This window comes from Limanda limanda, chromosome 4 (assembly GCF_963576545.1).
Source record: "Limanda limanda chromosome 4, fLimLim1.1, whole genome shotgun sequence".
NCBI lineage: Eukaryota > Metazoa > Chordata > Actinopteri > Pleuronectiformes > Pleuronectidae > Limanda > Limanda limanda.
In genome coordinates this window covers 609649-710849 of record NC_083639.1, presented here as the reverse complement: position 1 = coordinate 710849, position 101201 = coordinate 609649, and the positions used below count along the sequence as shown (strand labels likewise).

At 42.8% G+C, this 101201-nt stretch overlaps 2 protein-coding genes across 2 annotated transcripts; both read right to left on the bottom strand.

Annotated features, from left to right (window-relative positions):
* Positions 1 to 7619: 7619 nt before the first annotated feature.
* Positions 7620 to 23868, bottom strand: si:ch211-286o17.1 (hematopoietic progenitor cell antigen CD34). Its single transcript, XM_061070396.1, has 8 exons — positions 23760 to 23868; positions 13981 to 14076; positions 13308 to 13552; positions 12467 to 12559; positions 10708 to 10828; positions 10156 to 10208; positions 9166 to 9315; positions 7620 to 7905 (listed from the first exon to the last, which is right to left on the bottom strand). The coding sequence occupies exons 1-8, from the start codon at positions 23842 to 23844 to the stop codon at positions 7723 to 7725; spliced, it is 1026 nt and encodes a 341-aa protein (XP_060926379.1). The 5' UTR covers positions 23845 to 23868; the 3' UTR covers positions 7620 to 7722.
* An 11450-nt stretch (positions 23869 to 35318) lies between these two features.
* LOC132999932 (plexin-A2-like) lies at positions 35319 to 100286 on the bottom strand. The gene is made up of 31 exons (XM_061069739.1): positions 99063 to 100286; positions 96304 to 96486; positions 78433 to 78567; positions 71674 to 71774; positions 69018 to 69141; positions 67739 to 67892; positions 67066 to 67162; positions 65131 to 65245; positions 63602 to 63802; positions 62619 to 62715; positions 61742 to 61941; positions 59835 to 59986; positions 58417 to 58534; positions 57307 to 57443; positions 56611 to 56778; positions 54892 to 54985; positions 51198 to 51437; positions 49863 to 50006; positions 49182 to 49416; positions 48265 to 48407; positions 46361 to 46629; positions 44452 to 44518; positions 43938 to 44084; positions 42735 to 42894; positions 41791 to 41894; positions 39912 to 40008; positions 39126 to 39325; positions 38779 to 38948; positions 38157 to 38369; positions 36786 to 36936; positions 35319 to 35414 (listed from the first exon to the last, which is right to left on the bottom strand). Exons 1-31 carry the CDS (start codon positions 100284 to 100286, stop codon positions 35319 to 35321), a joined length of 5736 nt encoding a protein of 1911 aa, XP_060925722.1.
* Positions 100287 to 101201: the final 915 nt, after the last annotated feature.

Here is a 101201-nt window from a genome sequence, read left to right as displayed (position 1 = left end):
ATGTATATTTGTCATTTTTCTTAATATACTTCCACATATGCATTCCTTCATAAATACTACAAATGTGTCAATTTCCAGTAGTAAACATCACATTTAGTTGCTTATACTTTTCATATCAATATAAGTTTCCAGCACTATGAAAAATATGGCAGACACGTTTCTTTACGACGTATATCACCTATATCAGAGCAATGATCACAGCAGGGATGTTAGACGTCACTTATAATGGTATAGACAGAGGGAACTGCTGTGTCACTTTATTGTTCCATCAAGCCACAAGGATTAAAACGAATAAATAAGAATATCTGATAAAGAACATGTATATTTAAATATGCTCTTATTCTGGATATACTTAAATATTACGAATGTGTCCATTTCCACATTCGTAAGAAGAGAAAATCAGAGTTAGTTGCCCACAACCCATAAGTGGTTGTAAATAATCAATTCATCATTTTTTTTTTTTTTTTTAAACTGACTCAAAATCCTAAAGTCCTATACTTGGACAACACTCATCTTGTTTTTGGAAACACTGTAACAAATGTCTTAATGTGTTTTTATTCCCTGTGGACTTTTAAAGTGTGGTGGTTGTATTTTTATATTTTTGAGCTGTATTATTTCACTTATTTATTTATTTATTTATTGCACTGATATGGGTCCGAGAGTCTGACGTAGCTTAACTTTTAAGTAGGTCAAAAGCCAAAAAGGTCTGGAACCACTTTCCTTTCTAGTAGCTGTTGAGTTTTAATAAGGTCAAAAATATCACCGACAGGCCATCAGGCTTCTGAACTCGTAATTCAATCCATGTCCAAACATCCCTTTGCACATCTGATACCTTCCTGTTTGCATATTGCATTGTTGTTTACTTTACCTGTAAAAATGTGTTCAGTTGTCACTTTGAACTCGCCTTGTATCCACACACTCTTGGCTGCATGAAGAGTTGTGTTGTGTTGATTTGATTTATATTGAGCTCTATTTTATTTAGTTTATTCATTTTCTTTATATTTTTCCAACACTTTTCATTGTACTGATGACCCTGTGTTAACATTTCTTAAATTTGAAAAATAAAACTAAAAAAATGTTCCTAGTTGCTACATGTACAAGTCTTCAGATTTTTACACTGTGATCAGTTTATAATGCTTGTGATAAGTTAAGATGAGTCGTAGTAGCACATATATGAAATGCATAAACATTTTGACAAGGACCATTACAAATACATATTAGCTAACTTTGTACTAAACAGCTGTCAGTTTAAAATGATTTGAGTAGATTGAATTTGAATATGCTTTGATCTAAGCCTATTGACATATCCTATGGGGTAAATAGTAATGTGTCTGAAGTGATATTATATATACTTGGATTTTATATAGGTTAAAACAGGCTGTTTCTGTTTCTGTGATGACCAGACAATCACGACCACCTATGAGGAGGCAGGGGATGTGATGTGTTGCTGACTCATCTTCTGACTCAACATCTGACAAACTAAAAAAAACACACAGAAAGACAAATAAAAAGACAGAACCTGAACCACGTGATGCTGTTTTATTTTTTTACTAACCTCAGCTGTAAATTCTGGAACATTTAAAGCCATAAATCGCATCATTGATCCACTTAATCGTCTGCAAGTCACTCGTTAACTGTTCTTTACGGTAAGTGACGTGACTCACTGCTCCGCTCCACGGTCCCTTACGGTAAACGGCCCGCTACGTCGTGTCATCACGTTTTGGCGGGAATTCGCCTGACAGATGACATCACTGTTTTAATATCATAACGGTTTCTTATTTTCGGTCCATTTGGAGACAAAGCCATTCAAGTGAGTAGACGCGTGTTTCTTACTGCTGCTTAGACAAACTTTGGGTTTTTATGACAACTGAATTCTACCAGGTTCTATACAGTCTATGGTTCTAATACATGTTTGTTAGGGGGGGGGTTGGCAGGTATTCAAATATCACTACATTCTACACACAGAACCTTTAAATGTCAACATATCTACTTTCTACGTGGAAAATAACATGACAGGAGAAAACGTTGCTCTATTTACAACCCTAACAGCTGAAATGTTGAGTGAGCAACACTAGGTGGAGACACAGTGTTGACGATTGTGTTTACAATTTGCACATGGGTCAAGTGGCTCTAACCACTCAAACTAAATATGATTCATCACAGGTTGTTTTCTGCATTTATATATATTTGTATATATACTACTTTGTACTATTTTTATTATATCTACCCAACTCATGTTTAAATACATTTCATTTCAACTATGCAATACACATTTTCTTAGTCTAATCCTAGCTACACTTAGTACATTGTATATATTGTGTTGGTATTGCATGTTTACATGTTTATTACTTATTTTTATTTCCATTTGCTGCTATGACACGCCCGCTTTACCTGTAAAATGATTAATTCATGATTATCTCATCTTATCTTTTCGTCCAATTCAGTTTAATTTGCATTGCACAAAATATCAAGGCCTTTCACATAGGAAGGTTGAGACCTTGCAATATTATCAAGAAACCCAGCAGTTCCCTCAACGAGCAGCACTTATCTTATCTTATCAAGTACTTTGTAGTCATGAGCTTTTGTACTTTTACCCTGCTACTACTACAACATGCATACATGTATTTGAAAGCAACACGCATGGGATTTACTGGGAGAAGCACTGGATCATTTCCATCTGATGGAGATGTTTTGTTTGGTGGCTGTTGCTCTGATGGTAGGAGGGGGTCAGTGGTGGTAGAAATGCTGCCTCCTCCTGACCACATGAGCAAGACACTGAACCGAAAATGGCTCCTAAATTTGTGTATGAGTAGTAAATGTACGTCAATGTTGAATCACTGAGACACGGAGAGTATAAACTGTAGCCCTGACATTTTTTTTTCCACAAATGAGAGATGCAACATTGATGCACAGTAAAAGCATCGACATTCCATACACTTGTTGCAGGAATTATGGTCTCGACCGGAGTCATTGCCGAGCTGCTATCAGCAAACGGCATGCTGACCTTTGCTCCTGCTCGGCTTTAAGGCAGCTGCACAGACAGTGGCAGCCTCTATTCCACCGGGCTTGGTGAGTGAACCGTCTCACCAGGCATGTCAGAGTCTTAACAAGGGTGGAAAAAGGTCACACGAGCATGCACACACATACTCACAGTGTCATGCATTTCACACGCATACCCCCTCTCCAAGATTATCCACACGCAGGATGACAGGTGACCTTTTGACCGGGCGCTGTGTGGCAGATTCTTCACGGCCATCAGGAGCCCCTAGGTCATTGCCTCTTTGACAATGGGGACCATTACTGTCAGCAACAGTATCAACAACTGCTCTCTGTGCTGCCACTTTGTTGTTAAGACATAGTTGTTGCACCAACGCATTTCTGTTTTGACACAAGAAGGAGCTCATATATCTCCATCAAGCCTGATTGGCTGCTTAATCATCATATTGCACCTTCATGTATTGAGATATGATAAATATAACATGTACACACACATTTGGAATATTTGATACCGGAAAGTAACACCCTCCTAAAAATACATTGATTTGACTGACAAAATCTGTATCAATATGCGGATCTGCACCAAATTCCACCTGTTCATAGATATTATATGTATTTTTCATAAAGATCTCTGCATTATTTGAATCATCCTGCTCACAGACAGACAAACAGCTTGTATGAGGTGTGATATCAATCAGTGAGATCACTGATCAGTCATTCAACCTGTGATGTGAGTTTTTTTATTCCCTGCTACTCACTTTATCTTAATACAAACACACATAGCGGCTTTAATGTATATTTAAGATTTATTTGCACTAATGATTAGTAAACTCATTCAATGAAATTACTTTGGATAGAAATGTACATCACATGAGTGATAAACAGGCAGTGGCCCAGAATAAAACTGTTTAACTAAAGCATTTTTATCAAATAATTTACCAATAACATGCATACTATTAAATTGCAGTTGAATCAAAACCATGTTACAATATTTTCAGTTCGTAATGTATTTGTAAAGACGTTGACTAGTATTAGTATTATTGAGTACTAGGTCAGGTTTATATTATAGCAAAAGCGATTGTAAATTAAGTGTTTTATTAATATCCTATATTTACCTCATACTGCATTGATTACTTTCATTATCAAGTGGCAAATACAAGCATTAAGTTAATGTACAAAAACATGATCTATGATCTTGAAAGAAAAGTACATACAACTCACATACCTTGTTAAAATATATAGTATGGTCGGTTATACATATGTGTACCTTAGTAATGAGTATTTTAATAGCAGACAAAGTTGATTTTTTCCGCACAGTCCCGACCGACCCAGCGCTGAGTCTCCAGTGAGAGTGCCCCACAGTGGTCACTCCTTATGGGGCACTGCGGCATCTCCCCTTGGCTCCAGGCCTGGTTCTCTGTGCCGCTCCCGTTCACCCACAGCCAGCTGCCAGCCAGATAGCGCAGGCCGGTCCACACGTGGTCTGTGTGGGCTTTCCTGCTGATCTGCAGGGTTTTAATCAGAGCAGTGGAGGTGGTCAGGCTGACCAGGTCTCTGCTCTGTTGGCGACAGTGCTCCATTGCCTCCTCCCATGTTTTCTTTTCCTCCACAAAAACCAGGCTGCTCTGAAAACAGTAGAACCCCAATCTGGTATTCTCACATTTTTTGGTGTCCCAGCCTTTCTTACTGCGTACAGCCCAACTGCCGTCTTCTCCAGCTCTGTCTGTTGACCAGTTGAAGTATGATGCAGTTCCCCCTCCAGACCACTTCCAGGTACCACCGGCATCTTTGTAGAGACCTATCCAGACAAAAGGAGGCCCTTGCTCGTGTTCGATTGTGGGGAGTTCCTCATCTTCAGCTGAGCTGTAGACTGAAGACAGATCCGTGTGATCCTTTCTGCAATAGTCTCTGGCTTCTGACCAAGACATTTTTGTGGAGACATGAATATTTCTTCCAAAGAGGACACAGACGACCCCGTTGATGAGACCTGTGAGAATCAGAAACGTGAAAGCCTTCTTCGCCATGTTAGCGCTGCGGTTCCCTTCTTTTGAAATGATGTCCTCCTGTCCAGGGTCTCTAGGACCTTTTTAAAGGAGCAGCAAGCACCCAATCACAGGGCATTCTACACTGTTAGGAAAATACACAGGCCGGCACACACAGGCGTAATGATGAGGGCATTCAAATGTTTGCAAATCAGGCTGAATAGGAAAGATGTGCTAAACTTGTTTCCATTATGAACATTTCCAAACATCTCCCCCACTCAAGAGACGCTTTATGATGGGATCTCATCTCCCCGGCTGTTTGTGCAAATTAACAACTTGAACATTTGCAGAGACTAAAGGATGTTTTCAGCCGGTCTGACTCTACAGATGGGTTCAATGTCAATCTGTGTATGTTCGTATATACGACCCAGGAATCATTACTGCACTGACCTCACCGAAGCACATCACCAATGGTATGTTTTGAATAGAAAATTTTCTTTTTTCCCTATGTTCATTCAAACTACAGCCCTTTGCTGTGTTGGCTGTGACCCGTCCCAGCCTTAGTCAAAATAACTATTTGCATTTCAATAGAAACCATGACGGAAAACATAGAATTTTCTTATTTCAGCATTAAACTGCTGCTTCATATGTTTATATCGAATTTTGAGAATGATTATCAAGTTCAAATGTCTGTTTTGAAGACGGGTGTATTGTAATTGGTGATACCTGCCTGTTTGTCGTCTGTCTGTCAAATTGATAACCATAATTTAATTTGGGAGATAAGTAGGGTCAGGATCTGCAGTGGTGATTGTCTTTCAAATCCATCAAATATCAAGGTATGCAGCCTTGAGGGACTGAGATACATATATATATTAGAAATTAGTTTAAAAAAAATTGTGCAATCATCATACATCTTAGTGGTGTCCTCAGGCCTTTGTTGAGAATAGTGCTACCAGAGTAATATAGAAGGTGCCAGAAATAGGAAATTGTGTTCCTAAAAACCTTGTGGTCAGAATTCTATAAATACAGGCAGACATGTTTTGGGGGAAATCTGAAGTGCCATTGTGTTTGGAGCAAGTGGGTGATGATGTGATCACATCACTCAAGAGCCGGGATTCTGCTCACTGGCGACATCTTGTGCCATCTCCTGAACACACACACACACAAACTCACACACACACAAACACAGACACACACACACAGTTTCTTTCGTCTGTTTGTTATTTCCTCTGTTCCTTGTTTTGATTTGTATGTGTAAGCTACTGATTGCCTCACTGGTCCCAGCTATGCATTTTATAACAGTTAATTAAAAAAATCTCTTTGTTCAACTGGTTTAGAGAATTATGTGTATTTCAAATGTTTAAATGCGTCAGTTCTTGAACCAAATGAGCTAAAGCAGACGTAGACAGGCCACAAATATTTTGTCAACAATCACAGTTTATGAATCAGGCGGAGTTACAGGCTACAAAACAGGCTTATTTACACATGCAGTACATTATGAAAGCAACCAGTTGTTCTAAAGAGAAGCTAAAAAAAAAGGTGTAAAAATGTGTACCACTGATGTGTTTTCATTTTATATCAACAAGGAGATAAGAGACAGTCTTTGGAATGATGAACCTGCTGCATGTTGTGTAGGAATTTCATGGTAGTGATTTTGTTTACCAGTCAAAACATCTTGAAAAGACCTTGTCTCAGATTTAAAAAAAAATGCTGGCAGGGTTTCACCATTCACACAGGCAGTGTTACAAAAAAGAAAAATTTTACATTGTTTAAAAAACTAAAACAAAACTGTACACTAATGGCATCGTGAAAAAGCACTATGCAACCACACAAAAATAGAAATGTACTTCGCAAATTATCCCAATTTTTATTAAGTCAGTGAAGCACTGACGCATTTCCACCTCACCACGAGAAGCTTTGGTAGCATTATTTAATTCACCTGTAAAACCAAAGATGATGCTTTCTGCTTGCTATCTCAACTACTTCCTACATTGCTAATACTGTGTCAGCTGGTCTTTGGTTTCCATGAAGAATCTTAATAATGGTACTTGTTGCTTTAAGTATGACTGTGAGAAAATATCGACAACTTTCAATCAATTCAAACTCTGCCGTCTCTTATTGGTTTGACATTTTCTCGGCCCAGCAAAGTTAAGGCAAAAAGTGAGGCTACGAAAAAAACATTTCCTGAATTACACAGACAGAAAAAAACAATCAAGCAGTGAGCGTCAGTCCTTTTTTTTTTTTTTACAACAGTACAGAAACTGGTCTTCTGTCCTATGCCTGGCCTTCATTGATTTCATTGCCACACAGGTGTGGATTGAACTAGTTGAGCGTGTTCTGCTTCTTCATCAGGGTTCAGCATCATGTATTTGACATGACTTGACTGATTCTGCAATGTTTACTTTCAGACTGATGTCAGGGCAGCCGACAGGTTCCAGTCAGCGCCCTGTGGATCAGTACCAGTGCCAAACAGCATCTGTTGGTTCCTCTTGACACCAGCAGGGGCCAGTGGTTTTCACATTACAGGCATTGTCATTTATGGTTTTTGTTTTCAGGGTCGTTCGGGAGGTACAGGTTGAGGACGGGTGGGGTGTGGGGGGCTGGATCTAGTGGGGTGGGTTCATGTTGGATTTGTCTCAGTGTGTGGACAGTCTCTGAGGCAGCACAGGAGCTTGTGGGTGGTGTGTCCCAGTGTGTGACTGGTAGGACAGGACGATGAGGGGGGGCTTGTGGGTGTCGTGATTCACATCTCCGTGTCGGCCACCGGGGTCTGGGAGTGTCCGTTAGTGGTGGGGGTCTGACTGGTCCCGTTCTCAGGTGCAGCCTCTCCGTTGGGAGTGGGCTTGTCGAGGGGCTCCTGGGGCAGAGGGGCCACGGACACCAGGGTGTTGGCCTGGTTCTCCTCATCCACCTGGAAAGACTCGGCCTAAGGAGAGAACATTACGATGCATTAGGAGAAGTTTAACCTACAGGTGAAACACAAACAAGTTTACATTTACTGTTTGAATATGATCAAACAAGCAAGAAACTGTGCGTGACGCTGGATTTGTTTTTGTCAGTAGTTTCTAAAAGTAAATTAATGCATTTTTCATCAGTGAGGTTTATGGGTGTCAGCTGTGTGCACATTCAGATGAGTGATGGTAATTGTGTCGAGAGGTCAACAACATGTGAGCAAGCTGTTAATTATTTAGAAGTGGCTTGGTAAATGATTGGTGAGGTGCTCTCGTCATTCCAGGCCTTTGTGGATCATATTTAATGCTCGTGACAAAACCTTATCGGCTGCTTCATTAAAATGGGTGTGTCCCTACATGTTAACACTTTAACTGACGACATAAGCTTTGCAACAAAAAACAAAAACATCTTAGTTTAGACCCCTGGCAGAGGGATGAAGTGTAAACAGCTTCAAGGAATTAAATGTTGCTTTGAATTGTGGGACACGGGGAGTCAAACACGTCCTCCCCGAGTCGGGAGTTAATTTAGGATTGACCAAGGATCACAAAACATTAACCTCAAATCCATATGTGTTTTTTTTCTTCAGTGAACTGAATCTTAGGCTACATCCCTACTTAGGTTTTTCTTTTTCGGGTTATATATCTGAACAAGTGTGCACGCACTCAGAGCTGTTCACCTGTGATCGCACCTTTATCACCATTAATGCTTTACTTTACTCACAGAGTTGCACTAAAGGGGGAAATACTGGAGGAAAAGAAAATGTTGGCCTTTAGGGCAAATAAGATAAAATACCTTGAATTTTTATTGCACTTTTCTAGTCTTCACGACCGTTCAGTGTGCTTTACATTCCAGATAACTTTTATTAATACAGTGCTGTCTATACAGCGCATTCTGTCACTCACACATCCCATTCATACTGCTGGCACAACATGGGCTTTAGTGTCTTGCCCAAGGGCACTTCGACATTGAGACTTGAGGAGCTGGGAATAAAACTACTGGTAAGAGGATGACCCGCTTTACCACCATCGCCTAGGCCGCTAACCCAGCATACAACTAAGAAAGTAGCCAGGCCTTGCTCTGATAGCTGACCTCATGAGCATGTTTCAAATTTGGCTTTAACAAGCTGATAAAAATGGTGTTAAACCTAACTTTCCTGTTCCCTGACATTTTAAGTACCCCAGATTTTTTGACATGAGTCATTAACAGCGTCCCACACCTCCTCTAACCTACTCACCAGGCGGACTCCTTTGGAGCTCTTGCGGTGGGTCTTGAAGTAATAACCAGCCATCAGCACAGCAGCAAGCAGCAGGCCAGTCAGCAGCAGGGAAACCAGGACCAGCTTAGAGTTCTTCCCCCAGCGAGGAAGAGCTTCCTCCACGTCGACCTGCAACCAAAACAGTGACAACAAATTTACAGGACTGATCACTTGATCACATTTTTGTTTGTCCCAACCAAGTGAAGACACTGTAGTACAACGTGAACGTGACACACATGAAGACGTGAAATTCAATGCAGCTGTGCTAAGTCATTATGTGGTTACTTTTGTCTTATCTATCAGAACTGTGAGAACATCCTATGTTGGCGGAGATTTACCCAGAGAATTGAAGGTATTTCCTTTTGCTTTAAAGCATTAGAGTGAGCAGAGTGTGTAATAAAGAAGGACACTGCATGAAACAGCGTTAACTTTCTAATAAGGTCATTCAGTGCTGAGGTAAGGAGAGAGACGCAACTCAGAAGAAGAAAGCCGGGTGTGACCGGCACACCCATAACCTCAGATTATTCCCAGGGTACTGAAGAATTGTTTTGCAGCTGACAGAAAGATTGTTAGTGGTTTTTTTGTTTGTCACACTAAACTGAGCCTGGCAGCTGGAAGCCTTGTTAGTGTTTTTCTTCTGCCTGGTGCATTTTCTCCTCCACTTCGGTTGTGAGTCGGTTTTATAGTGAATATTATTTGCTGCTGTAATCTTCCTTTTTTATTGGACCCTCATTATGCTTAGTGCTTTAATGGTTTACCATGTGTTTTGTTTGTGTGAGTGAGTGGTACCAGCTTGGTCCATGTTTTAGTTGTAGAAAAGATGCAAACCACAATGCACTTGGAGGACAATTACAAACATTTTAAGGTACAAATCCTACAAAAAAATACTGATTAAAAATATGATCGAAGGGACATGATGTATATACCTATACATGTCGGGCATTTCTACATTAAGATATGAAACTTTACCTTGTCTTTGATGTTGTCATTGTTGAACTTGTTGGCCATGCCTGCGATGTCGTCTGCAATAAAAAACAAAAGATATCCTGTTATATTACATCGTTTTTATTCAAAGGAGTGCAGATGTACATTCTGCTTATATCATGCCACTTAACTGAGGCTAAATCTATTTGAAATGGTGTTTTAATGTTTAAGCACCATAGCAGTATTAATCCTCATCCATAATGAAACTGAAAATAAATATTATGTGACCGTTCATATGCACCAGGCAATTGCGTACAGATTTTCCACTGTGCAGTTGGTTGCTTTGTTACGTAAGATACTTTGGACAGGGAACAGAAATGGCCCGACAACGTGGTGGAACTGTTAGTTCTGTACCTGTAGTTCCACCATAACTCCCAGCAAAGGGAATTGAAGAGTTTAAAGTTTGTAGCATCTAAAGTTGTGATTTAGAAAAGCTTACAGTAGAATTCATAAGAAGCTAAACACAAAATATCCTCTGAAGGCTTTTGTCAGCAGTGTTTTTGAAATCACTTGAATTAACGAAAGCCTGTTACTGACCTTCCACATATTTTCCAGACACAAGGATTTCATCGGAATTGTCCTCCTGGTAGAGCTCCAGTTTACAGTCCTCACCACACAGCTCCTGCACAACACTTTCAATCTTCTGTTTGGTGTCTTTCTGCAGGTGGAACACAATTTGAGATATTTAGTATTGAAGCATTTTCCTTTCAAAATGTGAATGGTTTCATTTTTCATATTCTGTATTGCACATTGCACAAGGTGATGTTCATTGATAACCTCTGATCATCAGCTCCCTATAAAGATAGAGTGGGTTAAAACATATTAATTCAATACAGTTCTTCTCATCTCTGTCTCCTCATGGCTCAGTGTCTGCTTCCTCAAGGGCACACACACACACTCACTTTCACAGCTTATTCTGGTCGTTAAACATGTAGTTTGTGCAAATACAGACGGTGTATTTTGTCTACAGATAAGGATAATGTTTATGGGTGCCTAATTCCAACTTTTTGATGCACCCTGGCAAACTGCGTGCGTGAATGCGGGCGAGGTGGGGCTTCTTAGGGGCAGTGAAGGGAGGGGTGTATTTGTTTTCAAATGTCAGCACTCGCTACCCAGATTCACTGACTCCACCGTTAATCCTCAATGTTGTATTGAATCTTCCATTCGTCCTCTAATCCCTTCTCTCCCTCTGTTTCTTCAATTCGAATCCGGTAAGGGATATCACAGTCGTGTGCGCGACCTTTTCCCCGATGTAATCTGATCCAATCTGCCACACTGAAGACTCTTGATACCGGCTCAGGAGTTTAGCTATGGGCAGGACTCTGTGTCACCTATGTCTGGAAGTCTTTGTCTTAGAAAAGCACAGATCACATAAAGAGCTTTTTCAGCCAAAGTGACATTTGATCTTTTTTATTTGTCAGCCCTCATTCAGCATTTTCTTGGTGTTCATGTCTGAAAACTTGACCCGCCTAAGAGCAGGATACTGATCTAACCCTTCTCAGTGTCCTCCTCATTAAACAATGTGACCTTGTATCATAGTGTGTGTAAGAAATATTTAAATAGTTTTGGTTTAAAAATGGCTTAATATTGGATTGGATAGAGCCTGGGAGTTCTTTAGGAAACATGAGTGGAAAACAACCCAGCTGAAATGTGTGATACTTCTGGGCTTGTTGTGGACAGTTGATGAGTACACAACCCCCTGATGCACATTCTGCTGCTTGTAGCTGTTTATGCATTGTTTAAATGTTGAATAATGGATTTGATTCTCAGGTTATGAGAAGTTGAAAATCACATCTAGTGGGTTCAGGCCTCCACGTAGAGGCTGTGATGTCTACAGACCTCAAAGCTGCTATCAGGGGGAGACTGAGGAATTTATATTTCTAAACACAATCACGCTCACCCACCCACACACCCACGCTTCTGCTCCAGGCCTCTATACATTACACATTCTCACAGCAGCAGTGGGCCCACCCATCATGCTCCCCCCTTCTGCCCTTGCAGCTCAGTCTATGGCTTAGATGAACGATACAGGGATTCTGTTGGATTTTCCTTCTCATGTAAGAGGGAGACATTAACAAGGATGGACGAGGGGCATCGAAACAAGGACTGTTTCACTTCTAGCATAGTTTGAGGGTTTTTATGCATGTGCATCAATATTTGTGCAGCAGCAGTGAAGCAGCTCCAGTCTTTATTTACTTCAGCTACATGCTAAGCAAACATCCCAATCTACAGTATAAACACACATAAGCAGATATACTGTATGTAACAGACAGTAGGGGATGTTTATTACACTTACACAGTTGGAGGAGGCCTTGAGTTTCAGACTGACAGCGTTTTTGTTCTGCACGGCCTCTTTGGTGACACACACAACATCATCATTTGGCGCCTGCTGCAGAGAGAAACAAAAACTGTAATTATCCCATTAAGCCTCGCCAATTCAGCTCATGGCAGCTGTACTACACCACTGACTGAATTGTAGAAATTATAATGCCATTTGGTGGAAATTTGAATCCCATTACCTAACCTCTTCCACATTTTCTTTTATTTGGTAGTTTTAATTTGATTCAAAACCATCAAAGAGGAAACCTAAATATTTGCCTGCAGCACAGCACACGCAGATTAACAAAGAACTCCTCTAACCATCTCAGAAAAACTAAACAAAGTCAGAAAGCTCATTTATTCAATTATTCATACAATGCAAATTTGTGTCCAATTTCGGCTGAAGGCACATTTGTAAACAAGACCAAAGAAACGGTTCTGAATCGTATGAAAATGCATCATTAATGTCCTTTTGCAAAACAAGGCAGCTTTGATTCTACTTGAAGAACAATCATTTGCAAATTCTATCAAGTCACGATGCACAAAAGGATGCGTCTCAACATACATAACTGGTGTATTAAATGGTACTGAATATTAAATATAAATGATATAATATTACATGTATTTCATTGTTTTGTTTTTTAAACTGAGCTCTGCTTTTCAAATCAGTCTATATTCTCAGTTCAGGAGAATATTGGGAGCAACTGAATTCGACATTTGTGATCTCACATTAAACCCTTCTGGAAAATGTTAGGATAATACCAGCAGTTCAATGCTTGTCTGCAGGCAGCTTGATGTGAAAGTCAGTTGTATCTTACCCCTGGAACGTTTCCGGGGCCATCACCTCTAGATGGCATAGGAGCTTGGGTATCTGCGACCTCGGCCTTAGGTTTGTCGGTCTGTGCCTCAGCAGTGGTCTGAGTTCCCTCACCAGCCGCCTCCTCTGAAGCCGCTGGGCTGCTGTTCACAGTGTCTCCTGCCTCGTCTGTAGCGGCTGTGGTCTTTTCAGTCGGCTGTATAGGTCCCGGTGTAGGGAAAACCATGACCTGTGGATCTTCTGGCTCTGAAAAAATGATTTAACTTCGGTTTTTAGTTTGTTTAAAGAAGACGGTCTTATTATTCACGTGTTTTTCTTTCTGTATTTGGAAGTTTGGTTTCAAGGGTGATACGGACACATGGGTGGGCTGTGTTTTCAGGGTATCGCCCACTGCCCGACCTCAACTATCCCAATTCAAGCAACTTGGAGAAACAACAGTGACCTTCAGGTAAATTAAAACAAACTCTCCGGAGCCAATGTTTGGTTTGCCAGTTCTGGGATATTCTTGCCAATAGATCCTCCTAAATCCCACACAATCCTTTGACTTGGCACCGAACATTCATGCAACCCACGGCCTTGTTTTGAATTTAAAAGTTGATAAGCTGGACCATGCTTATGCGGTACAGTAGTATTGCATGATTGGCTGAATGGTTTTGCTGGTTTGTGTTTCTTACCTGTAGTTGCCTCTGGAATCATATCTCCTCGTACCGGTGCCTCCAGAGATGGGGCTATTGCCGCGACGATTTCCTCATCCTGTGCCATGACTCCTCCTGTAAAATCAGAATAAAGCCCAATGTCACTTTGTTTGAAAAAAACAGATGCATGATTGAATTGGTATTTTATTATCTCTGCTCAAATGATCCTCCAAATTGAATTTGTGTTTCCAGTAAGACGTTTCAACAACTGTCACAATCCGTCCTTAAATCATTGAGTCTCAACTTTGCGGAACTGTAAATAATTTATCACACGTTTGGTTGAATTAATCTCTCAGCACACTCTGAGCAAATAAATCATCCCTTAATTCAAGATTTGAAACCAGCCCAAAGCTCTGACCTCCTGCTCACTCCCACTGGGTTGATTGCTATGAGTCTCTCAGGGAAACCAGTTGGCTCATGACAAACATGCTGTGAGCTCCATCATGGACGTGTGCCAACGTTTTTTCTTATTCTTAAAACGAGCCCTGGACCCGAGTGGTGCAGTTTAAACCTGATAGACTGGTTCACTGTCAATCAAAGCAAAAGGGTTCTGTGTGGTTTTTAAAGGCTTGGATGTCATTTTGCCATTTTGCCATAACCCAGTAACCTTACTGGTATTAAAAACACCCTGTCGGGCTTCCTCTGTTTTTGACTTTCACAGAAAATTAACACAGTACAATACCAATACAGAACAAGACAAGGATTTATTTTATTTAGTGACGTTCGCAAACTGCACTCAACAAGTTCACATTCACCAAAGTGGATAATCTGTCACAAAGAAAAGATGAATGTCTGTTGTTGAGTTCTACTTTCTCTGGATTGAGCGATTCTCTGCTGACGATTGAGAGGAACGTTTTTCCATTTCGTGTTTAGCTTTAGTTTTAATTCATCACCTCTCTGAGGCAAATAAGGGTTTGTACGCAGCACCAGATTCTCATGGGATCTGTGGCATCTCAGCAAAGACAAACGACCAGTCGTCAGAACCAAATTCTTAAGTACAGCGTGACGTCTTCCACCACATCAACTCATTAGTCCTCTACAGGCGCGACATATTTGTAATGTGAGGTTGTAGCTCATAGCTCAGATAGTGTGCACTTTTCACCACTTTGCTTTCCTAATGTCAGTTATTACCCTAATGCATGAACTCATATAGTGGTAGAGTCTCCTGAGTGTTCACTGTAATATATCTTTGTGTCCCTAGAGGCCCCCGCTGCAGTGGAGGGTAATACATCTTAAATAGATCCTATTGCAGTAGATAACAGATGCTCTCAGATTCATGCATCACGTCATGAAATAATTTACTTTGAAATTAAATCTTGCTAGTCTAGTGACTCACGTTAGCTGGGCCATAAAAATGTTTCTGAAATATGTTTCAGTGGAATGATATTTGATTAATCCTCTCAATGTGCAACTGAGAGGTTTCAGGTGATGATGCCATTTAAAACATCACATTTTCCAAATGTTTTGATTTATGTAATAGGCTATTATTCCATTTTCAGGGAGCTATGTGACTTCTTGGAGTCCTTGAGAAATTCTAGACGCTAAATCAAAATGTTGATTAGATATTTGTAGTCAGCTGTAAAATGTTGAAATAACTTTCAGGGTATGTCTGATTTCTTTGTGCTAATTCAAAAAATATGCCACCACGCCCTACAGGCACTGAGCGAATGAGCCACAGATCGTTATTACTGAGGTCACATTGCAAGCGTGGTATCCAGAGTCGACCCTGAATACCTAGAATTCATTCTGTTCACCCATATCTCCCAGACTCTAACGCGATACCTCATAGTCAAAACATTTCCATACTGCCATACCTCTGCAGATCTCATTACTTCTCCCTCTCTCACTTTCAAATTCCTCACCGGTCGCCATTTATCCACTCGTGGTGGCTAACATCTACTAGCAGTTGAAAAGCGAAAGATCTTCAAACATACGTAGGAAATTCACCATCTTTTCCTATGTTCTAAAATTATTAACTGGCCTTTCTGACATTTGTTACAAAATCTGAAAACTTCTGTACATCTGTAGTTAATATTTGTTTGAGTTAGTGTTTTAAAAAACAGTTTAACTGTAATAACAAGTTATACATTCAAGTATAAGACTGCAAAGATATGCTTCAGTCCCCATTATGTTATCTTTCAATCTCATTCTGTTTTTCACTCCTTTAAATTGTTGTTTTGTCTTTATATTTTAATAGCTATGTCATATATATAGGCAAAAATCCTAAAAGATGTCTGCTCCTGATACAACTGCTTCATTATTCACAGGCCATAGATCTGGTCTGAAAGCAGCTTCCACCAGAGGTGACCTGCTCCTGGATCAATAACCTTGTTTTTCTAAGGGTCTAGTTCTTTCAAGTGATTCAGTCAAAATCCATTTCAATGATTTCTGTTAAAATTACAGAATGAGCTGTTCTGCTCCTCTGCTCCACTCTCGTCTCCATGTGGTCTCACCGATTTCCCGCCAATACTTGATGTTTCCACACATGAGGCCTGTATGTTCACACAATGGTGGCACTGTGACACTATTCCAGAGACTTCCTCAAATAAATCATTGTTACAGACAAGTGCCACAAGTGTTGAATAAACGCTATGTGTGTGTGTGTGTGTCTGTCTGTGAACTGATAGATGGAGGCTGTAATCTCCAAGGAGGTCTTCCAGTGTGTTTAGCAACTGTGCCTCGCAGCTGTCCGTCAACCAGTATCTTCTGCACCCTGTGGAGATTTAAATTGAAGGAGGAAGATCACAGTAGCTGACCTCCGGGCTGTTTTTGCGATTTCTGCCGCCATGTCGAATCTATTATAAAAGCTCACATGCTCAAGTTTCACCACGGAGCCAGGATGAAGCCAAATTTAGAGCCTTATCTCGGTATTCCTGGTGTCTGTAGTTTACTGTGAGAAGCATTACTGTGGGCGTGGAGCAGCAGCAGGTCAAGGGCTGCCTAACCTTGTAAGTCCAGTATGCACGACTCCTTCCCCTGCCTCCAGCTGCCATCCCTCCACCTTCTCTGGGGTGGTCTGTTTGCTTACTTTACCGGAAAAGGATGAGGTACAGAATGGGTGAGAAGCTCAGGCTTAAATCATGGTTCCTCATACAAATGTGACGCACAGGAGTGCCAGAGTGCCTGAGTGCAGAGGCTAAAATGTGTCGTTTCTGCTCTGCGATCACTTTCTGTCATCGGGTGAGTTGTAGCCAACTGGGAGGTAAAACCTGTCAGTGGGTTTCTCCTGCTGAAGCTGATGAGTGTGTTTAGTTTGGAGTGTAGGTCGGGCTCTGATGAAGTCTTGGAGGGATGTGGTGGTGATTTACTGGAAGCTAATTTCCTTCACAGCCAGAGTAGCTCTGTCCATATTTAAAAGCAGTTTCCGTGTTGATACAGCACATATTTTTAGTTTGAGGGATAATTGTGGATTTTAAATCGAAGGCAAGTAAGGTTAACTATCTTGTGCTAATGATGTCATAGCACTTCAAGCACACTTTTCAAAGTTGCCTGCTACATTTCCACCTGCTTGTTGAGCTTCATCAGCTTCAACACAGCCAGTGAAGTCTAACCAGACATCTGACCTGACATCAGTCCTTTCACACAAAGTGTCCTGACAAACCAGATTCCAGATGGAAGGAAATCTCTCCATTTAGGACCAACACCAGAGACGGCATTTAATGTTTTCGTTTTTAAAACTAAAATCACAAGCTTTTTTTCAGTAATAATCCCCCCCTATACCAACACACCTGGCAACGCGTATCACGTGACCATTCACAAACACCGAGCATGTGTGTAATCAGGAGGCAGATTCTCTTCTCTGCAGCAGGTTGTTTATCTGCAGAAAATACTGAACCAAAACCAATAGTGAGAAATAAGAGCTTGGACCAAGGAGGAAGTGGAAGTGTCTTTATACCTATATATTTTTAGTTTCTGTGTGATGAGTGCTCCATTGAGAAGAACCTACAAGGAAGCAAATCTGGGTGCTTCTTGTTTTCTGCTTATCTGGACTAAAATGTAGCTTCAGACCTCTGTGGAGGGCATAGACATGGCAATAGTGATGGGTTTTAAAGTCTTTAAAAGGGTTTTAAAAAGCGTAAAGTCAGCGTTCAATGGGGAGTCGAGGGTGGTCTAGCTGTAATTAATACTTTTGTCTCCAGCCCTGCTCCCTACGTGAGGTCAGCACACTTCCCCACAGTTTGACCTCTGAACCCGTCTCTGTCTCGCTGCCCTCTGCTCTGAACTCAATCCGTCAACAGGGGCCAAAGTCGGAAATTATCCCTTATTTTACTGAACTCTTGCACTGTACATGACTAATAAAGGTCTGAGACATCTACAACCCTTGAGCCTCACATATAACAATCCAACCAGACTTCCCCCCCTTCCTTTTGCGTATTGTTTAAGATTATGAGAAAGATATTACTCATCGGTCGCTTGTCTTTCAATTGTTGCACAAACATAACAAACCCAGTCATCCTAATCGGCCCTGAGTCCATGTGTTCTACAGCATGGGACTTGACTCCATTGCTCTGGAGGAGATTTTCCCACCAGATTGCTCTGAGTGACGGCCATGGTCTGGAAAGGCTCCACCCTGCACCCCCCTCCATCTCTTGGGACTCCGGATGGAGGAATGTGGCAAGGCTCCTCCCTGCATACGCTTTCTGCCTGCTCGCCCTCTCCAAGTCACGCACAGCTAATCCCAGGCATCTCTGGAGGTGAGATGCAGACCCTGGCACCTCCCACACCATGTAGCGGGACATAAAACAACATACCATGAGTAAATTTGTAACAGCTAATATCTCTCCCCTGGCTCAAGAGAGCTTTGTCGCTCTCAAATCCCTCAGGCTTGTATACCTAGAGGCTTAATATACATAAGTTCCACGTGATTTTGCATTTGTTCTTCTTGGGTCTCTCTCAATGACTTTATGCCTAAAAAGTCCTTACTGAGTAAGAATTTGTTCCAGTTTCTCAAACAGATGGAAATAGTTTCATATAAAATCTTCACAGTATCATTCACCCACATCTAAATGCAGCCAATGCACCGTTCTGTCTTTGTAGCTGTGTTCAGACACTTCAGATACGTCAGATATGGAAAATTGGATCCAGGGATTTTTTGGGATTTTGTCATTTACTTATGAGGAAAGCAGCAGGAGATTGTCTGGATTTGATGCATTCACGACAACATAAAAATGTCTCATATGAAGGGTGTGCTTGGAGTCCCAGGGTGAGCCAGGGAGGACATGACGTAAGAATCCCGCAATGGAAAACATGTTTGTTTACAGCACATTGACACTGACGTCAGCCCGACTCGTAAAAAGCTCTCATATCTCATTGTCTTTCCAAGTTGACATTTTCAAAGTTGTTGTAGAGAGATGTAGTGAATGTTGGGAAGCTGCTATGTGTGGGGAAATTATGTTTTCAATAGGTTTGGACACTCCTGTAGCTCTGGCCTCCAGAGAACTCCTGTGTCCCCAAAGCCCCTGGACTCTCTCTGCTTCGGTTGAGAAAAACCCTGCACCGTGTAATAAGGCATGAAGAGGTGATAATGGTCTGAAAAGTTTGAGGACCACCATGACAAACTCCCAACGCCTGAGTTCCTGCTAGCACCCTCCTCGCCAGTTACCATATTATATATTGTTTTCTTAGAACCGAGACACTCGTTTATCTTAGACTGCACAAATTGAGTCGGCAGCTTTGACCAGTGCCACAACTCATTTTTTCTTTGAGATGTCTTAACTGCTCTGACTGAGTGTGTGAGAGTCTGTTCAGCCAAGACAGCTTCTATAAACACTCGAGACACAACACCCTCCCCTTTTCTATCAGGGTTTAAAAGTACATACATATTCCTGGAAATATTCCTTGCACTTTAATCTACAGGATATATATATATAAATGCATTCCAGAGGCCTGACTGATCCGAATGTAACTGGTAAAGTGTGGATGTGTCATCTATATAGTGTAACACAATACATACACTTAATGTAGGGTGTGTGAACGATGTTAAACTGCAGGAAATTTGGAGAAATGCCTAATTTTACTGCCATTAAAAGGATTTGTCTTTATTCTCTGGCCAAACTCGGGTACAGATATTCATAGTATCTGTGTCCTGTCATCACTCCGGCATCAGCTGGATAGAAATATGATTCAAGAGCATACCCCCGACAACCCCACCCTTCCCTCACCCGCTCACCCCAACTAGGATTCTGAAAGTTGAATAGCGGGCGGAGACATTGAGGCTCTGTGATATCTTTTCATTGAAAGTTTATCAACCTTGGCCAGGATCTGAACTGAGATCTGAGTACTATAGGAACGTGGAGAAACTAATGATAATTGATTGGGAGATTGGATTCACTCTCTTTCAGATTCACCTCTTAAAGATTAGTCATGCGTTAATATTTTGAATTTTCTAAAAAATAAACATGTTTCTTGTTATTTTGGTTAATAAGCATTGACCTCTTGTTGGCTTTTTAAAACAGTATTTTGCATGAATGAAAACACTCTTCATCCGCTGTTATTCTCTTAATAAGTCCGTCTTCATTATTTAATATCCTGCTGCCCTTGAAGAATCTGAATTTTGTATGAGCAAAGCGTGTGCAGAGGAATGTGACATGGAAACCCCCGTCCCTTAGGGTTAAACATGCTCTGCAACTCTACCCTCTTTGAAACAACAGACCGCTGACCCCACTATGGTGACCCTCACCCCCCCATCCACACACACACCCTGCACCCCCCCACTCCAGTCCACTCCTCCCGTTCCTGTCACAGCGATTAATAGCAGAACCTTGGCTATTCTCCTCTCCTGGCAGAAAATCAACTCGCTCTCATGGTTTCAATCAAGGCCCACGAAGCCGGGCTCACTCCACCTCCGCTGCCCAGCTGCGCCGCTCACCTAACCCCACCCGGAGGCCTCAGCGGCTTCTTATCGAGAGTTGGCTGCCTGTTACCAGGACCACATTCAGGAAACATGACATCTGCTTTCATTTGGCAGCATTATATCACCACCCACCCACAACCCTCCCCCAGCCTCAACACACACACACTCACACACACACACACACACACACACACAATTGACCACTGCAGTTGCGATGCATTACCTCGAATGAGCCTGTCTGCTCTGAGTGTGTGCAGGTAGAGCGTGAGAGGATCCTGTTGCAGAGTGAGTCATATCTGGACATCAATAGCTCCGAGGCTCAACATTGATTTTGTCCAGAGAGAATTTGAGAAGCGCAATATCTCTCCAAAAAATCTAGCAGAGTAATTGCTTGCACACATATCCAGGGGTGGTATTGAAAAACAGCCATAATAGGCCATTAAGACTGACATCTGGCTTTAGTCTGGAATGGGAATAGATGCAATCGGCATTCACTCCTGGGTCAAATTACTCTGCAGAAGACACAGGTTTTAATCTGCACCAGCTCCGATTGGAACTGAAACATAAGACCTGGGCGAACATCCTGATTTTTTTTTCTTCTGTGTTTCGGCAGACTTCACGCTGATGAGCTCACATTGAACTTATGGGCGTTGGGGAGTGAATAGCCACAAACATTTCTGTGCTTTAATTTTTTTTTTACACCTCAGGAACAGCAATAGTTCTCTTTGTGTCACGCAAAATGCAACAACGGCCAGACAGCAAGGTGAGAGAGCTTCTCAATTTCCGGCAGACTCGTGGTGTTGACTCGCAATGAGGAAGGAGACAATCACTTTTTCTTAGCAGGTTTACTCAAGTATACAAAGAAAACCTGTGTATACCTGCTATTATTGATCTAAAATATGCTAAGACCTGATGGAGAAAACAGCTTTTTCATATCAGGATGAAAGGATATTAAATCTTAGATGTGTGTTAGTGTGTGTGAGTGTGTTTTCTTCTAGATGTCTTGCCACTGCTGCCTCACTTGACTCGGGGTCCTGACTTGGCTCAGTCGGTGCCACTTGTTCTCAGAGGAGAACCGAGCTCTCTGTTGCTTCTGTAATTCTTCTTCAGCGGCTGGTACTTCAATGGGTGCAACACAAACAGCGATTTACATAATTACATGCTCTGGGATTGGCAGCAAGGCTGGGCCGGGTTCCTTGCTTAACTAGAGAGCCTCCGAAAAACCACTTCACAGCTTAAAACCCTACTATGAAAATTGTCTCTAAGTGTAGAGTTTTTCCGAAATTTAACCCGGGACATTCGAGTGCCAGAGACATTCCAATTGTGTCACTGACAACAAAAGGAAATCTGAGCATACTTCATTTAACTGCGCTGCTTCAGCTCACGTCTGCTAAATGGTCTCTACAGGGACCCCCCCCCCCAGCGTTTCTGATCATCTCCTGATGCTCGCCTCCATCTGCGATTCCGCTCTGACCTCGTCGTAGTGAAGTAGTTCATCTTTCCTGTACTTGCATAACTCGGCTCCATCTCTCAAGAACTGACACGAAATTCCAACATAAAAAGGGGATTGTTGCTTCACTCCGGAGACAGATGGTTTATCATCGAGTCGACTCCTGTGGATTCCTCTTTCTTTGCCATCTGTATAATATCTGATAATATCGTCTTTGAGGAAAATGCACATTTGGCCCGAGCACACATGTCACATGTTTTGAGTTGGTTTGTCTGTGATTTTTCCAGGAGCATTAAGATGTTGGTGCATGTCAAGAGCAGAATAAAAGTTTTGTTTCGAAATCGACAGTTCGAAATGAAGTCAAAGCAGTTTTCTTTTTGCGGAAAAGCAGATGTAGCTGCTTCTCACTGAAGATGATCTCATTCCCATGAGCTGTATCCCCCAAAGGAGACAGGAGGTTTGAATTAAGCAAATTAGTTGAGTCATTCATTTCCAGCCACAAGAGAGGGCATTGGGAGTGAGGGCACAGCTCGAGTTCATGCTCTGCTCCATGTTGGACATGTGCTGCGTTTATTGGATCAGATCACGACTTGTCCTCTATTGAAGGATGAGACGACAACAGGAGGATAACAAATATTGTTATTTCTCCACATGATCTCTACACTTGATCTCTTAATATAATAAGGGCTTTTACTTCTAGATGATAAATAAATTGGATTATTTTGTTTTCTCTATTTTGATATTTATCTCAGCCGCATGAGCCAAGTCGTCTTTAGGCACAGTTAAACATCAATCCTCCTCGATGCTTGAAGCACCTACTTACATCAGCACGACCACATTTCAGATGCACATTAACAATCAAACTCCACGCCCTCCTCTCACGCTCCCTCTGGCCTCGCATTGCAACCAGCTAAATATAAACACACGCATTTCTCAACGTCCTCGATGATCATGGGAATTAGGTCAAAGGAATAGCAAGCATAGCAGCGGCGTGCAGCTCATAAACGGTTTAAAACTGAACAGTAAAAGGCAAAAAATGCTTCAGAATAGGAATCCTAACTTCAAATCACCATTTAAAACATCCCAGTGCCTCCACCATGTGGGAAATCCTTCTCTCTAAATCGATTTCTTTGTTTGCCAAAGTATCCTGCAAAGTCATGACTTTTTTTTTTTCTCTATATGGAAATGAAACCATCTTTGTCAAACCCTTTTCAAAACATATAAGGTCTCATATGCTATAGATTTGCTCTAATTGCAGACATGGTGTACGAAAGCATTCCAGTGAGTAAAAGGGTTGTAGGGTTAAAACTCAAAGACCATTCAAACAAACACTCCTCCAACCCCACCCCTCCCTCCTGTCCCTCCCTCCCTCCCTCTCTCCCTGCAGATGGCCTTACAATCTTTCTCAAACTATTTTACTTTTTAACTTTTTCCATCTTATTTTTGACAACTCACCGTTTAGGAGTGAGGCGAGGAGCAGCATCGCCAACGCCAACATCTTGCTGGGCTCCTGGTTTCTCTTTGCCCATGATGATGCCATTCTACTCCCGAGCGTGCACACGTCCGATGGGTGTGAGTGAAAAGAGAGGGAAAGAAAGAAAGAAAAGGGGCTGGGGCTGGTTGAGAGCCTGAGTAGTTTAGGGTTTCCTCTTTCACTGAGCGGGACTGGGTGGATAAAGCACCACTTGTGTTCTGTCAGTTTTTTATATAGCACCCCCCCTCCCCTCCCAATCACACACACACACACACACACACCCAAAACCCCTCCCTGCCTCCCTTCTCCCTTACTGAGGCCCAGCCCAACACCCAGTCCTCCACTGGTTCCTTTACCCTTCCTCTGTGCCCCCACCCCTCCAGAAGAAGAGGGCAAAGGGAGGGAGGGAGGGAGGGAGGGAGGGAGGAGAATGGAGTCTTGGTGGGATGTTGTGTGTTTGAAAGAGAAAAACTTAGTGCAGCGTTCCTCAAATACCTCTCCATGTTTATACTCACACATTAAATATGCAGTTCCCATATTTAAATCCTCCACTGCAGTATGTGTGTTATAACACTGCAGAAAGCGATCATCAGTGTATTTGACACTGTTCACTGTTTTGCTTTCTGCATTTTGCATTTTACTTTTTACTTCACTTTTTATATCTTTTATATATTTTAATATAGATATGTTTATGTCTAAATAATCCTACCTTCTATAAATATTAGAAAAAGTGAGTAATTAGGAAGTAAATAGTGAGTAAATATATATATTGTTTTTTTAATATTATTATTGTTTTTCTTATGTGTGGTGTATTTATTGTGTTTTTATGTCTCAATGTTCATTGTATGCACCAATAACCAGAGCAAATTCCAGGTAGGTGTAAACCTACTTGGCAATAAATACCTTCTGATTCTGATTCTGATTCTGATTCTGATTCCTTATTGCTCCGCTCTGTCTGCCTGAACTGTGAACCCAGTCTGGACCGGGGCAGTAATCCACCTCACAATAAAAGGTGATATCTGACAATGGGCTGTGACACGGGGCTCCCTAATAGGTTTACGGAGATAGACCACAGAGCTGAATAATAAGACCCAGAAAACAAAGATGCGGCCCACTGTTATGTTAATGGTTTTAATCCAGTAACCCCCACTTCTCTGCCAGGGCCATCAATCAACAGCCACCTTCCCAGGAGTGAAGACACCACAGGATCGGCTTAAAAACTGTTCACACCTCCACAGAGTCCTATAAGCAGCCAGCAACCCCCCCACTACCCCACTACCCCCTTCAACCGTGAAGATCTTTGCCTTCACTTTTGTTAGCTGGTTGTTAGCCCCTTTGGCTTGTGGTTCTCATGCTCTGTGCAGATCACACATCTGGAACCACTGGAGGAGGTATGCTAAATGACTTGTTAAAAAATAAAAGCCCCACCCTCTCAGACAAAGGAACAACAGCGAGCGGAGAGAAGTAAACCCAACCACAGCGACATCTCGCAAATCTTTGAAAAACGCTCCTGTAATTTGATACCAGTTGTGCCTGTAGTCCCCCCCTGTCCTTCCCCCCCAATCACTCCATTTCCTCCCTGTTTCCCCCCCGTTTCTGCTTGCCGGACCCCTATCAAACACTGAACTCAAACAGCGGGGGGGGGGGGGGGGGGGGCAATTGGCCCCTGACTGTGACTCGAGATGAGCTTTGCTGGAAACCCCAAGAGAAAGAGCAGCACTGTGCCCGTTATAGCGCGGGCACAGCTGGACAGCAGCCGCCATGTCACTCCAGTCAAACATTCATCAGGCCGTTAGCTAGTTAAGTATTTCTGTTACTCGAGTCCCAATGAATCACAGCTTCCTGTCAGAATAGACCTTTTACCCTCAATCAAGGGGCAGCAGGACGAGCCCCCTTCTCCTCCCTGTGACTTTTCATGAACTATTTCCTCCCTGCACAGATCTGTAATCTTTTATTTTCACATTTGTGTTCAGACATTTTATTTATAGAAAAGGGTTTCATCGTTTCGTGATTTTGTCGTGTTGTTCTCTGCGGCAGGACAACGCAGTAAAGAATCTTGGATCGTGAAACATACTTCCATCAATTTGATATTTGCACTTGTATGAAACAAAGGAGGGTTTCATACCTGAAAGTCCAGACCACACTCTCCCAACCAAAGTTTGTGTCTTTGTTAAAGTTTTAACATTTGATCAAGTTAGTTTTGGTTCTTCATCGTAATAAAGGCATTCATACATCCTGTCGTCATCACCTGGGTGGGCAGTATCTACCGATACTTGGCATTGATTGAAAAGTCCAAAGGATCGTTAAATCACATTAGACCGATTTTAGAAATCAGAGGCTGAGAGATCCAGATTTTTAAGGATAAAAGGTCAGGGGTTCAATCCTCGGTCTTCCTCACCTGCATGCAGAAGTGTCCTTGGGCAAGATGCTGAACTCCTAAATGGCCTCTCATAGATGTTTAATACACTCATTTTAAGTCGCTTTTGATAAAAGTGTCAGCAAAATAACATGTTATAATCTCTGTGTCCATTAAACTCTGCTCTGGTCTTTGGTTTGACTGTATTCAAACAGTGACGGATCCATTTTTGTTTGCCAGTCACATTCCTCACCCTCCTCACCCTCAATCATTGGACACCCCATGTATCTCCCATTTGTCTTCTGCGTGACTGTGGCTCAGAGAGTGTCGCAGGGCGGCATGTTGTGGTCACACAGTGGGAAACCAACGCAGACAGCCAGTGCATTTCTCTGAAGACTTTACACAAAGCATATCTGCAAAGCATTTCCACCACCAGCGTCCTGAGATGTAGATCCCATACAGTCGTTTGCTTCATACAGCTTTATTTGTTTATAGTATATCCACTGTTCAGCACATCTGTTGCGACTTATGGCGTTTGAAAAGCAAGCCCCTCCTCCCCCTTTCGCTGCTGCGGTGTTTCTTCAGTAACAGTACATTGCATTTACCATATATCTGCTTCTGCCATAGATTATCTGTGACAGCCGGGTGTGTTTTGGTTTAGCTTGCATGTGTGTTTTAACCAGATGTGACGGTTGTGCTTTTTACTTCCACGCATTGTGCATCCACACCTCGGGCCATTTGTGTTACTCTTCTTTCTGAACTGTATGATGGAGCGTCCCAGAAGACTATAGGCAACTGGGGTCAATATCAAAAGAGACGCAATGTGCAGTTTGTGCTTTCTCCTTTAGATTTACCCTGTGTTTTAGAGACCACAAAAATCCAGAGCTGTTGCCAAACATTTTGTGAACATGCAATTTCTGTGTGTGAATGCACGTTTTCTTCTCTTTTTCTTCTGTATTTGTTTTTCTTTTCTGTGTGACACATACTTTTTGTAAAAGCACCAAATCCATCCACACATGCTCACCTGGGTCCGATCTCAGTAAACTCACAAAAGCTTATTGACTTCATTCAGCTTCGAGGACAAACACGACTCCCACTGTATTCTCGCTGAGGAACAATTTGGAAAGATTTATTAATTTATTACTCAGCTTGCATTTCAACCAGTTTAAAAAAAGGTGCAGATGAGTATGTGTTCCATCTGATTTGTCTCTTCAGATCACATTTTGAAATGTGTAGATGCTCCCAAAGGCATTGGCTAGACAAGCTGAGCCCCGCCCTCTTTTCGAAATATTTTTATATCATCTAGCTTTGATGCATTTGTACTGGATCTGAAGGCTACCTGGAAAAGGAGGGATGGAGGGATCTGATTCATTGATTAGTCAGCGCAGCCATTTAAATGTCTCAAACCAACATGACCATCACATCAGATACTTACCACCACAGTTACTACCACTACCCATAATGCAATGGCAATGTCCCCAGTGAGAGTTGAAAGCAGCTCAAGGTATCTAAGTAAACCAGGATTCAGTAGTAAAATGATGGGGGACAAACCTTCCTGATGGGAAACTTGTAAAACATGAGGAAGTATTATTACCTGTGCTTTGGAATGATTAATGCAAATAGTCAGCTCCCAAAGGCTCTTGCATCTCGTTGTTCTAACAAGTTGACGTCTTCGTCTTTTACGTGTACAGCTTACAGTTTTTTTCTGCATTGTCTTCGTTGTATATGCAATTTTTCTGCACATTCTTCTGCTGTATTATCACATGGCGTCACTCATATATTTTAAGGACATTTTACTCTGGGGTCTGGCAGGAGGAGTTGTGGAAAATGGCTGGATCCACTGACTTGGACATCTCCAAACGCAGACCCCTCCAGAAAATATCAGGAAAACATCCAGAGTTCATTGCATGTCTGAAAGCAAGTGAAGTGAAGAATTCTGCAAGCGAGTCAGTTTTCCTACATATTTTCCATCTGATTGGCCTCATCTCCATTCATTGAATATGAAAAACCAGCTGTTCAGTGAAGATACAGAAGTCCAACACTGCCATCTTCTTTTAGCGACTAGATATGTAGAAACAAATCGATCAAAGTGGAGAATTATCTGGATCTACAACCTTGAGCGCTCAGGCCAAAAGACTTCAATGTGTATTAATAATAAAGTTGTGGAGTATAACTTTTCAAACTGTGCAGATGAAGGAGCTTCCTGAAGCCTGGCTGGAATCTGACTATAAATTTCACTTCTTGGATGTGTTTTAGGGTCACTGGCGCTTTATCCAATAAGTCTTATTTTGCGGTAATAGGACTCTAAGCAGTTAATTGGACTCCCCAGGATCACTGAGGTTTGGCTGATGAATCACTGGCTGCTTTAAATTGCAGAATGTTCTCAGAGAGCTCATTAGCAGAATGTGTCAGGAATGATATTCTTGAATCAGAGTAGAGGTTTGGCAAAAACATCACCTACTTCCAGGGTGCATGGAAGAAGAGTGTTATTTGAAGATTTGTCCTTTTTCTGTAAGTTTCAGACATACAACTTAAAGCTTGAACTATAAAGTAATGAGTTCGGTATCTCATGAAGCACAGTGGCTTTTCTTAATAGGTTTATTTAAACTGCAAAAACTCATTGCACTATTCATGAAAATATAAGTTTGTAGCAGACCAAGATATTCTTTACGTACTTAATCTATACGTCCTCCAAGCAACCTCCCTGTGTCTGGATTCAAGGTAATTATGTTTGGTCTGTAGATTATCGTTAGAGTGGAAATCTTTTGATTTGTTTTTTTCTCCACTGCCTTTGAGAAACTCTTCAGAATTAATAAGCAGTTGGGTAGATGTAGTTTGAAAATGGCTCAAGTACCTGAAAGCCCTTGAAACCTCTCAACAATTAGTAACAGCCTTTTTATATTAGATTTACCCGCATTTGGAATAAATAAAAATTTGCTCCATATGGCCCTGAACCCCTTCCCTTACATTGTCATCTGTTTTATTCTGATTTATTTTCATCCGGTGTGTAAAAAGTAACATATGTATTAATATGTCTATTTTTCAATTTTCCTATTGTACCACAAGTTAAAAGTGAGTAATTAAAAAAAAAAAAAAAAAACATTTTAATATATGTTGCAGTAACAGCAGTGTTCATCTTCTCTGAGAGAAAGATTTCACAGGCAGAGGATTATTTGTAAGAGCCCCAGGACGAGTTGGGAACAGGAAGTTGTAAAACAGTGCCTCTCCAATGTGACGCTCCTTTGTGGGAAGAGAATTTCTTTGCCACACTTTTTTTCTAATTGACAACATAGCTTCAGAGGTTCATGCTTCTGAGAAAAAGAAACACGCGACCAATTCTCTCTGTTAAATTAACAGTGTTTTTCATTGTCCTCGTTTAATTGCGGTTCCCTAATTTCATCGTGGTTCATTTATTTGAACAAACGCATGCGGACACACACAGCCACATAAACACTGACGTGCTCCTAATGTGCAGTTTATGGAGCTTTTTGGAAATGGAAAGCGTAATTTCCTACAAAGTTCACAGATTGGCTCTGTGGGAAGGAACGTGTTTTAAAATGAATTCAGGGGTTCCAGGAGAGAGGGAAGGTGGGGGAGGAGATCTCATTTCAAACTGCAGCAACTGGGGACCATTACCTCTGTGGGCCGGGCCGGGCAAGGTTTGTGCCTTTAGGCGGGAAGGAGGGGGGGGCTGGACAAATGAAGTCACTTGTTCCTAAAACAAAATGTGCATCAGTGGCGTGTCCCTGTGTGGGTTCTCTTCACGGTGTCAGGATGTAGTGGTGGAGTCATGACCCCTTGGATTGCTGCATAGCCCTGCAGATGTTAGACACACACACACACACACACACACACACACACACACACACACACACACACACACACACACACACACACACACACACACACACACACACACACACACAAACACACACACAGGCCCTCAGGCCACGGAGCTGAAACAGACACTTCTTGTCTCCGATGCTTCACCCTTTGCCCTCGTCACATTTTCGCAGCCTCTCATGATCTTCTGCTCTCGTCCCAGACTTTGGTCAATCTGGTGTAAACAGCTAGTTAATGAGTGATTGAATAATAGTCGCTCTGTCTCTGTCCATCAGCCTGTGATCATAACTTTAACCACAAGATGGCACTGCCAGACTTCGGTGCTTTCCAGATCGACCTACTGGACACTTGCTTCTCCAGTAGATGATGAAAACCATAATTTATTGATTTATACTGAACATTCGGTTGGAATTGAAATCAATGACCATGTCGTTGCTAGTGGACAAATCACTGCAGTTAATTAGTGATATAAAATTCCGTCATGGATGAGCTCATTGGAGGGATTGTGAAAGATGCTGTTAGAGACTGAGCTGTGGCCATTCAGGGTTTGGTCAAAACGGTCATCAGGTATTTTTTGGGGGGCAGCTGTTTTTGGCAAGAACAAATATACCAGTGCCTGTTTAATTGTGTGTGTGTTCTTATAATCCAAGATGCATTAGATGAAAGCAGCAGCAGATTGATGCCTGCAGACCTCAACAGCCTCAAACCTGCGTTCCAGCTCTGCTAAAAATAATTTAGAGCTTCATTGTGCAGTAGTGGGCGTGTCCATCATAGACAGGAACTCCAGTATGACACATCTGTGTCTGTATGTCAGTGATCACTGGATTTCCCCCCAAGACGAAAATAACCACAACCCATAAAAAGAAGGAATTTAGTTCTCAGAAGGAAATGTATGTTTTTACTGTGTGTGCAGAATGCAAGTCACACAATCCTGCACAACAACAGACAAGCTTAAAAAAGACATGACCACTGACTGTAGCTGACACGTCTTTGTCAGACACCAAATTCATTCAGTTTTGATTGTATAACACAAAATCACAACATAAATTGGACCGTAGACCTCGAAACCCAACAGCTCCTACAACGAGCAAGCATTAGCAAATGTGAAAAGAAAGAACTCTCTCAAGCAGAGTCAGTCTTGTTGTGGGCGGTCGTCTGCCTCGACCGGTTGTGGTGAGCGGACGCATTGTTGTCTCGATCAAGTCCCAGCTGCTTCTCCTGCACTGGAAACCTGTTCATTTAAAGTCTATGTGAGTCACAGACAGATGAGATTTTTCTAGAATTGGATTAGTAGATGAATGAAACCAGTGAATATTGAGTCCAAACATATTTAAGCTACAATACATAATAATACATGATTATTAATGTATAATAAACTTTTTAATAATCTTTATTTAATCCATGCAACAATATGATTTAAATCATCTAATGCCACACCCACTGAGCGGCGGTACAGTGAAGCAGAGCCCGGTCCATTGACTATTAACACAAATTCTGCTGGTTTGTTCGAAATACACAGAAAATCGAAGGCCTTTCCCATTTGTCCTCCATTCCACAGTCAGAGCTCCACTTTGAATTATTCCTCCAGATCTGCAGTCTGGTCAGTTTCTGAATCAAATATTCTGGCCGGCCGAGGGTCTGTTATACCTGTCAGCGCTCGCCGAGTGATTTCTCAGAAATTAAGCGTTGCCCTTTTATTCCTACCGCACACGCCACAAATATAATGTAGTTACATCAATAATAGGTCGGAGCAGAATAAAATATGATGACAACTGTCAGGGATTGATAGAAGAATAATGGGTTTCTAATGGGTGTAGCAGATCCATAAACCTGTCCGGTACCGACCAACCACACGGTCTATCAGGAAGATATCCTGCGGCTCGCTCAGCTGTCGGTGGAGGAGGTTTGAGTCCTAATGGTTGTCCTCAGTGTGAGTCAGAGCGAGTGTGAGGTGAGAGAGAGAGAGAGAAGTAAGTGAGGGTGAGTTGCCGACTGCTGAGTGTTTCTCTCTGACAAGCAAAGAGAGGAGCGAGTGAAGACGAGGGGTTAGAGCCTGGCAGGTGCACAGAGGACCCTTCGATACGCTGATGACACCCCCACCTGGATCTGACAGGTATGGGTTGGGAAGCCGGGCTGTGTGTTCCTGCAGCCCCCCCCCTGCTCTGCCTACCCAGAGCCCCGAGGGGTAAACATGAATAATATATTCTTGCTCCTTATGGCAAGTGCTCAGGAGCCCCTATATGCTGCTCACATGCCAAACCCAATGCTGTCACAGTGTGACGGCAGAGCGCAGCCCGGCTCTCCGTTCGGAGGGCTACTCGCCACATGGGGTTGTGTGTTTTGTTTGGTTTTGTATGAAATTCAAAGGCGTTTAGTCATTTTCTCCCGGGATGTTTCTCTGCACTTTCAAAGGCTCTGTGTTTCCAGAGACAACGAGTGATTTGGTTTGCATTTTTAAAAATCTGTTTTCGATAATATGATGGCAAGAAATACATGTTCCCCGTGTGTCTTTGAGGAGGACATGACACTTATTACATCTGCCGAGGAGGTTTTGTTTTTGTCTTTGTTCGTCTCTTGTCTGTCTATCAGTTAGCAGGATTATGCAAAAACTACTGAATGGAGAACTTCATTTACATCTGTATCTACAATAATGATTGATAATCGTAATGCACACATGCATTTGTGCAGGAGGACATATGTTGTGTTAGTTTCTAGGTGCAAAAGCTGAACAATGCAACGTGTCCCTGGGATTTCATGTCTGACATTATCTTGCTTTTAGTGCTTTTTTCTCTCATGGAAACTCAATAACAGTTTAACAATTAAATTACCATGCAAGTGGTCCTCTAACATAATTACAATGGATTATCCAGTTACGTGTGGCAGAGTTCAGATCGGCTGCAAATCAACGTGACCTCTAATGGCAGCAGCTGTTTGTCTGCAAAATATAAAACAGGAACTTAGAGCTCATATATAATGAATCGTGTATTGATTCTTGGGACAAGCAGGTGTGTTTATGTCGTGGTATAAAATGCAGCAATATAAGACCTATGAATTCAATGATGTTAACACCAGATATCACGTAAAAGTGTTCTTTCAATATGAATCAAGCATTTTCACAACACAATATTTAATCTAACAGCGTTTAAAGTTAAGATTTATTACAATTACTACGATAAATTCAGGAGAAACGAAACCACACAGAAATCATTTTCATCAGCTGCGCATTTAATGTATAACAACAGTACAAAGTGAAGTTTTTGCTTGCAAAATAGTAGTTGTTTTTTTATGTACAGTATTTATACAATAATATATAGCTAAAAAAAACATTACAGTTTATTGCACGACACAGTTATAAATTATCATTATTATCGAACCACACATGAAACAGATGAGTTCTCTGTCACATATTTCAACACTTAACAGGAAATGTATCTATTTTATTTTATCTTTTAGATTAACATGAATCAAGGTCCTGTGGGGGGGACATTCACCCCACTGATACTGAAATGGTACAAAAAGAAGTTCTTCAGAATTAATATGACAGACGATCGCAGTGACTCTTTATGAGACAGTTAAACGGCGGCGAGCGCAGAGAGAGAGAGATTCTCGTCTCTCATCGTCGCAGGTAAAACTAAAACCTCGAATGAGCGAGAAACCTCGGACAGACTTTTTTCCCTCATGATAATTATTTTGAAAGGTTAGATATGGCACTCTATAAATACAGCAGCAAGGAGACAACAGGCAGTCAGGTCATATCTACACAGAATGCCAAATGAAAAACGTGTGAATCGCATGAAACAGTCGGGTTTGTAAAGCAAGACATCACGGTGAAGCATCGGACATTTAATGAATACACTTTACAACGACCAGCTGCTGATCCACACACATACATCATTAATCACGTATCCACTCTGTGTACAGAACATAAGGAACACCTGCTTTAAAAGATCCAAGATCTCCAGGGTTTCGAAATTTCTCCTTCCCCGTGATTAATTTCCAGGTTCAGTTCAAAGTGGATTTATCAGGGAAATCAAAGAGGCATCAAGTCTTCATCTGCCTTAATCTGAGCAGATTACTCCACAGGAGCAGCAGGTGTTCTCCATATCTCGTACACTCGGTGCATTTCAAGTATCATGCTCAATATAAACAATGACTGATGAAACGCGGAGGGCGCCGGCGGCCCGGGTCAGGGCTAATCTGATCCTGGATCAGGCTCAAGAGCATCATTAATCATGCTCGCTGCTACAGTTCGATTTGGTCTCCACTTATCTTTCAATGGCTGAATTAGTGGCCTCTAGATCATCACTGTACAAAATTCCCTATCTTAAATGGGATCTTTTTTCCGTACTATTAATAGCGTCTACGGGAGAATTTAACATGAATGAAACATGAGAAGTATCTGGCACAAAAAGCCGGGTTGTGGATCTGGAAATATATCTACATACTGCCTGTGTATTTCAAATTTAAACACAACAATATTTGGCGTTTGATTATTAAAGCCTCACCTTGTCAATGACAAACTTTGTATTTACTGTTCTGACCCTCGCAGAAAAACAAACATAAAAACAAAATAGAATAGTGAGTTTCAAGTAGGTGAACGAGAAGTAATGATGCCACGGTCTTTAGTTTTTCAAGCCTTTACAAGGCAACAGGAAAAGGCTTAACAACACAACGTTACACATCTCTGCTCCCATTGGCGAGGTCGCTCCAGGCCTGTGATATGTACCTTGAGCGAGCGTCCTTCATCCTCCAAGTATAAAAAGTACTCTGTGTATCGTCGTGTCCCGTCCCATTAAATCGGCTCCTGTCTCTGCTGAGCCCCTCCAGTGACTTTTCAAGTTGAGTCTTTCTTTATTAAGTGCTGTTTTTATGACATTTAGTATAAGCACCGACTACAAAGACAAAGCGTTGCCCAGCGGGAAAAAGGATTGGCAGAAAAATGAGCAACAACGACAGCCGGAATCCTCTTTCTTCTCCTCTCCCTCTGTATATGGGAGCATTGTTTGTTTTTTCTGAAGCTGAACGTTTGCCTGCTGGAGTTTCTCCTTCTGAAAAAACGATGACACTGGACACGAATGTCATGCTTTGGGACAATCTGCTGTTTGATGTGTGCTGGGGTTTGTGTATGTACAGTTGCATGTGTGTGTTTGAATGTGTATGTAGCGTTTGGTTATACAGTAGGTCCATAGTAGTATACATAAGTGTGTGTTTGTGTGTCTGCACAATGTCCATATGTGTTGGTGATTGGTTTATAACACCTCTGTTGCCATGTGTGTGTGTAGTGTGTACATAGTGTATATGATTGTGTGTGTGTGTGTCTGTGTGTGTGTGTGTATGGGTCTCAGCTCTCTGCAGACATGGCTGAGATGATCTGCTCCAGTTTATACGCCAACTTTTGCTTCTGGGCCTGTTCATCTAGCTCCAGTGCCTCAATGATCTAAAACACACAAAGGCACACACACACACAAACAGAGAAACACACACATGAGCACAAATATGACGAGGCGTATTATTGGTCAGCTATAGGAATCATAAACAGGTACTCACATATAGATTATAAATCAAACAGATGTACGAAACCGCTTCCACTCGTTATTTATTTTTCGGAGGAAATGCATTTTTATTGTGCTGGACATTTTTACTGCATCGGATCAAAATATAGATTGAAAATGATCTTTGCAGTTTCATCTAAATTAACTGAGCATTCATATTCTCTCTTTCTCAAGTTGTCATTGTTGGGACTCTGCTGTGTTCATGGACGCCGTGAACCAAATGAGTTGTATTCATGTGTTCTAACACTTTGACACCTTTTTCCAACCTCAGCGTAGTAATGAAGAGCAGAGGGAAGGATCAGGTGTGACAGGCACATCAATAATGTAAACTGCAGGCACCTTCTCAAGTCTGTATTTGTTGGAGAGGTGTTAGGTTTCGAGAGCTGGACGAACAGTTTGCAAGAGACGAAAAGTAACATGGGAAAATTTCACATTAGAGGGTATTATTTAGGGCTGATTGTTAAATGACATGAATTGACTTTTCAGACACCACAACAATCCTCACTGATCTGTTCGATGAGAAGTTGAAATATGTAATTTTAAAAAAGAAACAGTATCTGTCTGAACACGTCGGGATTTGTGAAGAGCATTTTCTGACATTTTAATTATCAAAAACCATTAATCATCGATCAGTCTACACATTGATTAACATTGAGAGTTGTAAGTAGTTTCAGCCCAATCTTTAAACTTGCACTAATTGACACTTTCTTGCTCAGTGTAACAAGCTGATAATAACTAAATAATGACTTATGGTTGTTGTGGTGAACTTTCTAACAGACAGTCGCCTACCTGCCCATCAAACACACAATTTAAGTCACATCCACTTTTAGTTCGACCTCCACCAGCTAGGTAATATCTGTATCTTATACTATATACGTTCACCCGCCGGTGGAGAACTTTCCCGAGCTTCTCCCTGAAACCAGCTGCCTGCTGTGGACATATGAAGCCATGACGCTAACTCTGATACTCTTAGAGTGAACCAGAGCGGTGAAGCTGTGAACCCAAAGCAACGAGAGCAAAGATTAAAAAGCACCGAGCTGTGGGGAGCTGTCGAGCTGAGCCACGGTTCTCAGTGGGTTCACCACGACAAGGGACATGTTTACATTACACTTACCTTACAGCCATATGAATTATTGTTAGTATAGAAATATTGATGATAGCTGCTTTAAAATGAAAAGAGGCAGACTCCAGTCCCTGCAGCAGAACCCCCTCTGCAGCACATTGCCATGATACAGTGTGGTGACTCGGGCGCTCACCTCTTGGCTGTACTTGCTGACGTAAGCGTAGATCTCGTGGAGGGCACTGAGCACGTTGAACTCACTGGAGTGAAGGCGAGCCTGCTCAGCCAGATAGGCATTCATATCCTGATCACTGATGGCAGGCAGGCGGTTGATGTCAGCGTAGTACCTGAGCGGAGACACACACACACACACACACACACACACACACACACGGTCAGTGTCAAGGACACAGTCGTGCATGCCAGAGCTTTTCTCTTCACTTGGATTCTGTCCACTCTTGTGAAAAGCCAGAGATCATCCAGCGTTAAAGGCGTCTGTAAATATGAGGAGTTTTGGCAGGAAGATGAGGAAATGTTTCACTCACAGGTTCAGTCATTTAGTAATAGTTCAAGTGGCTTTAAAGCAAACCTGCACAATAGTTTCTATAGACCAACACACAGACTCATATTACAAAAGGATTTTTATGACGTATTAAGTAGTTTTCAGACATGAACTCCTGAAATTCTCTGCACGACGGGGTCCAGACTTTCTGGATTTAGTTTCTCATATGGAGAAAGCAGCAGGAGATTGTCCAGTCAGACGCGTCGGTTCTTATTCCCAAAAGCTGTCGAATATCGATGTCTTTTCAAGTTCTCATGTTTCTCCTTTTTCATCCTGAGATATTTGTAGCTATTGTAGCTTTTTTCATTTTGCATCTGTCGTGTGTTCGAAACATCATCAACACACCCACTCGCTCAAGGTGAAGCCTCCAGAGAATCTCCTGCTGTGTTCTCACATGTGCTTCCAGAGAAATGTCTCCAGCAACTCACTCTGACATTCTCACGTCCAGCCTCCACTTCACTGTATGTCTGAAAGCAGCTATACTTTGTTCTAACCCTACTTTGTTCATGGTTACTTGCATTAAAGCCAATCATGACTTTGACTCATAATATATTTTCACAAATTGCATTAGCTGGAAGATATGTTGCACCAAACCAAGGTTTCATAAACGGTGGCAGCTCCATTGCACTAAATGACAATTGTGTGAGATACAAAAGAACCATGGCAACGCAAATGATGAAACAAAAAGAACAACATAATTCAAAGTGAAACTATTGTTTATGGAAGGTGACAGTAAACAACAAGTATTTTCTGGCGTAGTTCTTGAATTGAATAATACTTCAGAGATTAGAATAAGATAGAATAAAATGTACTGTAAAATAATAACATGAGCGATAAGATAATTGTCGTTATGAAATAGCATGAAGAGGAATCCAGTAAGTCAAGGTGACAAACAATTCTACAGTGCAACACCGAGCCTGACAACCTCTATTACTAACAACTCGATTACAGAGATAGTTCTTTGGGAGAAAATTATGATTCTTATTCACACACACACATACGCACCTTTCTACCCAGCTCTTGTAATGCGGTATGTCCTTGGCGTAGAGCAGCTTGGTGGACGGAGAGTCTTTCCCCAGACGGTGTTCGGACGTTGAGCAAGAATCCATGAAGGTTTGTGCCACCACAGAGAGACAGGCGTCCGTGATGCTGTTTTTGTGGATGTCAAACACAAACTGAGGATTCTTGATCACGTTTACCCAGAACCGAAGTGGCAGGCTGCAGCAGATATTGAGAGAAAAAAGGCAGAGAGGAATATTTTAGACATTGCAAAAGGAAATCGTTTCATTAGTTTGCTTATTTCATTCACTCGATATGAGAACGAGCTGTGGATGGCTTTGAAAAGATTTAATTTAGAGCTTTAAAATCTAGAGTGGTAGAGATGAGCTGAAATAACATGAAGCCAGAGAATAAGATAGAAAAAATAATCATAACAAGAATTGTCATTATGAAATAGCATGAAGAGGAATCCATTAAGTTGATATTTAAGATGAGATTTTTAGAGCAATACACATATCTGATCAAATTCTACAAAAAATAAACTTCTATTGCAAAAACTCAAAATGAGAAGCTGCCTCCTATTATCAGCAGAGAAATGAGCTGCAGCCCTTTGAGGAATCCGTCTCACCAGTTGCTCTTCCACGTGTGGCGAACATCCATGTCATGAATGCCGTGTCTGTCAGCCTGCTCATCCAGGAAGTCAAACATGTATTTGATTGCGAGAGGCAGGGCGGTGCCTCGACACACCGTGCTGAAGAGCGTCTCAAACAGGTCGTCCACAAACTTCTGCAGAGTGCCCTGTAGGAAGAAACAGCAACAGAAGTAAGGACTCATGGTTCTTCTGCTCTTTCCATGAACATCCTGCAGCTGTGACGTGCAGAAAACTAATATTTCTGCAAAAATCACAGTTACAAAACCATTTTGCACCATTTATTTCCACACTTGCTGTTTGTTGTCTTCCTTAAAATATTGTACCTTTGTTGCGAGCAGCCTCGTCAGGTAGATCTCAGAAACCATCTTGCTGCCGCGCTCGCCCTCTTTCTGGTCGCCGTGGTCGTGGTTCTTGACCAAGTGCCAAACTTTGACGCCGCTCTCCATGTCAGGGGTCAGCATGGGCACGCGGGAGTGGGGGCTGTCGGGACTGGTCGGGGTGGAGCGGAAGGGCACGTCCACACCTGGATGGTCAAATTTGAAATATCAAACAAATAAGTTTTAGCAGACTGTAAAAAGACTGAGGACTTTCTCAAACAGAGAGAAACTGTCTCAGAAATCTACACAAGTGCAGGTTGGATGTGTGTGTTCACTATTTCACTGGTTGTCATAGTATTGTCACTGTGTGTCTTTTTTCCTGCTCCTCCTGTGTGATATCAAATGTGCCATCGTCTTCACTTGGGTCATCAATCACCTGAGCCTTGTGTGAGCTGCAGTTTCATAAGCGTGGTTTAAATTACACACTGAACAAGCCGGGGGATGAAATGTATGTGAAACCAAATGATGAGACTGTATTTAATGTCCCTTACAGAACATAAACACACACTTCAGAGGGACATATTTCAGATGGCACATGTTTGAAGGAAGGTGCAGTAACCTGAGGCTTCAGACAGTATTTGCACTGTGTTGATGTTGCATCTCTTTGTTTTAACATGCGATTCTGTGATAATGTGCTTTACAGCCGACCTGATGAATGGGAGCAGCAGATGGTGCAGCTCTCCCGTGTGTCGGATGAATATTAAACATTTGTATTTCTTAAACAGAACTGACCGTATCGGCTGATGCTGCGTGGGAAGCTGGCTGAGCAGGGAAGGTTGAAAGAAGACATCTGTTTGGGCACCAAGGCCACTACACAGCGCTCTGACACCTGAGGAGACAAAGGTAAAGCCGCTCTATGATTCATTTTTTATAAATTCCTAGCTTGAGGGTCATAGGCAAAATTAATCATGGCTGGAATTACAAAAAAATTGCTGTAGATTAAAATCCAAGGACCCCATATTATGATTCAGAGGTTATGAATGCCAGCCTTGGGCAGTTGAGTCCAAAGACTTCACAATAAAGTTATTGAGGATCGAGTTCAAGTAAAATGTTCTGTAAAAATGAATCCTGACAGTACAACATGGATCACAACAGCTTCAACCACATTATAGGACCAAAACATATGAGATTGTGTCAGTGGAAATGGCAGAAATCCTCCTTGCTGCAGTATAATTCAGCTGAGTGACTAATGCCTCATGCAGTCGGAGTGTAGGAATGAAATCTAGTCCCCTTCCCCCCGTTAAGGATTCAGTGACTTGTTACTAACAGAGACAATTTCAGTGAAACCAAATGAATTCATAGTTCTTCTCAGTGCAGATTAAACCCTTGAAGCGTGCATTAGCCTGCTGAAACTCCACATTGTCTTATTAACAATACTTGTATTAAAATGGAAGTGTGTTTCTCATGTGTAGTTCACTGACAACTGAATGGTTCGAGGTTACAGAGACCGACCAGACTATTGCAGCTTGGTCCTACATAATGTATATGTGGCTATAGCTGATAGATTCTTTAAACTCTTGGTCTACCTCTTCAAAGACGATGCAACATTTTCTATGTTTTTATATATTTTCTTTTTACGACCAAGTATAAAAACCAAAAATTTCCACACCTGGCAATGAAAGAGCAAAAAACTGCTTGACAGATTTGAGGTTGTACATCCCTCTCTAGGCAAAACCTGATTTCAGTGCAGAAAACCCAGTTTCCAAACCCGTCTTTGTTTGTACAAGTTTCCAGCGCTGTTGTTTCTGTGGAGACAAACATGTCTGACAAAGGAACAGCGTGACTCATCCCAGGTCCGTGACCTGTGTAGTCGTATAAATGAGCAGGCGGAGAGAAGATGCTGGAGAAGACACAGGAGCATGTTCCGTTTGTGACTGGGAGTTAGAAGAAGAAAACGCAGGCAGGGGTGAGGTGAGTGATGTGAATATGAATGAGCAACACTCCGTCCTTCATCGACAGTATCTGCTGTGACGCCCTTGAGCAACTGGATAAGCGCAGTTTTTTCAAATAGGTTGAGAAAGATTTAGGGTTTGCGGGTGTGAGGGAGCAGCAGCGTTTGACACTCAGGTTTTTAGTAGAGCTGCAACGACCGGCAGACTCACCCAGGATACGCCCCTGCTGATATTGTGTTGTTAGTGCCAAACATGAGCTGGTACCAACTTCTTAAACGTGAGAACTTTTATCGTTTTCTTTAATATAAGCCTTTCACAGGTATATTGGTATTTTCTTTTATGTTCCCCGATATGAAACTTTTAGTAAGTAATGAAATAAAGTAAAAAGACGTTTCTTTCTATTTAATAGTTAAATATCAGCACTCAATTTCATTTCTTTGTCATACAGGCTCTAAAATGATATCTTACCAATATATAATAGCCAATTTATCATTAACTGACACATTTCATTCCCTCATATCCGCATCAGACCTAAAAAATCCATCTCGATCTGGTATCATTGTAAATGGAACCTGTTTGGACAAAACCATCAATTTAAATATGTCTATTTTTATCAGTTTTGTGACATGTTAACTATTTTATCACCCAATCAGGAAAGAAAGCCAGCAGATTAAACAACAGTAAACGCTGTAGCCGTGGTATGAGCAGGTTCTACAAACCTGGTAGTGCATGAGTGTGTTGAGCCTCTTCCAGTCGCTCTCTATCTTGGTGGTGATGTCCTCGTCCTGCAGGACCACACGAGCTGTTCTGCCCTGCCGCCACTCTGCAGGAAAAAAACAACATTAATACTGAATTTTGTGACATATGGCATTTCGGGGGGAGAATGTGTGTATGCCAAGTGTCTGACAGCTACACGTTGTCTAATGTTCATTGTTCTTCTTGCAGTGTCCCTTTTTTTCCTGCTGCGGATGAGGTCATGTTATCATTTTGCGGTGGTGTCAGCTTGATCTTTGAATCGCGGCGGAATGTCAAAGGTAGCGGCCCAAATGTCACCGAACACACCGGCCTGCACATTTCTGCTCGACAATTAAAGTGTTTGTGATTCTGCGAACAAGCTACAAACGACACAGTGTCTTCTCACGCGGTTTCAAAACGTCCAAAAGCAACCGGGAGAAACTCATCCTCTCCAAATCCTTAACCTTTAAAGGTCCCTCAAGGGATATAACACTGCAAACCTGAAGCAGCAGCATCATCCACTTCTTAAAGGGGATCTTACTCCCCCCCGGTTTGAAGGTGCATGTCAACCTGTGCCGAGTCATTCGGCATCGGATGACATGTTGTGGGCGTAAGCCTGCGTGTAGGTGCGCTGTCGGTGCGGTTTAATGTCAGTGCTGCAGAGTGTTGCTGTGATTCCGGCTGTAAACAGCTACAGGAAGAGGGTTGTTTCCCAGAAATTGATGTTGAGCCCTTTGTTGATGTCACAGGTCTTCAAGGAAACATCTCACACGCCTGCTCTCAAGTGTACATTTCCCTCCTGTCGTTATTCCAACAGATCATGTGCCAAGGCAATTTTTCCCCTGTATGTTCTTATCTCACATTGTGCTGTATAACACAAGCGGAATAAAACAAGTAGTTTGTAGGACTCCACTCGGCGAGGACTCACCCAGATCCATGTCCGAGGCTCGCGGCCGCTGTGAGTAGGGCATGTTCTTGTATACCGCATCCAGGATCTTCTCCTTCACCTGGGTAATGGTGTCACAGTTGAGCACCTTGACAGGGATTTCTGGGCTGTTCTCATTGTCTGGGTTCACACAGCTCAGCGTCTGGGGATCCGGTAGAAAAGAGAGCAAGAGAGAGAGAGAGAGAGACAGGGGGGAGGCAGGTGAGACTCAGAGGAAGAGAGGAACTATAGGAAAAACCCTTTCATTACTTACACCTCACCAAACTGTCCTGGTGGAGAGGAGCTCGGCCACAATTGCAATTTCACCTCTCCAGGATGTGGCGGTTGTGCAGCTCTGGCAGGGGCATTAAACAAGTAATGAGACACGGGCTCTCGGAGATTCTGACATGGTGATCAGAGAGGTGTCATGCTGCTGGTGGCTGGCTCTGCTTCGGAGCGGGGGGGGGGGGGTTATCCTGATGGGCTGGGGTAGGAGTCCCTACCATGAGACGCATTTCAAACTCTACAGTGCCCATAGGCCAGTCAGAATTTGAAAGCCTCATTACTCTTGATTATATTTATCCGTTAATATATATGAATTAGGTTATTATGCGAAGGGGCTGTTGGTGTGAACGCAAATCTCATGATCACCTGCTCTGGATATTCTCCAGAGTTTTTCTTTGAATTTCCTTTGAAATGTCACTGAGAAAAGACATTAAACATCAAATTCCTTCTGGTGTATATGTACAAACATTTGTCAACAGCCAAAGAGATCATAATTGTAATTGGACGCCAGTGAGGGATCCTCGTCTCTTATTTGGGATGTTTGTGCATAGATCATGTTGAGGTGATAGCACAAGCCTGTTTATTATGACCTCCTATGTAAACTAGGAGAAGACACATGGTTGTATAGGCAGCGAAAAGGGATCTAGACTTGGTGTTAAACTCGTGTCTACACTCCGAGGTTTTATTTTCTCAAAGTGCTTGTTTCTAGAATCTACCTGAGCGTCTTGAAATAAATATTTAGGTATGCAAGACTATTTCCTCGCTGTTGTCATAGAACTCAAACTTTCAAAGGATTTGTAAATCTACAACCAAACCAGCCACATTTCTATGAAACTGCTCTTTCTGAGAAATGAACAAAAGTGAATGCAGAGGAAATTTGAACTTTTTGTTCTTGTTTTTATTGATGCCTTTATGACTCACCAGTGTCTTGTATTCGATCTGCTGTCGGATGAGCTTGTCCTCGCTGAGGGAATAGCGCGCCTCTCCGGTGATGGAGTCGATGGGTCCCTTCTCCATTTGCTGTTTGATGGCACAGAACAGCATGAAGAGAGGCTCGCCGGCACACTCCTTTGTTTTGGGAAGCAAACCCAGGGATTAGAGAGGAAGGTGGGAGAAAGCAAAACAAGACACAGAAAAGAAGTGAAGGGAATGGAACGTGATCTGTATTCGGTGATGGGACTCGGCAACTGGAGCGTGACACATCAAACCTAATAAAATGGCGCTTTCTCTCCTTTTGAATTGCACAGCTTGGAGATGGATGTGGCCCCCCAGGTAGCCATTATCCCTCCACAGTGTCCATAATACACATCGGTATTGGAGCATTACGATCACAGCAGTCTGTTTCACAACCCGCTGTATCCACGTGAGGATTCCTGCCCGTGTGTATCACGTTGACACCTGTAGCGATGAGGTGCGGGAAAGCCTATATTCTTACCTTGAGAAATTTGTGCAGCAGGAAGGCGAACCAATTTGTCAGCATCTTCTCTGCCACCGACTCCGTTCTGCAAGACAAGAGGAAAGAACATTTGTGAGCGAGAGGCGTCCCACCGAGACCCCGAGTGCTCTGATTATTCTTTTATAATTTAAGACGTAGAAGAGCCTGATATTGTCAGAGGCCCGAAAAACACACGACATGGAGAGTTTACAGAGAATTACATCCATTTTCAGAACTCAGAGGTCCACTCCTGCTCTGCTTCTTCATTGCACTTAGTGACGTTTGCGTTTGAGTCCAGATGGGACGATTTTTACGATTTACTGGAGCAAATCCCTCAAAATCATGTAACGGTACCTTTAAAGCGGAAAATAAGCCCCTTTTAATCTGAGTGTGATAGAAAGCCTGCAGCGTTACAGCCACTCGCTCTCTCTCTCTTCCCAAACCGGGTGTCTCTCTGTCGCTCCATTTCCATCTTTACCTTCACTTCAACCTCAACGTGTACTGACTCCACTGTTGACGGCTTCCCATTAAATTTTAGAGCGTTTCCACACGAGCAGTGTGTTTGGGCTAACAACGTCTTGTTGCACTGGCTCCCCTGTGAATGCATCCTTATATTTAATGAGTGTGCTTCATATTGAGAGAGCCCTCTTTTTTTTTTATAAAACCCTCATGAAACATTCAATAGGCCAGTCTCAGCACTGGGAAAACAATCAGCAGATAAGCAGAGGTGGAGGAGAGAGGCGAGAGGAGGGAGGAGATGAGAGGTGACGGGGAGAGAAACGTGAGCTACAGCTGAATGTTTCATGAGTGGCACACAGAAGATAAGTCAGACTGACAACAGCTCTGCCGCCGCTGCACTCACTCGTCCCCATTAAGTTCTCTTCCTCCGATAGTCTCTCCCACTCTCTGTCACTTTTACTGCTCCTGTCTTTCACCTGTCTGCTCCGGCTCCTGTTTCTCACACTCGTAACGGCTGTTTCACGCCGCTGCACAATACAAAACCGAACAGAGGTGGGCTTTCCTACACTGGCCTACTTATTCATCCATCAGGAGGGCCGCAACTGGGCCGGAAAGCACAATGCACGGAGGAATTATTCGAAGCCAAAGGATAAGTGAGGCCGTTCAGAACCCGTCAGGTCTGCGACAGAGGAGCCACTCGTTTAAAACCTCTGACCACAATAGAAAATGTGTCCACTTTTGGTTACAACAATTCACAAGGCAGTGTTTGAACCATATACGTGATTTGTTCCAAAAAGAGGAACTAGAGGCAAAACTTTTCATGACTCTGGACCTGCCTGTTTGGAGCTGGCTGGTTGTTATGCCTGTGGTGATGCAGGGTCTTTCAGTAAAGTGAAACCTGAAGCTGCTTCACTGCCGCTGCACGAAGAGCTGTTCACCCGTTTATTCAAAGTTCAGTTCATTGAACCCCGAACTGGAGAATCTGCTGTCGGTACCATGAAATACATCCAATCTTTGCCATGTGGTCACCTGTTTATTCAAAGTTTATCAATATTGAATAATGTGTCCTTATCGCCTGAAATTCAACACTGCACTTCCTTGGGTCCTTAAGATGCACATATTAACCTAAAACCCTAAGTTTCTCAATGTAAACCACCAGACTGGTTTTACAGGACCATTTTAATATGTATTTAACTTGATGCTCTTCCTTATTTTGTCAATATTAAACCTCACATTTATATAATTGTAATACGTTTCATTCAAAAGTGAGATATTTAGCTATACAACATGACATGCACTATTCCAGAATAACAAACATTATCACGATTTGAAAAGAACTTAGACAAAAAGGATATATAGAGATACATATTTTCTCTTTTATGTATAACTGTCTTTTTATAATTTATAATCCTTCTGTAATCCTTCTGTGACAGTGAATGCCTTGGTTTACCTGCGGAGAAGCAGTTTGGGATGGTTCTTGCTCTCCAGGTTGCGTTCTATCAGGTCTGAGAGCAGGTGCTTCAGGATGTCGGTGGCGTACTCCAGCCGTCCCTGCAGCGCGGTCATGATGAGCGAGGCCACGTAGCCGCGGTCGCGCATGGAGAACGAGCGCTGCAGCTCCAAAGTGCGGATGAATGTCAGCAGGAAGAGCTTGTTATTCACCAGCTGAGCGAACTGCTTCAAGGCTTTTTCCACGTTCGCCTGTCCGCTCCCCGGCACCTACACACATTGTGTGTTTTTTGCATACAAACAAAGATGCACACGCTCATTAGACAAAGTCATAATGTAGATGGTGGAACATTAAGGCACGATGACACAAAACTGATCATAAACACTGCCCCTGAAAAAACCCACTACTGTGGCTACAGACGTCAGCAGCAGTGACGTGCAGAAGGAAGTCACGATGACTAAACTTCACATTTAAAAGGCTCTTTTGAACAAAGATCTTTTGAAATCACTGTGACCATAATAAACCAACCATTACTGGCAGATTAAACTTGACCTTGACTGCATGAATAGATGTTCCACACATATTGACAAAGCAAACGGTTTGTCAGAGTGACATCAAAATTAGAAGCTTCAGCCTTTAAATACTTAAGATCAGGACAATAATAGAACAATCAAAGTGATAACAAATCAAAGTAAATTTCTCTTGAGACGAGATTAAGTCCTTGGGGATTTAGATGAGTGAATGAGAGCGAGATCAATACAGAACAAAACATCTTCAAGACAAAAAGATTACAAGTAAATAAGAACAGACTGATTTCCGCTTGCAAACTTTCCTCAGAGAAAGTTGAGTGAGTGAGGACGGTCAAGGTCTTAAATACTTAAAGACAGGTATAATCCATACACAGATGGACAACCTGTCTCCTCCCACCAGCCAGTGGGAGTGAGTATGTGTTGCTTCTCGCTATAGACTCAATCCTTCAAGATGCAGAACTAGATAACCAGATAATACATCTAGAAAGTAATTTATCCCTTCGTCCATGTTCCATTTAAATGACTGATTGAGATTTGTCGATTTCTATTAAGTGGTTTGATCTTATATGGGTACTGCCGGCTGAACAACTATTTGCCCCACGTGGATAATAGAGATACCCTGAACCTGCAATGACGTCAATTGGAGCTAGAGCCGCTTATAAACCGTTGTATCGAGGTTCCACCAATACACATGCTCGACCAATCGTTTCATTACATCACGTAACTCATTAAAATCAAACTTTCTGGAAAAATCAACACTTGAACAAACATCTTTGTGATAAGAACTACTTTAAATGACTGTTGTATGATTTAGTTTGGTTCATGTCCCATTTACTAACATGGGTGAGGCGGGATTTATGACCTATACTGCAGCCAGCCCCCAGGTGGTGATCAAGATGACTTAGCTTCACTTTTGGGGAGTTGTTATGACGTCTATCTTTATTTCTATGGTTTATATCTGAAGGAGCTGTTGACTAAAACGTTTTAAACACACTAAATGTTCTTTATGGAGTGAGTGGGATCTAGTGTAGAAATATCATCATTGGAAATGTTAAGCATGTAGTTTTGCAAAGAGTCGGAAAAAAATACACTTCGGTGAAAAGTTTAACTCAGAACAGGCGGTGAGAGAAGAAGCCAAATCTCCTCACAAACCTCATCTGGTGCGAACTCGGCTCCGCACACAGACCTCGAGCTGGAGTGAGCAGACTGACATTTGCTCACACCGCTCACTTCGACAGCAGTTTGACAGCTCTTGAACAACGAGCCAAAATCAATCTAGCTTTGGAGTATACTGGAGCCCGAAGGTCAAGACGTCAGAAAAATAGTTGAAGCTGGATTCAAGGGGCTGCAGCCGTGCTCCAGAGGGCCTCTCACCTCCAGCTCTCTGAGCACAGGGTGATCATCGATGCCGGGGAAGAGAACCCTCATGGCGTAAGTTCGATAGTCCAGGTACGGGATGCCAGCTCTGTCCAGATCGCTGGTTAACTCGTTGATGTCCGTCTGTAGTTCTGCAAACGCTGCGGATGATGGAGAAGTGGGATAAATATTTTACCAACACTTTTCAACATCGTTTTTTTTTAACGGCTCATCATTTTTTCTGCTACGGAGGTTTTTCAATATTAATTCTGAAAGATTTCAAAGCCATCTAAGAGTGGAGCCTTACATTTTTTTGGAACCACACATTCCTACAAGAAATCTCACAGTGTTTTTAATTTTGGGTTTATTAATAATGATATTTAATAGATATAGAGTTTGGCTGCATAGACCCCGACCAAATTATGTTTATTTTCTATGCTTAAGTTCTATATAATTGTATTTGTGTTTTATTAATAATAAAGTCTATGGTTATAGCAAGCCTCAGTTACATTTCTTTTTCATAATAGCTTATAAAGACATCTCAGAAAGCATTGCCGTTTTTTAAATATAAATATAGGCCTATATATCAGTATCTCGAAAAATTCTAACTTCCTTTTTAAATCATCTTAATCAGTCGGGCTGAAGTGTTGTAATACGTTTTTTGTGTTATTACTTAACTAAATTTAAATAACTTCCTGGCTTCCCCAGAGGTTTCTATCATTAATGACCATTCAACTAGTCTTTCAATTACTCCCCCATCTGATACACGCTGGCAAATAAAATCTTTATTAAACTAAATCACTTCACAAACAAAGGCTCCACAGTCATCAGTCAAAACATTAGTCCTCAGCAGATGGTGCAGTAATGTGATTACGAATCAGATGCTCTTTTGGAGTTTTAATCAATGGGATTTATAAGCAGCCTCCCTCACTCACCCTCCTTGCACTCGAGAGCCACTCTGGACTCCAGGTTGTCCATCTGCATCTGCAGCCGTTTCAGCGTCAGGTCGTTCTCGTGGGACTTGCGTCTGTAGGCCAGGAGGACGATGACCACGATGATGAGGAGCAGGCCTCCTCCAGCCGTGATGCTGAAGATGGCAGGGAGCGTGAGCAGGCTGTCGGAGCGGATGTGAACTTCTCCGGGTGAAATGTGGAGTCCTCCTACTTGGACCTGGATGATTATTGAAGGAAACAACTGTAGGATTTGAAGACACTGTTGAGAATGCTCGATAAAAACATCAAAACATTGTTGATGATGAATTAAATTGTCCGACCTCCGAGGATTTGTGGACGATTTTCCAAGGCAACTGCCTTTGAATAAAACAAGTCCCCAGCACCCCAGCTTAGTTTCATTTTTCAAGCTCTCTTCTCATTATTTGCAAGAGCGGCTGTGAATAAATCTGTGGGGCAATGTGCTGTAATTGGGAACCTACCAGACCATGAGTGACAGACAAAGGCAGAGAGACAGTGACTAAGTGAAAGTCTGTCAATGACCCACAAACACAGTGACGTACAGACAAACACTGACCCACATCCACGCAGACAGCGAATCAGATGCACTGGCAGACAGACGGAGACAAAAGCCAAACAGAACGGCAGAAAAGGCGTCAGACTGACCAGGACTTTGTGCTGCCCGGTGAGGTTCGGTGGTTCACAGAGCAGCTGCGTGTCGGACACAGTGAGGGAACAGGGCGTGTCCCCGATCAGCACCGTGTAGTTCAGCCGGGCTCCACCAGACGCCGACGGCACCAGGTTACGTCCCTGAAGCGGAGAGAGAGATACAAGATGCTTGAACGCAGAAAACAAAAGAAAATATCGAACCTAAAATACATTTAAGATCAATAATCCATACTAGCAAGTTCTGGTCTGAGGCTTCATATGAAACCAACACTACAAATCCAGTCTGCTCCCCGGACGTCTTAGTTCTTTTACCCCTTTGGGACTTTTTCTGTGGGTTCCCAAGCAAATCTGTGTTGGAGTCTTGCTGATCATATTAGTAGCAGTTTAACCTCAATGAATTATTACCATGCAGTTTTTTGAGTCATTAGTATAATGACTGTAATGACTCGCAGCCACTCCCCGTGGTGCACGCTACACTGAGTCATTGAGTCATATTTTCTAGGGAATCTGCTTAATTATTTTACCAAAGAAAGGCAGATCGCTTCTAGATACAACCCATTATCCCATGTGCTCGTCCTCCACAGCAAACAGAGCTACAGATTATGGTTCTTGCTGTGTTGTTCAGAAACTACAAAAAGTATCCATGTGGTCCGACTGAGAGCAGGTACAACACTTCATGGGGAATGTCATGAGGACAACATAGCAGCTCGGTTCCATTTCAGCAGCTGCTTCCTGAGGAGGCTACAATTAAAGACCGACTGTGTCTCAGCGGCACGACCACGCTGTCCCATTTTCAAGTCTCCTTCAGGTGGGGGGGACATATGCATCCTTTCTCCCCCAAGTTTACAAACTGTTTGTTGAAGAGATAACAGCGGCAGCAAGCGATAAAACAAAAACTTCTAGCTCACGGCCCACGGGTTTGTCATAATGTTCAGTTGCATCTCTGTTGCTAGGCGACAACGGCAAGGGCAGGACAAGCTGGGGAAACTGATGGTTGTCATTTTCAGTTCGGCCTTCACGGTCTACGCTGTCCCACTGTGCACTTATTAATAATTATGTATCATGATGTAAGGATGTTGAGGAGAATCTGACCAGTGAGGACTGGACTGATTATTGAGGGAACATTTGGAGATTAAACGAGGACATAGCAAAGACGACATTAAACAAGGCTGATGAATACTTTATGTCCTGTACTGCACATCCAACATCCAACATCCCTGTGGTCGATGCCAAATACTTATTGGCCTGAGAGTATTCCCTCTGTGTACTGCGGGGTAATAAAAATAGAAAGTGTGAAAGCAGCAGCAGCGGGTCAGATCTCCTCCAACTCACTTTGAGGATGATGGGAGCTCCGGGTTTCTGCTCCAGAACCCCTGACAGGCTGAGGGGCTCCAGGTACGGGTTGGGGTAGTAGACGAAGCTGGTGTTGTTGTAGATGAGCAGAGCTTGGACGTTGTTGAAGACGAAGCCGAACTCGTCCACACGTTTGATGGACTCCTGGTCGGCGGTGGGCTCGGCCTTCAGGGAGGGAGCGAAGCAGCTGATGGTGGTCGTGTTCAGCACTTTGCAAACCTGGAGAGAAGTCCGATCAAATGAAGGAGTCACACATGTCCCCATTACACACAGACCTAAATGTCCTGCAGAATACAGACTATACACACATTTAATGACTTGAAGGGTTGTTTGCATAAATTATTTAAAGACATAGATTAATCCTTTTATAGGTTAATTATAAAAAATGTAAATTTTAGGAAGGGATGTGTCTCCCAATGCCTTAACTGTCCTGTTTGGTGTATGGCCTTTCCCACTTACTCTTTCCCCAGCTGATAAGGACTTGATAGCATTCACAACTCTGCTGGCCAGGAGGTTGATACTGCTAAAATGGAAATCCCCAGTCCCACCCACCTATACTCTATGGGTTAAGGAGGTGCTTTATTTTCTTAAATTAGAAAAAATTAGACTGACTCTGATTGGTAAGGCTGTTTCTTTTGAGAAGTCCTGGAATCCCTTTTTGGGAGCTGTCTGATCGCTGTGAGCTAAGTACTGCCTTGCTGAACTTGTGTTTCTTTTCTTTTATTTCTTTTCTTAATATTTTTATTTTTTTTGTATTGATCGTATGTATCTATTTATTTATTCATTCATTTATTTTTAGTATTACTATTATATTGTTATTATTATTATTATTATTATTATGATTATTATTATTATGATGATTTATGTCATCTATTCTTTTGTTAATGTATTTACTTGCTTATTTATTTTTTCTTTCTCTCTCTTCCTCTATCAACCCATCTTTTTTTGTTTTTCTTTTGTTTGTTTTTCTTTATTTTTCAACTATATGTGCTCGGGGAGGGGGGTGGGGTGTTGGTATCTGTTCTGTGGTATGTTGAAATAACATCTGTAATTGTTATTGATGGAACAGTATTGTTGTTTGTTAATTATGTAACACACACACATACATACATAATAAACTAAATGAATCTACACAGCCATGTAGGCTCTTTTCAGACCCGGTAACATCTGTCCTGAGAGATCGGATCACATGTTGACAGTGATAAGTCGTCTGTTCACACCTGGCATCGCAATGTGTCCTGAATGTGTCTCCTCTGATCACTCCTTATCGGATCTCACCTCCACTTTAGATGCACATAAACACGTAAATCATTTCTATTCATGATAGACCAAATAGTTTCATTCCTCCCTTATCTGTGTGTTTAGCGATTCGTTGTCGATGTGTGTTTCTGTGTGTGTATGTGTGTGTGTGTGTGTGTGTGTGTGTGTGTGTGTGTGTGTGTGTGTGTGTGTGTGTGTGTGTGTGTGTGTGTGTGTGTGTGTGTGTGTATGTGGGTGTATGTGTGTGTGTGTTAGCCAGAGATAAAGAGAGAGAGAAGGATGGGGCTTAGTTAATCTTTTTGTTAGTAGCCAGTCTAATATGGAATAAGATTTAACCCATTTAAAAAATAGAAATCATAATGTCAGGGCCAGTTGCATACTGCATATTGGGAGCACTGGGACATTTCCCAACTCCTTCATATATTCACATCTGTACTTTAAACCGACCACTTGTGATCGAAGCTCTCAGGACAGATGTTAACGTTAAAATAAATAAATTAGAGGGTCTGTGTGTTGGTAATCTACATAACGAATCTAGATGTTCATGTGTGTTCTCACATTTTCACCTGCCTGTTAATGTATGGGTCTTATATAAAAAGGGGAAAGTTTTTATCTGTTTTCAAACAAGCTCCCAAAAAACCAATCACTCCCTTGATCTGAATCATAACCAAACACATAAAACAGGCCTGTCTCTGTTATTATTCAGGGGAACCATATCAATAACCAGTAACTTTTCTTTGTTACTGTTTTTTATTCTGCGGTTCCTCAAGCTCCTTGTCGTCGAGCTGCTCCCTGAACCTCCATCGGCAAATTTTTGTAAGCTTCGGCTTTTATCTGAGGTTTTAAAGAAACTTCTTTCAAGTCATTTAACTGCTTTTGGGTTTCCAAACATTTTGAAGGAGATCCAGTTATGTTCTGGAGATGAGCACGATAAAGAGACTGCCCTCATTAAATTTACCAGTGACCCTCTTTACGCTGCTGATTTGGGTGAAAGTTCAGCTTTAATCCCTTTAAATCTCAGTTCTTCCAGTAACACTGAGGAACATGCAGCTTTAATTGACCGGCTCGGTTCTGCCTGGCGTCATTAACACACTGTTTAATTGGCTCAGGGCGCCACTCTCACACACAGCATTGTCTACATGAAACTCTCCTCTTCTTCAAAACATTTTAAGTTTACTCATCTTACTTTCCTTTGACAAACTTCCACTTGTTCCTTATTATCTGTACGTACATTTATTTTCTCTGCTCTGCCAACAATTCAGATGTAACCACTCAAATCCTTCGAGGCACAAATGGAGGGCAAGGAAGTTGAGGTCAGGCTCAGAAGCTGATAGTGTTTCACAAACTGATGTAAATATAATTTACTGACCCAGAAGAGGCCATAAACTCTTTCATATCATATTCACCTTGTGTTCCGTCTCTATTCTAACATCGATAAAAAGTTACTTTAAGACCTCTACTTGATGGAGTATACAGACAAACAAATGCATCATTTTGCATCTCTTCACTAGCTACCTTTTTAGAATGGATGTTTTAGTTTGTAAATCCAACACCCTCACATCCTCAGGCGATTCTCACACTGGTCCAAGGTGGAAAACTTGGGGCTAAAGATGAAAGCACCGTTGCCATCAGGGTCCCAACACTTTGTAACCATCAATCAATCTGAAGTGATCTGTCCGAGGAGCTCAGGGAAGTTAAACCAGCTCCATAAATCATCTTTCCAAGCCAATTTTTTTAAGTTTCTTTTTGGAAAGAACGATCTTATGTGTTCCCTCTTTCTAACCTCGACACTAAAGCAGTTATCTTTTCACCCCTGTATGTTTGTTGGTTGTGTGTGTGGGTGGGTGGTCGGGTGTTTGGCAGGTTGATTGATCAGTAACTTTGGTTGGTTGGTAGCATTGAGCAAAAAGTACTAAATGTATTTCTACAAAAATTGGTGGAAAGATGGGAAATGGGCCCAAAACAAAACAAAAATCACTTTCTTTAACATTCAGAGATTTTTAACATTGTCCCAAATCTCCCGAGGAGTAGGGCATGGATCAGGATTTGCAAAAAATCTGGCATTTAGGGAGTGTGTGCAATTTGGTGCTGCTTGATTGAATTTAAGGGAACTGTTGGGACTACTTCTACTGAGTGCCATTATGTATGGCTTCATTTTTACGACTTTTAAACTGTGCTGTTGTATTTCAATCCAGTTGGTTAATTTGTTGTTTGTGATATACAATACCTCATCAGGAGTTTGTAAATAATCTCGGCAACATTTAGCCATATCCAAATAAAAAGTAGTAAACTGACCTCAATGCCAAATCTGCCTCGTTACCCTCCAAGCAAACTATCAATAAAGATCTGTCTTCTATCAGCTTGAGTTAACAACATCAATAAAGCAGTAAGTGCGGTAAATCGTCACACTCACATTAACGGATTCGTGGCCGGCATATTTGACTCGGACTCGCGGTTCCTGAACCACGTCCAGGTTGGTCCCGGTCACCGTCAGGGTGGTGTGTCCACTGGCGGGAAGAAAAGAAATGTTTAGAAGAGTTACCAGTTGAACACATCACACTCCACAACACGTAGCCATGTGCAGGAATGCAAAGAGGTTTAATTGAAGTGATGACCGCTGAGAGATCAACGTTGCAATCTCGCACACCCTACACTTTCCACAGGAGCTGCACTGATGTGGGCTCCAGGAGACATGGCTGGGGGGGGGCTCGCTCTTTGTTATTGGGCAGCAGAGCCAGATCAAACGGCGAACCAGCTGGCTGCTTTTTTATATTCATCCATGCCTGTGAGGCTGGCGTAGCATGAATACAGGTGCAGCTTGTTTACATCCCCGCGCTAGATGTGATTAAAATAAACAACCCTCTCTAATCTTTTGCATAACCTGTGCAGCAGCAGTCTGAGCTCAGGCGACATCAGCAGAGTGAAGTGAGGAGCCGGGAAAGAGGAAGAGGAGAGAAATACAAGAGGAAATAAAAAGAGGGTTTCATTACAAAAAACGAAATAGAAAATGTCCGGCACTTGAGCCTGACAGAGTGCCAGTCCTTCTCCTTTCATACTTCAAAGACTGGCTAAGCTTGTAGGGCCACATAGCGGGACGGCACATTCACGATGAAGGCTCTTGATTGCGGCTCCACGAAGCCGCTCCTGTCACCAGGCTGAGGGCCAGGGTGTCTCTCTGAAGTCTAATCTGCAGGGACGCCGTGCTGACTGCCCGAGCCCAAATGAAGTGCCATCATTAATTCAGTGGAGAACAGGTAACGCAGCGCTCAGCTGTGATGGAGATGTTTATTCCGGCAACTTCGCCGTCACCGTGTGATACCGGAGGCTGTTTCAAGAGAATTTCAATTAAATGGAACATGAATTCTATTTGTGTACACGAGTCATCCTCTTGTGATCACAGTGCAAGGTTGTTAAATAATGATATATTTTCTAATTGACAACACCTTAGTTCTCCACAATGCTTTCCATGTGACCCTGATACGCCAGCTAATCCACAGATTGTCTGCTCTCATACTAATCTGCAGCAAGCAGCCACATTTAAGATCTATTAGATTGTTTAAGGCAAAATTCCCATGAATTGTATACTATGATATATATAAAATATGATGTTATACTTCATAGAAATATAGATTTGTAACTTTTGTACGCTGGAATGTTTGGGATATGAAGCATTAAGACTAAGCACATGACATTGTCTTATAAATATCAATATCAGAAAGACAATGTGAAGAGCAGTTCAAGCTCCCACTAATAATTAGTCACCAATCAACCTGGGGCCCATTATTCTGAATTTGCACCATTAAAACTGTTGTTCACAACATGAGATCATTTTCTCGCCTATTAATTATGTCCCATTTAAACTCAAACCCCAAATTAACACTATGCTTGTCACCCATGTGTGAGTGTGAGAGACCTGCAGGAACTCACAAACTTATCAGCAATTTGCACCTAACAATAATTTGTGATCTCAGTGTAAAGCATCGTCGCAGGTTTTATGAGATAGGCCCTAAAGTTTTTATGTCCCAACAAAACCATTAAAGGTTCTGACAAGGTTAACAAGCCCAAAGTCTGCTTCTGGGGAATCGTGGCATGACATCCTGATTTCCCCTCCATTGTATTGCATCAGTGTTACCTGGTTATGCTCCACAGGGGCTCGATGCGCTGTACCGTCGGATCCTCTATGTACTCAAAGGCCAGACTTCCAAGAGCTCTGGCCCGGTCCACTCTCAAACTGACCGGCACTGGCCCCGCCCCCGTCACCGAGGGCGCAGAGAAGCACACGATCTCCGACGCTGTCCTCCTGGTGGCAGAATCAAGAGAGGGGGATTTATTCCTGCCTTTGAATGCGACAGCCTACTTTCTCCTGCAGTGGCAAATCCCTGATTTAAGGCAGGTCAGATCCACGCACATTACCCTGAGGAGAGAGGATTCATTACAGCCCCATCTCCTCCTTGTTACAGACGCATTAGGAGAGGAACAGTGTAATTAGCAGAGGGCGCTCAAACTAATGGTCTCCTCGCCTCAGCCGCCCGACTCCTGCCACGTGAGGCATTTTGAACTTTAAAGAGATATCTATAAATACACAGTGAACAATACCTATCGTTGTGGGTTACAACATCCTCATCATTAAGTCTTTTCTTTTAACAGATACTTAATTGTGTCTTAAATGTGCTTCTTTAAATAGAACAATATCTGACTGTGTTTCATGGATATGAGAGGGAGTTTAAACTTTAATATGGCGTGAAAACAGTCTCACTCTGTCTCTGTTGAGTATTTAGGACTGTGCAGCTGAAAGAGCATCCGCTGGTTCTATTATCTTCAGTCTCACCTGTAGAGCTCACAGGTCTGATTACCGAAGTACACGTTAACCGAGCTGCCGGCTCCCAGGTTCTCCCCGACGATGGTGACTTTGGTGCCCCCGGATTCAGGTCCTCTGCCGGGGGTCAGCGCTAACATGGAGGGGATCTGTGGAGAACCAGAATTCATTCAACTCAGGTCACACACAGAATACAATTAGTCTTAGTAATCTGCTGATTCCGAAAGGCTCCATTCTTCCTCGGCTTTGGCTTAATGTAGCTTCAAAATGTGTTTAAAATGTGGAGCAAAGAACTTCTTAAGCAACTAAAAAGAAAGTTGAAATCAACAAGAAAATTGTAAAAATAGCGGTTTGTCTTTAGTTTTCATAATGAAGTTTTAAGCTCCTGTAAAATCTATGATGTACTCGAGGAACCTGCGGATTCTAACTTTTAACCGATATTAACTATTCAAGGTCTAAAAATGGAATTTGATCTCTATATTTAGCTTATTTATGATATATTTGACCAGAATTTGATATCTCACATCATTGTTTCTGCAACGTCTTTTTGTGTAGGCTAGTTTTCAGTAGTTCACCTTTAAGAACATGACGCAGCGAGCACGAGCAGACCCCTGAGTCATGTAGCCCACTCTCTATGGACTCAGCAATGGATAGATGTGATTTTAAAGAGAAGTGTTTAGAGGATTGACAAAATCCAGCGTTTTCCATTGAGGAGAGATGCCAACTTTGTCTCAAAACGTTTCGGGAGAATAAGCTGTAAAACACTGGATTTGCACATAAGCTCTGAAAAGCACAAGCACTCTGCCGGCTCTGGAAGAAGCACGATGTCCTGAGAGTCATTTACTGGTTATACTGCTTGTTTAGTGTTTACAACAACTATGTAGCGAAGCCTTCCTAATTCCTAAAAAAGGTCATGAAAGTCATTATTTGAACCTAAAGATGAGCAGATCCCCTGGCTGCACTTGAGAGATGAAATCAAATGTCGGATTCCTTCTCAACAGTTTATGTTTGCTGAGGTATTAACAGATCGATCTGGTTGTTAGCTTTCAGCTGCAATCGCGCCTTCAGCCGTACTCTAATCCGTTTGTTTCAAGCTAAATCTGTTTCGGTGTCAAACATTACCACAAAAGAGTAGAGCTGGGAGGACTGGGCCCGGAGCTCTGGTCTACATTCACCAACGCACAGCCTGACCGGACCTGGTGCGCTTCCTCTGGGAGCCACGGCCATCTCACACACAATCCTGTCGAGACAAAACGCGCAAAGACATGAACACACAGCCATGCAACACATGGTCATGCATACGAGTAATCACACCAGCCAGACACACACACACACACACACACACACACACACACACACACACACACACACACAGAATCGCTGCACTGTATCACATTTGTTATGAACTGCACTGGAGGGGATATGGCCTCTGCTGGCGAGTGTGATTGAGGCAGACTTTCATAGGAGTTGTGGGTCAATACAGAGGGTCATCTTTCTTCCTAATGGGAAACCTATAACAGCGATATAACTCAGATGATAAACTGCACCCCTCCCCATCTCCAGCAAGATTGCCACCCACCATTACCTCCGGTTGCCATGACAACACAGGGGTTTTCTTCGATGAATCAGTATTGCCTGTCAGGTCAATGAGATAAAGTGTGCCATGAATAAGTCATTATAGCAACTGACCCCATGTTGAAATTAATGGCTGTAACAGCTGTAATGCCATGTTTTAAAGCACCGCGTGAGCCAAATTAATGCCCCCCCCCCGCCTAACACACAGCCGCCGTGCGGGAATCTGTGAGTCCTCCGATACAATGAGAGCACCCAATGAATCGTCCCCACCCAATCTGTCTATTCATACATCAGGAGACCTTTTCCAATTTTCTGCTGGCATGTTCTTTTCTCTCTTCTTTTTTTACAAGGATATAAATAAAGTCGCCGTGCCGCCGGAGCCCAATCGCATTACACGGCTGTGAGAGAAACACATGGTTAACCGATTGTCCCTCCAGTCAGCAACACGCAGCGCATTTCAATTACAGCTGTGCCGGCAGCTTCATGAGTAGAGTGACACAAAGACTGTCTCCTCCATTGGCTCTGCCTGCACCAGAGCAATGCAAAGCCCCCCCCCCCCACGATACTATAACCTGTTGAGGCATCAATGAGCTCCGGCTTATTCACAGACTGAGAATGAGTCTGTGATCAAAATTGTGAGAGAGAGATTGCATGTGTGTATTTCCTTGTGTGTGTCTGTGTGTGTATTTGCATGTTTGTGCAGTGTGTCTTGTGTATCTACAGTTACAAAGTATTCATCAGTTTATATTTGAATGCTTCATAAAAAGAGGAATAAAACAATATTCACAAATGAAAGATGAATCCATCATCATTATTAACCCTCTCTACTCCTTCCCTCTATATACTTGTCTAATAGGAACAAAAATAATTGTAAGATGAGATCAAATAAGAAAAGAAAATCAATGATCGTATGAATCCATGTGTGTGTATGTGTGTGTGAGCAGAGGAGGGGAGGAGTCTCTTACTGTTCTGCTGTGATGTATCCGTCCTCCTGCGGCCTGCACTGCACTCCTGCCACCTCCACGTTGCCCTCCAGCTCGGAGAAGGACAGACCCAGGTTCAGGCCCTGGATGGTCACCAGGGTGCCCCCCTCCACAGGCCCGGCCACTGGGCTCACCTAGATTGGAAAGAAAAGCGAAATAATAATAAGAGGAAGTCAAATTTATTGTACAGTGTTTTTTATAGTCCACAGGCTTTTACTTTAATTATAATTACAGACTGTAATTATCTTTTGCCTCACATTTAATTTTAAATTTTATGTTAATTTTTCATAAAGAGATTATTTTCAGTCAGAAGAAATAATATCCACAGTTTCCCATGTTGGAGAATAATGTGCCGTAGAAAGAGTTTAACTGCAGAACAATGTCATTAGTTACAGTTTTACTGGAGTCGCATGAATTTACAACCCGAAAGAAATGGTGACACAGTATCGTATTTCTTTCTAAGTCCTGGTTTAAAAATATGACACCAAGGATTTATAGTGCTCTCACAAAATATCAACTGTGTTTCGACCAGTTCAAATACTGAAGCTTAAAATGTACACTGGTTAAATCTGAAACCCTAAAAAGTGCTTCATGGAATGGGCTTGATTTAGATCCTTGATTCCTTTAGCTTCTTTCAAGAATCCATCACAAGTTTTAGCACATCTTAGAAAACATTGGAACGTTGGAAAACATCTCCTTCCAAATTAGTTTTTAAGCTCCATATCAGAAACAATGTCCCTCCCTTCTAACACACTAGAGAACACATCACATGACTGCTCACACACTCTGGTCATGTGTGTGCTGATGTAAACATGATGCACTCTAATGTGCAGTTTGTTGCTTAGTTGCAGGAGAGGACGCCAGGGTGGATGGTTTTTAAATGGATGTGTGGACGAAACCTTCAAAGGCCCACATTGAGTTCACCTTAAAGAGAGTGGTGAGTGTATTGAAGAGTCCTTGAGATCCAGAGTTATTCAAAACTAACTTGAACACTGCAGTGAATAACAAAGCCTTGGGAGAAACCTATTCACTGTCCTTTCCAGTGTAAAGTTCACCATCCCAGCAGGAAACCTCTGGACCTGCAGAGCTGAACAAGAGCTTGGCCCGGACCACTCTCCCTCCGCTCCTGAGCAGCACTTGATAGTTGATTCACTGCGCTGAGGCTCCTTCAGGAACGCTAATAATGCGACAGCGACATCAAAGGCTCGCGGCTCTTTGAAGTGGGAGAGCCCTGCATCTCTGCTCCTGACCCACTGTTCCTCATTCAGGAGAACGAACAGGAGTTTGGGACATAAAAGATCGATCGCCGCTCTAGACAGACCGAATTCGTTTAGCTACCAGGCACTTAATGCATTCAGCCACTGTACAATGAAATGCAGGATGGTCTCAGGTAAACAGATATTTGGACAGGAAACTGCAAAGTGGAAAGTAGAATTAGTGTTCGTTGTTAATATAAAGTTTTTTCCGGGAGAGAGATGAAAAGTGGGAAAATCGGAATTTCTGCTGGAACTTAATGAGCAGCTGTTTCCAAATGTTAAAAATATTCCTTGATCCACCCCCTGATCTGGATCCGCACCAAAATTTAAATGGTTCTTCTCTGACCTATACCAGTTTATATAGGGAACTGATATATGTGAGTGTGTGCTCGATTGAATTTGATTGGGACTGTTTGGCCTTGGCAGAAGTCTTCTATACTAAATCTACACAAATCAAAACTCTTAACTAACCAGTGGAATAAAGAAACACATCTCCTGTATAATTTAAATGTACGATATGTTTGTCCTTGGGGGTGCAAAGTGACTGACTGGTGGACTGACTGGTGGACTGACTGGTAGACTGACTGGTGGACCGACTGGGGGACTGGCCGACTTTCCAAACCAACAACAAACCTCGGTAATGCGTGGGTTGGTGCACTTGACGTTCCTGGCAGAGAGGTCCAGCCAGCGGCTCGCATAGGGGGAGATGGGAGGACAATTCTGCTTCATGGTGCATCTGCCCTCGCCGCTGCACCAGCCGCACTGGAACTTCCTCTCCGCCCGCAGACACATGCCACAGCTGTCCCGCTGGGCGCTGCACTTGTAGAAATGCACTGTGGCGTAACGCAGAGGACATCTGGTTATCAGTCGTTATGATTTAAAGTCATTTCACGTGACAATAGGAATGGTTCTGATGTTGTCAAAAGATGAATCACAAGTAAATTAAGCTCACAAAATACAACACATGAACTAATTGGATCTAAAACAATCATATTTTGCAGTGTTTAGATTTATCTCCAATAACTGACTTCAACCACAGAGTGTTGCCTTGTGAATTCAATAAATTCATAATTCTGCTTCGAACCAGATTTCAAAGTAATCCAATAAACCTGTCTTTGAAGTCTGTCTCTTACACCCTCTCTCAAGTTAGCCACCTTTATTTATGCCCATATAAAAATAACGAAATTATGACAGTGGCCTGTTAAAATGTATGGCCACAGCTGTGTAAATCCTTGACTAAAACCCGTAATGACGACTGTCAAACCCGCCTGCTGATGAAGACATGACCAGGAGAAGCCGTAAGAGCCGAACTGAGCAAATATGAGGATTCCATCTTCACCTCTCCAGGAGCACAAGTGATTGGGTGCTTTTTGATATCACACCTTGCTTTTGTGAACTTTCTCTCAAGGCCGTTTGGGAGCCTTGAAGTGTTCTCTGTGGCCCACCTTTCCCCCCGAGGATTGAGTGCTTTACACTCCTCTGGTCTGGCAGTGATGGATTGCAGAGTTACCTTTAATCTTCTCGGGATTGTCGATGATGAAATTGCCGTTCCATACGATGGAGAGGTCCACTGCCAGGTCACTGATCTTCACACCCTCGTACACGTACTGGAAAGCAGATACGCAGAGTGAGGGAGTGTGCATAGGAAGAGAGAAAGTCCGAGATACAAGAGATAAAGAGGAGAAAAAAAGATAGAGAAAGACAGAAGGGTGGTGGTGGGGGGGTGAGAGGATGAAAGTGCAGCCGGGAGACGAAGCTTTTAACCATCTGTCATTCCTGCCATGGTTGTCTGCTCCTCTCCTCTCTGACATGTGGGGACACAAACCCTGACTGTGGTGGCCAATCATCCACATCTAAAGAAAATGGCCTTTTTGCCCATTGTCACGAAGGAACAAGGTAACGTGCTGCATTTGAATATCTCTTCTGTCGTTTGCACTGTGCAACAAACTCCGCTTATAAATCTCCTGACTTCACCCCAAACCTGTGACCTTATGTGAACACCTAGATGTCTGTCCATCCATCCATTGACTAAATCTGTTGTCGCAGGTGGAGCTGGAGCCAAGGGTGTACCCACGGACAGGTCGGTAATGTATTGCAGGGACAACATACTGAGACAGACATCCATTCACCTACGGTTAGTCTTCAGTCAACCTAACCTCCATCTGCTCGTCTCTGGATTGTGGGAGGAAGCAGGAGAACCCAGAGAAAACCAGACACAGGGAGGACATGCTAACCACTGCACCACCGGGCCTAACTAACCAGACAAGGTCACACTGAGGTCACGCCCTCCAACCATTTAGCCTCTTTCTGTTCCTTACTCTTTCTTTCTCTCCTGTGCTTTGCTCTTTCCCTCATCACTTTCCCTTTCCTCTACTTTCTCCCCAGTTTGCTCAACACCTCATGTACCCTATGTACCTTGCCTACACAGCATTCCAAGATGTCTGCCTCTTTTGACAGCTGTAAGACTCCCCCTGGGACTGTTTGAGGTCATACCGAGCTGTTCTGGCACTGCACGCTGGTGCTGTTGAAGCGCAGCGCCGTGACCCGGTGGCTGACGCCCTGCAGGTGCACCACGCACTCGTAGCCTCGCTGGCCCGACTGCGGCTGGGGAAGGTTCCGGGCTTTCAGGGTGATGGGTCTGACTTCGCCGGCCGGGATGAGAATTTCCCCAGAGTGAAGGAGCTGAGGGCAGTCCTACAAAAACACAAACACAAACATAATAATTGTTCAGTTCACAGTAGTAGGTCATTAAACTTAGCATATTAGCCAAGTTTACCTGTGCTTAATATTTCTGCTCTATCATACCTACTGTGAATAGCACTTACACAACTCTGGATATTTACAGCCCTAAATATAACTGTCTATTTATATACTATATATCTCCATGTCTACACTGGTGTCTACATGTGGTATATGTATCTGCATTATGAAAAAATACATGAAGGACTAATGTAGCACAGGGATTAATGGGGCAAATAAATTGTTAATCCCAATGTAATTTGCATTCATCAGCTACATGCTACTTTCCACTACAGTAAACTGCATGTAAAGCTGTGGTCTGTTGTGGAAATACACTGTATTTTCATGCATTAGATTCTCAAGGGCGATATATTTTGAAACAGTTTGTCAAAGTATTTATATCCTCTTGGGTTATTGATAGTATTTTGTTATTGATAAATATAATTAAATGCTTTAAATGGCCCAGTCAGAAATGTTAGCCAGCGTTGCTTTATGGGGCTGACAGTGACTTGGTTACAGACTGAAATATCATCTCAATAATATGATGGGTCGCTATTACATCAGGTTCATGTATCCATGGTTACCAAAGAACAAGTTCTAATAAAATCATTGAGCTTCTTTTCTCATGTGAGGTCAAATTGTCCCAGTTAAACATCTCAAAATCTAGTGACATTAAATCTGAGACAGACAATTTTATTCTAGCAGACGGATCCTTACGACTTTAATATCCTGACTTTTTTTCCTGACTTTTTTTTTTTTGTACCTTTTTAGCAGCTTTTGAATAGATGACCATGTTATTTAGGATGTGTGTCCCATGCAGGACGACATGTGTCCTGGATGGTGACTTGGTGATGATCCCATTTTTTCTCAAGCGCCGCCATTGGGTAAAATTTTTCCATTCATCTAATACTTTGTTTTATGATTGAATCAGCCTCAGCTCACTTTTTAGCAGTATATAAGATAAAGTGTGAATAAGCAGGTTAGCATTCAAGGGTATGCTAACCTGCTAGCGAAAGTGTGAAAGCATTAAGTCTATATAGCATCGGCTTGTAAGCATTGTTACGGCATACATTTTAACATGCTGGTATTAGCATTTAAATGAAGACACAAGTACTCTGATGGATTCCTTTGTAGTGACGCTATAGAGTGTTCTAAAATTTGAATTGTAGATTGTGTCCTCGAGGTAAAAGTGTCCCATTGGAAAAGATAGACTGTGCTCTTGAAAGCAACAATTTAATTAGCTGATGAAACGGTGACTCTGCAGTGTCTCTGTGTTAACGCACCTCCGAGGCGTTGACTCTTCCCTCCTGGAACGAGCAGCTGCTCGGGTCGTGGGTGCACAGGTTGCGGTATTTACACCAGTGGCAGCGGAAAGTGCTGTTTACACAGGACAGACACCTGCAGGATGAAATGAACGCATTAGTAAACACCGCACACGGACCAAGCAACATTTTCATTGCTCTGCTTGTCTGATAAGTTCCTTTTTGAGGCAATTTGTTGAAAATGAATCCTTCCCTCCCTTTGTGCCCTTAATCGACTGTACATCTTCTTCTCCTCTGTGGAGAGGATTGAAAAGAGAAGGACCGATGCCCTCAGTTTCTGAGCAGGAACCATGGATGGCTGTTTTTGTTGTGCATGACAATTAATGCACAATTAATTACGTTCTCTTGAAGCCTTTCAAACACTGTAACAGTGTTGTACTATATCAAATCATTTGGAAGCTTATATCTATCACAGACATATCGTCCTTGTCAGATGTACAGCAGTGTTTTATAGTCTCTTCAGTTTTCACTGTGCAGTCACCCATGGAATTCTGGATTATGACAAACTTTGGAATGAAAGTGCCAAACGCAGATTTGATGGGTCGAATTGTGCAGCATCCCTGCCTCTGATTCTGTGGAGTCGACTGCAGCCAGCGGTCAGCTGTGGATTAAAGTTGGGCTGAAACAACCCGGTGGGACTGGATTTAATCACATTTTAGTCGACAACACATGGAGGCGGTGCTGATTCAGCTCAGGGAGAAGAAGTGAGAGGTCAGTAGATGAGAGAATGGAGAAAAGAGCGATCCGCAGCTGTTGATACACCAAACAGAGCAATTGGAGAGCTGCAAATTGATCATGTGCTATTTCCCAGTGGGGGCAATATGGACTCTGCTGTGTATAATAGAGATGTACCACTGCACAGGAAGAAAACAGATCCATGCACGAGCCCAGTCTTTTCTCCTGAACACACTTGTGCAATAAGATGAAACCTTGAGAAATGTGAAAAAAACACTACTTCGATTATTGCAGCTCATCGCAAACTAGAAGTGCAAATAAATGTTCTGCAGCACCATTACATGTTGATATCAATAAGCTGCCCAGGGCCAGTATGGATGTGGAAATGTGTGCTTGTGTGTATTTGTGTGTGAGAGAAAGAAATTTGGGGGGTTGGCTATAAATAGAAGTAAGTGGCAGGGTGCTGCAAACTCTGGATAATTAATTACAGGGGGTTATGTGATGTTGAGGTGATGGAGGTGGAGGGAGAGGTGCTGGGCGAGGAATGAGCTCGGTCTGAAATATTAATCACACGGGTTCATGTGGTCACCTCACAGCTAATGGAGGACATATTGTTGTGGGGTGGCTATGATGAGACTCCAACTGTTTTCCTCTAATGGCTTAATACGGCTGTATTTGCTCATTCAGGCTGCAGTCAAAGGGTAATTTGAATAGACGTCATGTGTGTCCACTTTTAGCTAATTTCCTGGGTTTGGCCTTGAATACGATCAGTCAAATTGTCCCTCCCAGAGTGAACTTATTATCAATGCCCTCAATCAAGCTGCTCATGGCACAGTGGAAGTCAGCGAGTGTAAAATCAAATCCCAATAACACTTCGAGAACAAAAGAAACATTCCTACTTTCAACTGGTAACCCGTCGACTACTCACAAGCTGTTTTCAGACATGAACATTTCCCACAGTTTGCCAAGCTGCCACTTTAAGCAAACCGTAAACAAACAAACCAGGGCGAGTGCATCATGTTGACTCAAATGAAACCTGACAGATAAATTGAACTCCGAGGTTATCTAACAGCCCCATCTTAAGTGGGCTTGTGAGCATCAGTGCGTCATTGCCCTAAATTAAGTCGTGCTACACCATCTATCGGGCAAATCAGAGGTGGGGGTTGGGAGTAGGGAGGGGGTGGGGGGGATGCAGGAGGGGCAGTGGCAGCTGGGACTTACGTTTGATGGGTGCTGCAGTTGTAGAACTTCACCTCCGTGCTGGCGACCATTTGACCCGTCTCCTTTGAGTTTAGACGAAGTTCCACGCCAGCCCAGTCTGAAAGAGAGAGAGAGAGAGAGAGAGAGAGAGAGAGAGAGAGAGAGAGAGAGAGAGAGAGAGAGAGAGAGAGAGAGAGAGAGAGAGAGAGGGGCGGGGGGTAATGAGTGAACAGAACAAAAAAAAAATATGCGAGGGGATAACAGGATGAAAAAAATTGAAAGGTGAGTGAGAGAGAGAGGCACAAAAAAAAAGTAGAAGCGGGTGAGAGAAAACAATGAGTGAAGAGAGGAGGTCAAAATGAGAGAAATGTTAATGCTTTTATCTCCCTTCTGCAAAGAGCCACCTGGTGTTTGCGTCGCTGCAAGGGCACATTGCTGTTGTCTTGAGAAAAACCTTCAGTCAGAAAACTTCAATTGAAGGATTACTGTATTTGCTCAGAGGGAAATTCTACAGCTCCGTGCTACTTATTAAACTCTCGGGATAAACTTAAAAAATAAAAAAAACGCAGGGTGGTCAATGGGAAGAGAAAGCTGCTTTTGGTTTGTGTTTCTGGAGTCTTGACATTTTAAGCTCCTCAGCTGTTGTTGGTGACTTTAAGTTTTCGTTTTGACACCTGATGAAGTCTGAGCTCACCTTGTCCCTCTGGTATCTGTGGGACCTCCTTCCCGGCCGGGGAGAGACACATGACCCTGTCCCCCTTGACGTGGCCCTCCACTTGGGCTTGCTGGCCAAAGGAACAGGTGACTCCGGCCGAAAGGTCTGGAACGTTATTCACCTCCAGCAGAAGCTAAAAGAAAGAAGGAGAAGATTTCATGGATCAAACATGAGACTGGTGCATTGGTACCATAGACTGTTTAATAAAGACGACATGTTTCCAAGTTGTCCCAATTTATAATGATGAAGCCAAGACATCCTGGATAACCTGTGGGTGATGCTATCTTGCCCTTGGAGACAGTGAGATTGTGGTGTGGAGCCACTGTGTCTAGGTCCTGAAAATTCATCCAACCCTAACTTTATAGCATCAAACTAATTAAAACCAAACATTGTAGAAAAAAATAATGGGTCCTTTATATTTTAATGCTTTATAATTACATCGGGAGAGGCTCCTCTTTACGGAGGTCAACATGTTTTTAACAGTAGCCAAAACGGGAAAACCCTTTTTGAGTTTTTATGACAACTGAAGGTTACTATAGGTCCTTCTTCATGATTGGGAGAGGAATGTGAGTGGAGGGGTGTTCAGCTGCAACATGCAACGTCACCACTAGATGTCACTAAATTCGACACACTGATCCTTTAATCCACACAAAATCTGAAGTTTAGAAACCACATATAATCCAAAAAATGAATTTCCTGTCCAAGAAAAGTAATTGTACATTTGAGCTCTCTGACAACAAAGTGTGGTCCCGTGGTGTGGGTCATGAGGAGCTGCTGCGTTTGGAGAGTTCCATGCTAGCAAAGCTGTTTCCCTCCACTTCCAGTCTTTCTGCTCAGATAATCATCTCCTGGCTTTAACATTTAAATCAATTAAGTATTTTTCTCAAAATGTCAAACTGTTCTCTGGTGATAATGTTCCTCGGCTCCTACTGTACCTCACTCCTCCCTTCACCTGGCAACTGTAGAAACACAGTGGAATTAAGCTTTCAGGGAATTTAATCAACCTTTTACTCAACAGAAAAGACAGATGAAGACAGAGTTGCTCATCGCCACAAAAACAACTCCAACATTGTCTCTCATCTGAGATGTTTACACCAAAATAAACTGATGCTGATGCAATTTTCCCTTCAGCTCTCACAGCTTCCTCTGGCAGACTTACTGCTCATGTGGCCGTACAAGGCTACTCACAGGGATCACTCATAAACAACGTGAGTGGACTGACAGCAGCTGTGACTGGTGAAATGATGCAGGGACTCACAGGGACACTATGTGCTGACACAGCAATGCTGTCCGGATGAGCGATAACTTTCACACAGCGGTCGATGTCAGTGGCGAAGCGGAAGGTCTCCTCTGCCCTCTGACACCGATCCTTCCTCGAGCACCTGTGAGGCAACAAGACACAGAATCAGGATGTGAAAACAAAAAAGTGCATCAATCTTAGTTAGGAAGCACGGACAGATTTCTAGTCAGGCTAGATGTATTGCGCTTTCTTTTTTTTTGCACAGAAGTTCATGACCTCAACTTTAAAACTGACTGTGTCTTGATTCCTTCAGGACTAATTAGCCAATGGCGTTACCAGTGCTTCTCTGAGACATGCACTGAAGTCCGGACATTTTCCAGAGCGCTTCTATCGGAGAACACAAAGGTCTGAGTAACTTTTCTTACCAGCCCCCGAGTCAAATGTCAAAGTGAGCTCATGTGAGCGAGTGGGCGTATTGATCATGTTAAATTAGGCTCCATATACGAAAAAGACGCAGACAAACATTTCAGAGTTTTTAGTGATAAGATCCAACCAGGGTATTGATTTGCTATAAAGAAAAACACTTGATTTCCAAATCTGAATTTTTACGTCCTGCCTCTTGCTTTCCCGCCCGTGGGCGCTGCCATCGCGTCAATGATCCGAACATTTTCCCGTCGTCATGAATTCGTCTGATAAGCACAATCGCCTGCTGCGTTCTTCCCACGTTTAAAGCAAAACATGAAAAATGTCCGAACCCAATTCTCTGGACATTTTCCTTGGTTCATGTCTAAAAACAGCTCATGAGTCCAAGCTGTCCTGCCTAACAAGGATGTGAAGCGTGTACACGTTATATCTGTTGAAAATCAGCATTACTACGCATTATCATGTTCCCTTGCACATGTCTATCAGCTTCTTGGTTCTTGGCTTTTTGAACTTTTTGAATTTCTTTGCAGAATGTAACAGTAGAATAAGTTTCCACTCCCAGACCCCAACAGGCAATTAAAAGACAGAAGTGAACGGGTTGGCAGCAAAGTTTGACCTTTATGATCTTTAAAGAGGGAGAACAGTGCAAAGTAAAAGTACATTTAAGTTATAGCAAATTTGCAAAGATCCATTTGTCCAGTCTTAGAATTGACAGGCTGTTGTGGATGTTTTTTTTTTTTTTATGTAATTGTATTAATACTGATTTCTTTGAAAGGGGCAGCTTCGGAGTTCTCAGCATTCAGGATACTAACTGTTCCCCGTCATCTCATTCTGTTAAATGTGTAATGCAGAGAGGAGCGGCTCCGTTAACACACTCTCAGATGCTGCTGAGGGGGTGGCACCTCCTGGGAGAGCTCAAAGAGCACCGAGGCCTCGGCTGTAATTACAATGCAATATAAAGGCGGAATGGAAACGCGGTGACAGCTGTTGCTGGCTCGGCTCCTTGAGGCGGACCGGAGCCACAGGAGTACAGACAGTCACCTCCTGACCGCTCATCAGCTGAAGTGCCTCGGAAAAAAAACTCAGCTTTCATCCCCGGCTCTCTTTCATTGCCTTTTATTTTGCGTCTTTTATTCACCGTGTTTTGTCTGATGGACCCCTTTTCCTTTCGGCTTTCCTACATGTTCAGCTACGCCCCCCACCCCCCTCCCCCTACACACACTCTGTCAGATAGGTGGCTTGGTGCAGCGTGCGGGGGGGGGGGGGGGGCGGGAAGTGAGGTACTCAAAGTGATGTCCCTGACACTCAGCGAGATTATTCAGAGGCAAGACAAAAACAGACTTCAATCTGGATTTAATAGACAGAGAAATAAAGTAGCCTCATTCCGCAGTGTGAGGGATCATGATTCACTTTGGGAAACTCCCGGGAACAACAGTCTATCTGCCCGCTGATAAGTGTGAGGCGCTAATTTAAATAAACAGCGTAATGGGACTTGCAGACAAAGTCAGCACTCAGGAAAAAACGGGGGGGGGGGGGGGGGGGGAACTTTTTAATGAGGTAATTTAGATTAAAACAAAACATTATATATTTTTGTCTTCTCACTACAATAGCAGTTTGATAACACACTGAGAGCCCCAATTTAAATAATGTTGATCGTCATCAAGATACCCCCCCGCTCGCCGAAATGCAGATGTCATATGATGAAATGGGGGAAAATCCCCGGCTGAGGTCAGCTTCAAACACAGCGGCTGGTTCAGAAACACAGGGTTTTTAATCTCCCCAATCCCCTTGGGTCCATATCAAGGTATTACGCAAGCTAACCCTGGGGTCGGATAATTAAGATGGAGGAGATAAGCTCGCTCCGTCGGGTCCAGAATGTTCCCTGGGTATGTGGAGGTCCGGTTTGGACCCCTGCTGGGTACGTCAGGCTAATCCCTCCCTCCTCCATCCTTCTCCCGCCTGACAGACAGTCAAATCTGGGGGTCCTGCAGTCTGTGCTGTCCTAAGTAGTGCTGTTTAAGAGGAATCACACTGTCCAACAACTACTTCCCTTTTTTTTTTACGTTTGTCCCACCAGCTGTACTGGGGGTGAACTCGGAGTCTGCTGTACTTAATCACACAAATCAAACCACCATGTGCTCAGTTCTATTTATGGCTTTATTTTATGAACTGTTTAGCAAACAGCAATGTGGGGGTTTTAATCCCTCGGCGGTGACATGTGTGTGTGGGGAGATAACGGGAGCAGACTCACATGTTGTACAGGACACACCAGCCACAGTGTGGATCTCCAGAGCTCAGGCACTCGGAGCAGGTGCTGTACTGCTCACAGGCCTCCACAGGGACCTGAGACACCTACAGCAGAGGAAAGACAGGGAGGTTAAAGGAAGACAGGAACTATCACAGACGTTAAGTGCAAAGGAGGCTGATGGACGGACCAGAATGCGGAGACCAGAAACACAGGGAAGGCAGAAAAGCTCAGAGTTTAACCAGATACAAACAGATGTATGACAAACCAGCAGCCCAACAAGATGATCAATACAGTTTTAAAGGAATATGATAACATTTGGCATTTCACTAATTTGCTGGCACATAACGAGAAAACTAAATTAATGTTCTAATCTAATTATCACAAGTTCCACACCCTCCGCCAAGGAGCTTATATTTCCACACAATGGTTGGTTGATTGGTTTGATTATCAGCTGGATTACTGAAAAACGACTGAACACATTATCATGAAACTTGGTGGAAAGATGGAACATGATCCAAGAAAGAATCCGTCAAATTTTATTCTAAACTCAAAGTCATTGAAATCAAAGTTACCTTAGAAATGATGGCATCTATGTAAAGTTCATCCAAAGCAAACACCTACGATCCAAAGAGAACTGAATATGCACTTCCACGCCTCCTCACTAATTGTATGTAAAAGTCACTCTTTTGATTAAAGTTTCCAACTCTTTGTGTGGCTAGAGTTAAAAATGACTGCCACGTAGTGGAAATAAGGTCACAGGAGGCGTGCAAACCAAAACACTCTGATGAAATAATAAGCACTTCTGATGAGGAGAGACCAAAGGCAGTTTCATCATGTTGTCTATTTGCAATATATGGAAGCCTCATCGCAGTGCACACTGTAAAATATCCCCGAGGAAAACAACCCCATTTTGTATCTACTTCTCGCCGCTGACACAAATTTGCAACATGCAGTATTGTAGTTGTGCCCACATTAGGATTTATCAAATTTCTTTCCTCCCTGCAGATGGTAGAAAGCTCATGAAATGACACCACAGCTATTTGAAAAGCATTCTCGGCAGCAGTGTGTTTATTTAACTTTTCTTTCTAGCGTTTGATAAAGGACCTGGCAGCACTAACGCATTTGTGGACTCGCGCAATGGTAATTACTCTGTGAGGACACAGTGTAGGTTTGTGTTGCTATTTTCCCCCACACACTGGAACTCATGCCAGCAGAGAGACACAGACAAACTGACAGACAACCACACACTCCACTACTGCTGCCACATCCGTGTGTGCACGTCTGGCAAAGCATAAGCTCTCCATTAGCTGTCGCCCAGCCAGCATCAGCCCTGCATACAAAACCAGGTTGCAGCCGCAGCCTGAGCCCGGTTATTTTATACTTTGTTATTATTCTCTGTTTGGACGTATGATGCAAGCAATTTCCTGATGTAAGCAATCACAAATGAAGAGTGGATTATGGATTAGAGAGTCTCCGGTGCTCTTGATAGCATAAGTGGGCGCTCTCTCAGGTCTGTGTTGGCAAAATGGATTATCTGCAGCTCCCCACAAAATAACTTTCTCTTTTTTTTTTCTTTCCCCCAGCAGTTCAGAACCCATTTAGTGCATTCCATTGGCAAAATGATTTTGAAGTGCGGGTGGGGCCGAGGGCTTAAAGTCCATATCTGACGCAGTAGGAATAATCCATGAATTGTTGTGGGCTGGAGCTCGTCTAAACTAACAAAGTTGGTCTGTGGCCGTTTGGCAGCGTGACCTTTACCAAGGCGAGAGCTATGGATCTTCTGCTTTCTGCTGCACGGCTGAAAATCAAATGTGAAGCTCTTGCTGCACATCAGAGTTGATTTGTTTAGTGGATCGGACCAGAGCAGGAGCGGCCCACGCTGAATTCAAATAAGATATCCTCAGGTTGTTATGTCCACAGGATAGTAATTACAATAGCAGCTCAGTATGTGGATGAGCTGATCACACTCCCTCCCTGTCGATTGGTCTTCTTGTTTGGTCCTGATCTTTTTTTTCAATTTCCCCTGAGCTACAAATCAACAGTTTAGATACAGACAGACAGGCAGAGGGAAGAGAGGCAGGTACGATGCTGCAACAAGGATCCACGACTGCAATCACACAATTACTATGATTATGGTTTGTGTCTAAATCACCGGCCACCAGGATTCTCCGGGTACTGTTATTTTGTACATACAACACAATAACAAATGGAAAGCTTCAGAGGGCAGATGCATATCCTCTGCATTTGCTGAAATCAACATCTGAACACATCGACAAATACAGAATCAGCTTCCTTCTGTCTGGAGAAACACCTGCTCACTTCAACAACGTACTTAAAGAATCTCCTCTTTCTGTTCAAAGCATCTTTGTTTTATCATTAATGACAAAGAAGAAAAGAGCACAGAGGACATATTACAACAGACTTTTGCAAAATATATATTTTTCAACAGTGGCTACAAATGTCAATGCTAGGTTTTACAATTTAATATTTACATAATGGGATTTCATAATGACAGATAAATATAATCGCATATAATGGGGTGTAATTTACTATTATTATAACTTTAACCCAAAATCTAATAGGTCCTTCCTCCACAAAATTCAATGGAAATCTGTTCAGTACTTTTTTTTAGCAAGCCTGCAAATATCAGACAAAGCAACAAACGGCAATGAAATCAACAGAACATCGTTGGCGAAGGTAGAAAAGCAACAGTGAGTTGATTCTGGGACTTCAGCTCCGTTCTGAATGGTACAATAGAGCAGGTGTTCCTGTAATTGTGTCCAGCCCAATGAAACGTCCCCATTATGTAAACGTAATTGGTCAAACCCAAATGGAAGGACCGTGCAATCATCTACGTTTTGCACAGTAACGGTTCATGTTAGTGTTAAAATAGTGAAAGTTCATATTCTTGTGATGACCGACCACACAACACAGAACAACACTTCTGCTGTGACTTCCTGTCGGACCGGCTGAATCGAGCCTCCGTCCTCAGCTCGTGTTCAATATGCTGTCGAGGCCTCATGAATCATTCATGACCAGATGCTGTACTTTTCTCATCAGGCTTTTGTTTGCTTTGTCTTCTCTGGGATAATTTGCTTCAACAGAAAGTGATCACTCAGAGCAAACAAAGAGAATTCTCCGTTTCCCTGGAGGCCACATCTCACTCTTCCTGGTTTTGAAGAGTTTTTCCACTGTCGCAGGACCCGATGACGATCATCACGTCCACTCCTCCCCCCCCCCCCCCCCCCCCCCCCCCGTTTAATGCTCGATCCTGTCGTCTTACCAGTTCGCTCTATCACTTAAAACACTCATCCGGATTAACTGTAACTTTACCAATGCTGTCAGATGAGCATGCAGGCTTTTAGATCGCTGCACCGCTGTCATCATATATCCTCAGTCTGGCTCATGGGAAATCCAACCAACCGGTCACATGACTGGTGGAGGGATGTATCAGGTCATGTCCAGGATTTAGTGTTGAGGACTCATCGAGACATGTAATATCAGGATTTAATCGCAAACTGTTTTATTGCACGTTTATTATTCATGTTTTGAATAAGGACTTATTAGAACTAATTCCATTGTGCAGGGTGTGAAAGTAGTGATGTTTTAAAATTTAAAACCGTAATGAATTTTACACACAATTGAATAGATATTAAAGATAAAAAAATAAACTTGAGATGAATAGAACTTATAAACAGATTGGTGTCTATTTTGAATTCTTTAAAAGACTTAAATATCTACAGGTGACATTTTATTCCTGTGTTAAGCTTCTTGCAAATCTGAGATTATTAAAAAACGAAATACTCCAAACGACCGATAACAAATGATCCGGAGTAAACCTGGTAAACCTTTTTGCTCGATTAGTAATCCAGCCTTGTTTGGGAAATGATGGGCGGTGTTAATCACGTGGTGAATCTGCGTTGTTACAAACGAGGCAGAGGAACACTGCTGTGCAGCATAATCACATCCAGGTGAAGGAGGAGAGACAGACAAAGAAGTGGATGGGTGGGATTTCAAGCAGTGATTTAAAATTTTTCAGAGTGGCACTTTGAGAGATTGCCCTGGAAAAACCCTGCAGCAGTTCCCCCCCCCCCTCCTCCCACTGTAACGTTTAAAGCCCTAGCCGTCACTTCACAGACAGACGGGTGACTTTCACTGAGGTTGTTGTGTGTTTGGATACTGAGCCTCTCCTATTCTTAGAAATGATCAAACTAAAGGCACATAGGGAGAAAACAGATTAAATGCTGTGAGGACTTTGTTTTTTTCATATCAATAATGGTTCCCAAATGATGTTTTGTTGTGGACAGAGAGAGAGACACACAGAAAAGCACGTCTTCCCGGATTCCCTCTTCCCTCTCCTCACTCTTCATCATCATGCTAACCCTGCGTGTTTCACTCGGCAGGAGACAGAGAGGCTCATTGTTATTCCACAAGGGTCGGCTGATCTCAGCCAAATCTGTCTGTGCCTCGCTCCTCATTCCACATCATTCCTGTATTGTTTGGATCCCAGGAATCCGAAAAATGTCTCATCTCTGGATCCACTGGAAACGTGTGAAATCTGCGAGTGAAGCCGGCTCCCCGGGGGGCTTCCTTACCCCCAAGTGCAGGGAGGGTCTGGAGGGAAAGCTGAGCAAAGATGAAGAGGATGACGGAAAGAGGAAGGCTTTACTCTTGACGGCTACAAAGCCAGAGCTGTTCTAATATGGAGAGAAAGCTCTCCGGCCAAGCTGGGTCTGGCTCGGTTATTACAGAACGTGTCACCGGAGGTGGAGCAAAGAGAGTAGCCGGCTCTCCTCTGGAAGGAAGCATGTGTCTCCTACTTAAACGACCAGAGCTCATCCATAAGTGATGCCCTGTCTCTTCCAGTCCATCACACAGAAGGAAGAGCGTCCTTGATTTGTTTTAGGAGACAGCAACCCAACACAATACCGTCTCTACCCCCCCACCCTCGCTTCCCTTAGATGACATTGCTTGTTCTCTTAAACTTTGTGTTTTTATGGATTTTCAGACACTTTTTCAAGGTCCACAAAAAAAGGCTTGGGAGCTTCTCTGAAATAAATAACACCGCCGCGGTTGTCACCATGGCCTTTGCCTCGGCCCCGACTCCGGCTCGATACATTCCAGCAGTCGGGAGACAACTGAGAGCAGTGATGGGTTTTTCTGTTTCTCTTTCGGCCAAACTGAAACCTAATCCCATCTCACAGTGTCACGCAGCCACGCCAGAATAATCACTTGATGGGGAGTTGAAAGTGATTACCACTGTTTCGCTCTTATCTCCAATGAGTGCAGGAATATCGTCCAACAACAACAACAACTGCTCGCCACTGTGATGCCGGGCCAAGTGAGGAGCAGATGAGGGGGGGATACAGCCACACAGGGAAAGAAGCTGCTAATGGTTTTCTATGGTGTGTGTGTGTGTGTGTGTGTGTGTGTGTGTGTGTGTGTGTGTGTGTGTGTGTGTGTGTGTGTGTGTGTGTGTGTGTGTGTGTGTGTGTGTTTGTGTGTGTGTGTGTGTGTTTGTGTGTGTGTGTGTGTGTGTGTGTGTGTGTGTGTGTGTGTGTGTGTGTGTGTACAAAAGATGCATGCACTGTAAGTCGATTCGCATGGATAAGTAATTAGAGCAGCGGTCCATCCCCTTACGCGCAGCCTGCATATTTAACAATCCCCACTGTGGACGTACTGTACGCTGTGTGAATGCTAGAGATTTGCCACATCAGGGTTTCGGGGGATAAGTCGTAATCATTTGGTTGGATTCCAAATAAAGGGAATTAATTTAGCGTTTATCATAAATTAATGTTTTTTTGATTTAAAACAGTTTGACTGCTAATTCCCAGCCTCTACACAATGAGGCTAATGCTAATAGTAATGCTGTTATCTGTGCGCACCAAAGCCAAACCTGACTTTTTTGCAGCATCCCCAATAAATTAGATTCAAATTAAAAACTTAAGAAGCCAGAAGGGACTCAGTAGAGCGCATACCTCTGTCAATAAGGCCCAACGGCCACCGTAAAGCCAATCAAGCTGCACTAATAAGAGATTTATCCTAAATGTTCCTGATATTTTTCAGCAAAATCCATAATTTATTCCCTGGAAAATGGAGAAAATGATGGGAAAAGAAATCCTGGATCCGCCCCCTGATCTGGTTCAAAATGTGACTGGTTCTTCCCTGGCCCACATCCTTCCACCAACATATCAACTAACAATCAAACAGACATGGATGAAAACTATAAGACTATAAGACAGATGGCACGTTTATATAGTCCAATACCAAGAAGTATTTCAGAGGTCGGCTGTTTGAATTCTCTACATGATGAGGAAAGGAGCTGTGTTGTCTCCTTTCTCATCACCTTCAGCAAAGGAAACACCGAACCTTCCCGCAATTGCTTTACTTTTCTGCAGCAACATTTTCGTTGAATCCCGGGAGAACCACGTAAATATAAAAACAAAACCCAGCGTTTTTATGCTATGATCGAAAACATCCTCACATGATTGTCTGAGCTCCTCATTTCTTCCTCAAAGAATAGTGGTTATAGGCAAGGAGATAGTTTTGTTATTGTGTCGATGGTTATCTGTTATTTCCACACTGCAGCCTCTCATGTTAAAGTTAAACTCTGCCTTACATACAGTGTCTCACTCAAGGATATGTCTCTCGGGCTTGAACCCACGATGTCTGTCCCCCCCTGAAGGGCGGTCTCGCTACTCACTACATCTCACGCTCAGTGTTTCTCCTGACAGTGGCAGTGGAGCGAAGGCGTTTCCTCACCTGATTGTCAGACATCACGTAGAGATAGTTCCTGTCCAGGGAGAAGGCCATGTCCCGGAGGATGGCGCCGCTGTCCTTCATCACGCTCACTGTCTCGTACTGCACCCCCCCCTCCAGAGGACCGTCCACCCGGATCTTCAGAGACACAAACAAAACACAGAGACGGTGAGAGACGTGCTGCAGGACACAGGGAATCTGATGCTGCTGTACATGTGTCAGGTGACATCACTCCTCTACTGTATCCCTTTGTTTGCATTGTGCACTTTCTTTATGTTATAAGGAGGTATTCTTTAAATGTAATAAGATATCACCTAAACAGCTTTGTTTCAGTTGGATTTCTACCATCTGCATTTTACTATTAAGTATTTTCCCACTTCAAATACAAATTTATATATTCTTCTGTGTGGTGGATCGCTTTCCTGCTGATTTCACCACTCTGGCAAAAACCTTTTAGAAGTCTCTCTCCACATTAGTCAGACCGTTTCTCCAGATTTTACAACACTGCATCATGTCCTCTTGTACGAGCCGTTTTATTCTATGCTGACAAAGAGACTTATCTGATAACGACTTATCAGCTGTAAACAAACTCTCTGCAGGACGGCAATCAATTAGAACATTAGCTCATTAACAGAGAAGCTGTTTCCAGTAAATAAATAAACAGCCTGTTTGTTTGTATATGAAAGAGAAGGACTTGGAAGTACATCACTGGAGCTGCTTCGCTCCCTACGAGAAACACAACTGAATGGATTAGTTCACTCAGTGAATGCAGGTACGATGAAAAGCAGGCTGAGACAAATTGTTTCTCCAACTGAGCACAAAGCCTTGAAGTAGGCAGACGGCAGTGCTGACATTAGAGAGTAAAACTTACAACATATCTAAATATCAGCCTGTAAGTTTTGAACAAAATGTGGATTCCACAAGATACCATTATCAATTAGTATTGACAAAGAAATGTAACTGAGGTTTGAAATGTTACAGTACAGTAAACTTTACTTTAAATAGCTATAAATGAGAGAAAAAGACAAATATAAAGAATTTTAATGAATAAAATTAAAGTTTTTCAAATGTAAACATAGATGCACACGTCTGGTTCAACCTTGTAAAGTTATCTCTACGCTGCATTCAAACACTCTGATTAAAGTCTGCGTTAAGCTCACAATAACCAGGGTATGTGTGTGTTTTAATGGTGCGTGTGTGTGTCTATGCTTTGTCTTCCTCCGCCAAGAAACTGAATTCATTGTGAATCCGAGGCTGAGAAGAGGAAAGAAAGTCTGAGCTGCTGCTTCTCACTTACTTGTCCAGTCGGCCGGTGCGAGCGACCTAAATTCCACCCCCCCACCCCCCCCACCCCCCACCCCCCCCCGAGGCTCCTGCCATGATGCAGCAGAGTTTTAAAAACATGCTCAGTGAGCTCAGCCTTAATTTGACTTTGGAGTGACTTTCAGGCGAGCCGTCTTTTGGGTCTCATTAAATGCAAGCATGGAGAACAGCTGCCCCACCGGTGAAGAGTTTTCAATTCTCCTCTCCCACCTCTGCCTTCAAACAAGTTGTGCTGTTATAGCGAAGCAGACAAATAAGCAGGTCTGTCTTTGTTGTCGTGGCGTAGTTACTCCTGTGGAAAAGCAGAACCCTTTATTATTGCCAATATAAACTACCTGCTTATTGTACTCTCTGCATAATGAAAGTGTTTTAACTTTACGTTTCATTATTATTACCCAAAGTCCTTTGCAGCACCAAAAACCAGGCATCTATAAAAATACCTTTATGTGAACTTTTAAAACTCATCTCTCACCATTGGTGCAGGAAGGATGTGCATTGCATCACACAGTAATGACGGGTTGACACTTGAAATCTAAGTCAGAAGTGTGAAATGAGTCTGAATAAGGCATGGGTAGCTGGAGAAAAAAAAAGAAAGTCCTTATTAGCAATGCAAACCCAGGTTGAAGCCCTATTTAAATTCCACAAAGATCGGATCATTAACCATGTGATTCAATTACAGTGAAGCTGAATTAATTTCTCAATCATAATAATTAACATAAATGTGCAATAATGAGGAATTGGACCGGAGAATCGTGGACGTGTTGCGAAGCGTCTGCGGACCAGTCGTCCCTGCGTGCGTCCCGGCACGTGGCGCCCGGCGACCTCGCCGCCCGCAAATCACATTTGACTGCAGAACGTTTTGAACGAGCGCCAGGTCTAGTTTCCACACACGTGGTGGCAGAGCCTCAGCAGTCGCTCAGCGGGGACAGCCGTTCGATACCAACTGATTACATGATTGGATCCCGTGGGCAAACCTAAACTTCATCAATCAATCACGCCTCCACCTTCCAGGCAGCTGCGCCTCCCAGAGCGTCAGCGCCGCCGAGCGAGTACGAAGGAGGGAGGGAGAGAAATCTTGTTGTGGGTGGGAGGGAGGGGAAGATACTTTGGGGTTATGAGGAAGGATGGGCATCATCCTCTGCATAACAAACAATCACCAAAGTCATGAGAACAATAGTGACATGTAATGTGGATTCCAGATCATGGAGGGAGAGTTTGTCTCTCAGCAGACAGGCCGAGCACAATCCCATTAAACAGTTATTTCATAGACAGATTTATCTCGGAGTTAAGCTCGCTCATTGTCTGTTTCCTTCCCTTGTCCCATCGCCTCTTTTTCTCCTCCTCACACGACTTATCCAACTGCATTATTTGCATCCAAGTATACGTTTCTTTTTCCCCCACTCCTAATATCATAAAAAGCACAGATAGAAACCAGATTGTGGTGTTCCCAAGTTGTATATGTGGTTTGTGGTGGTTTTCCCTTTTAAAGTCGGGTATGATGAGGGAGAACGAGGGCTAAGGGGGGGAGGGGGGGGGGGGGGTGAACTCAGACAAACACTGAACCATCATGACCGATCCGCGGTGTTTGATTTCAGCAGCTTTAAGGTTGGTTTTATCATTTAAAACCGGGCTGACCGGCCAGAATCCCCCCGGGGCCACAACAGGTCCTCAATCTCTCAGTAAGCCCCACAGCTCCATAATGAGAGTAAGGCAGGTTTAATTGGTTTTATAATGAGCCTGCTTGTAAAGGACTCACAAAAGCTGCACACACACACAAACACACTCACCTAGGCACTCCGGAAAAACAAAGACACACACACACACACAGAGACACACTCAGTTGTGAGTTTATTAAGAACATGTGGCTACAGAATGACTACAACAGAAATCTTGGCTAAATCCTGTTGATTCAATTGTTTGATCCTTTTTAGAGGCTGTGATTTGTGGCACTCGTTGTGCAGTGCTGACTGGTGTTCCTATTATTTTGCCCAACCATTCCAATTAATGAGGGAGTGAGAAACACTCCCTCATTAATTTGTTTTTTTTTAACAATAATTTTTATTGAAGTTTTAAGTGCATATCAAACTTTATGCAGAATTTACAAACATTTTCATTTATATCCCCTCAAACTCATTCACAAAGACAAAGAAAAAATAAATAAATAAAATGGACAATGACAACAGACATCAAACTAATGGAGTAAAAAATAAAATAAATAAATAAATAAAAAGAAAAATAAGAAAAAAGATTAAAAAAAAGGCAGGATCAGTTCACAACATTTTGTTCAGTCAGTGTTATCCGTTTCATTGGTCAAAAATGACATAAATGATTCCCAAATACAAGCAAACTCCTCCTGTTTACCTTTAACAATGTATGTCAATCTCTCCAGTCCAAGACAAGTCATCAACTCCTTCTTCCATATTGCCAGTGATGGTGGTTCTACATTTTTCCAGTATAGTTAAATAAATAAACATTTAACTACATTTTCCCAAAATACCAAAATCCTAGAGCATTCCCATAGGCAGTGAATCAAAGTTCCCTTTTCAGTCAGACATTTAACACAAACATCCGGGATGTTAGGGGAGATATGGTGGAGTTTTGCAGGGGTTATATAAACCCTCATTAACCACTTATACTGGATCAATTTTAACCTTGTGTTAATTTAATTCTTTTGCGCTTTTAAACATGGATTTGTATTTATATTTGGTAAATGGATTTGTATTTATATAGCGCTTTTCTAGTCTGATGAAGACCACTCAAAGCGCTTTACAGTACAGTTTCACATTCACCCATTCATACACACATTCATACAGTGCATCTACTTGCAGCACTTTGTTATTCTATGGGGGGCTATTGAGGGTTCAGCATCTTGCCCAAGGACACTTCGGCATGCAGATGGTTCAGACTGGGGATCGAACCGCCGACCTTCAGGTTGGAGGACGACCACTCTACCCCTCAGCCACAGCCGCCCCAAACATGCTCTTCCCCAATCTTCTTCACTAATATTTTCACGTGTGTCTGTTCTCCACGCATTTAATTTATCTGATGCTGATTCTGTTGAGTACTCCGCTAAAAGATTATAGAATCTAGATATATGTTTTTTACCATTCAAATTATTAATCACCGTTTTCTCAATAATCGATAGCGGGGGTATGGCCATGAATGTCTCAGATTTTGATTATATAAAACTTCTTAGTTGCAAATATTTGAAAAAATGTTTTTGAGGAACTCCGTACTTATGACAAAGTTGATCAAATCTGAAAAGGTTACCTTCAAAGTAAAGGTCCGAAATGGTCCCTATTCCTTTCTCTGCCCATAATTTGAATCCTCCATCCAATCTACCAGGTTTGAATTGTCTGTTGCCCCAGATAGGAGTAAATTGTGACAAAGTTAATGTTTCATCAACAAAGTTATGTGCTGCATACCAAACTGATATTGTATTTTTAACAAAAGGGTTTCTTGTCTGTTTTTTCAGCGTCTTGATATCTGAGGAGTATAAAAACTGCTTTATGGGCAAATCTGACACTGATTTTTGTTCAATATTTACCCAAGCAGGTGGTGTGGATGAAGAAAAATAGTACATTGTAGAACTTAATTGAGTTGCCCAATAATACCATTTCAGGTTTGGGACCCGAAGTCCTCCCCTTTCATAGGGTAAATATAATAACTTGAGCCGGATTCTACCCTTTTTATTGTTCCAAATGAACTGGCTAAATATACTATCAGTTGTTTTATAGAAGTTACTTGGTAATGGAAGCGGGAGTGCTTGGAAAAGATATATAAATTTGGGTATAATAGACATTTTAATAAGATTTATACGACCAATCATTGATATCGGCAATTTAGACCACCGGTCCAACTTTTCTGTCACTTCGTCTACGAGAGGGTTATAGTTTATAGGGACAATGTCGCCAAGTTTTGGGGCAATCTTAATACCCAGATATTTAAATCCATCTTGCGTGGCCATAAATGGTGTATTTATTTTGGGGTTGCGTCTTTCTTCTTCATTTAGGAATAACAATTACTGACTTAGATTTGTTTATTCTATATCCAGAAAACTCGCCAAAGTTTTCGAGTAAAGTAGTCAAATTTGGAATACTGTTCCTCAGGTTCGTTAAGAAAAAAATTATATCATCAGCATATAATGCTATATGATGCTCTATGTCCCAAATCCTGATGCCGGATATATTCCTACGTGTCCTTACTGCGATCGCAAGAGGTTATATTGCTAAAGTGAAGAGCAGAGGAGACAAAGGGCAGCCTTGCCTGGTTGAGCGTTGTAAACTGAAAGGTTTAGAAATTGTATTATTAGTCAATATTTCTGCTGTTGGGTTTGTATACAGTAATTTAATCCATTTGAGAAATGTTTCTCCTAGACCATATCTAGGCAGCAGATCAAAAAGGTATTTCCATTCTATTCTATCGAATGCTTGGCTAGCATCAACTGACAACATTGCAGTGTCTTTGGCATTGTTTTTCTCAAACAGTACATTTAAAACTCTCCTGATGTTATGAAAGCCTTGCCGTTGTAATACAAAACCATTCTGATCATTACTAACCAATTGAGGAAGATATTGTTCTAATCTTTTAGAGAGTGCTTTGCATAATATTTTTGTATCACATCCCATTAAACTAATGGTCCTGAAAGATGAACAACTGGTTGGTGATTTGTCAGGTGTTAGTATCACAGTTATCATAGCTAATCTTAACGATGGTGGAAGAGTTCCTGTTTTATACATTCGTTAAACATATCTAATAAAGGTTGCGCAAGTTTCTGTTTAAACTTCTTATAAAATTCTATAGGTATCCCGTCGGGACCAGGTGCTTTCCCACTGTTCATACTGCTCATGGCGTCATAAAGATCCTCAACTGTTAATGTCCCGTCCAGTGCTTCCTTTTCATCTTCAGATAAGCTCTGGAACTGTAGCTGATCGAGAAATGTTTGTTGTTGTGTAGCTCCTGCATATTCTGATTCGTACAATAGTTCATAAAAGTTTCTGAAGGTAGCATTAATTTCAATTGGGTCTGTTGTTAAATCGCCTGACCTTGTCTTTATACTGTTAATTGTTCTTTCGGCTTGCATTTTCTTAACCCGCCAAGCCAGTAGTTTGCTTGGCTTTTCACCCTGATCATAGTATGCTTGCTTGGTCCATAAGAGGTTTTTAGCCACCTTGTCAGTTGTGAGTTTATTGTATTCAGCTCTCATTACTGTTAATTGTTGCTGTTTGTCCTCGTCATTATTCTCATAAAGATCTAATTCTAGTGTTTTAATCTGTCCTTCCAATGTTTGCATTTCCTTTTTGTTCTGTTTAGTCTTTGAGCTTGTATATTTAATCATTTCTCCCCTTATATATGCCTTGAATGCTTCCCACCTTACACTGGCGGTTATTTCATCTGTGTTTAGTAAGAAATAGTTATCTATGCAGGCTCCTATGAATTTAAGAAAGGATGGATCCTGTAACCAATATACCTGGAACCTCCATCTCTGAGAATGTTGAGCAAATATGCCTAAGCATATTTCCATTGAGGCAGCTGCATGATCACTAATCACTATGCTGTCATACCAGCAGTTTGTGACATTAGTAAGCAGTTCAAAAGATATTAGGAAATAATCAATACGTGAATACGTTTTATAAGTAGAAGAGTGACAGGAAAATTATTTTTTGTTTGGATTTTTTTCTCTCCATACATCAACTAGTCTTAAATCTTTTATGAATTCTGTCAGTTTTTTCCTCGTCTGTACATGCGAGGTATCAGTTCCAGTAATTCGATCCATTACTGGGTCTAATGTACAATTAAAGTCCCCTCCGAAAATATAGAGACCTTCTAAGGTAGACACGGTCAACAGTAATTTTTCAAAAAAAGACGGCTTGTCCTCGTTAGGACCATAAATATTAATTACATTAACTTTATGTGACATAATGTTTCCTTGTGCAATCACATATCTACCAGTTGGATCTTGAATAGTTTGAGTAATTTGGAATGGAACTGACTTGTGTACGAGGATAGCAACACCTCGAGCATAATTATTATAAGAAGAAGAAAAAATCACTTGGCCTGGCCATCTTTTTTTCAAACAAGGTATATCAGAGGCCATCAAATGGGTTTCTTGTAAGAAAACAATTTTAGATCTGAAATGTTTCAACCTATTTATAACTTGTTTCAATTTAGTCAATTTTCTAAGCCCCCTAACATTCCAACTAGTGATCTTAATTTCGGAATTATTCACAGACATAGTTTTTTGCCATCGGTAACATCTTCTGATATCCTGGTGAGGTTATACATGTTGCTGATTCTGCCAAAATCATACACAAAAATGTAACACACATTGGAGGGGAAAAGAAAAAACGCAAGAACAACTAGAACAGTAATAACCAAAACAAAAAAAGATCCAATCCCACCCCCTGGCATTTCAACTGAAATGCCTTCCCACATCCCCTTTAATAAACCAGCTCTGGAGGATGCTGATCCACTAGTACTGACGAGCAGCTAGTCCGCGTGCCCTTGACCCTGGACAGAACAGCCATGAGTCCAAACAACCCTAATGTCTCGTATTTTAACATTAACCCCTTTCTCTGTACTCAATTAAAGCCAACTCTGTTCGTGAAAAAAAAAAAAATTGATTGCATTAAACAATGCTGTACCAGAAATAACGTTGGCTTATGTGTTGCACCACAAAAAGTAATAAAATAAGATAATTTAGCAAAATTATCCAGATTTTTTTTTTTATTATCATGTTCCCTATTTGAATTTCTGGCCCCACCTAAAAGTTTGAACCATTCCCTGTCTTTTAAGTATAACATTTAGCAACCCTAACACAAAGAAACAGTCTTTATTAGTCTCTGTAAATCGTTTATGATACCTGATTCAACTGTTGTTTTCCTTCTTGGTGCGTTCAATGTCCGTCGTAACTTCAGGAACTGTGCATCACGTCCGTACAGTGTTTATGCAGGTCGTGTCATGCCTTGGTGGAACTTCTCGGGTTCTTGCGGTGTTGAAAAGAGATGAATTCTTCCATTGTGAAGCACTCTCAATTTACAAGGATTGTGCTGAAATCCTCGAAAGTTTCCCGTGGCCACAAACTGCTTCACAACCGGGGAAAATTCTCGCCGGATACGGACCGTTTCTGCAGACAGATCCTGAGAGAAAGAAAGCTTGCCGTCTTCGTGCATGACTTCTCGCTTCCTTGCTTCGCGATACACATATTCCTTCTCCTGAAACTTCAAAAAGCGGACAAGAACTGCTCGGTTCTGGCTAGGTTTGGCCGGTGCCAGTGTGCGATGAACTCGCTCCAAAGTGAAAGTTTTATCAGGACAGCAGAGCCATCGCGGTAGCATGTCGTTGACAAAGTTGAAGAGTAGCTTATTTCCTTCAGCTCGTTCACGTAGACCAAAAATCCGCAGGTTCTTTCTTCTGCCTCGATTTTCCAAATCTTCTGTTTTTGATTCAAGATAGGCAATTCGTTTAGTGGCTGAGGCGAGTGCCTATCGAGTGTGCTGCAGCCCGTCTTATGTTGTTGCTACACGTGTTTCTGCCTCTGCGATACGTGTTGTATTTGCAGCCACGTCTTGTTCCACGTCTGAAAGCTTACTTTCCATCGCCACAATTGAGTTTGCCACATCCGACAAACGGTTATCAATGTTGTCCAGTTTTGATCCAAAGTCCAAACGGAGGGACTTTAGCTCTGCTAGCACGTCAGATATATTAGCCATGCTGTTAGCTTCATTAGCCACCGTCGTCATTGCCGGAGAAGTTGTTGCCTCAACGATACTTGCTTTGCGTGCTCTGGTGAAAATATCGTAGGGTGTCGATTCGGATGATCTTGACATATCAAGAGGCGCTCTGTTTGCTCGAAAATTATCGGTGCATTTGTGGGGTTTTTCTAAAGTTTGTGTTCGGTTGTGTGGAGCTCTCAGGCTACGCCGCCATCTTGATCCAGTCCTCCAGGACAATATAGTCATGCTTGTTTTTAATGTTCTCCCAGTATCTACATGGATTTTCTGCAGGTACTACTTTCTGCAGGCTTTCTCCCTAATTACAAAGAAACGCAGATTAGTGTAATTGGAGACTCCAAATGCACCGTGAATGCTGAAATGCTGATTTGGGTTGGTCCTCGTCCAGTTCAGAGGCTGGCGACTGCCAAAACCTTCTGCAGGTAAGTAGCTTAGTTACAACGAAAGTTTACTTCGCAAACTATTCATTAAAAGATAGGAATCGTACCTTTTGTCCCTGGAGAATTCAGTGATTGGGCTGATCAGGAATCAGATATATGTCACAAAAGGTCAGAGTGCTTTCTATACAATCCTTTTCCTGTCACTTTAGAAAGACAGATAATTTGAGTCTTTTGGTGTCACTTCATAGGTAATTCCACTATCCACACTTGTGTAGTTGCACTTCAACATCTGCGAATACGGCAATCAGACCTAGATTCACCTCCAGTGCTTCACAGCTGCTTCGCACTCAGCTCTCAGACATCGGATCCTGCCCAGGGTGAATGAAGTGCGAATGGGTTCTCATTTAAGTCGTTGAGGCATCATCTCTTTGAGGTCAGTCCCAAGGGTAACATACTTCCTCAGTAAACTTTTCCTTTTTAAAATCTCATGCAGATCTCTGTGTGGTCCACGTCATGTAACCGCACTGATTTGCCATTAATACCACATGTTTATATGACCTCAGCTGGCGTCTTGTTTCGTTCCCTTCCCAGCTCGTCTGATGATGATATATATTAAACTCATGAATAATATTTAAGGCAACAACAATATCCTCTGCGCTGCTGAAATTCCCTGACAGAACCTGCGATGGATATAAACAACTCGGGCTCAGAGTGGCTTCCGCAAACAGATCTGCAACCTGAGCCTGTGTGCGCTTAACGAAAACAGCCTCCCTCTCTCATGGCCGGGGGTTTCATCCCGACTGCTCGGCTGCACTCTCATCCTGTTGCGAGCCAAAGCAAACACTAAAAACCCCAGACTTCTAAGATGTCACTGGGCCGGAGCCGGGTTGGCTCCGTCGTAAAGCTGCCAGAGCTTGCATGAGCAGCACACCCCCCCACCAAACCGATTCTCCTGTGAGCATTTACATGTGGGATTGATTGTGTGATTCATGTCGGATGATGGTTTTATTCATGCTGAGAGGAAGTATACTTGGAAACAGCCCTGAACCTATGTTTTTCCACCGCAGATTGGGAAAACCTTGTAATCAGATGATTGCCATGTTTATACGGTAATGGCCATCCGATCTTTAAAAGAAGTCTGTCCATATGCGGCCAGACGCTCCGTGCCCTTCAGATTCACCCAACTCACATAAACATATGGGTGAAGACCCAGTAGGCACGGTGCACTCCGGTCAAGCAACCATTCCCAATCTGCCACTATGATGGGTTTCATCTGTCCCTAAAAAAACAAGTCTGTCCAAGTTGAATCAGACACAAGAAAGTTATTTCACTTCTCCTACAACGACCTCTTCAGTCACAACATGACTTTTTGATGAAAAAGAATTTGTCATTTGATGTAAGACGTCTACAGACTGTGAAATTTCAGAATCTGTGCGAAAACATGGATATATTAAACTCGGGTACAACATCTAGTTTGATGTAGACTGCACGACGATAACATAGAGGGAATCGAAGGCTGTGAAGTAAGTCAATGCACAACATACATTTATCTTAAAGGAATCTATCGATCTACAAGAATGAAACATGATGAGTGTCCCTCATCCATCAGTACAACTACAATAGTAAACAATGAATGAAGCCAAGCAAGAAAGGAGCTCTTGCAATAGTGTATGTTGTGTGTATGGAAAAAATCATGGTTGTGGCAAAGTAACAAGGTGCCATTAACTCTGACAAGGAGTTTATGTTGTCTTTGGTTTGTTAGTCAGAAGGATTATACAAAAAGCTACTGAACATATTTCCATGAAGTTTTGTGCAGGGGTGAGGTGTGATCTTAGTAAAATTTGGAACATTATTATTATTATTGGCTGGTATATGGACATAAGGATTAGTCCCACTATGAGATGTGTCAGTCTGACTTTTGACACCGTCAGAGTTTATTTCTCAGTTTATCTTCAGTCACATGTTCGAAGTTCTATCGTCGGACCACATTTCTTTCATGTTCCATCTGAGACCATCAGAAACCACCCACCGTTACATTACATGCCACCAAATGTAAAACATTTACACTTGTACAGAAACCAAAAATAAATCTTTCATTACACTGGAGCCAGGCACAGAATGAAAACACACGCAACACCAGACCTGAACTAGACGCACACAGACTTCAAGCAGGAGCGATCTTGGCACAGAAGTCACGGAGGATGCTCCCAGGCTCGACTCAATATTGACACAAGGGGCACGCAGCGACAGAAGGGCCAGACAACTGGCCGCCTTTAAGGTTGAGTGGCGGTGCATATGGTCCGATCATGGACGACAGCCGTGGAGAGCGGGCATTGATTATCCCATAGATTCATCACGGCTCTGTGAATTCTAATGAGACAAAGCTGAGGAGAGAAGTGTAATGAAAACGAAGAGCGGTGCACGGATGAGGGGGGGGAGGGGGGGCAGGGGGTCACCGAGGTGGTGATGTGTATTACAGGACACCGGCTAATCATTCAGCCATCGCATTAACCGCAGTCACAAAGAGCCAAATTGATCACAGCCACTAAGTAGGCTGTATGTTGGCAAGTGCCCGAATCTAAATGTGATTAGCAACTGAGCCGGAAAAGAGGTCATGGCGTGTTCGCGTGCGTGCATGTGTGTCGTCCGGGGTTAAAAGCTTCTCAGCTCGCTCCAACCTTCAGCTGCGTGGCCGGCCTCCAAGTCTTCATACCGCAGTTTCTCCAACCTGACCACAGTCTCCTCGGAGTCTCTGCCTGTTGACTTCTTCTCTCTCTCCTTGAGGACATGGTTTCCTGCTCTCGGTTTCCTATCCTCCTCCGTGCGGCCCCCAGTCCCTGAAATCATTCTCATTGCTTACCAGGTTCCCATGGCCCACCAACCAGATGAGTGGGAGGGGGACAGTGGAACAATTCATGGCACCCGTATGGTCTTCATTTTCTTGAGTGCAACGCAGCCACGGGGGCTTTTCCCCTTCGAGAGAAGAAAGAAGAGGGAGCCGCTAAACAAAAAGGCTCGTCGGGAAAATCAGGAAGTTTGACACCTTTTACTCGTTATCACAAAACAGCTTTTCTTAACACCATCCACTCTTTCAGCTGCACTAAGAAATCGAATAGGGATCTGCTCTGGGGACTTTTCCCCCTCAGGTCCGGCTCCCTTCATGCAGTTTTGAAAATCCTTTCAATTTAGCCTTTCAAACACACCTATTCAGCCAGGGCCCCTCCCCTCCTCCGAAAGTCTATTCTAATGATTCCAATCACAGAATCTCCCCCTTAGAAACCGTCTGAGTCATTTAGCAGAGCGCTGGAGAACATCCCCACCCGGCCGGCTCCCAATAAGCCATAATGAATCCACTATTTGCACATGAGAGTATATGACCAAGGCTTTATTTGCCAGCTTAACATTTTCGACCACTTCCCGAGGAACACGGCTCCTGAGTCCCAGCAGCCACTGAGGCAACGTGCCGGTCCTGAGTATTTCATTCAAAACTGCATCCGTCTTTATAAGCATCCAGCATATTATATTTACCAGCACTGAGAGAGTTATTTCACAAAAGTACAGGAATCTGAGGCTTTTTCTAAAAGAGCAGTGTTGAGGCAGCTCCAATGTGCGATGCTTCATTTAAAGCACAGTCTGTTCTCTGCTTTCCCGTCTGTCTTGAGCATCGTCTGCCTCAGGTGAAGTCCTCTGGCACCGATTAAAAGATTAATCACACATTAAAATAGCGCAATGGCTTCTATCTAGCATCTATGACATCATTGATTTTTTTTTCCCTCATCGTTTCAAACAGAAACATACAGGAACCTCTTGGTTTAGAGTTGCACCATCTTCTAAATATACTCACGATGTCAGAGAAGCATCATGTTTCTCTGTCGTCCTTTTTCATTTTCCAGCATCACTGTGCTCTGCAGAAACATTTTCTCAGAAAATCAATTCAGCTCAACACCTGTGATGTGTTTAACGTCGCCACAGGGTAAGCAAAGGTATGATGTCATTTCACTCTGTGATTGCTGCACATTTACCTGTTACAGTAGCACAGAGGTAGATAATCGTATATATCCTTGAGGAATGGAACATAAAAGATGAGGTGATGATGTTTGTTATCTGTCCTTTTTGGAATTGGCTCAGGAAAATGTATTGATCAACAGATAATAATCAAATTCAGGCAAAATCATGATTTACTGTATGGTCACATTTTCATGTTGGTTTGAAATTTGATTAATGACCATTAAGCGTAAAGTGTATCAAAGGTTTACTGACTCCCTACGACCCTGGGCACCATCTTAGATTAGCTGATAGTGACCTTCTAGTTGTTCTTATTATTAGTATACTGTATATAGAGTGTGGGATGATGTTATTGTGACTCTTAGCAGTTCTGGTAGACGCACAATTAGTTCTAAGCTGTTTTCAGACATGTCCTGCGGAGAGTCGCTGGAGAATTGGGTCCAGATTTTCTCCTCAGTTTGTCTTTCACACATTCACAACGCAGAGCGAGCTTCTCTGAGCGGTTCCCTAGTAACATCCGTCACTTTCTATTTCAAGTTTCTTTCATTTCAATACAAAACTTAATAGCTCAGCAACCACCTCTCTGCAGGTTGTATGATGAGGCTGAGAGATGCTTGAGAATAATTCTGATTTGATCGGCGTTGATGATTCAGTTTATTCAGTCCATGTTGAGAATTTAGTATTAAAGATGAATACGTAACTCAGATGAATTTAAATCAACTCTTCTCTCCTCCTTGTTTGAGGATTTATTGACCTTCTACGACATTTTTATTATTTTTTCAATAATACCCACGTCATGTATATTTAACATGTTGTGTTTGTGGAGAATAGACCAACATGAAAAATGCATGTTGTGGATCTCAGGCTGGGCTCAGTGGCTTCTTGAGCTCAGGGACTCGTGAGCAGAACCACATAGCATGAAACTCCACTGAAGATCCCTGTAGCAGTTAATGGTTGGAACCCTGACGTGACTGCACTGACTGAAATGCTAATCCTGCCCTCGGCGGCTCCCACTAGAATTGTAGTATTTTTTTGCTAACAAATTGAAACTATGCCATCGGTGCCACTGGAAGTTGTACGTGTCAGCGCCCCCTGCCTTGAGACGGGAATAGATTTGAATAAGGATCATTGAGAGATAATCACTTTTACCTGGATTCACCTCATTAGCATGCAATTTGCAGAAGCCCCTTTTGTATTCAGAGTTGCCCGCAGGGTCACATCAACCACCTACGGCAGGAGAACTGCCGCAGACAGTGATGGAAGTGGCGTCGTATCAGAAACACCAGGAGCCTAATCAAGGGACGTTGATGGACACTTCCATATGGAGCCTGGTCGGCAGGGCTGTCGGTTATCCCCGTGACCTTTCAACCCGGCTACATCCTTCCTGTGGAAGGCTTGACCTTTGCAATGGCCCTGCTGCTGGATTGATCCATTGATGGCATTTATTGTCATGCCCCATTCCCGCTCCGCTGTCCATTTGGGGGTGATGGAATAGGATTGGAGTGGTGACCTGTGCTCGGCGGAGGCTCCTGGGAGTCTGAGTCACTGAGGCATGTTCACTCAGTGTAATGACAAACTCTGGCCTTAAGACACTCAGCACTTAACACGGTTATGACGGATATTTCACTAGAGCCATTCCTTATTTCCTGAGCACACACACAACACATTATATTCCTCCGTGTTTTTTCTCGGTCCACCTTTTCTTATTCCGTCTCTCTTTGTTTGTCTTGTTTATTGTCTCTGTCGCTCGACCCGAGTATCTGTTGTTCCCCTATTTTCTCCCTTCGGTCAATCTCCTGTCTTTCTTTCACACTGTTTCTCTTTTTTCTTTATTCTCTTTCTGTCAGGCTATCTTGTCATTTTTCCCCCGATGGCTCATCCGAAGAGCTGCACTGATGCTATCGCCTCAACCACACCGGATGTGCGTGTATGTTTGTGTGTTTGTGTGTGTGTGTGTGTGTGTGTTAAGTGTCAGACAGCATGCTCCTCATAAGACTGACGCCCGCAGGCTAATGTCACAACAGTCAGTTGCACGCTGTATGACTGTGCAGTATAAAAGACCCCTCGGTGCTACCAAGTCAGACCAGTGCGGTCATAAACTGACCCTTATATGACGGTGAATATAATGTATCGCTACAGTACGTTGTTGTGAGGAAGTATGATAGACAATGAGCTGAATCAACTTCATGAACCTCTCAGATATGGAGGTCACGTTATTTCTGCGGGTCTTGTGTAAAAGGAGCAGATGCCTGTTTCCTGCACGTCGGTTTAGGAACAGAGATTAAGGAGAATGGCGCTCGGTCCAGCCAAGGCCCAACAGTCCACTTAAATTGAATCAAGCTCAACACTCATAGATATCAGCTTCCTAAATATGTCTGATGTTTTTAATCAAGATCCATGAATGATTGCCTAAAAAATCAATGAGAAACAAGTATTAAAAAAAACAACTCCTGGATCGTCTCTCCTTTGTCTGAATCTGTGCTATAAATTAATGGTTTCTGTTTTGGCCCATTCTTCCAACAAGACTGGCGAAAAATCTGTTCAGTAGATTTTGCGTAATCCTGATGACAAACAAACCAGCGTACCGACAGGGGTGACGAGAACCCCCCCCCCCCATCCACTAACACTATGTCTGGCTGAATGAATTAAACCAAACAAACCCCAGACAACCCAACGTGAGTCCTGAATCAGCTCGATGTAGCCTGAACGACACTGAACCTGAACTTTAAATAACACACCTTCAATACCTTAAACTCCATGTCACGTAAATTCCCCATCTGTCCAGGAGGAATACACCACAGAGATTCATCATCCCAAGCAGGTTTTTTTCGTGTGTCTTTAATCCATTAACACTAATTAACGCCATAATCTGCCCAATTAGCTACCTCATTAACATAACTGGTTAAGTATAATATATCACGATGGCTGTGGCGGGACATTATGCCGTGAACTCTCACTGGGCTCTCAGGGCGAGAAAATGAAAGGATGTAAATGTCCATCCGTGGCCACTTGAGCCAAAACTGAAGCACTTGTCATGTCCCTTCAGTTCCGTTTTATTAGTTGAAAGAAACACAACATTATGCAGCTCCACTGCCTCTAACATCCTCATGCTGGATTTCCATTCGAGTGGCTTTCAGCATTACGAAGCACTTAAACGGCCACTTCTCTGTACGTCATGGCTGAGGACTTGAGGTGAATTTGTACATGTTTATGCAAACTTGTGGTTTCCTTTTTGTATCCAGTGCGTTGATTCACGTGTATGTAGAATATCCTCATGACGCACAAGAAAACACAAAGACTAATTATAATCTACTCATCTCACAGATCTAACTTGTGTTTTCCTTGTCACAGACTATTTGATTCTAAAGTTATTTTTCGGATTCTATCTAAAGGTTTGTGAATTTTTGGTTTTCCTGGTTCCCGTAAGACATACAACTCTTTAGTAGAACTTAAACATATAATGTAATACTTCTTTAAACGACCAGACTCACGTTACAATATCAACACCAAGAGAATTCCACAATTTGATTCAAGGTAACGTGACATTTCATTTTGGTCGCCGTGGCTTTTTCCATCTTAATGACAACTCCCATGATCCTATGCTTCTTCATGATGTCATCAAACTAGGTATTTTGTTATTGTCTTGATTGAGGGACCCCTAGTGGCCGAAGTTACATGTTATACATTTAAGAGTCTTGAGTCTACCATAAGTTTTCCTACCTGGAGATATTCCACATTTTCAATTTCAACAAATCCAATTAAAAGACTATAACCAGCTAATGCATTTATACCATTAATATTGCCTCTGTTGCCAGGGCCTGATCCAGTTTGTTCCTGTGCCACACACGTCCATAGTCTATTAAAAACACATCAATAACCCACTGTTGCACCGGGTGACACATCCCTTCATTACAATGAACATGGGTCCTGTAGTTTATTTTGAGTAAGTCCCATATGCTCTGTTCTGCTGCCTCACTCTAGGTTTATACAGGACAACACCAAATCTGCAGCTGGAAATAGGCCACAACAAATATTCAGGGCTCAGCTGTTTTCAGAAGCTACTTGATCCAAATAAAAATACACTTTGGCCTGTTTTTAAAGCTTATTGTCTTCAGTAAGAACAAAGAAGGAAGAATTTACGACTATATATATATATATATATAAAGTGAGTGTGTGAAATATATCATTTATTCACACACTCACTTCTGGTACAACCTTTAGAAGCAATGTGGGGTAGTTGGGAATCGACCCACCAAGCCATTACAGTTTAGTGGGTTACCCGCTCTACCTCATGAGCCACAACCGCCAATTTGTCATCAAAGAGCCTGGCTTCATTTGAGAGTTATCAACTCACCAAAACAACCAGACAGTCCCTCAGTGTATTATTATGAAAACAGGTTAAAGGCCATGAAGTGTCGGCGCCCTGTCCTCACCTTCTTCAGCCGTCCACTTCTGGTGCCCAGGAAGACCACACTGTGTCCATTGTAGTTGTAGGAGGTGACGGAGGTCAGCCTGTCCCTGCTCTCGGTGAAGACTGTCTGACCCGACACCAGCTGAGAACCCCCCAGGGGCTGGTTTATATCCAGGCCACAGAAGTGATCATCAATGGGAACAGGCTGCATGGAGAGAGAGAGAGAGAAGGGGGGGGGGGTGATGAAGATGAAGAGAGTGTCAGTCGTATGAAGGCAGATTGTTTTAGAGACAAATGTGGGGAGGAAATCAGGAGAATAGGTGAAAACAAGGAGGGATAGAAAAGGTGAGAGAGGGAAAGGAAGAAGCAGTGAGGACGACAGAGATGAGGAGGGGAGATGAGGGTAACAGGGGGGGGAGATGGGGGGGAGGAACATAAGCAGGAGCTGGAAAAAAATGACTGCGATCACTGTAGACACATGCAAATATAAGAAGAGAATTCAAACTGACTTCTGCTAAGCCAACATGCATTAAGTGCACAATCTTCAGGGGTAGAAAGCGGTTACCTCAGAAGGGTTCGGGCCGCTGCGTCTCTCAACACGCCTCGGAGCACTCGCGTTCTGCGGAGCCGACTAATTGCTGATGGCAAACTAGTGAGACGCTGTGTGTTTTGCGGCCGTTTCTGTGATTTTTTTCTTTTTCAGATCGCTTGATCTGACATCATACAAACACGCAGCACAAGAGATGTCAGGTCTTGATTAAGCATCAAAGGGAGCCGCGTGCTAAGCAGTCCTCTTACATCTGCCGAAACGCACCTCAAACCTTTGCTAATTGTCAGTCACTCAGTGTGTAAATCTACCTTTTTAGGGCAGCTAATTTCTCGTTTCACTTTCCTGCACTTCCCATGCACAAACTTTGCCTCACGGTTGTTTTTCCTGCTATCAAGTGACGCTTCTGAGCTTCACTGAATGTGATCGGTGATATGATCTCAGCATAAACAAACCCCATATCTCACCGGTGCCCTGCTCTTTCTCCTGTGCCTGACCTCCAGTCTTGTTAGAAGAAAAACATCCGTGAAATCTGTTTTAACATTGTTGTTTTCTTCCATCTACAAAACTGCTGAATTTTTCATGTCACATTTAAGATAACCCCTGGACAGTAGCTTCAGAAACTGTTTCCCTACATTTCAGTGCTGAAATAATATCACTTTTAATCTTGGGGAGGCCGTGTGAGTTCGTCGGTCAGTTGTCCCGACCATTTCTCAACAACTGCCTTATATCTTTCAGTCGTTGTCTCCAGTGGATTAACCCTTGTGACCCTAGAGATACCCTGACTGTTTGCTCTTGTGTCACCATCAGGTTGATGTTTGGTCTTTTGTGAAATGTTTCCACAACATCATTAAAATTGATACGGACATTCATGGTGTCGCTCTCAGACACGCACTGATCTCCGGACATTCTCGTTTAATATTCCAGCAGCGCTGTATGATAGAATCAAAATTTCCTCTGGACATTTTCTGGAACTTTTCCTGCCGGCCCTCCAGAAAAATACAGAAGAATACAGCAGGAAACTTCCCAGCGAGTTGGGGATATTAATGATCGTCTAACAGGCGACGGACACAAACAAATTTGAAAACAAAATCAATACTATTATCCCAGAATGAGAGAGCAGCCATACACGTAGAAGATGAAAACGAAGATGTCCAATTGGAAAGACAACCTGATTGTAACAGACATTTTCCCTGTTATTGTGAACACGTCTAAGAACACGTCTAATCTCCTGCTGCATTCTTCATACGTGAAAGGCAAACGTCTGAAAGCGTCTAAGATAACTGAAGTGATTTTTGTGTTGTGTCTTGATATCTGCTCCTCATCAGCATGTTTGCACTGTCATTGTGAGCAGTATTATTTATCTTAAAGCTTCTCAGAGCCTGTAGACTCTTGTTATTTGGCATTTTGATGCATCAGAGTAAACATTTTGCTGTTGATCTGTCAAACTCAGTAATTAATCATTTCACCAAAGAACGGCATCTTAACAAAACTTAGCCATAGCTTTTCATTTTTTTTTAATTTTAGATATAAAGCTGTTCGGTTAACTCCGCTGCGAGAGCAAATTATTGAATTATCATGTAAATCTCTCCTCCCTCAGTTGCCATCATGAATAAAATTACATCTTCCAACATGCTGGAACGAGCGTACATGTTGGGAACCACCAGAGCGGTGCATGTGATGAATATCATTGTTTTCGTGGTTCGCTTTCAACTCGTTTCCATGAAAGCCGCTCATTATGCAGAATTATAGCTTTCACAAAGGGGCTGCCGACTTGGACATTTACAAGAAAGCCCTTTTTCTCAGGATCGAGAACAGGTCTCAGAGGGCTGGAATACTGCTGACAGCCTTCGAGAGCACAAGGAAGGAGATGGGGAGAAATGGTGAAGGTGGTCAGTGCCCAAACCCCTGAATGGAATCAAAGCTCCACACTTTTCTGATTAGCATTGTGGAATTAATCTCCTCCAGCTCTTCTGCGCCGTGGGATCCTGAGAACCTGAATGGTGACATCAGCACAGTGATGGCGCTGTGCCTATCAGCTCTTTAGGCTCCAGTGCCTTTCACAGAGGAGGAAACTCAAAGAGCCTGTTCCAGAGCCGCTCACCACAATGTGGGTTTGTTAGTTAGTCTAAACATGTGTGGATGTGAATGTCTACAACTCTGTGACCAGAATTAGAGGGTGCACAACATGATGTTATGAGCGCCGCTCTCTGTCTGTGTTGCGCTCGACCTACCGCCTTGGTGCACTGCACGTCCTTGCCCAGCAGCCAGTGCAGCTCCAGGTTTCCTTCTCCCTGGTAGCAGGACTGCAGCCGCTCCTTGATGCGTGTGTTGATGTCTTGGATGGTGAAGACGCAGAGGGCGGAGTGATCCGGAGGGTCGTGGTACTGCTTCTGTCCTTTGGAGAACACGGCAAAGAGCACGTCCTCCTGAACGCTGATGTTGAGCGACCTCGCCAGGACCCTGCCGGGCTTGGTCAGGTACGCGGCCTGAAGCAGGCGGTACTCCTCGCCTCTGTGCACGCACCCCACAGGAATTGACACGTAGGAGTGGAACCTCTTGTCACCTTTGCAGAGGCGGATGATGCGAGAGGTGTAGAACAGGTCGCCAGGGGAGCTGCCCGCAGGCATCCCGTTCTCCGGGGTCTCCGGCTGGACGGTCATGAAGTAGACGAAGCCGCCGCTAGCGAAGCCATAGATGTAGTAAATATCAAAGTGGGGGACGAGCGCCAGTGTGTCCGAGGGGATTTTTATGAGAGATGAAACAAAGTCAGTGTGGAGCTCATAGTCCAGCATGGCCGAGGACTCCGGGTCTCGAGGGAGCTTCCGGCTGGAGATGGTCGGGAAGTAGTCCTGCTTGCCTCCGACAGCCGTGCCGATGTACAGAGTGGCGTCCTGCCCCTGCGAGGGCACGACCACCCCGTACATCGTCCCTGTCTGGTTGTCACTCGACAGGTAATGTTCCTTCTTATGTGTGGGCTCCACAAGGATGAACAAGTCATCCAGCCTCATCAGCTTGCACACGCCCTGGTAGAGGCTGCCACAAGCCAGCAGTCGGTTGTGAGAGTAGTCGATGAGCAGCAGTTTGTTCACGTTGTCCGTGGAGGCCAGAGGCTCCGAGCAGGGCTGCACAATCAGAGGAGGATAACACGCTTTGTTGTCGTACTCCGGCCCTGTGTCATGGGACACCAGGAGGGTGAGGTTAGACGACAGCTTGTAGATCCGGTTTACGGCTCCGATGTACAGAGCCCCAGTGGACTGATGCACAGTCAGGTGGTTCAGCAACCATTCCCTCCTCTCTGATTGGAAGGTATTCAGAGTCTGTCCAACCGTCGTCTTTTGATTTACTGATATTAGAGTCAATAGCCACAGTGCCAGGGGCCACGACATGACCTTTAGAGGGCCGTGACCTTTAGTGGGGCCGCAGTAAGTCCATCCTTTATCCAAGCACGTCCCCATTCCCGAACAAACAGAGCTCACACCAAAACCCCTGGGAATCGAGTGCCAGCGAGGAGAGGGATTACGCTGGAAAAGATGAGCTGAGGTGCAGTGTTCTCCGAAAGTGATCTTCACATCATTCTGAAAGAGAAAAAGAGAGACATTTGTTTTAAACTGGAAAGATCCTTGAGTCTTTTCAGAGTGGAGGTGTGCGTTCAGGGTGTCATTAGACAAAAAAAACTTGTTTCCCCCTCGATCTTTGCTACGTCAGAGATGATTACTTGTTTCTTTGATGAGACATCAGAGAAACAAGTAAGCATTTGTTCAAACTGTCTCCTCGTATGTAGAAGCCTGAGAGATGGTCCATTATCCCCCTTATCGACAGGGGGGCTCATTATATCTGCCTGTCTGCGAGAGAGAACTAAGTGTGGCCTATTACACGAACAAAGCAGTGACACATTGTAGCCGTGCTCTCCCTCTGTTTGGGTGGCTAATTAAATGATCCAAATGTATTAATTATGAGTCCATATTTTGGGCTCCCTGTTTTCCTCTCTCCCCTCTGCCTTGTTCGTTTAAATGGTTGAATCCGAGAGGAATTAATCACTCTCCACTGCAGCCGACATTCCTAAATTAATCAGGCTTTTTCCAGGGACGGCAGGGAGTCGTTAGAGATTTAGAGCCGGGCAGCATCCACGCTGACACTTCCGTGTTTAATTTCATTAACATATTTTATGTAGATATTTCCAGGGGTGGGGGGGAGCTAAACAATGTCTCTCAAATACATGATAGACTGGAGGATGGATGGGTTGGACGCATGGCAAAGGATGTGTGGTGCATTTACATCTTTTGTTTCCCTTGTCATAACCGTTGTGAGATCAATTTTATCATCTGAGGCAATGTGCAAAATGTGCTTTTACCTGAAAATAAAGACAGAGG

Excerpts from the sequence above, each read along its gene's own strand:
- LOC132999932 (XM_061069739.1), bottom strand. The coding sequence starts at position 100,286 with ATGGGGACGTGCTTGGATAAAGGATGGACTTACTGCGGCCCCACTAAA. Across the intron at positions 62,716-63,601 it reads TGCAGTGCCAGAACAGCTCG|TACGTGTACGAGGGTGTGAA; the intron begins GTATGACCTCAA and ends TCTGCTTTCCAG. Across the intron at positions 36,937-38,156 it reads TACAAGAGCTGGGTAGAAAG|GTACTACGCTGACATCAACC; the intron begins GTGCGTATGTGT and ends GTCTCCGCTCAG.
- si:ch211-286o17.1 (XM_061070396.1), bottom strand. The coding sequence starts at position 23,844 with ATGGCATCATCATGGGCAAAGAGAAACCAGGAGCCCAGCAAGATGTTG. Across the intron at positions 14,077-23,759 it reads CCTCGCCTCACTCCTAAACG|GAGGAGTCATGGCACAGGAT; the intron begins GTGAGTTGTCAA and ends CTGATTTTACAG. Across the intron at positions 9,316-10,155 it reads ATGACAACATCAAAGACAAG|GTCGACGTGGAGGAAGCTCT; the intron begins GTAAAGTTTCAT and ends TTTTGGTTGCAG.